This window comes from Mauremys mutica, chromosome 9, assembly GCF_020497125.1.
Source record: "Mauremys mutica isolate MM-2020 ecotype Southern chromosome 9, ASM2049712v1, whole genome shotgun sequence".
Lineage (NCBI taxonomy): Eukaryota > Metazoa > Chordata > Testudines > Geoemydidae > Mauremys > Mauremys mutica.
The window spans coordinates 27,228,942-27,373,120 of record NC_059080.1 but is presented as its reverse complement, the minus strand read 5'-3'; the positions used below and the strand labels follow the sequence as shown (position 1 = coordinate 27,373,120).

The 144,179-nt window shown below is 41.1% G+C and overlaps 2 protein-coding genes across 2 annotated transcripts; both read right to left on the bottom strand.

Moving 5' to 3' along the window:
• Positions 1-55,679: 55,679 nt before the first annotated feature.
• On the bottom strand, positions 55,680-74,326 carry LOC123376897 (transmembrane protein 182-like). The gene is made up of 5 exons (XM_045029157.1): positions 74,174-74,326; positions 71,412-71,529; positions 68,484-68,582; positions 63,774-63,911; positions 55,680-55,909 (listed from the first exon to the last, which is right to left on the bottom strand). Exons 1-5 carry the CDS (start codon positions 74,324-74,326, stop codon positions 55,680-55,682), a joined length of 738 nt encoding a protein of 245 aa, XP_044885092.1.
• A 7,218-nt stretch (positions 74,327-81,544) lies between these two features.
• On the bottom strand, positions 81,545-136,511 carry LOC123377530 (sodium/hydrogen exchanger 2-like). Its single transcript, XM_045030566.1, has 13 exons — positions 136,232-136,511; positions 133,545-134,008; positions 130,595-130,845; positions 123,218-123,435; positions 116,760-116,956; positions 109,631-109,720; positions 104,194-104,264; positions 99,990-100,154; positions 98,611-98,722; positions 97,230-97,364; positions 92,416-92,482; positions 86,090-86,222; positions 81,545-85,242 (listed from the first exon to the last, which is right to left on the bottom strand). The coding sequence occupies exons 1-13, from the start codon at positions 136,509-136,511 to the stop codon at positions 85,218-85,220; spliced, it is 2,208 nt and encodes a 735-aa protein (XP_044886501.1). The 3' UTR covers positions 81,545-85,217.
• Positions 136,512-144,179: the final 7,668 nt, after the last annotated feature.

Sequence of the window (144,179 nt, the reverse complement as noted above, 5' to 3'; positions counted from 1 at the left end):
ATCCATCACCATGGGATCTGAGCACCTGAATTTCTGACAGAAGATTTGGCATTTTTAAACAAAGGAGTCATGTTGTCCATGTTGACTTCTGTGGAGAGCAGATCTACGTTCCCAAAGCTGTATGCTGCCCTTTCACAGAGGGCAAACTTTTTTTCAAAAAACTCACCACCCCTTAGAAGTTATAGAGTTCTCTTTCAGTTCCTCCCTGGAAAGCTGTTACTGGCAGCGGGGTGGAGAATGACAGAGCTTAGCCTCAGCAGTCAATAGATGGATCTGCAGGAAATTCAAATAAGATTCCTGTGGCTCCCACTCATTTGCCTCTGCTCAACTGCCTGGCTCACCCTCCATTTCTTCGGCTAGCTGCACTGATCTCATGTACCTGCTCCCCTACAACCTACATGATAGAAACATCAGAGGGGAATCTGGGAATTAACACCTGTATGGATTTTTGAGGGGAGTTTTCCAAGGACAATGCCAGTTCCCCCAGTCTCATGAAGCCTTATACACACAGAGGAGGGGTGTCTGAGCTGGAAAAAACTGGAAGCATGCCATATTGGTTCCACTCTCCACTTCCATAAAAGCATGGCAGTCTCACTTCTTGTTCCTATCTGGGCCTCATAACAAGAGTCTCCTATACCTTTTAGGACACTCCAGCAAGATGTCATTCCTGTAATTTGCATCCAGTGATGACATTATCTGCTGGTGCTGTTACTCTGTTCCAGAGCGCCTACTCCCTGGTATTGCACCCCAAAGGAGCTAGCCTGTGGTTATTTTGGGAACACTTACAGGTTAATGAGGGGAAAGGGCATTTAACACCTGCCTATCTCTAGTTTTCATAATCCCATAGGAATACTATCTGCAAGAGACTTCGCAGACAATTATTTGTTTATGTTTGCAACAGGGTTTCGGCAATCTGTTTCCGTCTTTCACCCAACCACAAAGAAAGGTGCATGTCAAGAGGGAATTAGGATAAGAACTATTACAATCCTCCCATTTGGGTCTTTACCTTTTTTCCTATCATGTTAAACTGTGTCCTTGTTTTGTGCCTCAGCAGCAACAGTAGCAGTGATTGCAATGCAGCACATCCCTTTGGCAAACAGATCTACCGTCTCCTCTCATGCTTATCATGCCCTTTTGAGGCTGATGTTTAGCTCTTAGGAAACCTCTAACAATTTGACCCTCCCTTCCCCCACCAGATGCTGATAGCATCAGCTTGATTATGCTCCTTGCCCCCAAGTAACCAAAGTGTGAGGCCCAAGGTTATGCCCAAACCCCATTCCCTATGTGCAATGATTCGTACTATCTTTCCCTCCAGTGGGCTGGGCCAGTCAGAAAGCTTAAAATGCTCTCTGTTTGACACACCTCTGATTTATTGGATTTGTAAAGGTGACCTTAAATATTTTAATGGTAATAATTCTTTCAAGGGTTTGAATCAGTAAATGTGCTATGTTCATATTTTGGCCTTATTTAATCCGTATAAGTAGTTTCAGTGATATTAACACTGTAGGCAAACTGGTACTAAAGTTTAAATGTCAGAGAGAGTTTTCCTATTAGATCTAGTGCAAACAGAGCATTTTTTCTTAGAGTACTGAGGCATAAAATACCGGAGACAGTAAAGACAGAGTGCCAATGAATCTGAAATAGGTGAAATTTATAGCATTTTCAAACATGTTCCCTATCCAAGGACTACCGCAGCTGCACAAAACTATAAAATTAAAGATAAGAGAAAAACCTTGTAGCGCTATACAATGAATGAACTGTGTTATCTATCTAGGGTGACCAGATAGCAAGTGTGAAAAATCGGGATGGGGTGGGGGGGTAATAGGTGCCTATATAAGAAAAACCCCAAATATCAGGACTGTCCCTATAAAATCGGGACATCTGCTCACTCTATAATCTATTGGATTTCTGTGACTTCCCAGAGATTTACTATTTCACCTAGGATTTATTACACCATTGTGCATATTCTGGATATAATTTTATATTTCCTCCATTACCCTAGTCATTATCTAATAGAGGGTCCAAGTTATAATCACTGCCACAGGAATCCTTCCCAATGCAATAACCCTTACCTCTTGAAAGAGGTAAAGTTGGAGGATGCTTATATGAGCATGTCAATACTTAACCAAACTCTTTGTATAGATCACAGTAATCTGTGTTCTTGCAGCGGGTGTGAGTCTCCAAGGGGCCATAGATAGGGACTCTGCAATCCTTTATACTGGAGTTTTTTTCCTAACTGAACAATGTCCTATATAAACCAAGGCTGGGTTTGGAGCTGTGGGCATTGGAACCTGTGCTGTAAGACATCCGCTAGAAACAACTCTTCTGAGAGAGAGTGATTTTCATGATGCAATACACTCCATGCCATTTAGAGCAGGTTTGCAGTGGTCCACAAAGCCTACTGCAGAGCCTGAACAGTAGGGTGAGTTTTAACTCAGTGACAGGAATAGCCCCATAATGCTTAACCTTGAAACCTGCCAGTGTGTGACAGCAGCCATCAAAATGTGGGACAAAATGTGGGACACCCATGTTTGATGCAAGTCACCCCATAAACCACAGATTATAATATTTTTAACCTCTTTGTTAAAATGTCTTCCCCCTTTTAAGCCCAATTAGGCCAGTTGGAGGTGGGGATAGGTTGGGTGGTCCCTGCACAATCTGCATGGGAGCTGCAGGAAAACGGTCCCTGCACCAGCTTTTTTTGTGCCGCCTTGGGGTTGTTCCTTCCCAGGCTCTTCCAGTTCAGATAATGAAGCTCCCATCCCATGCTATGCATCCAACTAATGTCTCCTGCAAAGTAGCAGTGCCTCATTTGTATGATGATCACCCTTACTTCACACCCCATGTCTCCTCAGGCAGATTTCGTCTTCACCCACACCTCTCCTTAGTTACTCTGGCTACCTTAGCTCAGTGCAGAGGACCTACATATAACTGGTCCTGGTCTCAGCAACGTGTTTGTCTATGAACCAATACAATCAATCAGTCACAATTTCCCAAACTAATAATACAAGTTCTTGATCTCAGGCTTGGTAGTGAAGACGCCGCTTAATGAAGTTTGGGTGCTTAGTGTAAATGCTGCTTCGTAATCAGCCTATATTGTGTGCAGCATATTATGCTCCTTTCTTCAACACTTTGCCAATCACTATTATGCCACTCAACACAATTGTTAATCCCATTTTTACAAAGTGTGCTGAAGCTTGCAAGCTGTTTGATTCAGAAAATATAAGGGTAATGGCGTAGTAGAGTAAATGGGTTTAGGGGATTGCCTCTAAAGGCTTGAATATTGACAATTTGCAAATCATTTCTTTACATGACAAAAGTGAAGAGAGTGCATGAAATCAAGGTAGGAATAACCACAAAGTGCTTCATATGTAGGAGTTAATGACAACAGGAAAAAAAGAAAGAAAATGCAAAATAGGAATACAAATCTATGAATAGTGTTTCTTTCCCTTTGGATTTTGTTCCATCTATCCTACAAAATAACGTTTTCCTTCCGAGGCTCTAACAGAACTTGCAGTTATGTCATCATCATTATTACTGAGCATTACCTTACTTATATGCAGCACCTTACATCAAAAAGTGCTTTAAATGCTGTGAACCAGTTTGCACCTAGCTACTCCACAGCTGTTCAGAGGGGAGCAACGGATGAAAGCCCTTACAATGTGAGCCCCCATGCAGCAGCAAGCGATAATCACCTGGGACATGACACATCCCAAAGGGGGATCAGAAAGACAGGTAGAAGATGGAACCCTGGTCCCAATCTCCCACTAGGGTGGTGTGGCTTCACAGGCACTGCCTTGTGTTGGGAAAGCTATAAGCCACAAAAGATCTCACAGTCCTCAGATGCACATGTGTCACACACTGAGTTGAGTGTACTTGTGTTTGCACTGAGTTGAGTGTACTTGTACATTTGTACAGGGAGGCAAACTCTGATCCTGAGAGATATAGAGGAATCACTTGTTATGTTGTATCATTTAAAGCTACCCGGAGAATTTAAGTAGCCAAAAGGCAATTATTTGAAATGGAGTTGAGCATGGATTCTAGGGAATGCTTAATCACATAAATGGACGTGGGATTTAGGGCCTGATCCTGCTAACATTTCAGTGGAAGTTTTGCCTGAGAAAGAACTGCAGAATCAGGGCCTTAATCTTTGTTAATAACTTCCTTCTTCGAGGATCAATTCAATCATGATTAATCATGGCAGTACAGTTTTGAATATGGCACTTGTAATATAACTTCTGCTACATAAGAGGCAGCAGCAAAAAATATTGTTTCTCCATGGGTCCTACCTAACTTTAGGGGATCATTTTTTAAATGAAAGAGTATTTAACGTATTATAATAGTAACCCTTCTGCCCATCTGAGTTGGCAGCAACAATGGCCGGGTTCAGTATCTAGGGGTTCTGTTTCAATAACACAATACAAAACTGGCTTGAGCCCCCACCCAGTGACCTGGGACAATTACATACCACCCCCGGGTGCCTCTAAGAGGCAATATTCCCCTCTCGCAAGCAAGCACAGAGTCTGAGTGTAGCAAAATCCTTTTAATAAAGTAGGGAAACAATGCGGCATTATGTTGGGGAAACACCACAAACAGGATTCATAACACATCCATGAGCAAAAGACCCCCCACCCCCAAGTAAGTTTGGCAGTATCCTTTTCTCCTCAGGATCTTAAGTCCAGCAACCCAAAAAAATCACCCAAAATCCCAAAAGTCCAACACCCCAAAAGTCTCTGTCCCTGGTCAGTGCAGCCCCAGAGTTCAAAAGTTTATCTGCAGAGTTTTATGCCCAGGGCAGGGGAGGGGGCAGCGCAGCGGTGTTAAGGGGCACCTTACATGGTCTAAGGCCGACTGCACCACCTCTCCATGGGGTTCTGCTGCAGCCTTCACCATGAGTCACTCCACCAGCCGCTCCGCTCCTCCAGCCGTCCCGTGAGCCACTGCAGCTGTTCCGCAAACTACTCCACTCCGCCAGCCACTCTGCTCCGCCAGCTGTCCTGCAAGCCACTCCAGTCATCCTGCAAACTGCTCTGCCAGCTGCTCAGCAACATACTGTATCTTCAGCCCCCCGCACAGCACTCAGTGATTTCAGTTCTCAGTAATTTTAGCTCTTTAGTGATTTCAGCTTGTAGTAGGGGAGCCTCAGTGCTGGTGTACCATTGGCCCAAAGTGAATTCAGCTCAGCAGCCTGTAACTAGACTCCTAATAGAATTAAAATTAGCTCTGATATTCCATAGCAGAGAGAGGAGGAGAAGGTGCAATTGGTATTTCAGGCCCTCAAAAGGGGCCCATACCATCAGGTACAAATACCTGTCCCTGGCCTCTCTCAGTTCACTGGATTGTGGAACCCATGTCCCTTGTTGATAGCGAGTCCCTTTGTCATAAAACACTTTCATTGTCCTTGATTCACATAATCAGGGTAACAATACTTTATTCTTCCTGCCCCAATAACAGAGAAACTGGGGATCCCACAGCAACCAAAGTGACCATTTGGGCTCATGCTAGGTGGGGTGGGTGTGCCTATGCAAACAAGATCAGCCCCTGAAGTTCTTTTCCACAACTCACCACAATTCACCACCAGCTGTCAGGGTAGAGCTCATCCTAACTCTGCTTACATAGTTTATAAACAAAATTTCAGAAGTCCTTTATTCAACAACTATCTACTGTTTTACTAAGATGCTTTTTCATTGAATTACATGGGGAAATATGACTTCATTATTCTCTGTAAGAATCACAGCTTTATATGCAGGACAGGGGCACTAAAGTCAAGTTAAAAAATGGAATGATGGCTCCTGACCATCATAATTTGTCTTCATCTCTTGAACACAGTTCCACTGCAGCTGGTATTGTGGAAAGCTGCCTCACTGGCATGGCTTTTGCAATCAGATTTATTCTTTAATACATGCAAGAGTTACTACAAGCCTTTAAAGAATACCTTGTGCGATAGTCATCTTGGTTGTAGTCACTTGCATGAGAGCTATCACACCTCTATGAGGAAGACACTTAACAATCTATTATATTGTAATTAAGTTTGGCCATGTTTACACTGCTTGATGATGATGCATAAAGATGAATTTACCTTTCCATCCCTGTCACATGGATGTACTGCATCGTATCCCATTAAAAATGGAACGAGCAATAAAGACTCCAATTATTTTATATTGCCTAAAGTCAATCAGAATTCATCATTTTATGCACTGTTACTTTAATTTATTGGTTTATCATCTATATATGTAATAGCAATTATCACAAGCCATTTTGTATGTGGTTTAAATATGATATTATCTTCTATCTATAAATAAGCCCAAAGCTATCTTATTTACAGTTTCTCTATGTGTGGGGGGGTGGTTTTATGTCTACAAACTCTGCCAGTATTCAGGTGATCCTCACTAAAGAATGCTACCACTAAAAATTGCTTTAAACTACAAGACGTGTGCAGAGATGCAATTTAAATGGGTTCTTCAGAGTGTCACTCCCATATAAAGTTAATTAAATGAGTAAACTCTTCTGATGTGTACAGAAACAGGGCAGAATTTGGCTAGTTAAAAAGTCTTACAACAGCCTGGTTGATTTTTTTTTCTGACTTTCATTAATTATTGACTGGCAATTTGAATATTTTTTTGAAAAACTAGACTACAGTTTAACAAGGTACTTAAGCACATGCCTAACTTTTAAGCACCAACATTTTCCTGTTGATTTCAAAGGGCCTACTCACATGCTCAGTGACAAAAGACTGATTGAGTGTGGATGAGATTCATGTCTGCAGCCAGGAGTTTATAAAGGAAATGCTGGTTCAGATGGTCTTCAGCTGTAAGTATTTTTGGAACATAGAGCTCTTCCATGAAACTTTTTTTCTCTTATATAGAGGAGATAATGGAGATTCCATACTTGCTTAACCCTACATTCCTTGAATAGACACTGCCCATTAGATCAAATTATGAGTATTACTGTTGTGTGTATTGTGATGTATACTCCTGTTGATTAATGATCATCAGTGCTTGGATGTCTGTTCACGAAGTGAGGCCCAGGAAACATAGCCAACCTCTGAAATAGTTGACAGGTTTCAGAGTGGTAGCCGTGTTAGTCCGTATCAGCAAAAACAACGAGGAGTCCTTGTGGTACCTTAGAGACTAACAAATTTATTTGGGCATAAACTTTAATGGGTTGAACCCACTTCATCAGATGCATGGAGTGGAAAATACAGGAGCAGGTATAAATACATGAAAAGATGTGAGTTGTCTTACCAAGTGGAACAGCTGCAGTGGCTCACGGGACGGCTGGAGGAGCGGAGCGGCTGGTGGAGTGGCTCATGGTGAAGGCTGCAGCAGAACCCCATGGAGAGGTGGGGCAGTCGGCCTCAGACCATGTAAGGTGCCCCTTAACACCGCTGCACTGCCCCCTCCCCTGCCCTGGGCATAAAACTCTGCAGATAAACTTTTGAACTCTGGGGCTGCACTGACCAGGGACAGAGACTTTTGGGGTGTTGGACTTTTGGGATTTTGGGTGATTTTTTTGGGTTGCTGGACTTAAGATCCTGAGGAGAAAAGGATACTGCCAAACTTACTTGGGGGTGGGGGGGTCTTTTGCTCATGGATGTGTTATGAATCCTGTTTGTGGTGTTTCCCCAACATAATGCCGCATTGTTTCCCTACTTTATTAAAAGGATTTTGCTACACTCAGACTCTGTGCTTGCTTGCGAGAGGGGAATATTGCCTCTTAGAGGCACCCGGGGGTGGTATGTAATTGTCCCAGGTCACTGGGTGGGGGCTCAAGCCAGTTTTGTATTGTGTTATTGAAACGGAACCCCTAGATACTGAACCCGGCCATTGTTGCTGCCAACTCAGATGGGCAGAAGGGTTACTATTATAATACATTAAAGAGAAATGTAAAAATTACTTTATATATCTATATGTACTTTTTATAATGACGAGGGGTGAGGGGGACAAAAAGAATCCTGACAATGGTATTGGTCCATTACTAGATGGAAATGGCAGAAGTATCAATAATAAAGCAGAAATGGCCAAAATGTTCAATAAATATTTCTGTTCTGTATTTGCGGAAAAAGGAGATGATATAGTCTCATCATATGTGATGATAACATTCTTTCCATTCCACTACTGTCTCTGGAGGACGTTAAATGGCAGCTAACTTGATTTTTTTTATGAGCTTACAAGTTTGATTGATTAAGATAATAGTGTTGATATAATATACTTAGTTTTTTGTAAGGCCTTTGACTTGGTACAGCACAACAGTCTGATTAAAAAACTAGAATGATATAAAATTAACACGGCAGACACTACATGGATTACAACTAACTGGCAGGTCTCAAAATGAAATTGTAAATGGAGAATCATCAACTAGCAGGTATGTTTCCAGTGGGGTCCTGCAAGGATTGGTTCTTGGCCCTACACTATTTAACATTTTTATCAATGACCTGGGAGAAAACAAAATCATCACTAATAAAGTTTGCAGATGACACAAAAATAGGGGGGAGTGGTAAATAATGAAGAGGATAGGTCACTGATACACATTGATCTGAAATGCTTGGTAAGCGGGGCGCAAGCAAACAATATGTGTTTTAATATGGCTAAATGTAAATGTCATACATCTAGGAACAAAGAATGTAGGACATACTTACAGAATGAGGGACTCTATCCTGGGAAGTGGTGACTCTGAAAAAAAATTTGGAGCCATGGTGAGATTATTTTACCTCTGCAGATGGCACTGGTGCTACTGGAGCTGGAATACCATGGCTGTTTATGGTGCCCACCATTCAAGAAGAATGTTGATAAATTGGAGAAGGTACAGAGAAGAGCCACTAGAATGATTAAAGGATTAGGAAACATATCTTATAGCACAGACTCAAAGAGCTCAATCTATTTAGCTTAATAAAGGGAAGGTTAAGGGGTGACTTGATTACAGTCTAAAAGTATCTATATGAGGAATACATATTTAATAATGAGCTCTTCAATCCAGCAGAGAAAGGTATAACATGACCAGTGACTGGGAGTTGAAGCTAGACAAATTCAGACTGGAAATAAGGCAAAAAAAATTAAGAATGAGAGTAATTAACCATTGGAACAATTTACCAAGGGTCATGTTGGATTCTCCGCCACTCTGGCAATTTTAAAATCAAGATTGGATGCTTTTCTAAAAGATATCAGCTAAGGATTATTTTGGGGAAGTTTTATGACCTGTGTTGTACAGGTGGTCAGACTACACAATTGACCTTTCTGGCCTTAGAATCTATGAATATCATACAATATTTTCAACTTCAGGTGCTCTTTTTATATTGTTTTGTTATTAGTAGCATCATAAGTGACATTGAATACTTGTGTCTGATGGATCTATTCTACCATTACCTCTAGGCACATAACTTCAGTTTTTTTGTCTAAGTTTATACTTGCAGTAGCCAGACACGTAGCACCCTTCGATGAAAATGTACTTTTGAAGACAACATACAGGAATTTTTTTCATGAGGACTTTGCTTACTAACAGAATGTAATGTAACAAACTATGCTTTAATGTTAGCCACACAAAGTAGCACTTAAGGATGGTGATAAATCTGTTTGTGGGAAATAATTGACAATCTGGATAAGAAATTATATTTTATTGAATAATGTACTATCCTTATGTCTGTGTGTAATTTGGATTTAAGTTTTGCAGTGTGCATAATAAAAAATTCAGACCAAGCAACAGCTTTTAGTCCTAAGAAGGCTAAGTTAGTTATCAGAGTGGTAGCCGTGTTAGTCTGTATCAGCAAAAACAACGAGGAGTCCTTCTGGCACCTTAGAGGCTAACAAATTAAAGTTAGTTATGTTTGCTTTTTAACTCCTAGTGGTTTTTAGGTCTACTTTTTAATGGATGTCAATTCAGGATTCTGACACTGGTATGAATTGGTCAGATGTTTGCATTAGATAACACATCTTTAATGACTGTATAATACCAGGAAGTATAGTTCAATAATTATGCATTAACTATGCCTGCTGGGTGACCCATTGGCTGTAAGTCACTTCACCTCTCTGTGTCTTAGTTTTCACGTCTGTGAAATGGGGATAATGATACTGATTTCCTTTATAAAGTGCTTTGAGATCTACTGATGAAACTAGGTATTGTTATCAACCATAACTAGGTATTGTTATCAACCATAATCATGATGTTAGATTCTCTGTAACTTCAAGTTTTTAATTCATGCTGTGAGGACTTCACTATCTCAGCCAGAGTTTAGGGTTTATTACAGGAGTGGGTTGGCGAGGTTCTATGGCCTGCAATGTGCAGGAGGTCAGACTAGATGACCATAATTGTCCTTAAAGGCTACGAGTCAATGATCCTGAATTACTTGCACACCCTAAACTCCTATTGAGTTCAATGTGCTCCTCATCATGTGTATTTCCTGACAACTGTATTCATTATGAATATCCTAGTTTAACTAAACCATTAACTAGAACACACCTCACATAGTAATGTAAACTTGCTTCACATAAGGGTCCTTCCATTACTGTTCTGCCAGATAATGGGATACTCGGTTTGGAACATGTGGGGTCTACAGCAGCAAACAACAGTAATTATTGACACTATTATACTAACGCTGTATTAGAGATCAAAATGGGTTTACAATGAAAATGATACTCTTGTCCACTCCAGAGCATCTATGAGAGCATTTGCCACAACCATGGACAATGGGGCAAGAAGAACATAGATGGACAGGAAACATTGTAAATCTCAATTTTACATGGCCACAAGTGTAGATGGAGGGTGAGAAGCCAGTGGAGCCAGAAGGGAAAGTAATGGAGCTTTCTGCCTCACTCTAATTCTCCATTTACTTATATGCCCTATTTTCTTGCACCACCTAAAACTGATCTTGTTTAAGCATAAAAAGAAGTTAGAGCCCTCCAAGAACAACAAACAAAGACTTCATTCTGCATCTCACTGCTCCATTTTCACTCCTTGGTAATGCCTTTTGCAAATGGCATCCCATTTTAAATGCATAAATCTTTCTAATCCCTATGAATGTACAATGATCCCCCCACTGGAAAGGAAATGAAGTAGATCTGAATGGTCCATATGTTGAAGTAGTGTATTCTTATCATTTAAATTATACACTTTCCATCAAATATCTATAAAAGTACACTCATGACACCCATCTAATGATCTCTTGGCCAGAGGCACAAACATCATTTTAATTTATTTTGGAGTAAAGGTGCTTTCCCTGCAGGGTTTGAATAATCTTACTATGAATTAAACAGACGTTCATTAAAAGAGAGACTTTACTAAATATGACAAGTAAACATAGGAAAAGGGGATGAAGAAGGGAAAATTTCAGAAAATATGGTTTCCCAGTTCATCATACAACATGCCACAAATTTTAACCAAGGTCTTTTTTTATAGATGGAGCTATAATAAAACAGAGGGACACAGTAGTAACTTCTACACTTCTCTCATGTCCTAGCTGCACTGGAATGAAACCTCTGTAACAATGCATGGTTTCCTCCTCCTTTGGAACACCGTGATGGCCTGCAGGGATGCTAACATGTAGACTATTCATCTCTATCCTACAGTAGCAGATGGGATAGCTTTCTCCCAGTCCTGTTGCTGCCTTTTCACAGGCCTCTTAACTACCTCTAGAGCTGAAAAACCTCAGACCACTGTACAAAGATATTAGAGCAAAAGCAATAGGACCAGACAACTTTTCTATTGACTTTTGCCAATGTTATCAGCCAACATAGACAGTAACCAAAGGAGGTGAAAGGGGATGGAATGTTTCCTTCCAAAGAATCTGGGCAGGAGAAGGGTGACCCGCCAAGCTGCATTACACTGCAGATTAGAGTAAACAAATGAAAGTCAGTGGGTGGTGGGTAGCTTTGGTGCACCAGGGTTCAGGATAGAACTAATACACTCACTTCATTAACAAGAAGACATCTCTCAGTGGACATTGCTAAGGCCCTGTCTACACCGGCAAGTTTCTGCGCAGTAAAGCAGCTTTCGGCGCTGCAACTCCCGAGGTGTACACACTGCCAAGCCACTCAGTGCACAGAAACTGCGCAGTTGCAGTGCTGTAAAAAAACCACCCCAACAAGAGGTGTAGATCTTTCTGCGCTGGGGCTACAGCGCTGTGGTGCCAGTGTAGACACTGTGGTGATTAAAGCACTGTGATTGGCCTCCGGGAGCTGTCCCACAATGCCTGTTCTCTCCTCTCTGATCATCGGTTTGAACTCTACTACCCTGCCTTCAGGTGACCAACCATCAGCCCCACCCTGTAAATTCCTTTGGAAATTTGAAAGTCCCCTTCCTGTTTGCTCAGTGATGTGTGCAGTAGTCTCAGTGCATCTTTCCAGGTGGCCATGCCTGCTCCACGCAACAGGTGATCCCCCACTTGGAGCAATGCCAAGCTGCTGGACTTCATCGGCTTTTGGGGAGAGGAGGCTGTCCAGTCCTAGCTATGCTCCAGCCGTAGGAACTATGCTAACTCTGCCAGTGTAGACATACCCTAAGTGACAGTAGGATGTCCAGTCAAGTAAGGAATCGACATATAGGGTACTGTTTCTCAGCCAGTAGGTTGTGACCCCCAAGGGTGTAATAAAAACAATCAAGGGGTTACAAGGCCTTGAAAAATTGATTTCATTCTACTGCAATGAAAATCTCGCTCCTCAGCTCACCACACAATCGTCCTCTTCATGGTCAAGTATTCTCTGTCAACAAGACTGCACACAACTTCTCAAAACACACACACCACACATACAGTCACATAAATACACCCTATACCACTTATCACTGGACTATTTTAACTCTTATTTTTATAGTAAATTTATGAGGGTCATGACATTTTTTTACTTTGAATATGAAGTTGCGGACCTGAAAGGTTGAAAAACACTGCTCTGGGACATCCTTGGTAGTGACATTCCAAAGGGCAAAGTGTTTCTTACAAGTCCCAAACCCTGCATCTCCTAAAACTCCCTGTGCAGGAAAATCACAAAACAGGCAATATTTCAAGAGCCATCAACAGGTCCAGTGATGCTAATGTTTCCTTCTGTGTGGCTACGGGAGACGGGGGAGGGGAGGAGAGGAGGAATTATGACAGCTCCCCAGAAGACAATGGTGCAGGGACTTTCATTTAAGAGGACTCGTCTTTGTTTTCACGGTGTTTTTCTGGGGAGCTCCCCCAAAGAAGATAGTGTAGGAAAGGTCTTCCAGTCCTCTCCCATTGACTGCTAGAACCACCCAGGGGAAAAGATCGAGGGGCTGGGAGGAAAGGGAAAGAAGAACAAACACTCCTACTCAGAGTTTATACAGTGAGCATAGACTGGTTTTTTTATCTATCGTGTCCGCAGGTTCGGCCAATCGCGCCTCCCACTGGCCGTGGTTCGCTGCTCCAGGCCAATGGGAGCTGCTGGAAGCGGCTGCCAGCACATCCCTCAGCCCATGCCACTTCCAGCAGCTCCCATTGGCCAGGAGCAGTGAACCACCGCCACTGGGAGCCGCGATTGGCCGGACCTGCGGACGCGGCAGGTAAACAAACCAGCCCAGCCCGCCAGGGGCTTTCACTGCACAAGCAGCGGAACAAGTTTGGGAACCACTGTTTTAGAGACACATCATAACCTGTAAAAGCAGCAAAGAATCCTGTGGCACCTTATAGACTAACAGACGTTTTGCAGCATGAGATTTCGTGGGTGAATGCCCACTTCTTCGGATGCAAGTAGTGGAAATTTCATAACCTGTGGATATTTATCTCAACTAAGCCTAGACTCCTGGCTTTTTCATGATCACCCATATCTGACATTCTCTCTGGCTTTTTTGGCAGTCTGTTGTGCAGCTGAACCCAGCCACAGCAAGGCCAGGATGTTTATGCTGTGCCCAAGCTTTCCTGACAGATAATTAGACTGCAACTTGGATCACAGAGAATTTTAAGAGCCAAATGAAAAGTTCCCTATTTGCAAATGCTCACAGCTGTGAATCCCAGGGCTGATTTGTTAAGGAAGATTTATTGTATTTTTAAGGATAGCATTTTGCGACGCTTGCACAAGGGACACTGTGTAAGTGTCTGCGCCTCATTCTACCTGGCTGTATTGATGTATCAAAGTTTTAAAATCTAGAAATATTTCTAATATATTTATGGTAATTATTTTGGTAAAATCTGATGACACAGAAGGTTGAAAGTGGCTTCTACAAATGCTACAATCAATGCTCACCAGCCGCATTAGTTAATACTTCCAATATCCATCCAATAGTAATAACACTTGGAATGCAGTATGAACTCTCAGGGCTGAAACAGTCTACACAAATGTCTTTAGCTGCAGAGGATTTCCACAGGAAAATAACAGAATGAGCTTATGCTGAAGACTAATAAAACTTGTACATTCAATCTTCATTTGTGTTTGCATGCAAATGTGCTTCAGTTTTTTGTTTGGAAAAGATTGGTGTAGTAATTTGGAAAGTGCTGGATCTATGACTATTCAGACATTATTGATAGTTCTTAAGTGCTGCTGCTTTTCAAACCATCATGACTCACAGATGCTGGGTGAATAGCACATGCAAGCCAGGCATGTGATTTTTCTCCATATGTGAGAGAGAGAAAGATGTGGTATATACAAGGTGCAGACATTATTTCTCATTATATGGTTTAAGTGGATTAATTTATTAGGGAACAAATCCTGTGTCCTCCCCCACCATACTCAGCCAGATCAGCCCTATAGGCTGGCTATGCTTGGCTGCCTTGGGCAGCTACAACTAAATTGGAGCAGCCCTGAGGGTGTTCTCCGTTGCGCCAGTGGCTAAAGCAGCACCAGGATCAGGGCACCGCAAAGATGGCATAAAGACACCTTTACCCCATTGCCCACATCCCCGGGTCCTACACCAAGTACAGTTTAGCTGAACTAACCCCAAAATATTTCTTCTTTGCTTCTGCTATAGCCTTTGGTACACCTGTACTCTAACTCAGTGGAAACATGTGGCCATTCTAGAGCTCCATTGCTCTGTTCCTGTGCCCAACTCTTGTCATTTCCCAGAGTTAAGTCAAAACCTGCTTTGAGCATAAGAAGCAGTGAAGACAGATAAGACTTTTAGGGTCAAGCACTGTGTCTAAGGCCAAGAACCACCAGCCGTATTTCATCCCACCCCGCTGAATGGTAGGGTGGGTTGTTCTCCGAAATTCCTAAAATCAGTTACAATCTGAATGGCTCAAAAAGTAAGAGAACTGTTTAAATATCTTTAGTTTTATTAGCCACCTAGCTGCTCTGTCCCTGAAGTCCTCCATCCCACTCCATCTTCCATCTGCAATGGCAGTGTCTCTGTTGAGTTCAATGGGAGCTGGATTGGGCCCTTTGTGACGTTTGTGATTCCAGTTGCTTATTCAAGGAAGAGAGAACTTGAATGACTGAAGGAGATCCTTAATGAGACTGAAATTAGTAGTTGTATATTTTAACAGTTTGAATAGTGCTCCTAAGATTGAGTGATATGATGAAAAGCCTGAAGAGTGAAGAAATCAAGAACTCTCAAACTAGAGACTGTTTTGCAAGCTTTAGCCGTTACTAGGGAATCTGGGTGGGTCCTACATATCTTTATCTTTTTCAGCATTTTGATGAGCCACAAAAACTCAAATATTCGTTCCTCTCTGACTGCACAACCCTATTTGTCACCTAACACCCTACCCTGGAACCCATACAGATATCATTATCAATTACAACCCACACTCAGTGGGAACCACATCCTGAAAGAATTCTTTCCTGAACCCCCTCTTCTGGCCTTCAAACAACCCCCTAACCTCACCAAGTTCATCATCAGAAGCAAGTTTCCCACAGACCAGGACCAACCAACTCAAAGCGACACCAGACCCAACCATAACAGATGCAAAACCTGCAGACATATCTCTACTGCTACAATGATCAATACCCCCACCACAACACATCTTTCAAGATCCACGGGTCCTACCATGCCTCTCAGAACATGTGGTGTACCTCCCGCAGTGCACCAAATGCCCCCATAACAACTATGTGGGTGAAACCAGACAACCACCACACTCTTGAGTGAACTCGCACTATCACCCAAGGGTGAACACTTTTCACAAAATGATCACTTCATATCTGCAACTTCTCTGTGATCTTGCACCTTCAAAAGACAAGTCTGGAAGAGTAAATTCAGAACTTTGCTAGGCACTAAAATCATGGTCTTAATAAAGACACTAGATCTTTACAACCTACTAACACACACACCCCCATTTTTGTCCTATGACTACAGAGGTATTAACAGGCCATTTCACCTTGAATGGTCCCTTAAATGTGTGTTAACTACTTATGATAAACAATCTGTTTCGCCTTGTATTTAGCTGTGATACTCTGAGTACCTTTCCCAGACCTGAAAAAGAGCTCTGTGTAGCTCAAAAACTTGTCTCTTTCACCAACAGCCAAAGTCTGGCAAAGGGCCTTTTGGAATTCACATGAATGAAGACTATTAGTGATTTAAAACATCAGTGTTAGAAAGGAAAATGTTTGTCAATAATGTCTACGTTCAGTAGCAATTAACTGTATCCTTTCAGCCTCTGTGGCCCAATTATTCTGCTGCACAGGAGTAGGGTTCTGATTCAGATTCAAAGCATTATTATTAATGATAGTTTGAGGTAAATCTCATCAAATTTTATACTGCAAATGGGGACACAAAGCCAGTTAAAATAACAGAGCTTGTGTCAGCAAAATTCTCAGTAACAACAGAAAAATGTCCTCTCCCAGAAGCAGAATACTCTGAGCCTTTTTGAACATCCTGAACACCTTTTACACTCTTTTAATTAATATAAGTGAGGTTTCTGTCTGCCAATGCCAATTCCAGTTTTTATGGCTAGCTTTGTATGCGTTAGAAAGACTAAGTTCATTTTTCAAAAGCCTCCTTTCTGGCACCTGCAAAATGTGCATCTTCATTCTTGCACTTGCAAAATGGATGTTATTGCAAACTTGGGTATGTGCTGGTCTGACCTGTTAAACTGCAGGTGCAAAAATTCAGACGCATATTTTGAAGGGGCAACAAAAAGAAGGTCACCCTTTTGAAAGTCCTGCCCTAAATGTATCCGCTTTTTTCATCCTCCCCTTATACAGAGCCCACTTTCTGCTTCAACAGTGCCTGACTACCAGGTCAGGTTGAGTAGATGAGCAGTGCTGAAGTGCTCAGAGAAGAGGGTTTTTATTGCTGCCACCCCCATTCAGACACACCAGGGGTTCTCAAACTGGGGGTCGGGACCCCTCAGGGGTCACGAGGTTAGTGCATGGGGGGTCGTGAGGTTATTGCAGCCTCCACCCCAAACTCTGCTTCGCCTCCGGCATTTATAATGGTGTTAAATATATAAAAAAGTTTTTTTAATTTATAAGGTGGGGTTGCTCTCGGAGGCTTGCAATGTGAAAGGGGTCACTGGTACAAAAGTTTGAGAACCACTGAGACGCACAGTACAGGAATATTCAGGAAAACAGGAGGCACTTCTACTCGCTGCCATCAGGTGTATGGGCTTTCGGCTACAGAGAAAAATTGTGAGTTGTTGTCACGAGGGAGCATGAAGCAGTAGATGATAATGTATGTAGCAACTTCTGTCTGCGCTCTCAGGACAGACTTCAAGTCAAAACAGAGAGAGGCTTGGTTTACATTACCATTTCATGTTGGTAGAACTACATCTCACGGTGTGTGGAAAATCCACACGCCCCTGAGCAAACATAGTTATACCAACCTAGCCCCACCTTCTCCCCCCCCCCCCGGTGTCAACAGCATTATGTCGATGGGAGGGCTTCTCCCGTTGACATAGCTACCGCCTCTTGGGGAGGTGGAGTACCTTCGCAGACAAGAGAAGCTCTTCCGTTGGCATAGGTAACATCTTCACTAACCGCTACAGTGGCACCACTGCAGCGCTGTACGTCTAGACAAAGCCTAAGACAAGGTGCATCTTTTCCTCAAAGAAACAACCATGACTTCTTAAACAGTTCGCCCTCCTCCTAGAATGATCCTGCAGAATTTATCCTGTAGCTCTGATAATCTAATCTCCTGACCGCTGACTGTATATGAATTCAGTACTTTTCAGTGATTAAACCAGAGCCAAAGTTTTCTGACTGGACAGGGCCCTGCTTAGGGTTACAAATTGCTTTTCTTCTCAGTTTTGGTTCTCAGGTATCATTCAGAACACCAGCTAAGAAGAATGTAAATAATCTGATCAAAACCTGATAACAAAAGTGGATCTCAATTAGTATATAAGGCACCAAGCGATGGTTGGGGCTCAGGATGGCAAATTGACAAAAAGACAACCAGTACAAATCGGTGTAACAGATATTTGAGATTAGAGGTGATATTTACTGTCAGGCCTGTTCTGTGCTAAGGAAAAATACAATGATATACACAGCTCTTAAAAAATGAAAATCTGAAGAGGCCAGCTTTCACCATACGCTGAATGTGCTGGCACGAAAAATGAAAGGGCAAGTGAATGTGGGTGAAACCCAAATGTTTAAGGTGTGTTTAAGGGACTAGAAAGCCTGAAGAAATAAATATCTGCCCTACTTTGAACCACTGACCTTCAGGGTAAGAGCTAAGCAACCAAAGTCTTAACAAACAAACAAACAGATCCAAACTAAAGTCCTGCTAATGTAGGCAGCCAGTGGGAGGATTTGAATGGCAGGATGATAATAGCAGACTGCTAATAGCAGACTGCTGAGGAGAGTCAGCTCAAAGGACAGCCTGGAAAAGGTGGCAAAATTTAAAAGGTGGAATGAGAGGAAAAAAAGAAAGGGCCTGATTCTTATTTAGACTAAGGGCCCTTTGTATTTGTTATGTCCTTGGGGCAGCCGGTGTAGGAAGCAATCACTTGAGGCCAGAGAGCAGACAGCTAACCAAAACCTCCATTTTATTTACAGAGACGGAGAGCTCACCCAGCCGGTTGAAACCAGCTGAGCTAACCCATAATAATCTAACTCAGTTGCCATAGCAACAAAAACCATGACAACCAAATACACAACAGTATTGTTCTGACAGGCCTTAAACTGACAGTAAATACATTCTTGCTCAATTTAAGGCTGCATTACACTGCCTCCAGAAGTAGAAAGAAGCCTTAGTGTAAATGGGAATTGGACCCAAAATGTACACAAGCAAATAACATTTAAAACAAAAAAAAATGTAGCTGAATCTATCGAATACCCTACAGTGGGAGATGATGATAGGCAGCAAGCTAGACACTGTAGTAAGTTAGGCATCAGAAATCTTCTGGTGTTGGGCTGAAATCCCTTGATGAAAGCACAGAGGAAAATGAGACAAAGAGCCTGTTTCTGAACTCAGATTGACATCAGTCAGGGATAGAGCCATGGGAGTCTATGGAGTGGCCTAAAGATTTACCAAAGGGCTTCAGTACGTAAAATTAAATGTGCAAATAATTTGGTGCAGAATTGTCTCCTTTGTAACCTGCTGAGCAGTTGGGGTCTTTTTGCTTGGTTTTGGTCCAGGGGAGGTTTCCCCTTGTACAGATGGCATGTGCGTGTTTAAGAGGCATCTACCAATTTCATGACCAGAACTTTCAGCCCATAATTTCTGTGTATGAGAACAGCTGGGATGTGAGCCATGGCACCAGCAGCTCTACTCAACATGGCTGAACTCAGCACACAAGCCCAGACCCAAACACCTGCAAATCTTTGGGAAGTTTGGATCTGGATTCAGATCCAGATTGTGTGCCTTGGCTCAGCTCTAATTTCCACGGGTACCAATGGTTTGCAGAACCAGTGCAGTTTCTCTCTGCCAACATAATTCATTGATAGTTATGAGTGTTCCGCTGAAAGGTTTGATAGGTTGTGAAGGAGGAAGCCACTGATGTGCTGACCCAGTAAATTGTAAAACTATATTATTCTGCATAATAAAGGAGTTTAATCCCTGCTTTAAATGCAAAACTCAACTCATCCTCAACTCTTGGAAATGTTGATCACAACTCCAAATATACAACAATATCTTAATATTTTGCATTATGCAATCAGCTATTGTGTCTTGTTCTCACAGGAGGGTGGTGAAGCACTGGAAAGGGTTACCTAGGGAGGTGGTAGAATCTCCATCCTTAGAGGTTTTTAAGGTCAGGCTTGACAAAGCCCTGGCTGGGATGATTTAGTTGGGGTTGGTCCTGCTTTGAGCAGAGGGTTGGACAAGGTGACCTTCTGAGGTCTCTTCCAACCCTAATCTTCTATGATTCTATAATTCTATGACTACCAACATCATATTTATATCCAGATCATGAACATGAGCTATGCACCTTCCAATACTGTCTATTGAACTAGTATGAATTGCAACCCTCCTCATGTAAACAATGGCACCTATAGGCCTATTTCGACATATGTACATTTACAAAGTACTTACAACCAAGAAGGCCTCATCTGCTATATTGACTGATGGATTAAAATGTAATATACAGATTTCAAAAGACTGAAGCCAGATCTATTTTTTGAAAAAGGTCTGTTCACAATTTCAGCAATTCCAGAAACAAATAAAATGAGCCCTTAATGATTGTGGTCTATTATAAATAACCTGCGTGAAAGTAGCTTTTAATATCCATTCAACTTTTTTTTTTCAAATCAGCTTTAGACCTTCAAGAGGTTTCAAAAGAAGCTTAAAACAATAAAACAGTTTGATTAAATTTTGCTGGATGTTTGATATAAAACATCAGACATTAAAGGATACAAAACCAGCAACAAGTGCAAATAATTTAAATCAAATTACAGAGCCCCTTGAAAATAATGAAATTAAAACCTTTTCTTCATATTGGTATTCATCTGCTCTTCATTGCTGTTTGCAGCAGCCATTTGTTTTTATCTTCTTCACTTTGAAGAACAAACTTTCTCCAAGATAAAAGCTTTTGATTTTAATCAGTAACTGAAATGTCATTCTATCAGGATGCAGATTCTAAAGGCCAATCAGGAAGGAAAACGCCATTGGTCTAAACCAGCATGACAATCATGTAAATATATGGCCTTTGATTATAAAGTTCTGTGATACAACATCAGATATCAGACTACTTTATGCTCCATGATAATGATTCTCACTAACACTCCCTCATGCCTTGTAACGCTCAAAGCAAAGAGATGTTCTAGAGTTATTGCACACAAGGTCTTACAGCTTCACCTCTACAAATCTGGTCTTTAGAATCTTTGCGGATGAACAAACGAAATGGATACTTGGTTTCTAATCCAGTGAACTGTTCAGGAACAGGTTTCCCTCCAATCAGCCAATTTGGCTGTGATTCAGGAAAGCCTCCTTAACAGGATGTAAGCAAGTGCATAAGTGCTGTCTTGAATAGAGATGGACTTAATTTAAGATCATGCTTAGCTGTTTTTCTTTCCTGAATCAGGGCCAGAATCGGGGGTAACTCCAATACAGTTAAACTGGTGTGAAATCAGAATGTGCCTACTCTATGTAAACATTTAGTATTATTTGTGTATTATTCTATATTGTTGATGTAGTTCAATTGGTGTGCATGTTGCTATATCCTGACAAATAAGAAGAAACGGTCTCTGTGCAAAAAAGTTCCCACCCACTCTGTTACTTATCTTTTCCCTCCCACTCTGCTATTCTCTCTCGCGCGCTTGCTTCATCGCTATTCTCCTGCTCACTTTACATCACCTCTGTGCTTTTATTTTACTTGTACAGTGCCACAGGACCAACACCCCACATCTGCTGTGCCTCCTTTGAAATGACTGAGCACTTTGGGAAGCACTACTTTATAGTGGGTGGAGTTCCATGAGCTTTAGATGGGAGGGCCTGCTTGGCAACTACTCAAATGCACCTTTAAACAATGGGCCCGCCAAAGCCAGAAAATTGCAGAGCACTGAGAAAATTGTTGAGTAGAATGCAAACTGTGGAATCCACCATTTCATTGCACCTGCAATTTTCTGATGGCAATGCTTATTACTGACAGCCTTTGAGTGAGGGAATGCTTTTAAGAGTGAGAGCTAAACCTGAGACCACCAGTTCTGTTAAACAGCATGTTTCACAAAGAAAAGGTGTATCCAAATCCTTTACCATTAGTGTTCAAAAAGTTAACTGCCTTTTTAAAGAAAACTTTCAGTCACAGCATCTAAACTAGGATCAGAAAAAGTCAGCAGCTCTGCTCCAATTGGGATAAGCAGCACAGCGGTCAGGTGTCCCTATTTGGGACAATATGAGAGTTAATTGTTGTGCAAGTTATTCTGATTTTCTTCACACTACTCATGAGCAAACCAACATTGCACCCCTTATTGCAGGCAATTCTTCATTTCAAACAATGCAGCAGAGTTAAAAAAATATCAGGATAATTTGACTGCCTATTTTAATAAAATCTTTAAAAGATTTTTTCTTGTGCTCTGCTGTTGCTGCTTCTTCATTAAAGGAGGAGGAAAGCCACTTGAGATTGTCCAATGCCTAGCATTCATGAGGAACCTGCACAAACAAATTATTTGCTTGACAAAAAACCAAACTGTCACTACTCACCATTCTTTAAGTTTGGTGAAATATCCAATCAGTCTCAGTGTGGGGGGGAGGTCAGGAAGAAGAATTAAAAAAACAACAACAACAACAACAAAAAACACCATACACATTCCCATAATGAAGGGTCTAAAAATGCCCTACTCATTGATGCAAAATTACCGTTATTGTTTATCCTCCTTCTACTTGATACAGCTTTATACAAAATGCACCACGAAAAATACAACCAAACAACCAACACATTAGTTAAGAGACCTTCCATTTTACTTTGACAGTTCATGATAATGGAATTTAATTGTGGAAAAAGCTGAATAATTTTAGCTGAATGTCATTTGGTTCATTCAAACTGGGAATCAGGGACATTTTTAACAAAGGTTTTCAAACTTCTTTTGAAATCAGGAAGCTGCTGTGCACAGATAAGGGGAGAGGTTTGAGGATTCTCTATCAGAAATTTCAAGGTTTTTTCCATCTGCTTTTTCACATTAACTGGTAATTATCCAGAAAGGCACATAATAGTGCAGAAATGACAGAAGCTGACAAAGGTTTTCCTAAGATATGTAAATTGTCAGTGATAGGCAAGGTGCAACAGAAAGGCTTTCTACAGCACAATTATTTATGCCAGTTTCATTTGCTTTTAGGTAGCAATGATGGCATGCTACACGGCAGCTTCTTATCATGTGTACTGCACATTAGCTTCAGTACCAGGCACTAAGAAAATATGGCAAAAAATGTAGCTTTAAGGTTGGTGGCCTCCTCTGACTTGGTTTTTTTTATTTCTGAGATCTCTCATTTATTTTTAAGAATTCGCAACTTAATTTCTCATACTGCAATAATAAATAAATAACTTTATATTGAAAACTCTGTCACCTATTTATTACATTTTGCATATGAATATACATTCCTGATAGATGGATTATTTTAGGTATGATGGCTTTAAAGGAGCACTCGGCTGTTTGTGCATGATCTTCATTAGCCATTTTCACTGACTGCATATTTTCTGCAAATAGGAGGGTCCATGAGAGATGCTAGGATGACAAACTATCTACTCCAGTTGAAGAGCAAAGCCACCATTGTAAAATTCTCATCTGCTCTTCTGTATTCTGTTTGTTAAACACATGATGGAACACTGCTATTCTATCTCCTCTTAAAAATTTAACACACTTAAGGCCAGATTCTGATACCCGTTCCTCATGTTTAGAAGCACCTTTCTCCACAAATATTCTCATTGGTACTTTTTAGTGCAATATAATCAGAATCTAACCCTCAGTAAGTATGCTAACAATATAAGGCGATGTATAGCTCTCAAGCGGTACTTTGGACATGGGTTACGTAATGCCTCATCTGCCTGTATCAAGCTGAGTAGAGGGGGAGAGCATGAAGGCTGGACAAATACTGTGTCCCACCCCCCTGCCACCCGCTTTTAAAATGAGGTTTTGAGTTTGTTGGGTTCTCTTGTAATTTATTTATTTATATGAGTAAAACACAGCAGACAGGCAACATCCTTTCCCTGGTGACCTACAACTAAGGCCTTGCTTTAGGTGGAAAACATATAAATCACATAGCCATTGTGCAATGGTGTGCAGGGAGAAATATTCCTTCCTGATCCCTGCAGCAATCAGTTCATACCCAGAAGCATGAGATTTAATTGCCTTTTACTGAGCATTCACTTACAAATATTATTAGAGTTCATAATGTGTGTGACAGATGAGGAGCTATTATGTATTTATCTATGAATACCGGTGTATAATCATAGAATCATTGAATCATAGGACTGGAAGGGACCTTGAGAGATCATCTAGTCCAATCCCCTGCATGCATGGCAGGACTAAATATTTTCTAGACCAGGGATCGGCAACCTTTGGCACGTGGCCCGCCAGGGTAAGCACCCTGGTGGGCTAGGCTGGTTTGTTTACCTGCGGTGCTTACCCTGGTGGGCCGCATGCCACAGGTTGCCGATCCCTGATCTAGGCCATCCTTGACAGGTGTTTGTCTAACCTGCTCTTAAAAAATGGTATGAATATTGTAAGTGTCCTGGTCAGCGAGGTAAATTTACCATAAAATTATGGTGGGTTATTAATATTTCCTGTATGACTGTATTGATCTAACTTAGCAAGGGGCTGTGGGAAGAGTTAACAAGAAAGCAACACAACAAGATGCCCAGCACGCCGTTGAAAGACACTAGGGCTAGCTGTTAGCTTAAAGGATCCTGCCTCCTTTCACTAGAATGAGGAGGCTGGGGATCAAAAGAACACTAAAGAGTTAAAAAGCCTTCTAAGGAGAAGAAGAGGGGCACTAGCTGGAGAAGATGTCTAGGGAGACAGGCTGACAGACTCAGAGAGAGGCTCTGAGGAAGAGTCTACAGGGAGCTACTACTATCAGCGTCCCCATGGCAAAAATGGCTAAACACCCATTAAGCTAGACAGGTACACAGTCTGTTTTATTGTTTTAGGATCTGTTTTCCTATTAAATGCTTTTGTTCTAAATAAATAATACATTGCTTTGAAGGAGGCTGTCGGGTCACTGATGATCACTGTCAGTGCTTCAGGGAGAACAGAACTGAAGGGATATAAGTCAGACTTGCTGAGATAAATTGGTACGCAGGGCACTATAACCTAAGGCCTGGTCTAACAGTAAGAGAATCATGTTCATGTGATTCCACCCTGAGAGACAACTAACAGTTAGAGGAGAGATCAAAGGTGCAGTTCACCTGGTAACTGTGTCATACAGTCTAGCCCTGTCTAAAAAAGCAGGATGTCCCTATGCTTGTATCACCTTTTGATTATTAAGTTCCACCTTAACCTTCTCAAGTTTTACCTTCCTTTTCTCTTTCGCTTGCTGCTGAGCTGAGCGTCATAGCCCATTAGTAAAGTCCTGAGCCATTTATCTTCCTTCTGGTGCTTCCTGTGCCACCTCCAATACTTCCTCTGAATTCTCACTCTCGCCCCTTGCAATCCTGGCACAGACTGTGAACATTCTAATTTTCGTGACTATGGTTCTTGTGTGGCTAAAACCTTAGGCAACCAGGATGAGGTTAAAGTAAGTGACTGTATATACATCCCTGCAGGCATATCATATCCTGAGCTACAGAGAGTCCCTCTCACTCCCGTTGCCTGTTAAAACTAATGACGCTATGCAGCCACATCAAAACCACACACATACTTGTCTATTTTTCTAGCAAAGAGCAATTTCTATCATAAAATAAGTGTCTAACCAATTAATAGAGTGAAGTGTGGGCACTCACCTACGAAGCAGCAAGACCCAGATATAAGCACAAACTTTCTGCAAACTTCCCTGCAAGCATTCACAGTTGAACATATCAATCTTACAGTTGCAGGCCTCCTTCTCAGCACATACTCCTGAGATCTAATTGCTTCAATAGTGACCTGAAGAGACCAACTTTAGGGCTCAAAAAATACATTGCTTTCCATGTCCATTCAGCCCTTCACCTCTAATCAAAAAGGTTAGCCAGGTCTTCAGTTAGAGGCAGTTATAATAGTGTTTTCTGTGATATGCACAACTATACAGTAAAAAGGGATGAGACCACGAATGTGTGTCCAAAAAGCCCCCAAATAGCCATGCGATGGTGGCAACTTTTGGTCACTATTGGCATAGGCTGGCTTCAAAAATGCTAAAGTTCTGGAAATACTAAACAAATCAAATTGACTGCATATCAGCGGAAGCAATCTGAGGAGCAAATGGCAGGACTGAACTTGAATGAACCTCTGAATTCCTCGCAGCAAATCCCTACAACAAATACTGGGTTTTTGCGGGAAGAATTGATGTGAAACTTCAGACTAATTTTCTTTTAGTAACCATGTGGTATTTACTTAACTTCTTATATCCTTCTGCATTCAGAGAGATACGTAGCTTGGCATATATTGAACTAACAGCTAAAATGTTACCTAATATCCTCACACTGGTCAACAAGGGCAACTAGACACATGTGCCTTGTTTTGCAAACTGACTGGACCTGTTGGCCAGGGACTTTCTCGGTAAAATCTGCCAACCAGAAGATTTCACTGGAACTGTCAAGAAATCCATCATCACTTACCTCCCTCAGCAAAGGCACAAAAGAGTCTAATAGCTCTGCACTCCCTGGAAAGTCTCTAAAATAACAGAGTGCCTTCCCAAGGTAGAATTTCAAGGCCAGATTCTCAGCTGGTATAAAGTGGCAGAGCTCCTGTGAAGTCAATGGAAATATGCTGGTTTACACCAGCTGAGGATCTGGGTCCACGCATGTTGTTCTTTAACTAGGCTCCAGGAGCAACAACTAGAGCTGCATAATTACCCTCCCAGCCACAAAATTCAAAGACTGTACATTATGTTTTCAGTAACAAAGTACGAGCTGATTAAAAATCTTGTTATCGTTCTGGAGCCTTTTGAGGTAGTTACTTGGCAGGTCAGTCCAGGAAGGGTGCTCTGGAGTCAGAATCTAACCCATATGCAGTATTTATTCTCTCCCTTTGACTTAGCTGCCACCACCTCTTGCCTGGATAGCACTGGCTATCTTTAAACACTGTTTGTGATTAACCCTTCCACTGCTGGCAGTGGGAGGCTATTGTAGTACAATGACTCAAGGAAAAAGGCCAGAGTCATCTTTTCCCAAAGGCCTGTTAAAATTCAGGATTCAAAAAAATCCTCGCCGGCCTGTGTGAGGCAAATGCGAGATTATCGATGGAACTTGCCAGAAAATAAATAAATAGGTAAATCGGAGAAGGAAGATCAAAGAGATAAAGCAATCATATAATACTTTGTACTTCTCAAGTGCTGTCTCTCACTGGAGCTCCAGGCATTTTACAACCAAGGAAATCGACGTCGCCACATCACTGTGATGTAGGGAACTTTGACAGGCCACGTTTTACATGTGGGGAATTGGCACACAGAGAAGTTACATGACTTGCCCAATGTCGAGCAGCAACTGAGATAGGAGTCAAACCCATGTCTCTCAGCTGCCACTCTGCTCTATAGGCTTTGCATTCTCTGTGATAGGTCAGTAACCAGGAAAACAGAAAACGGATGCAGCTGAATCTCAAAGCCCTCTATATTTGCCTCTCACCTACATTCTCTGACTGTTCCGCTGAAAATATCCAAGTGGCACTTATCTTCAGGAGTAAGACAGTAGTAAAAGCACTCAGAGAAAATTATTTCAGCCCATAATAAAGTGAAAGTGCAGAAAAGCCAACTTTGCCCATAACTCTGCCCAAAATGTCAGCAAACCACCGCTTTTAAGACTGCTATTTTTACACAAAGAGCAGCACTTTTTGGGGGCAAGTCTGCTGGCATAATGAAATTCCTCAGCGTCGCCTCAATGGACACGTGAGTTCAGTTGGACTTAAAGCATCCCCCTTCTGAAACTGGTGCTCGGTGGCTGAGGTTTGCTCAATATGGAAGTCACTGAGAGTCTTTCCACTGACTTCAATGGCTTTGGGACTTGGGTCAGGAACTCACAGTGTATATCACTTCATGTTGTTTTAGGCCCTATCCTATGTTCGATCCAAAGGACTTGATGACCAAAAAAGGGATTTTAAATTTCTTTTGAATGTCTCTTTTTTTAAATAAATCAATCACAACAACAACAAAATATTAATTGTTAAATGGTGTTACAATATTATCACCTGGCACTGAAGACAAGCAGCTAACACATTATACACAATTTAAATTTGCAATGAAATGCAAACATATGCAGATATTTAATTTTGTTGCAAATATCCCCACCCACCCACTCCCAGCTGAAATTGTGCAACTGTAAAAAATACGTGGAACATTTTTGATGCATTCTGTTTCTGTTGTAAACAGGAGGTTGCTGGAACGGAACTATCCCCAGTTCTTCAAACTATTCTATTCCAACCAAATGCGAACATCAAAAATCAACCTAAAAAAGGCTGAAGCAACAAAGAACACAGTAGCATTCTAGTGAAGAGCTGTTTTCTAAATCCTGACCTTGCAATATCCTACAGCAAGTCATCATTTCTTTGTGCACATTCTGGCTTTTGTTGCTGCTGCTGTTCTGTGGCTCTAAATGTTTCATTCAGTCCCAGTGAAACACTGCAGCTGACATTTTGTCATGTAATGGACCCTACTATTTTACAGGGATAAAAACCAGTGAATCAGCGCTGAGGCATCTTCAGCATAATTGGAGGAGGGATTGATTTGACAACTTTTTTTAATTTTAGAAAGAAATTATACAGAAGTGGTAAATCAATCTTTTATGACTTAGTAGGCAGAACTGTAAGAAGTTTAAAACATCAAACTCCTAAAAAAGTTTCTGTCCTGTAAACCCAGACTATCAAAGTGACTGGGAAATATAAGTGTTACAGCTTCTGCTGGGAACTCAGTAGGTAAAAGAATTTTTAGAGAGATAACATTTTCTCTATATATATGGAGAGAAATGAAGTCACAAGAGCTAATATTACACTTGTATTCTATCTGCTGTAAACCCTGGGCTATAGTTGAACACACACACACACACATATGCAGGCAGAACATCAAATGACTGATCACATAAAAGTAAAATTCCTTTGCAGAATAGTGTATCCGTAGTTTAGCATCTAATCAGCATAAGATTTGCTTCTGACCTGCAGCGCGGCAAATGACGTCAAAGACATGTCTGCATCTCTTCTGTTCTGTGCAGTCAAACAAGTTGTCAGCAAGGGAAAAGAAAAAAGCATTTTCAATTACATGGCCCCTTTAGATCTGGCACAATAATATATCAGGCATTTTCCTTGAGTGCTTAGGAAATAAATGTGCAGAATTTTTGTTGACAAAATTGGCAGCTCTGAACTTAAACACTCATAGCTACCAAAATGTCTGTTTTGTCTCCTAACGGGCTGGATTTTGTTTGAATTTGCTTAATGCTCTCAGTTGCTATTTATGTGAAATGTGCTTCGTTCCCCTTCCCCCCCCACCCAGCTGATATTTAACATTTTAAATTTATTTTGCAGTCACCTGCCTTTTTAGCTTACATACTTTTTGTAGTCAGACGTTTGTGTAAGATCATAGACTCTGAAATCTATGCTTGTTTTAATAATGCTACATATATCACATATGGAGAAACATTGAAACAGTAAAGCCCTAAACAGACTAACCTCTAAAATTAATAGAGGAAGTAGTGAGATTACAAATGCACTAACAAGAAATTACAATAAATTGGCTAGCAGTCTAGTCCTGCTTTAACTAAAGAGAATGAGCACTTTGCCTTCAGTGGCAACAGGATAAAACAGCAATAATAATATTTAACACATACATAACGCTTTACATTCATAGATTTCAACATGCTTTACAAATGTGAGTAAGTATCATTATCCTCATTTTATAGATGGGGAAAGTGATGCACAGAGGGGTTAAGTGACTTTAATCAGGTCACATGGTGAGTCAGTGGCAGAGTCAGGAATGGAATCCAGCCTTGTGCTCTTTCCACTGAATCAGGTCACAGAGATTTCCCACTCTGTGTACAGAAGCCTGCTCACACCTGTATCCAGCCCTCAGCTGAATCATTGACCAGAAATCACATGCTGCACCACTCACTGGCAACAAGAAATCAAGATTTAATGCATTCTCCACTGCTGTGAATCACCAGCCAGCTGTTTCGCCCGGCAGTGCTGAAGAGGCAGCCTCAATTGATTATAATTTGTTTGTGTTTTGTACTGGGGTTTCCTGCCATTGCAGACCTTCTGCATTGGACTGAGGGTGGCATATTCTTCCCAGCCTGTTCGGATGTATAATTTAAGTGTAGGTCCCACTGGCACCAAAGAAAACATATTTACATCCTGACAATGCAGCCACGTGCAAGGAGGGAGCGTCCACCGATGCAAAGGAAGGAAAAATAGCACTGCAAAAATGTACTTTAACTATGGAAGACGTAAGGATATCTTTTGTGATACTGTGAGAAGCTTTACTGTAAAATATTACCTAGCTGGATGTCAGCACAGAGGCAGTAAAACTAGACAGCCGTTTATTTATTATTATTTACATTACAGTATCAACTAAAGACTCCAACAAGATTGGGCTCTGAGCGTGCTAGTCACTATGCAAAGATATACATAGTAAGAGCCCATACCAAAAAGAACTTGCAATATAAATAGAAAAGATGGACAGAGAGTTGGAGGGGAAACTATTATACCCTTTATCAAAGTGTTGCCAGCTTCCATGTCAAACCAAGGGAAATTATTTGTAATATATTCTGTACATGATAAAATAACCCATGTTGGCAGCACTTTAATGAATAAAATAAGTGTTTTAAAAGCACAGACTTGCTGGCTCTTGCCAGCACTCAGGTTTTAAATCTGTTTGGCAGGACTTTGCTTATTAAGGCTCCCCGCTGCTAGGTGGCAGTGGGCAGAGGTTCAGGTAATCTAGCCCAGAGATTGTCAACCAGGGGTATGTGTATCCCTTGAGGTACATCAACTCATCTAGATATTTGCCTAGTTTTACAACAGGCTACCTAAAAAGCACTAGTGAAGTCAGTACAAACTAACATTTCATAGAGTCAATGACTTGTTTATACTGTTCTATATACTGTAACAGCGGTTCTCAAACTGTGGGTGAGGTCATTTTAACAGGGTTGCCAGGGCCAGTGTTGGTGCCCAGGGCAGAAATCTGAAGCCCAAGCCCTGCCATGTGGGGCTAAAGCCGAAGCCCAAGTTTTTAAGTGAGGTGAAACTTGGGCTACACAAAACAAAGCAGACTCCTGAAAGGGGTACAGTGGTCTGGAAAAGTTGAGAGCCACTGATCTAGCCTGGCCTCCATTAGAGTTTGGAGCTAGGCCTCTTGGGGGTAGTCAGGGTTAATAAGTGATTTTGAATCTACAAGAGGAGAGATGTGCTGGTTGACACTTAAGGGGTTCATCCAGAAAGTCTCACGAAACCTGGAGGCAATGGTGACTATTTGTGTAGCCTGCAAGTTGTCAGTAATAAAGTACTTCACTTTGTTGAAACCTCACCTGACTCTGTGGAGTCCTTACTCCTGCCTGCACCACAACACAACACCAGACAGCCTCAGAGGCCTTTCTCCTTTCTGTCGATACCTGGCCATTTCCCTGCACCTTCCTGGTTGCTCCCACTATATTTGTCATGCAGAAGGTCCTGACTAGAGTGGGGTTGTCAGCCACCTCTAGAGAACCATTCCTCTTCTCAGGACCCTGCAAGGAGACCTCCATGGGGCTGGTGGTCTAGGAAAGGAGATGGGGAAGGGCCTCCAGGGCTATGTTCAGGAATTCATATTCTCTCACCCTAAGCAGGGCAAACAAGACTTTTGCATGCCCCCTCCCAAGTGAAAACCCCTTTTAAAGGGAGATTCTAGGAGCATGGCTGGCCAAAAAGGGCCTTGCAGCATACTCCATAAGGTAGCATCAGGGTTTCAAAAGAAATAAGGCAAGATCACGTTACCAAAACAGTCAACTCGCTTTAATGCAGCCAGAGCCCTCACCTAGCTACACCTGCCTTCCCTAGAGCTGGCAATAGGCAGCACCTCCCACCAAAACAACACTTACTTTCAATCCTCCCTCAAACACCCAGCTAATGGGGGAAAGGAAGCCTATGACAGTGTGTATAAAGGATGGCTTCAATCCGAAATGAGGAGGGCCTAACCTTTTGAACTGGAGAGACACTGTATGAGATTAATAGCAGCAAGAATAAACCAAACTAAAAAAAGTATGAAAATTAGAATTGAGGTAAGAAATTAGATGCTGGGCATGTCAGCAAAGCTGTTTTTGGAAGCTGCTGAGTTTTTAATCAGGCATCCAGACCGTCTCTTCACCATATTTCTACAGTTACTTTTACATTGTATCTGTCATACAGCTGCTTTGTCCAATTTAGGATGAAATATTTCCAGAAACCTTCTGTTTTCTTGAGTTTATTTAGTAAAGTTGTGTTTAACTTGCTGCAAAAAACTATGTCTTTCCGGCCTGGAGAGAATGTTTTAGGCAATCCACTCCTGGCTAGTTTAAAGACATTGTCTTCTCCTCATACGGTCATATTTTATAGCAGCAAGGCCAGCAAGATTTTTCCTAACATTGACAATTAGTTATAGGTGACAAAAAGATTTTGAAATACACAGAATATATGTAACGAAATGAATGTTTTTTTCCTTTGGTAACAGTTAGAGCTGAGCAACCCCCTGAAAAATGTTGAGACTGTCCCCTGGAATAAAACCTTGAATTAACTTTAGCTGGGTTTGTATTCACTTCCCAGGGACATTCTGACCCAGGTGTTTACTGACAGGAACATTCCCGGACAGAGTTGGATTAAGGCATAGGCACTATTTAGGTCCTTGCCCTGGGCCCTGGCTTCTGGAGTCATGTGGTTACACCACTGATTTAAGATTTCATATTTTTTAAAAGTTTCTAGCTCTCAATTGTGAAGAAAAGCTTGAAAATGTGACCTGAGTGTAACTGATGGAGGAATATCTGCCTGAATCTGCAGACAGCCTAAAACAGTAGCTCTAAGAGGTGTGAATTGCCTCAGTAAATGTCAATGAAGTGTTAACGCCTAGATCCTTTGCTCTGGAGAACCTCACCAACCCCTTCCCCGCAGCAGCGGACTGTGTATATGGCAGGAGGAGAAAAGTCTAGTAGTCTTGATCCACCCATTCACTCCAGCAAGCAGACATACCCTGGCTGATGAGGTCAGTACTGGGAACTCTCTGCTACCAGATAAGGAGCAGAGGGGACCTCTTCCTAATGCTGCAGCTGCTGTCTCTGTTTCTGTGGGAGGTTTTCTGCCACACCACATATGGGATGGGGCCATGAGGTGGGGCAGGTCAGGTACCATGTAATGATGTGCCTAGGAGACTGAATGTTAAGTGACTATTAGAGAATGTTCACCAGCAGTAAAATTTACCCATCACTGGGGTTAACCTCACCAGAAACCAGATTCTAGAAGTGTTACTCATTCCCTTAAGGAACAGAAAAAAAATACCTCATGATCCATGTACATAGTCATAACTAAACAACACATCTGAATTTGAATGTTAAATAATTGCAACAAACTGCTCGAGAACCATCTACAGATGGAGAATTATTCACCAAAATCATTCAGCAAATAATTGTGAATAATGAATGCATCCAAGAAAATTGTAAGCTGAAAAGAAGGTGAGGTAAAATTCATTGTATAAATTATTCACTTCAAATTATTCATTCAGCTCTAGTAATAATGAACTAAAATATAGGCTTCAAGAAGAATATAACTGGGCGTGAGAGATTTTAGGTGACAGTTTGAGAGAAGGGTAAGAAAAACCATAGCAGAGGTAAAAGTGCCACAGAGGCACTGGAGAATTTGTCTCTGTTTATAACATGTGTCCAGAAGCTGGACAAACTTCCCCTTTTTAGTTCAATAAGTATTCAGAGATTCATAGACTTTAAGGTCAGAAGGGACCGTTATGATCGTCTAGTCCAGAGGTGGGCAAACTATGGCTGTGGCCCGCGGGACCGTCCTGCCTGGCCCTTGAGCTCTCTGCAGGGGAGGCTAGCACCCGCTGTTCTCCCTCCCACACAGCTATACTGCCGCGCGGGCAGCACTCTGGGTGGCAGAGTTGTGTGCTCCTGCCAAGCCGCGCAGCAGCATGTCTGGCTTCGGCTGGGTGGCACGGCTGCCAGACATGCTGCTCTGAGCGGCATGGAAGGGGGCCGGGGCCGGGGCCAGGGCTGGGGGGCTGGATAAGGGGCAGAAGGTCCTGGGGGGCAGTCAGGGGACAGGGAGCAGGGGGCAGTTGGATGGGGCGGAGGTTATGGGGGGCGGTCAGGGGATGGGGAAGCTTGTCAGGGGGTGGGGGGATGGATAGGGGTCAGGGGATGGGGAACGGGGGGTTTGATAGGGGTGGGGTCCTTGGGGGCCTGTCGAGGGGTGGGGGTGTGGATAGGGGTCAGAGCAATCAGGGGACTGGGAGCAGGGGGGTGGGATAGGGGGTGGGGTCCTGGGGGTGGTTAGGGGCAGGGAGTCCCAGGAGAGGGCAGTTAGAGGACAAGGAGCAGGGGGGGTTGGATGGGTGGGAGCTTCTGAGGGGGGCAGTCAGGGGGCGGGAAGTGGGAGGGGTTGGATGGGGGCGAGGGCCAGGCTGTTTGCCCGGCCCTCCATATAATTTTGCAATGCCAGTGTGGTCCTCGGGCCAAAAAGTTTGCCCACCCCTGGTCTAGTCTGACCCCCTGCACAACGCAGGCCACAGAATCTCACCCACCCACTCCTATATCAAACCCCTAACACATGTCTGAGCTATTGAAGTCCTCAAATCGTGCTTTAAAGACTTCAAGGTGCAGAAAATCCACCAGCAAGTGATCCGTGACCCAAGCTGCAGAGGAAGGCGAAAACACCCCAGGGCCTTTGCCAATCTGCCCTGGAGAAAAATTCCTTCCTGACCCCAAATATGGCGATCAGCTAAACCCTGAGCATGTGGGCAAGACTCACCAGCCAGACAGGAAAGAATTCTCTGTAGTAACTCAGTTCCTACCCCATCTAACATCTCATCACAGGCCTTTGGGCATATTTACTGCTAATAGCCAAAGACCAATTAATTGCCAAAACTAGGCTATCCCATCATACCATCCCTTCCATCCACTTATCAAGCTTAGTCTTGAAGCTAGATATGTCTTTTGCCCGCACTGCTCCCCTTGGAAGGCTGTTCCAGAACTTCACTCCTCTGACGGTTAGAAACCTTCATCTAATTTCAAGTCTAAACTTCCTGATGGCCAGTTTATATCCATTTGTTCTTGTGTCCACATTGGTACTGAGTTTAAATAATTCCTCTCCCTCACTGGTATGTATTCCTCTGATATACTTATGGAGAGCAATCATATCTCCCCTCAGCCTTCTTTTGGTTAGGCTAAACAAGCCAAGCTCTTTGAGTCGCCTTGCATATGACAGGTTTTCCATTCCTCAGATCATCCTAGTAGCCCTTCTATGAACTTGTTCCAGTTTGAATTCATCCTTCTTAAACATGGGAGACCAGAACTGCACAAAATATTCCAGATGAGGTCTCACCAGTGCCTTTTATAATGGTACACCTCCTTATCTCCTCTGGAAATACCTCTGTTAGACACTGCAGCATTTTTCTCTAGCAGTTGGCTGTCACCCTAATCTCTATTGCATCAATGAAAATTACCTAAAATGTCCAATAGATGTCCTTTAGTTCATAAGTCCTCCTTCAACATGGGAGCGCTTTTATTAACTCTTTATATCCCACATTCTGGAACTATTCAGAGGCCATGCAGCTTACAGTACTCAGATAAAGTTGCCTTTGTAGCTCCATAACTAAAGTTGTGTTTTGTTTTCCATATAGTGCAGTGACTAAACTAGCACAGACAGATGGCTCTATTAAAGTTCAGCAGAGCAGGACATGAAGTCTACATCCCTAAATTCATGCAGTTGCTGCTGTCATGGAGAGTATCACACAGCAATAGAGTCCTAACTAGTTGGATTTGAATAGCAGAAAATCCTGTAAGATGTTCTTTTTTAAATTTTCTTATCCTGAGAGATTTTAACATTCTAGATTAATGTTCCTTTAAAATCTTCAAGTCAGATCTCAGTACTGTATAAACTGGTGCAATTCCATTGACTGCAATGGAGCTACACTGAAGATTCAGCCCTTTTTATTATTATTAATTGATAACATCCCCAGCCTTTTGAGATGTCATTGATTCTTTCCAAAAGCCAGGCTATGACACTGGTTCTTCATCTATTATATATTTGAGAGTTTGACTAAAGATATGGCTTCCTCACTCAGGAAATGACAATGGCCTTCTCTCCATCTCATCAGAGAAATAAATATTCAAAGCTTGTTCACCTACAGAATCTCTTGAATGCCTTACGTTCGTCATGTCCCACAAAAGCTAAATAAAAAACTATCTACAAGATGACCAAGGATCCAATGAGTTGGTAGAACAGAGTGATCGCTTCATGACCACTAGGCCATGCCTTGGCCATAAGTCAATCTTATCACCACACTGACGGTAAAGGTCACCATGGTTCACCAACAGACTATGTCATATGAAGCACATAGCGAGATGACAAGAACACTGATGATGCACAACTTGCAACTGAATCAATATACCAACAACACATAAATGTCTTGCAGGTCTATGCTTCTGTAGTAACAGAAGAAACAACAATCTGCTTCTCTGCCTTCACATCTGCAAAATCATGGGCCACAAACCTGTCCCTGTTAGTTGTGAACCAACTAATCAACCCAGATTTAACAATGCTCTTTCATATTTTAACTCTCTGTTAAGTGAAATAACATTTACTCCATCCTTGATACCACAGATTTTATTATAACCATCCTATTTTGTTCAGCAATTTTAACAGGAAGCCTATCATTTATTCCTATTGAAACAAGATTGCTGGTGTGCCATTGCAGCAAAAAGAAATTAAAACTGTAGGACAACATTGTAGAAGAGGGATTTCAAAAGGGCCAAATTCTTGACCATGAGAAACAGTGGGAGTTTTGCCTCTGACTGCAATGGGCCCCAAGACTGCGTCCATACTTAGACACAAAAATAACAGTGGCTTGATTTTTATAGGTGTGGAGCACCCACAGATCCTTCAAAGGCCAGTGGCACCTGTGAGTGCTCAATAGCTCTGAAAAAAAAGTAATTTTATTTAGGTCTTTAAATATGTATTTAGGCCTAGCTTTAGGTTCTCAACTCTGAAAAGTTAGACTACGATATACAGTAGAGGGGAAACATAATTCATACACAGAATTTTGTGCAGCATCTTGATTGTAACCATTGTATATACTCCCAGGCTAGATCCATAATGTTATAAGGATGTTTCACTTTATGCATCACTTTTCTTTATAATGACCCAGGCACTTTGAAGATTAAAATAGTAGATCCACCTGTCTTTAAGGAATCTGTACACAGTTTGTAAGACTGCTGAAACTGACCAAGCATGTAATGAACGAAGAAACTCAGTAAGTGTATATTGTATAAATATTTCTATCATCTTAAACAAAAGTAAAATTACATCTTAGTAGGATAACACTCATCCAGATTTTCTATTATATTTTAGATGTTCTAGATGCTAAAAGAGGTGATTCTAAACATCATGATTAATTAACGTTGATTAAAACAGATATTGTTTTTAAAACGATGTCCCTGTATCCAGACTTTGATAAATAATAAAATGACCTATTCTGTTTCCCTCATGCTCTCTCTCTAGGTTACACTGATCAGAGATTCAGAAATTCAGAACTGTTTGTAAATTACCTGGAACTGCAATGTGGGCTTCAAAATCTTAACAAACAGGATTGCAGGGAATCTTATGATCTAGCAGGTTGTATATTTTATGATATGCCTGAGTACTGCACTAAAAAGCTTAGGGGGATCCCTACGCCACCTCCTACAGGAAAAATCACTCACTGGGAAAATCTTAAAGGTGGTGGACACTTGTGGAAAGAGTTCCAAATCTGTCAGGTTAAAGAGCTTTGGTAAGCAAGAGAGGAGAAGAGAGCCAAGTAGGTACAATGTTCTCAAGTGTCACCATTGCAGTGAGGTAATCGAAACCTGTTCAGATTCTGTGTGAACTGACCTCTACAAATTGCTGCCCCCAAAAGCCAGAACTAGCAAACTTGAAGCTCTGAATGTAAAGAAATGGATTGTATGTTTCCTCCAGATTATTTTGGTCTTTCCTGAAGCCTCTTGCGACACTTTTAGATTGCAGTCATATTAACTTACACTAAACTTGTCTTTAATTAAATGAACTTTCCTTGTTTGTAGCTGGAAGGTACTTATGCATGATCAAAACTCCATTCTAATAATGTTCAGACTCACCACTACTTAATTAACATCACCGTTCAAAATGAAGAATCAAACAGCAGAGTGCAAAGAAATTTAGAGACGAAAGCTCCCCCTGGTGGCAGAACACCTGTGTGCCATAAACAGCCTTTGTAGTGTATATTATCAGTCATCAATTATAGGTGTAGCCCAAACGACACATATAATTTATACCCTATGAGTTTTTACATGTTATATGAGACACACTCCGAACAGAAATGATATCAAGTATTTTGCACAATTTATGGCAAAAGCAATTATAATTAACATTATATTAAATATTAAGTGAAGATCATAAAATGTTGATTGGTACTGATTAGTTGTATTATCCATAATTAGAAATCACTGCATCCTTCACCAGGTACTGTAGTGCTTTGCTTATGATTTCTGTACTAAATTAAATGAATGATTCAGGTTTTGCTTCTGCATTTAATTTAAGCCACAACCAGATTCAGAAAAGCAGGGCACAAGTCATACAGCTGCTGTAAATGTAAATGCCGACAATCCTAAAATAGCTTCTCCATGAGCTAAATTGTGACTTGGACTGTGCTCCCATGTGAGAGAATAAGAAGGAGTAAGAACTCCTCTTCTATAGCTACACAAGCTACCAAAACCTTGGGTCTAGGACATAGGAATAAGTGGGGCTACTTGCCTATTTACTCTATCTCCAGAGCAAGTGGCTGGCAAGGAGTGAGGAGTGGGCAGGAAATGGGTGGAGAGCCTTGGCTACAGTGCTCGCTCTGGTCACAGTAACTGAGCCAGTGTGTGGTGGGTACTGAGTACCAATTTACTGTTGGCATAAACTCCAAGTAAATGCCTACCCACGAGGGCTTTCGATTAATTGCAGTTAACTCACATGATTAACTCAAAAAAATTAATGGCACTGTTAAACAATAATAGAACACCATTTATTTAAATGTTTTTGATGTTTTCTACATTTTCATATATACTGACTTCAATTACAACACAGAATACAAAGTGTATATGAATTTCTGATTACAAATATTTGTACTGTAAAAATGATAACCAAAAGAAATAATAGTTTTCAATTCACCTCATACAAGTACTGTAGTATAATCTCTTTGTTGTGAAAGTGCAACTTACAAATGTAGGGGGTTTTGTTACATAACTGCACACAAAAACAAAACAATGTAAAACTTTAGAGGCTACAAGTCCACTCAGTCCTACTTCCTGTTCAGCCAATCGCTAAGACAAATAAGTTTGTTTAAATTTACAGGAGATAATGATGGTTGCTTCTTATTTACAATGTCACCAGAAAGTGAGAACAGGCATTCGCAAGGCACTTTTCTAGCCGGTATTGCAAGGTATTTATGTGCCAGATATGCTAAACATTCGTATGCCCATTCATGCTTCGGCCACCATTCCAGAGGATGTGCTTCCATGCTGATGACTCTTGTTAAAAAAGTAATGCGTTAATTAAATTTGTGAGTGAACTTTTTGGGGGAGAATTGTATATCCCCTGCTTTGTTTTACCCATATGCTGCCATATATTTCATGTTATAGCAGTCTCGGATGATGGCCCAGCACATATTCATTTTAAAAACACTTTCACTGCAGATTTGGCAAAACGTAAAGAAGGTACCAATGTGAGATTTCTAAAGATAGCTACAGCAGTCAACCCAGGGTTTAAGAATCTGAAGTGCCTTCCAAAATCTGAGAGGCTCCATCCTGATGAGGTGTGGAGCATGCTTTCAAAAGTATTTAAAGAACATCACTCCAATGCAGAAACTACAGAACTCAAACCATCAGATGATGAAAATGAACATGCACCAGTCTGCACTGTTTTGAATCATTATCAAGCAGAACTGATCATCAGCATGGATACATGTCCTCTGAAATGGTGGTTGAAGTATGAAGGGACATATGAATCTTTAGCGCATCTGGCACATAAATATCTTGTGATGATGGCTACAACATTATGAACAAGAAGTGGGCAGCATTATCTCCTGCAAATGTAAACAAACTTGTTTGTCTGAGCGATTGGCTGAACAAGAAGTAGGACTGAGTGGACTTGTAGTTTTTTTGTACATAATTCTACATTTTTAAGTTCAACTTTCATGATAAAGAGATTGCACTACAATGCTTGTACTAGGTTAATTGAAAAATACTATTTATTTTGTTTATTACCGTGCAAATACTTATAATCAAAAATAAATATAAGCACTGTACACTTTGTATTCTGTGTTGTAAGTGAAATCAATATATTTGAAAATGTAGAAAACATCCAACATATTTAAATAAATGGTGTTCTATTATTGTTTAACAGTGCGATTAATTGCAATTAATTTTTTTAATCTCTTGACAGCCCTACTACCCACCCATCACAAACACACACACACACACACTCCAGTTCCAGGGGCAAGAAGGAAGCAGGGGAAGAACTGTGACTCAGGTATATCTCCAATTGTGTCCCACTGCTTCTCTTGGGGTGGCGCAGTTTATGCACCACGCTTTGCTAAGGGCTGTCTCTAAAGTCACAATCTAACCCCATAATGATAATTTGCTAATTATCAGATAACTGGCTCTGATATTTAATAATGTCCTTTGCAGCAATAGCTCTTCCTTAAGCAGGTATTTGACTTCCAATAGGCTGGAATGTAGAAAACCTGACAGGAATGTCATAATTTAAAAAGGGGAGGGAATGTTTTATAGTCAAAAAGTCACTACTGTGCAGTTTGTGCCTCTACTGTTTTTCCGTGAATGTCCCTGGATGTGGTCCTTGTGATTTGCATGGGATGTAGACCCTGGATTTTTTATAGTACGCAGACTCCTGAGCTGTTAGGCAGTTGAGAGTTTGCACTGTGTTCTAATTGACAAGCCCATGAGAGGAGATTGTGGGGAGCCAGGGAAGGTTAAGGGATATGTCTAAGTGGAAGCTAAAGATCAAATGGCACTGTTTGAAAACTGCAGGGATAACCCCAGAGGCCTGGCCAACATTTCCCCTGGTAATGAAAAAGGTTCTAATGTCCAAGTCTGTGTGTAAGCTATTGTTCAGCATATAATGGCTGCGCCATTTGCTTCCACAGGCACTGAACTACCAGTATTTTGTTCTTTTCTTTGTACAGTACTTTGAGATACCTGGAAAATGAAAGTTGCTATATAAAACCCAAATCTATTCTGTTCTGACAATCAGGAGCAAGCCAGCTGTGCCCAGTTGAACTCAACCACTTTCCTTGATAGTTCTCTAAGCTCAGGAATCCCAGAGGGAACCTTGCAAGATCTGTTTAGAGCCTGCTGGCAAACAGTCACAGAAAGGAAAAATACACAGTAACAATTTTTCTTTTCTGAGGGCATGCTTAGGAGTGGTCATACAGAAGAAAGTCTTGTCAGTCTTTCTGCAATTAGAATTCACTGTTGTCTTTTGTACTTACCAGTAGGTCATACCTAACAGCTCAGAAGAGGAGTTGTTGCAGATGCTAGGCCAGATGCTTAGTTAGTATTAATCGGTGTAAGCATGGAAATCTGCTCGTTTACATCAGCTGAGGATCTGGCCTCAAATGCACAGTATGGAGTGTTACATATAACCCTGGAAGGTAATATATCTAGTGGTCAAACTGGGGGAAAGTACTAATGGCATGCTCCAGTTTTAACTTCCCCCTGCAACTGGCAGAGTGAGACAGAACCAGGTTGCTTGTAATAACCCATCAGCTCTCTCTCGCTCGCTCTTTCGTACAGCTTTTACATTTTTGTGTTCAAGTGAGCTCATCCTGATGTCTACAGTTAGGGCAAGTTGTGGCTTTCAAGACCTGCAGACAGTGTACAATCTTTTGGGGGCTGCTTACTGACCAGATTGCTCTCTTCCCCCATCCCTAGTGCATGGTCCTTGCAGGATTGCAAGAGGGGTCTAGGGGTCTAGGTTCCAGAGTGGTAGCCGTGTTAGTCCTTATCAGCCAAAAGAACGAGGAGTAGTTGTGGCACCTTAGAGACTAACAAATTTATTTGGGCATAAGCTTTCATGGGCTAGAACCCACTTCCTCAGATGCATGGAGTGGAAAATACAGGAGCAGGTATAAATACATGAAAGGATGGGGGTTGTCTTACAAAGTGTGAGGTCAGTCTAACGAGACAAATCAATTAACAGCAGGGTACCAAGGAGGAAAAATAAATGTATGTTTAGTTTATGGTCTCTGTCTTCTCCTTAGCCCTTTTACTCCCTTTATGTGGCTTATTCCATGGGTGGGTAGCACAGGCAAGTGGTATCTGTTCTCCCCAGCACAGAGACTGCCATCAGTGAGGTCCTTGTGCAGCCATGCAAAGTGGCGAGCTTCTTGCTTGTCCCTGTGCAGCTGAGCAAGGGTGTCTTATTATTTCATTCTGAAGTAACACACAGTTCCAATGGCTGTCCAACAGCCTGAAATGAGAGACATGCATTTATCTCACTGAAATGTTTAAGCAATTATTCCATTATAAGCCCAGGGAATAGCACAAATACTGTAAATACTTCCAATAACGGTAAAAACACATCCAGGCAGATTTTTAAAGACATACACACACTGTAAATATTGAGGAAAGGCTGTCATTAAGAGCAAGGCATTCTGAGCATCACCCTTTTTTGTAATTTCCAGCTCCAATGCTCCCATAGGAAATCAGGTTGCCTGAATATGGACTGCCACTCTAGAAAACTAAAGTACATTCCCCCCCCCAGGAGCGCAGGCCTTCGGCAGCCAACACTCCCAGTGCGTGACTACAGGATTGCATTGTGAGGGGCATTGTGACTCAGATACAACTGGCCACCTCAGTCAATCCATCCCAGCCGCATCCAGAGGAGGGAACAGAGGACCAGTTAGAGGACTGCTCACAAAGAAACAGAGCAAGGAATACTCTACTGTCAGCAGGCAGCACTCATCAGCCCACTCTAGCTCTGAGCTGGAAGCCAGGAAGAAGAGAAACACATTGGCAGAGAGGCCCAAACGGAGTGGCAGGGGGAGAGAAAGGCAAGAAAGCAACCCCATTATTCCGCAAGGGTGGGCTGTTAAGTATGTACTTAACTTTAATCACATGCTTAAGTCCTCCTGAAACTTAATTTGTTACATTTACACCCACTTTCTGTCCCCTTTCCATTGCCAGAGCAGCGGGAAGGGCCTTAGTGTAAAGAATCAAGCCCTCTGGCTTTATGCAGTCCAAGAACATTTCTTTATTTGCCTGGGGCATATATTATACGGTCAAACTCAGAGGCCTCGGGCCACAGTTAGAACCTGATAGAAGTGGCTACAACTCCACTCAGTGAGCTGCAGTGGAACACATTAAAGTTGTCAAATGAGGATAGTCCATCATCTGCTGTGAAACTGGAGAACATGCTGGTAACCATATTATTGTTGTCAATGAGAGAGAAGCATCCACACTCCAAAATGGCTGCTGTGAATGGGTTTCTACAACCACTTTAAAACACTGAATATTTAAAAATAGCTTATTTAAAGGGTTGTTTAGTCTTAAATTGGCACTTTTAAGTAAAAGAGACTTTCAGAAAATGAATCTGAAGCTATTTCTCCATCTATCTTTTCCATTTTAAGTCACTAAAAGTGAATGAAAAGTGCTTCATGCCCTAAAATCCTGAAACCTCTTGTGTCAACTGAAGCCAGCACTTCTAGTCTTGTCTTCAACCCTAGCTGTGGGCATCTCCTGCCTTTGAAATGTTTGTGGCATGGGCTGAGGGCCCCTACAGAGCAAAACCAGTGGCTTTAAATATACCCATGTTCTTGAATCTTACTTACAAAAAAAGCCACTGGCTTCCGTGCTCTGAGAATGGCTACAGCCTGAGTCATGGATACTTCACAAGCAGGGGACCAGAGACTTAGAATGAATCTGAAATTGAAAATGTCCATTGGCTGTGTGCCTTGTGCAGCAGTGGTGATGGATTTGGGTGAGCTGAGGTAAGGCCTATAGCTGAGGTAAGGCCTATAGACTGCTTTTATGGGGAATGAATTAAGTCCCCTCACTGTAACTCTGAGGCGAGGGTGAGAATTTTGCTCCTCTGTTGCCATGTATTTCACCAGCATAAAGTCTGGTAACTCTGGCTTTGGGCCAGTGAAGGGAATTACACCCTGACAAACTCCTGGACAGTGGCGGAGATGGTCAATATCTGCATTGTTCTTAGCCTTTCAGAGATAGCTATCTGAGGGGCTATACCATATATTTTCTTTGACACAGACAGAACTAGGCTTCCTGTCCATTTATCTATCTCATCAGACTACCCAACTGCCAAATGATCCTGCTGAGAAATTAGTAGGGAAAAGAAAAAAAGAATGGAACTAGTTATATAATGCCTCCCTGGGAAAAGTAAGTTCCCACCGCATGAAGTATTAAGAGGCAGTTGCAATCTACATATTACATAATTGCTCTAGGATCTGTGCTTCAAAACTCCATAATCCCACTGCATCTAAAAGTACCAAAAGCTAATGAATGGATTTTGTTAGAGGAATTTTTAAACTCCACTGGCCTGCAGTGTTGCCTCTCTATTTTCTCATGCTTTCTTCTCTCTCAAACATAGCTATTTTTTGATCTCAGAATCATCTGAGCTAAGGCTTTCCCCTCTCCTTCAAATTAAACCTCTGAAAAAGCTTCTTACAAATTCTTAGTGTGTCAATTATTGAACATAAAACCCAGGCTCTGGCTTTCACATAAGAGTTAGACCATAATACTTTAAGACCATTATCTACATGAGTGACTGATACAGGTACTGGTGATCCTAACTCCCAACTGGACAGATTATTCAAAGATGCTATTTGAGCTCTCCAATGTGTTTGTCCACCCAGATCACCTGTACTGCAGATGATACTGTATTGAATACTGCCAAGCCCATGGCTGGGTTGCCAGAATATGTGGCGGGACTATTAGAAATGCGTGGGAAGTTAAGTTACTGTAGCTTGCAGTACTCTTCAGATATAAAATAGGGAGATGGTTTGAGGAGGGTGTTCAGTATCTTACATCACAATGCGGAGGGTGAGATGAATGCTGGCGGGCTCAAATCACCCTCACGAGTGCTTGCCCTTCCTTTCCCAGGGAGGCCCAGAAGGCATTCAGTGGGGAGGGCAGTGTTAATCTGTTTAGGGTCCATACGAGTGAAGGACTCAGCCTGGATGCACTGAATCACTGCCGCTCCTTAGTGTCCTGGCCATATCCCATCCAATCAGCATTGGAACAGTAGCCCCTGGAGTTAGCGGATAGTGACCCACATCAAGTGACAGGGTTATTAACCTTTGTAACCCTGACCGATGCCAGGTGACTTTGGCCAGCAAAAAGCCAATGAAGTCTCTTTCTAGTAATCCTGTTACACAGGTGCCATACTGTGTCTTTGTTACAAGCACTGCCTATTTTGTAAGCACTCTGAGTACCTGGAGCCTGCACAGACCACCAAGAGAGGGGACAATGGGAAGTTATGGCTGATTTGTGCCACCTCAAAATCCCCCCGGTATATTTTCCACCGCTGGGGACCCTACCAGAAGCTGGGATAAACCAGTGAATCAAGCCCAATGTCTGCCTGAGGTGAGATGTAGCTTTTAAACTGAGAAAGGATAGTATGAAGACTGCAGGATTGAGACTCCTGGTATTAATTTTATAGATTAATGTATTGCTAATGGAAGTGAGAGATTAGAACTGTTCATTTACTTTTGTCTCTAGGTTTCCTTAACACTTTCTTTGTCATCATCATTTTTTTCTGTAAAAGCATTAAGCTAATCATGTTGGTGTGAAGGCAGGAGAGCCACGTTAGGGAAATTGCTACGAATCGGAAGCATTTACATCAATGCTCTTCAGAAGGTGTCTTCTGTCAGGCCATCTGACACAAGAAAAAAGCTCTGAAGCGGAACAAGACTTAAGCCTCCTCCTCGAGAAAACTTTTAAAAAGCAAACAAAGTCTACTGCGAGCTGTATCCATTTTAATAGCCAATATATTTATACTTATGTATTTATTTCAGGACACATTGCAAGAATTGTGCAATATATTTGATTCATTATTGATAGGATTTTAGAAAAAATTATTTGATTCACTAGGTATTGACCTTGATTCTGAAAATGATGTACTTGATTTAATAGCTTGTCGAGATTAATAAGAAATTATCTGATAAATTTTAGTCAGTGCATGTATCCACCTTTATAAGTAATGGGTCTAATTCAGTGGCTGATTTGTCTGATTCGTTAAGTTTTCCTACCTTTTTTTTTGGTGGGAATAAATTCAATTGATGTCTTTATTTCAGTATGAACTGAATCTTATTCACTGTGCATTGCAGTCACTTTAGCGTGTAACGGATAAGATTTCACCAGTAATAAATGTTTCAGAACTTAGAGCATTAATTTCATTGTGTAACATTTCTACAGCATTTCTGATCAGTTCGATGAATGGCTTCTCATACAGAATAATTTTTACACAGAAGAAATTGTATTGAAGAGGTTTTTTTTAAAAAAAAAATCAGAAATGGAAAAAACAATTGCACTCTGTGCCTTTAAAAAAATATTTCTGAGGACAGGTAATACATTTTGTCTGGGGAATATCCCCATCCTATGGAAGGTTCATTCTGTCAACGTTTGTTGCATTTTTAATTAAAGCCATGCAGAGAAATATTGGAAGCTGAAAAGAGAAAATGTCATTAACCCTCTGTTTTTCACACAAGTGGCTTTTATTTTACTTTATTTTCATGGTTCCCCCCCTCCATCTTTTATGTAACCATCATTAATCTAATCAAGGTCAGATAAGATTTTTTTTTTCTTTTCGCCAGTCGCTAAAGCTCAGACAGCTTCAATCTACTCTCCCATAATCAAATGTTTAGTGCCTACCATTTGGGTTCATTAGGATGCATTCTTTACTGCTCTGATAATAATTGCTACTGCATCATCAGTGCATCGGCCATAAAAGCATTTTTTCATATTGTTTTTCCTTTAAAACAACAAATGTACATATTCACATCATTCAATCCACTGTTTTCCTTTGGTTTCACTCTATTGTTCATGTTACAATAATGTCAATATTTTAAGCCCCATAAGATAAGAGCATCATGTATATTCATTACAACTCCCAAACTTGCAGTATCTTGAATATATCTCAAAGGGAAGTAATTCTTTGGACAGGAGCAGAGAATATTTTGGGGGAAAGAGATTAGGAGAAGAAGAGAAGATCCACAGATCATCAGCTGCTGATTTAGGAATGGGCTCAGACAGGCAGTGGGAATTTTGGAATGAGCTCCATACTATTGATAGTAGGGCTATGTGGCTCAGGAGAAAAAGTGAGAAATGGAACAAATAATTTCTCTAAACACTATTTTTCATCAACTCAGATTTTTTTTAATAGAAGGAAAAAAATCTGCTTCTCAAATGTCAAGCACTTGAAAGACTAAAAATAGATCACTGGAATAAATAAATTAACCCAGAAGACAGGATTGATGCTCCACAGGCACCAGGGATTAAATAAATTCACTAAGTTCAAAGTAGTATTCTAGATAAGAGTTCTTTGTGCTGCAGCAGGTACTGCTTATTGATTATAGGATTGAGGTGCTGTGCATTCTTGTAAAATGTACTCTAGACAATGTGTCTTAATCTGGGAATAATATACTGCCTGGTGCAGGATGCATGGTGCTAGTTTATAATGACTTTTTTCTTTTAGTTTTGTTTGTGCCTTAATTTTCTGAACTGTGTCTGTCCCCTTGTCCACCTGCTACATGGCTGCTTCCCATTGCCTCATCAGCACTTCACGAGGCAGCGTTTCCTCTCTGTGACTGACAAGATGTACTTCAAAAGAGGTTGATTCAGCAAGACAATGGGGCAGGCTGCCAAATGGGAACAAGTGGGATGCGAGCCATGTAAATCTTAACTAGTTGACTTAGCCTCAATAGACAGATAATACCTCTATTTTCCTTTGAGTTTGGTAATGGGAGGGAGGAAGGATTGGCATCTTTCTATCAAAACCATACATATGCATTCCTGCTGATGTAATAATTAAAGAGATACTGGTTTCTTACTAAATTCTATTCTATGTGGGTTCTTATATTCCCCTCATCACTGTAGTATGTGAACACGAGCATATTAAACCACGTGACTACACCCCTGTCACATGTGGTTTGTTCTCTCCCCCATTCTGTCCCCAGGGTATAATTGTGTCAGAGCGTTTAAAGCCAAAAGGAACCACTAGATTAACACGTTTGACCTCCTTTATATGACAGGCCACCGACGCCACCCAGCACCCACACACGAAACTCGACAACCAAAAGGAGACCGAAGTATTCCTGCCCACAGGAGAGTAGACTATTCCATTCCACAAGCAGAGATTAGGAGGGACTGAGGTGCACCCATGCCCTAGGCCCCCGCCATGGCAGGGAAATGACTGAATGAGGTACACCCAGATAATCCTGGCAACTGACCTGCACCCACATGCTGCAGAGCAAGGGGAAAAATCCCCAAGGGGTGCACAGTGTAGGGTTTTGTTTTGGTAGGCGTTCTCTCTTTTTAAATGTGAATACGGCTCTGTGCTTGTATTAGAGAAGGCTACAATGAAGAAGTGTGCCTTGCATGTAGAGCAGAAGGTGGTGAGGTTTGTGACAGCTTTTCGTTCCTGTGGGAGTTGGCTCCACAGTCTTGGGCTGGCCCGAGGGGGCTCTGGCGCCTGCACAGGCAAGCTTTGCCCTTGTGATAATAAGTTCCAATGGGCCTGGTGTGGAGTTGTTGACTATGGGCCTCATTCCCCAGCTTTGGGTGATCTTTTAGATATCTTGGTCCCAGGCTTTGGCGTGCCTTGGAGACAAGGACCAAGATCTTGCACGTGACACAGTGTTCTATGGGAAACCAATGGTGAACGGGTCTGATGCACTTGTGGTAGCTGTGTTGCTGAGAAGATGCACTGCGGTGTTCTGTGTTAGATGGAGTTTCCTATGGGTTGATGGTTTCATGCACAGATGTATTGCATGGCGGTAGTCCAGCCGAGAGGTGATGAAGGCATAAATACCAGGCCAAGTCATTGTCCTCCAGCATGAGGGGAAGTCTCCTAGCCAGCCAGAGATGGTAGCAAGAGTTACTTGCCCGTGTTGGTCTGTGAGAGCTCAGCATCAACGAGGCAGCCAGGAGCACTCCTAAATAGACTGGACTATGCTTCCTTAATTTCCATTATTATTAGAGGGCATAAGACAACTTCTGATATGCGATTACTAAGAAGTGCAGTACCAACAAATATGCATCTACATCTTGAACATCCATCCGCAACCTCTTGCAGTCGCCTTTTAATTGCAAACTAGACACACAAGGCACACCTGACTTGGTTCTCATGCTCACTACAAGGTCTGCTGTCACAAGTCACGACATCAGGTGCTGCAGCCTGCATGCCCGGCAGTGCATAATTTGTACAAGTCTTGCAGCCTCCTCACTCCACAGTTTATTGAACACTTTTCTTCCTTGCTTGGATAGATTTTATGCAGACTACAACATACAGATACTGATGCAGCCACATGGCTGATGACACTGTCATGTATGGTCACAGTTATGGGGGTAGCGACACCTCTGTCCCCTTTCTGGTCTCACAGAGTGCACGTCCCCTCAGATTGTAAGCCTTTTGCCCTTATCTGTCTTAGGAAAGAATCTCTCCAGTCTTCCAGCCTTAGGCCAGGACCTGAGCATGCTGCTTATTGCCCTGCAGGTCTGAGTGGGGTTTAGGCACCTGTGTTTCCTCCCTTCAGGAACTTGTGACCAGTGAGCTTGAGCAAGATCCTCTTTAAAACAAATGACTTTTATTTAAGAGTTTCATTTAGCAGATTTTAAAACAGCAACCAGCCTGCCTGCATATATAGTCTCATTTAATCCTATGTTTCACCACCAGCTAAGCGAGACAGGCTTTCCATGTAAGTTATAGGAATAGACCTGAACCGACTCAAATTGTCTTTAACAACAAAATCCTTCTATGTATCTTTGGGTCTCTTGGGCTGGTTTTCCCAATTCAAACTGCCTGGCGGAATGGGCTAAAGCTAGTAAGCAGCTGGATCTGGGATTATCTCTCCGTGATTCTTAAATGTCAGCTGTTATACAGCTCTTATAAAGGGCCTTCCCTTGATTTTGACTTTGGATCTGCTATCCAGGCAGACCCCTAGACTAGAGGGAAGTGCACATCCCCTATACAAGGTACAGAAACAGTATTAGTAGTTATTAAACAGAACCCCTCCCCACCCCCAATTGTCACATGTACCAATAGACATTTCCACTTCACTTTATGCCGACTGAAAGCATACTCAGCCACCAACCTGCAATGGTGAACCATGTAGCTAGATCGCTGTCTTGACTGGTTTCATGTAACTGAGATATGGCTCTATGTGCCAAGCAGCAACAAGTGTGGTGGATCACAGCAAATCATGATAGGGATGGAGACACCATTAATGTCGATGTTGTGGTGTGGGAAAAATCCAGAGTTTTTAAGAAGTCTGGCATTGTGGATTTTGCTTGCACATGCAGGCACTTGCCATGATGGCCGCTAGGCTTCCATCACCTTAGGTGTGGGGAAGAAGGGGCGAGGGTCTTTTCTGTTAATGTATTCCTGGGTTAGATTAGAGAGCCCAGAATGGGCACGAGTTTCCTCTGTAGCCCCTGCACAGATAAAGCCCAGTTATTCAGCAATCTCTGGCACATTTGCTACCTACTTCACATGCCACTGTAACATAGCAGATATTGCTATGTGTAACCCACACGCCTTCGGGGTGTGGTGCTCTGTCCCATTTAGTGGCACCAAGACCACTTAGAGAGAGATTAATGAGTCTGCTCTACAGCCTTAGCTAACAGCCAGCTGGCTTTTAGCTCATGTGGTAGAGGCTCATACACTGAGGTTCCAGGCAGGGGCGGCTCTGTTTTTCGCCGTCTCAAGCACGGCAGTCAGGATACCTTCGGTGGCACGCCTGTGGGTGGTCCGCCAGTCACGCAGATTTAGCAGCATTTCTGCAGGTGATTTGCTGGTCCCTTGCCTTCAGCGTACCCACCACCGAATTACCACCAAAGCTGCGGGACCGGTGGACCTCCCGCAGGCATGCTGCTGAAGACTGACTGATTACCGCCCTCACAGCAATGGGCAGGCCGCCCCCCGCAGCTTGCCACCCTAGGCACGCGCTTGCTGTGCTGGTGCCTGGAGTCACCCCTGGTCCCAGATTCAATCCTGCCGACCGCGATCTGTCAGTGATTCAAAAACACTCACCAAAGAAGCATGCACTATGGGCTTCCCAACCCAAACTGGTGGCTCTCCAATGGGTAACTATCTAAGGTTAGTGCCAGTTGGCACAGGAGCCAACCATCACTCTCCCACATTCAACAGTATTTTCATCCTTGTGGTTTGGTGCTGCAGTGTTGGGCTCAGCTCTCTAGAGAAGTCTCCTTCCTCATTCTGAAGCTCTAGCCACTGTTGCTCACTCCAAGTCAGAACAACAACTTGGTCCCATGAGTCTTTACTCCTGATTTAATGTGATGCTTTATTCTGTGGCTTCATCCAGAAGCTATACACAGAGCCAGTTACTACAGAGGTTGTGAGAAGGGGGATCGAGCCTTGCAACACATATTATATTAGCTGCTGGTCTCTTGATCTAGCTCCCTGCAGACACCGCTGGCACACATTCAATCAGCTCTCCTGGGCTACCTGAGGAACTTGGAGACTACTTTTTAGGGACACCAACAGACATTTATTGGCACAATTTTACTATTCAACCAAGCCTTCATTTTAAGAAACTGATATGGAGGAAATGGCTGAGATGAGCAGTTATGGGCCTTTGACTCCTGGATGGCCTCCAAAATCTCCCACAAGATAATGAGTGAAGGAATTGGGGCAGCATTATGAGATAGGTACCTAGAGCACAGTGCAAATGTAATGGTGCATTACAGTGTTGTATGTGAACACTGGAGGGACCTGCACTTGAAACAGAATGACTAGTGTAGATGCAATGCACCTTTGGCACTTGCAATGGGGCAATCCTTTTCTCTAGGAGGATTGTGAAGCACTGGAATGGGTTACCTAGGGAGGTTGTGGAATCTCCTTCTTATTGGTTTTTAAGGTCAGGCTTGAGGAAGCCCTGGCTGGGATGATTTAGTTGGGGACTGGCCCTGCTTTGAGTAGGGGGTTGGACTAGATGACCTCCTGGGTCCCTTTCAACCCTGATATTCTATGATTCTATGAATCCTGCCACTTCAGACATCAATGGTTCAGTTCTCTAGTGTGGACACAGGCCAATGTAGGAAGGAGCTCTGTCTAGTGGTGTGCATGGCAATAACCCTGCCTTGGCTATCCAGAGCAGGGCCAGAAATATATTTGAAGTATATCGCATGCATTCAGCTCTAATACACAGTATGCATGAAAGATGCCACAGACTTCAAGATAGAAGTCCAGTGGTGGTCTGTTCAGGAATGTTCTAATGATTTTTGGGCACCTCACTGGCCATTTCAGTACACTAATACTAGTCCTCTCCTTACACTGACTGACCTTTCATTTCCCCCAAAACAAGCCTCTTAATCGGAACGCTTACAACCTCTCAGATGTAACCTTGCCTCCTGACTATGATCAATAGGGCCTGTATTTGAACACCTAGGACTCATTAATATTTCCTGCAGACTGTTGAGTGACTAGCAAATAAAGCAGGAAATATCCCAGATGTAAGAAAGAAAAAATGGAATTATTCATTGCTTACTAATGTCAAATGCTAATGTGAGAAAAGCATCCTTGAAGAGAACCTTGACTAAAATTCATTAGAGTGATATGAAATCACCAGTTTAATTATGCATTTTTGAAAATGTTTTTATTAGGCCTGATTCTGATCCAATTATACCAGTTTTATACAGTCCACTGATTTCACTGGAATTGCACTGGTGCATGTCAGATCACAATCAAACCCATAACCTTGTCACTACACCACTTAAGCTTTTCATCAACCGCCTTCAAACCCAACAGATAAAGGAGATTGAGGCACCTATAATTTCCAAACTATGTCACTGAGCCCATGAGGTTCTCTGAAAATTCCTCAGAAGAAACGATTCCTCAGAAGGACAATTTTGTCCAGACAACTTATCCTGCGCTTAGGCAACACAAGAGCTGAGAAATAAACTAATCTTTTCTGTAGCCCAAAAGAATGACATGTTTGGTCAATATATAAGCCAGCCATAAATGATGCATTTTAACATAGGATTTAATGCATTATTTTATTGTGTTACTCTAGTGTATATAGCATCTATTGCCGCAGCTTCATGATTCACGATGCCTGGAATACAAAAAGTTTTAAAACTCAAGTTATTGTGACATGAGTCTAAGTCATGTGTTTTCTAAAAGAATGATTGAGTTTTAAACTATTGCTTGTTCTAGACTGATCCAGAATGAGTAGGTCTCCAAGGGACAGTTACTCCCCAAGGCATGAATGCGTGATTAAACTAAATGTATTCCATAAATGCCTTGATGACATTAAACTAATTTTTTTAAAGAACAGATGGAGAAAGTTAATAAATATTTCATTCTATATTATAAAATTCACTTCTCTATTCACAACTTCAGGGATCCTTCGTTTCGTAGATATCAATAAGTCTGATGGATTTCTTGCTGCATTCTCCTACTTCTGCCCTGGTGTCTCTTATGGGCTCATCATTTCTGCATGCTTGGATTGTTTTATGGGATCAGCAAAAGGCAAGTGACTGTAAATCTTGACCTCTTCTGCTCCCAGATTACATACTTTTATTCTTTGTGGCCATAAGTGTTCAGCTTCACACTGAATAGATAATTAAATGACAAAAATTATCCAAAGAGAGACAATTTATAGTGAGAAATTATCACCTGAAGAACCGATGGGGCACAAGCATAACTCTAATGAATATAATTTAAAAAACCTTTAAAATTGACAAACAAAACATTTAAATATCTGTGTATTTCTAAATGTCATGAAATATCTATTTGCTGGAGTAGTATAAGAGATATTGTTTATATCCATCCTTATTCAAACAAAGCTCCCATTAATGGGGATCAATGAGAGTTTTACTTAAATGAGAACTACAGACCAAGTCTGTTGTTCATTATTTTTTACACTGGAATTACAAATGATCATTCTATACATACCATGGATTTTGTAAATGAATAATTAGAACTTGCTCCTGCGACTTTCATAATATTTTAGGAAGAGTAATAATAAATAATTTATACCTCCAACAATTTTCACTGCATTCTGCAGTAGATTTACACCACATTATTAATTAACTACATATTGTCAATAGCATGGCATATAGCTTAAAGATATATGTTTAGTACAAATAACGGCATTCATGAATTCAGCACATAATTTTGTAAGTTTGATTCAAACATTATGCAAATTGTTAAAACAAGCAAGGGCCTAGCAAAAATGACTTCAAAGCATTGAGATCAAACCCCAAACACATAATGACAGCACCAAATCTTGTCATTACTCCAATATTTTTACAAGTCCTCATGTACAGTACAAATAGAAACTAGTTTGCCTTTTGGATCTCAATTGTCTTGTATACGGTACATTCAAATTAGCATGTTTTCCTGTAACTAACCTGCAAATCTTATGCACTTGAGTAAATCCAGACACTTAAATCTGCTTATTTGGGACTGTTTCTTATTCCGTGTTTGTACACACACTAATAATAATATTGTTGTGCCCATTCCCATTTCTTTAAATTCTGTCTGCTTCTCTGTCCTAGGACTGTGAACTTTTCACAGCGACAATATTTCTTGAGTGTTTGGAAAACACCTAGCACTCAGTGGGTAATACCGTAAATAACTGATAAATGATAGTAATCATATGTTTTATTATGCATGTAACTGGTGGGGGGCTGTTCACATATTTAAAGTTAGGTATATGCATTTATATTCGCAGATTTGGGACCTTACAGGAGCCAAAAAATTCTTGTACCTCCTGACAAATCATTTTCCTGTTGTATTTAAAAGCCATGTAATAGTTGTCCTTTAATGTCAATGAGAACTTGCTCGCTCAAAAAATCATCCTAATTGGTTTTCAGAAATAGACATCACAGCCAAATTTGATTATATTTAACAAGAAATGAGGGTGCTAGAAATTTCAACATACTATCCCTATCCCTCTGAATATTTATAAATATTGAAGCCCACAGCCAGGTTTTAGATATGCCCAGTCTATTACAAAATGAAGAGTATTACATTGACTTTGAAGTGAGAATTGAACCGGAGCTGCAAAATTTGGGTCTGAATCTGAACATTTATGTTTTTACAGGTCTACATGTTTGTATCTGGACCTTTGGTCTTTCCCATGATAAGGACGGGAAAGTTACTTGGATATTTTGGCACTGGGGTTTTTTAGAATCAGCTCTATTTTAAATGACTGGGTTTATATTTCCAGTGTTCCTTAGCATCATTTACCAATGACCCCTGATCAAGCACCTAAGCTACAAAAATTGTTTAGTCCCCCAAACAGTTATGTCCTCATTTTCAGGTGGTTTCAAAGATCTTCTCAAAGGGTTTTTCAGCCCCACAGCTTGTTTACTCCACTGCCGGCAGAATGCTTCGGCCAACGAGATAAAAGAGAAGTCCAGAAAGTAAAACCAAGGGAATCCCAGCTGCAGCAAACATAAATGACCATCCATAATACACATTTACAGGGACATCGTCCATGCATTTTTCACTTCTTTCCAGAAGTATGTATTTCTGGAGATCAGCTGCAAACTCCTTCCACATCACAAAGAGAAATATGAGCAGGAAAAATAAGCCTCCTGAAAAGACACAGAGATTGATTATTTTCAAAGTATGATCAGCATATGAAATCATTAATAAAATTAACAAAATATTGTCTATGAATCTGTAGTGGCGATATGTCAGTGTTTGTTTTTAAAGCTGCTTGTCATTCACTGAATAGACAATATGAAAAACTGGCATTTGAGCTTTTCAAACCATTCAGCAAGCTTTGTAAAGAGTTTCTTTTCTTTAAAACAGTGCAGAATTTTATATAAGATTATTTATATTTATAACATCCGATTACATTTTATAATAAATATAAATTCCAAAAAAAATTTTTACACTGAATCAATGGAACATTTACATAAAACCACACTCACCACTCAGTTTTGGTCATTCAAGCCACACTTTCTGGCTTCCTTATATTAGAGTCTAGAGCTGGATATTATTTAGAAAATTACCCCTAGGATAGCACTGTGTGGGGTCTGAGCCTACTCTCACTGGGTGAAATTCGCCTCTGTGCTGTGCGTCTTTACAAGTGACGCTTAATATGATCTTCCCATTTTGGCTCACTCATTGACACTGCAAGGCTCCCATTGATTTCAGTGGGAACAGGATCTAGAGCCATGTTAATTTTGAAAAATGGATAAATTTTGCAATATTTGATCCAAATTTGGAAAAATGTGTAACATTTCCATTTTCATCAGAGGCTTTTTTGCCTGGCAAGCGTGGAAGAAACATGGGCCAAGATGAAAACAAAAAACTTCTTTTTATCTTCTCGAAAAGAATAAATCAGACATTCCAGACAGAACTGGCTTTGCTTTCCACAAGAAATGCAAAAATTTGGGGATATGAATGTGGTGATGGCGAGAATAATTTTGCATAACATTGCTCTGCAGTTACTTCTGTGGCCAGACAGAGAAAACAGAATCCATGATGGATAGACCAAGTGCAGTGGCTGCTGTGAGCTCTGGTGAACTGCCTTTTTTCATCTTGTATGATGTTTTCTTAAGCATTGGAACAAAGTATCAAAAAAACCCACATGACACTGGGCCTAGAAGATAGTATTTCACTAGGAAATACAATATAAGAACGTAGAAAAGTCAAGTAAAGCCCTCTACATAATCTTAGGTAGATTGTTTAATAATAATAATAAATAAATAATTTGCACCACAGCTAGAAATGTCTATGAAGGTAGGAATTCTTGGGGGATGGTACAGTTTTGGGGGAGTATCACCCATATCCTCCAGCAATACCTTGATAAGACTCCTCTACAGCCACGTGCCAGAAATGGACTGAGATCACAGTCAGAGCTGGATATTGGGTTAAGGTAGTATTCAGCTTCAGTGCCACATCAGGAGAAGGTTTTGAAATTATGCTCCTATTTGTTGCCACAAAAATCTTGCAAGGTGTTTTTAAAATACTTTGGCTCAAAATGTCAGATGAGACCTACTGATCTCATTAGCTTTCCACATTCATAAATGGAGAAAACACCACGAGGTCAGCTGTTTCGTGAGATTCCAGCTGCATCTGAAACAGAACTGGAAAATAGTTGCCTACCAGATCTGGATCCAACCCAGAATGGGTTCACATCCAGGTATCCTAATCAGAAACTTCCTTCCCCAAATTCAAAAGATGGAGACTTAAGATTCCAAAATATGGCCCACCTTTATCATGTAGGTGGATTATTTGAAAAAGAGGAGACCCCTTTCCCTGTCACAAAACTCTAGTTTAGCCCATGGCCATGTCATGCTCCAAAATATCATAGAAACATATTATTTATTATGTTACAATTAGTGCAGTGGTCCCCATTAGACAGTCAACATTATCACACAGAGTTTTGTAAAATACCACAGATTTGAAATAACCTACATCACCTCAAATACTGCTGTATTCCAACTGTAGGTAAGGGGTGCCTTTTCAATGGTAAAGCCAATGATAGTTAGCATTACATAAAGAAATGTATTGAGTCAGATTATGCTTCAGTGCTTTCCTGCATCAAAGCCTAACAGAAGGTCTATATGAAGATATATAGGATCCAAAATAATCTTCAGCTAAGTCACACTGTGTTATATACAAAATGTGTGTATGTATGAATGAATGCTAAGTCGTTAGATTTGTCTTACTTATTTTAAAATTGCAGAGCATCTCTCCAGTACCTTAGAATTAGAACCTATGAACATACTGGGGGAGTGCTATATTTTTCTAATGTTTTAGACTTATAAGGAAAAGGCCCTATGCCTGCTGGGACTGGCTGTCAAGGAGTTAAATGCTATCTGTTCTAATACCCATATGTTCATTAGAATTTTGGTAGCACTTTAAATTGAGCGTCGCAAATAAGTAATTTACATGGAATATGACAGTTATATGCTTAAAATACCAATTATCTTGCTATAAGGAAATTGCTGTATGTATAAATTAATAGTCACACTTTCTTCACAAAATACAATATATTGATAAGAATGTAATTAAGTCTTTATTGTTAATGTAATTTAAAATTAAATTAATTGGATAGTAACTGAACCTCAGTAAGCATCCTTCTTAAGATCAATTCATATCTTATTAAAATACAATATCTACCTTAATAGACCTAAATAAAAAATATATCCCTGAGGGGCATGGGACAGTGATATGCTAACATACATAGCTTGTATCTACTCTCTTTATATATATATATATATATATATATATATATATATGTGTGTGTGTGTGTATATATATATATATATATTCTGAATAAAATTTCATACCTTCACTATAAAGATGAAAGAAAATAACTATCATTGGATGATGACTGGATAAACAACATAGGAAAGCAAGAGAGGCCAATGAAGAGGAATGACATCCAACATTCTGGTTCCCAGAGTGCTGAATACGAAAATGTCTCCTTAGTCCTCACTAGAAAAAGCACCAGCTCTTCACACTTCAGGATTTGTTATTAAACAAAGTATTGGAGATGATGGCAGCAGAGTAACAATGGAATCTAAATTAAGAACAATTTCATACTCTTTGAATGTGACAAAAAAAGAGAGTAAAATAAGCAATTTCTCCATCAGAATAATTACAAATGAGGTGGAGAAGAGTCCCTGGGATTTACACAGTCACAGTAATGAGAAGACAAAATGAAGAAGACAAATGGAAAAGGAAAACAGAAGAGGAAGTGCAGAGAACTGAAACTGGAGTTAACAGCCCTGCCTCAGGATGCCATCCGAAGGAACAAAAAGGTCACTGGGACATTGAAATCCTAAGATTTTAACTGCAGAAATCAAAGAGGGATGAATAAAAATTGATCAGACCCTTAGACCCTTAACATTTACGCAAGTGCCTGTAAAACGCTATATGCCACTTGCATAATAAAGACGAAACGAGGAGCCTGGCTATGTACTGTACTGAGCAAAAAAGCCACTTTAGGGGTCAAGTTAAGGATTGGGGCTTGTTTTGCTGCAGTTAGGCTTTTCGTTAATACAGTATTTAGAAGTGTGAGGACAAGATGGCAGAGTGCAGTGGTAAGAGATTACTAAACCAGACAAGCTTCCTGCTTACACATGCAGCAGTGTTGTCTCTGCTGTTGTGTGTTGGGTTCTGGTAAGTATAAGCGACAGGCATGTCAAATGAGACAGTCCATATACTCCTCTTAATAGCTCTGTGGTTTCTGCTGGCTAGAAAATTAGCAGAGTGATCTCTTTCTTTTTCTCCCTCTGCCTCTATTCATTAGGCTGGTATGGAAAAAATTAACTGTGAAACTCAGTCGCAGCGCTGATGAGGTCAATGGCATCTTCTGGGGAGTGGCTAATTGCAAGAAAATTGAACTTGTGGCATTAAATCTTTCTCCTTCATACCCTGATGACACCAGCTAGGGGCTAACTGCAAGACAACTAACCCCTGACTCTGTGTCTTCCCACTCTAAAGGATAGTAGCACTTTGTGAGTAAATTGAAGTCTAACTCTGTCTCTTTCTTTTTCTTGTTTTATATGCTTGTGACACCTTTATAGCAGCTAATTGTAGGGACAGATGAAAGAATTCAATCTCTAACTCTTATTCCTTGGAAGCTAAAGAGTTTTCATACAATCTGTTAGTTATAGGAAAACTGAACTTTAACTATCAGTGTCTCATTCACCTTCTAGACTACTAGTTTCTTACAGAACCATATGGTAAGAAAATGGATTGCTGACTTTCACCTGTCTTACACAATATATGCATTATATAAAAAATACCTGGTAATTGCTGAATGTGGAGCTCTCGTTTTGGAAAAAAGAAATTAGAATATAAAATACAAAGAATTCCAGCCATAAGATTGGCCTAGAGTTCGTCTTTAATTTTGCAATAAGCTAGTATTACAGAACAGATTAATACAAATACATACGCACACAAAACCTCAGACATTCTGCTCACAGTAGAATTACCTTATAACATTGGAATGATTCCTCTTAATTGCAGAGTGATTATTAGAAATGTTCCACTTTTAAAATAGTCAGGTCGTTTGTGTAAAAATGTAACAGGCTGGAATCACACAACAATAGTTGGAACCCTGCATAATAACATTCTTATCTGAATGGCTGAGCAAAAAATATAGATGTATTGGATTATTGTGTATTTGTGTGTTCTGTTATGGGGGAGCTGGTACCAACCCCTATATTTAGGTTGCCTAACACTTTCCATTATCTAGTATTCTTGACTTTTTCTTTGAGAAGGTCTCACGGCTCTATTGCTTGCAGCAGGTCTTTGCTATTCCCCCAACAATCCCTTCCCTGCCTCTCCTCAACTCAGCACATGGGCAACAGGTCACGTGTTCTCTTAACCCTACCATTTTAGAACCTGATCCAAAGCCCACTAGAGTCAATGGAAAGCCTCCCATTGACTTCAGTGGCTTTGGATCAGACCCATACGTTCTTACCATTAAACTTGCTTGCTAAATTATCCATGGGAACTGAAACAGAAGGGGGCACAAATGAATTTATTTCAAAATACAAACAATGTTTTCACAAAATATTTTGCAGTATTCACCCAGCCCTGGTGGTGACACAGTAATTATAATTAATTACATCATTGTCTGACTACTGAAACAAGTGAAAACTAGCCATTTTTTAGTGTCTTTCTTCCCATAGGATGCCTTTAAACTATTGACAGCATGTCAGATTCTAGAAAGAAAGATCAGCAAAGAGTCCTGTGGCACCTTATAGACTAGCAGACATATTGGAGCATGAGCTGCCGTGGGTGAATACCCACTTGGTCAGATGCATGAGAAAGAAAGATGATATCCTGGTTAGCTGCTTGTGTGGCTGAGTCATTTTTGGAAGCAGGTTGGCAAGGTCAACTGTTAAACTGGGGGGGGGCGAAACCTACAAATGAAACTAACAATAAATGTCAAGCAGTTTCCGGTTCTATCTACTGAGTTATCTTTCAGAATAAATCAAGCAAAATGAGCTGGTTCTTCTGAAAGCGCTCTCAAGAATACCACCCACAGAGCACAAGATTTGTTATGGTAGCTGGCAGGCTATCAGACTCATCCTCTGAAAGTACAGTGACTAATGAGAGCCATTTCTTGGAAAGCAAACCCAAGGAATCCAATGGGATGATAAAAACTTCACTGTGAAACACTGAATTTCTCCTGCAGGGTAGGGACACACAGTCTGCTGGTGCCAATGGAATAATTTAGAGATGGGGCTTCATCTTCAGTGCCAGTACTGCCCTCAAGGAAAACAGCCAAGCCATCCTTTAGGTTCTCTTTCCTACAGTGTGTGTTTTAAAGTATAGCTTTCAGTTCTATAGGTGATACTGATGGTATAGATTGCATTTTTAATTACCGGTAGTTGTTAGGGGTATCTAGAGTGTGAGACAGTCACCCCTTATGGTCCTGTCAATCTAAATAAATAATAAATGCACATGGTAAAATGTCTGCTTTCCAAGAGAAATTTAGGAATATCTGATTTTTTTTTAAAGTGCTTTGCAGCATATTTACACCTATGTTAGATTAGGAGTCTTCTAGGAAAGAATCTCACATTGCTTTACAAGCATTAACTAAGCCTCCTAACATACCTCTGAGGTAGGGAAGTCTTATCAGAGTAAACTGAAGCACACAGAGGTTAAGGATTAAATAATGACTTTCCTTAGGACACAGTGAATCAGTGGCAGAGGCAGGAGTAGAACTGAGGAGTCCTGATTTCTAATCTCAAAATCTAATCACTAGACTACACTCCTCTCTATAAATTACAAATGTTTTCACACTTCTGAGAAGATAGAGCATTTTGTGAAGAAGGTTAATTAAAATTGAGCTTCAGGCCACTAGCAGAAGGCAATGGCAGCTTCCTCTTGTACCATCAGACCAAATCCTGCCATCCAAACGATACAGAGTCAAAAACTGAGATATTTTCAGAACAGATTATATTTTATGGAAACAAAGAAAATAACTACTAAGCAATGCATTCAAAATATTTTAGAGACTTAGTTTCAATACGAATCCAGACTTTTGGATGTTTATCAAAAATCATCTGATGAACCTCTTGCTGGAAATGTCACAAGAATGATCACTTTTACAAAGTTGTCCCTTCTTTCGGTTCTCGTTTGCATAAAAAATATAGTGATAAATCGCTTAACAAGAAATCTGCTTACCTAGGACAGCTCCCAAGGAACTGAGTTAGTCTAATAATAGGTAATAATAACGACTGCTGCTTAAATCAAGACTGCGGTAGCACAAATTTTATTGAATAGAAATATCTTTGGCTAAAGCCAAGAGGTTATGTGGTGCACAATCAGGTTTTTTAAGAACTGTGAAATTCTTTGTCCTGGTTTTTAATGAAAAAGTTGTCAACTAAAGATTAAAATAAAATACCAACAGTGAAATGTAGTGAGTTGGTTTTATTCTTCTTTTTTAAGTACAGAATTTTACTTCCTTTAAAATCTTTTCAACTTTTTTTGAAATAGTGGCCTATTTCACAGAGTATTTCCCAAAGACTTCAAATGGTTACTTGCATGCTTCAAATTATGTATGTGCTTAACTGTTTTAATGAATTAGGGTCTTAAAAAAATTAAGACAATTCCATTGGTTTTCCCTGATCCCACAAAGAGTGTCATATATATAAAGAAAAGTTAACCAAACTTTTGTCTGGTTACAAGGTTTATGATATTTGGTCAAAGGTTTAAAACAATGATTTATTTTAGTTAAACAAATTCACCACTCCCAAGAAATCCCCCCAAAATAATCCCACCAATCCCAAAAAGAGAAAGAGAAAAAATGTCTTGTAATTCTAGGTGCTAATAACACTACAATGGAGTGATTAATAAGGTTACAGTGAAGGGTGAATAAATGAATGTTTCTAGTTCATTTTCCTGACTTGATGCTGCTTTATATGATTTTCAGATTTTATTTGAATGTGTCCCTCAAGTTTTATTTCACAGTAGATTTTTATTAATAGTGTATAAATGTTTATTTCTGTCCACTGTTGAGGGCAATATACAACAGTGGTCCAAATTAGGAGATTGCATTGCAGGACTGGGGCCTAGCTAATTACTGTCCAAAAATACAATGGCCATAGATTCCATCTAAGCTCAGAGGTCTTTCCCAGTGGATTGCATAACAAAATCGGAGCCTTACACAAGAAGAAAAAAAATGCATTTCTGAAAAGTAAAGTCTTTTATGGCAAAGCAATATCTTTCTAAAACTTCATTGAACAAAATTCATTTTTTAGAGTGGAGGGGAAATACAGTTTCTCCAAAGTCAGTGCTTGAATTTTCATACATAATTTACCAGAGCTCATATCTTTCTACTGTCATTCCTCTTTATTAGAGTTCCTACCCTTTTCATACACACACACACACACACACACACACATCACACACAAAGAGAAACTTGGTTTCAGCATTCCAGACGCTAGTATATCCAATTACCATGACTTGGCAGCTTACCAGATGTGATGAGGAATCCACCTCCTACTTTATAGAATCTAGCATTGAAAAAGGGCACACCACACACCAACAGGAATCCTCCCGCCAGACTGGCAGTGACAGCTAGTACGATGAATGCAGTCCAGAAACCCCTGTACACTGTACAATGGGAAAGAATAAAGTTATAGGAAAGGAAAGGAAACCCACATAATCAGATCAGTTTTCAGAGGTCTGTGTGAAACTGATGCATATAAGTCCAGTTTCAGCAACCATAAAAATAATAACCTTGCTGTAATGAATATCAGGATTATGAACATTTTTTAAACATTTTATTAGACTTATTGAGTTGTTCTTGTTGAGAAGAGTTGTATCAGGCATGTTACTATCTCCCTAGTGTCCTCAGATATACAGCGTATGGCCAGCACTTGTAAAGGTTTAGCTTATTTGTCATGTACTTCATACCATAAATAATGGGCCTAGGATGAATAGCAGAACTCCAATGGGTGTGTCAGGAAGGCCTGGCACAAAAGGGTTTTGATTGCCAGGGTAAAATATGGCACAAGCTTTTTGGGAGAGCAACAAGCTTGGGGTACGAAAGAAAGAAATGGAAACTAAACTCAAAGACATAGAATCATCTCCTCTTTTCTCCCCCCATCCCCTCCCTTTACATAGCAATAGTAAAAGATGCCAAGTTCATGATCCTGGAGAACTGAGCCATATTTACCCACAGAGCAGGTGAAACACAGAAAGCAGCAGTGCAAACTTTTCAGTGCTCTAATTTGCCTTCCCTCCTGAGCCAGAAGGATCACAACTAGTGGAGGGGATTCAGATTCTTTGACCCATTGAGTCTTGAATTTCTGCTATAACTTCAAGCAACAGTGCTAGTTAGTGCCAACCGTAGTGTTTTTGTGTAGTGGGCATTTTCCCACTAAGAACAGGCCTGATCACCAACTTATTTCACCGAACACCATCTGATGGGAATAACTTCCAGTGAATACCACAATCCCAGGCTAGATTCAAACAGGTGAAAAGGCTCCATAGCCCACCACCAGTCTCTTCAGCCATCCACCCCCCTCATGCTATCATCTTCCACTTTGTGCACTGTGTCTATGGAGCAGCAATTATGACCATTTGACTTAAGCAGGAGAAAATGGGCAATTCTGTCACGATTCACGCATGAAAGAAAAATGATTTACAGCAGACACATTTTACTCATTTTAAACCAGTCTGACAAGGAATCCATTTAGTAAAAGAATCTTGAACCTTTAAAGAAATCCCATGATTCACGTATATACCTTAACAACACATCACCCTAAATTCTGCCCTGAGTTACATCCTATTCACTATGATATGGCCCATAGTCAATCATTCTTTCCTTGGGCATCCTCCCCTCTATGGTATTTTACATATAAACACTTTCTTACTTGAAAGAAGGAAATCAATACTGTACTCTTAACTAGCATTTTCTGTCTGCAGTTCTCAAATATTTTAGAGTGAATTAAGTTAGCTTCCCAACACCCTTTGTGTACATAAGCATTATTACATCCTGATGTTATAGGTGAGGAGTAGCATTGTAAACCTGGATGTGAGTGGTTATATAATTAAGACTAACTCTACAGACAGGGACACACTAAGGACTGAATGCAAGAACTACACAGTTCTGGCTAACAATCTAAGCAGAGAACATCCCCATACCGCCACTCTAGTGTTATCGCTATGTCTCCTACAGAACAACATGATATAACAGGCCCTGGGGTGAGTAACACGTTCCTTTCAGATAGACTAAGGGACAGAGTTACAGGGGAAGATATTTCTTTGTATAAATTTTTGCTCACACATGGCACTTTAAGTAATCTAACAGCCTTTCAGAAGTCAGTCTCAGAAAAGATTCGTAAGAGGCAGCTGAAGGGTTTGTTTCATAGCGAGGACTGACAGACAGGAACAGATGGCTTGAGGGCCCTTTATTTAGCTCAGAAAAGTTAAGTCTGTTTATTAGTAAAATCATTCAGAAACTGGTAACCCTGACTGTCTCTTGTAAGAAAATTAAGAAAAAAAAACCCACTACTGCTTAACTAACTCTCGATGGTGTTTTTATACAGTCTACAATGGAGCCTGAAATGTGCTACTCACTTTACTGACAACAAACACATCATATCCATTTTATACTGCCGTGTGCTCCCTGGGGCAGAAATCATACACAGCACAGAAAAAAACCAGACAAATGTTTTTAATGAATTCCCCATAAAAAAACGCTATTGCTAAAGGCTAAGGAAAAGGTCAAGATGTTTGTTTGTACAGTACACCTGCCCCAGGTCCCAGGAGGTAAAGCAGAGGGATGTGTACTATTTAAAGAAATCAATTAATTTAAAAAAAGACTAGTGGATTAATTCTGTCCTCTGCCACCAATTAAATTCAAATTCCAAACAGCAGCTAATTCATTGCCGAAATCCAAAAATATATGAGGATGGAAATCCACAGAAAACACTGGGGGGGAATCAATTTGAATGTGTTGGTTTAACTGATTTTCTCTATTTTAGTAACTGACTCATTTTGCTTTGCCATTGTAGGTCTTTTAAGAATAGTTTTTAGTGCTTTTTCTTTTAACAAAACCAACCCAACAACACGACAGTTCATTCAGTGTTCAGTCAGACATTGTGGGAATCACTCAGCGCTAGACTGGCACACACCAGTATTCAGCCATGCAGGGGAATACGGGTAAATATAACGCTCATTACTCCTTGCTCAGATCAGAAATCCAGTTGCACTGGGGAGAGCAGGAGCTACTTGCCCAATGTGCCTCCCTGGGAGGAAGAGGGCAAGGAGGGCTTGGAGAGCAGTGAGAAGCATGAATACTTTGGTCCCACCACACTTACTTGCTGGCTGGAGTAAGCTGATGAACAAAGCAGGGGAAGGGAGCGTCACAGTTCAGGGCAACTGCACCTATATTCCCCCTCCACAGTCCAGCAAGGGTACCCACTGTTAGGCTTCCAGCTCCCCCCAGCTCTCAGCTCTCTAGGGCAGAGCCCCATGTCTCTCTCTCTTCTGACTGGGGGTTTTCCAGGCTGCACAGTTCCCTGCCTACACTGTGATACTCCCAACAAGTCAGACTGCGTAACCAATCCAGCTTCTGTGCGTTGCTCTCTCTCTTCAGAGCCTATGAACAGCCTAATTTCCCACACAGCTCTTTCTAAGCAAACACATGTGGTTACCACACAGCTCTTTCTAAGCAAACACATTTATTCTTAAGGTAAAAGCATTACAGCGAAAACATGTTAAAAACAATAAGAATGAACCTTACACTCCTGCCAATCAGCTTAACAAGAGATCACCCCCCATCTCCACAAGGGCTCTGGTAGGAGTCAGTCCTTCAAACCCCACAAACGGGTTTTCTGTGGTTACAAATTCATAGCAGCCTTAGCTCAGAACAAGCACACTTATACATAGGTTAATCTTGCCTTTATATAGCTTGGACTTGGATCTTCATGAACAGGTAAGATGGAGCTTCCAAAAGCTACTTTTTTGCATAACTGGAGGCGGGGAATTTGCATTCACCTCCCCCTTGAGATTCCCCAGGGAAACCATTAGATCCTTTGTCCAACAGTCCTTTCTTGACTGGCCCATTGTTTAGTATAGTCCTTTGAAGTTCATAACACTTCCCAGGGCTCACACCCTACGTCTCTCCTAGACAGTTAGATATAATCCTGTCCTCACAATAACAAATAACCTTTGCATTTAATATGATGGATTCTAGATATACCTAAACTTAATTCAACATGATTTTTCAAGAATATTGCAGGAACTTGCCCCATCTGCCATAAGGGGGGGGGGGAAACTGCTCTGCATAAAGAGATGAAATAATTTTCCCTGGGGATGGGCAGCAAGTGGGGAACAGGTTCTGTCACAATTCAGTTCCCAGGTCTGCTCCTGTGATAGTGCAGATGCCGCTGCCCCTCACTCAGGGTGGATCATAAAGTCATGATCTAGCCCTAAGTCTATATTCAGAGCCTTCATTCTAAGGAGACCAGTGTGACCCAGGTCTATAACAGATTCCTGTTGGTGGGCAGTTTGCTTCTGGGGTCTCAACAAAACAACAAATTGCTCTTTTGTTGCCGGCATCATGAGTTTCTAATAAAGCACAACAGACAGTTTCCAGTGACCTTCCAAGTGTGAGTTCCTAGTGTGCTTTCTACCGTGGTGTGTTAGTTTATCCCTGGTAGAGCTGAGGGATTAATAGCAAGGGAGGTAAGCTCCTATGGAAAACACCCTTCACAAAGGAGCGCTAGATCATGATGTTGTCATGTAGTCCAAGTAAGGCTGTTGCATTAGTGGGTGTGGATCCAGGACGCCACAGTTGTACTGGAGAGAAGTAATTTACTAGATCCATTAGAAGGGTGTAGGATAGCTGTGCTGGCTGGCATGCATTGAGGGGCTGGAGTCCTGGCTCCATTTACTCCCTGCATACCCTCCATATGATTGCTCTCAGAGGGAAGCATCTGGAGCACAGCCCCCTTTGCTTCCTTAAATTGTGGGGCTGCAGCTGTGGCCAGGACTTATATAGCCTCTGAAAAGGGGAGTGTGCCCCTCCCTTTCTCTTGTGCCCCCATGCAAGTTTGTAATGGTAGAAAACAAGGTCAAGGCCACTGAGGTAATTACAGTACAGATTCCCACATCTGAGCACTCTATTGGATCCCTGGGAAAAGAAGAGGTGAACACAGCTGGTTAAGTACCAACCTGCGGTTGCATCATGGGAAGGATGCAGGAAAGGTCCCAGAGCAATGGGCATAGGAAACAGGTAGCCATGCATGCAATACTTGGGGTGTGCTTGGCTAGCTGAAAAAGAAATGGAGAATAAATAGCATTTCACTTTTATTATATGCAAAATGACAACCTTTATACTCAGATAAAATGTCCCATCCTGCAAAACCTGCCAGAAGCTCATTGGCATTAAAGGGGATACGAGTAAAGTATAAGCTGAACATGTTCTAAATGCAGAGATAGATAGGATGCAATAGGATTTGAGAACATTACACAGCCAGTTTTAATTCCCTCAAAAATTAACTTGAGCCAGACAAAATCATAGGAATATGGATTTATTCAAATTAGAATAATTCTCCCCATGCCTAGGTTTTTTTTCCATTCTGTCTAGAAGTGATTAAAATATTTGGATACTAGAGCTACCTACCATATAGCATCTCCAGTTTGTGGGAAAGGAAAGCACAATTACAATGGAAGTGTCCCATCAATATTAATACCACTGAGGCTTATCGTGATTAATGGTGATAGAATTAATGTTAAATGAGTTAATTAATGATTGGCCACTTATGTTCCCCAGCTCAGAGGAACAGTTATAATAGGTGGACATTAGTTCATACTAAATTAATTATGAAATACTTATTGAATTAATTATTACATCCACAAAAGCAGCAAACTAATTTGCCATGATCAATCCTATTACAATAAATACCCAAAGAAATAATACAGATTTGCCAGTTCTCTAATAATAGTGTTATTAAAAGGATTCCAACTGGTGATTTATTTCATCATTTTACTTCACGTAACATTATATTATATCATGGATTCCCATGTAATGCAATTGGGTAGTAAATCTTCTCAGGACATTTTTTTGACAGAAACACTTTCCGTAAGAAAACTTTCAACCAACTCTAGCAAATACTAATTTTATAATGGAGACAACCATATCCTAAAATATACAGTAGTTTGCAAAGAGCAGGGATCACCTGAAATGTTGATCATCATGTAGTAAATTAACTGTCGGTTCCTGACAGAGCTGCACTGTTAACTTTATGATCATATGGGAAATTTGCTATGACTTGATCACATTTTGTGGTGACCTCTCTACATGTAGTTTAGAGAGGGACTTAACCACTTTAGGAAACATCAGGCACAGATGAACATTGAATAACTCAACTATCTGAGAGTTGGTTGTCTGTTTTGTTGACTCTTCTCAGCCTTTGAATGCCCAAAAGTTTCATTTTCTCTGATGTTATTTCATAAAGTTCCATACCCCACCCTAATGCAGTACTCCTGAAAGTGATACTGCTGACTCAGAAACAGTGATAGCCAGATCTTGGTGACATTCAGTGCTTAATTTGTAAAGAAAGAGGTTCCAGGACTGAAAATTGCTTCCAGCACACAGCATGACCTCTCACACACTGTACATGCCAGATCGCACCTTGAACAACTGACAGAAGAGGTGCTAGGGCTGTGCCCGGCAAGAAAAGAGGCCATCCAGGAGTCAAACCCTCATAACTGCTCATCTCAGCCATTTCCTGGGGCTGAGCTCCAGCACAAATTAAGGTCTGGTTACATCACTGCCTGAGGGCTTGCCCTCCCAGGAGAGATGTCACAGAAAATGGTGGCTGTGTGAATGACAGTTAACTGTATGACTGGGAGACCTTTAGAAGCCTAGGTTTATACAGTACTTTAAAGCTTTACAGAGACTGTTTGAGTGAATTATTTTTAGTGTTCATCTAAGGTTTTGGTAGGCTGGGACACTGAAGCCCTCTAATTATCTACAGAGCAGATATAACTGGGGCATCAGCAGTACAAGTACTGCCACACCAGTGAACCCAACCACCTCTAGGAAAGAAAAGATCGCTCAGTCTTCATGTTCCATTCAGTGCTTTGCTTCTCTACTGTCAACAAAGGGTGCTAGTTAGTGAAAACTGTGATGGCAGTTATTTTATACCTGAACACCTGTCTTACTGAGACCACCAAATTCACTTCACATGGACCACCTAACAGCTATCAGATGAGTTGGATTCCAGCTGGCAAATCTGAGGTTTGCAAGATTAGACTTCTCCATTCTGCTTAAAGTTGTTTTCCAACTAATTAGCCTACTTTCAGAACGATGGATTTTGCTATATTCTGTGTTTACTCATAGTGGGTGCGCTGATTCTCATAATTTCCATGAAAAAAGGGGAAAAGGCTATGCTGTAAAATAAGTGTCCTGGTTGCATTTACACACAGATTTATATGGGTCTGATCCTACCTGGTGCTTAGCATCTCCTGCATTGGCTGGAGTGTCCCACAAATTGTAGTCAATGAGAACTGAGGGCACTGGACACCTCATAGGATGAAGACATTAATAGGACAGTAAAAATAAAAGGGCAGAAAGCCACAGGTTTCTAGTCTAGCAAGCCCCTCTGGTGACTACATGAATAGGGGTATGAGCAATAGGGGTATGAGTGGGAGCTCTGTCCCTGTTGGAGAAGATTTTATTTAAAAAGGGAGAAAATGGGTGAGTTGCTATGCTCCTAGAAGACTGTAAAAGACCATCTGAGTCCAAAAATTTCAGAGTTAAATGGAGCACAGAAAAAGTGTCCTGATCAGGGGGAATTTGGGGATAGCTTTGGGTTTTGTCCTATTTTTAAATGGCCATGCAGATCCTGTGGAAAATAAAATAAATGTAAAGACAGCTTGCTTCTCAATTGGGAGAGACCTCCCTCACTGACTTGCAGTCCAGACTGTATTTTTATAGCTCAATTATAATCTGGTAGAATTAGAGCTTTATAATAGAAGTGCTGACACAACCCTAATCACAGCAACATGGACACTATAATAAACTATCATTGATGTCAGATCCAGCCCCTTAAAGTATTGCTAAACAAAGCTAGAAAATGTATCAGTAACACTCACTGAACCAGAAGTTCCATATGGTCTCCTCATAATCCTCGCCATAGAACCAGCATCTCCAAAAGAAACCTTCATGGTGAAAAGTGAGGATCTCTTTTCTGACCTCTCTCAAAACCACATCCTGCAAGAGAATAAAGCACAAGCCTATGAAATTGTATTAACTACAAATAACACGGAATTCATCTTGACTATTGGCTTAGTTACTAGGCTGGCAAGTCAGTTTTTGAGGGAGGGAATTAGGGTGACCAGACAGCAAATGTGAAAAATTGGGACGGAGGGTGGAGGGTAATAGGAGCCTATATAAGAAAAAGACCCAAAAATCAGGACTGTCCCTATAAAATCGGGACATCTGGTCACCCTAGAGGGAGTGGTTTGGGATGGAGGGGGTTGCATTGTCAAAATTACAAACACGAGTAACATTTTAGCATGTTGAATTGACTCCATTAATACAGACCTCCTTGGCTATACAGAATGCCATTGACTTCAGGCCTTTATCTGTGGCTTTCCTAACTTTCTGATAAGTGAAACATTTCTTCAGATCATTGAGAAAGAAGGATATTTTTTATCCTGTGCAGATCCCATCTTGCAGTCTTTATGCATCAAAATTACTACCATCTCTAAACCTCTCATTAACTCCTTCTATTGGATGACCCAAAAAGGCCTCGCCCTCTCTCTGGTCAAATCAGTGGGAGCTGTGCTTAGTTTATCTCAGACAGAAGTTACTCTTTGTCTATATCAGTCTCCTCATGAGTTGAGCTATGACTGCTGACACACACTTATCTTGATTAATTTGCATCAATTTCTCATTTATTGTAACTCGCATGAAAGTTCTGCAAAAATGACACACAAGTCATGTCAGGAGGATTGTACTGTCTATGCTGTGAGTTAACTTGTTAGGAAAATAATTACAGCTGTAATTAAAAATGCTTATCTTTATTCAGTACAGTTTGATGGAGCATCAACATTACTGCTATAAAGCTTCATCCTATGGAGGGCAGAACACCTCCTGGAAAATATTGCGTTAAATGGGATTTGAGGCACTCAGCATCTCTCAAGGTTAGCTCCCAGTATTTCAAAGGGGAGAAAGGTAGTTGGGGCCCAGCAGAGAGACATCACAAAAGCTTTCCAAGCCCTGGAGTCCTTACATACCAAATAACAATACATGGGTCCTATTGGGTTGACCAGAGACACACTCCCTTGGCTCATCTGGAAGAGCTGCTTCTTTCAGGATCAGGTATGAGCCTTGACTGCAATGATGTGCAAGAGGGTGACTCTGCTGACTTGTTAAATCTACACTAGTTTTGATGACAGGTTGATAGCTAAGATACAATCAAGACACTCAATGGACATAAGTAGAGCCTGCCAGTTTAAAAAGGGGTAGAGGGTGTGTCTATGGGGGCGAATAGCATGGAGCATAGAGCAGGGAGCAATAATCCAAGTATAAAACCATTGATTAAAATAAAAACAATAACCTCAGAAACAATAGTGAATGCTGCTCTGACAGGCACATTCGGGATCCCTCGGCCAGTTTCCTATGCCAAACAGACAGTGGCCCCAATCACATATCTTGAATGTTTGGGATGTTTATTTTATTTAAGACAGTGCAACACTTCTAGCCCGGAACCTTTTTCACACTAGCGATAACAAAGTAATTTTAAAATATTCTGAAACCTCTCATGTTGATGTTTCATTTCTGAGTGAAACAAAATGGAGCTGGATTTTTATGCCTTCGAAACTTTTGCTCTCTGCCCTCTTCAACTTTATTATGCTGTTTTATACAATGATGGCTTCTGCTGGGATGTCTACTTTCTATATGAAGAGTCATTTGGAAATATGGCTGATGCAGCCAAAAACCTACACTTTATGATGAAACCCTGGAACTGAAGACACTTATTGTTGACACCATAAAGTTTTCCAAAAGTGAATCATTAAACAGAAAAAGCAAACGTAATTGGTTTGTACATTAAAGAAAAGTCTGCATAGCAGAGGGATATTTCTGAAAAATGTTAATACCACTACACACATTGATCAGCACGAAATTTTTTAAGAAGAATTTAAAAAGTCAGAGAGCTGATCCAGCTGTTATTTCATAGCATTTATTGAACAGTTTCACCATAAGCAAATTCAGCTAAAATCAGGGTTTCTAAAGAGCCATATTGGAAGTTAGCAATAAAATATCATTTTATTATACGAAGCTCAGTATAATACAGTTTCTCTTTAGGTGGCTAATGCTAGTATCAGCAAATAAATGTATTACATTTTCACATTTCAACTTTCTGCTCCATAGCTATCAGAATACAGGTGTGTTTCCTGTAATGGATTCCTATGCATATTTTGCTTCAAGTCTTTAACAATTATACACTTTATTGAGATGCAGGTTGTGACTTTATAGGTAAGGCTGAGTTGAGTTTTTATACATCGAATGTGTATACAATAAGCACATATTACCATTGGCTTAAAACAACCAGCACCAACACTTAGAGCATTTGTGTTGGTTTTAAAACATTTCCATAGCAAGTTACACCTCTGCCCCATTATAATGCCACCCGATATAACACGAATTTGGATATAACGCTGTAAAGCAGCACTCCGGGGAGGTAGGGCTGCGCATTCCGGCGGATCAAAGCAAGTTCGATATAACACGGTTTCACCTATAACGCGGTAAGATTTTTTGGCTCCCGAGGACGGCGTTATATTGAGGTAGAGGTGTATTTTAAAAGTGTATTTTTTAATTTGCAGAATATCACAAGATTTATAGTTTTTACCTCTGGGGTGTGAAGAGTTTTATTTTCAGGTTCAAAGATTCCACAGGTCTCTGTTGCCAGGAGCCAATAATCTGTCCCAAAAGCTATGAGAAACAGTAGAACACCAATGCCACCAAGAATTCCTGCTATAAAGGCTGGTATTCCAGCCTTCATGGTGGAACAACAATAGGTAGTAAGCTTGAAATTCAGAAAAGAAGAAAAGTCCTGATGTCCAACCTTTGAAAGGGAGACTGAGAGGAGGGGTATGCAGAGAGGCTGCTATTTTTGGACACAGATTAGCATCCTTTCATGACTGGTTTGAGTTTCATGACTGGTTTGAGTTGCAGTGGCAAAAGGACTAATAAAAGCAAATGAGCTGGCACAACCAAACAGCTGTTGTATTAAAGGAACATTATAACTATCTATAGAGCTAAAGTATGAAGATTCCTAAATAAACATATGGGCGTTCATTTTACAAAAGCAATGCAGAGAGCTTATCATGAAAAACAGTTATTGAACTGGTGTCAAGCAGCTTCTATGGATTGATTACATAAAATTGTCCAAGTAATACCTACTGCGTGAACAGGTTATTTTTATATTTCCTCTGTGTCTGTGTGGCAGAGAGGCTGTGAATTGCATGGTTAAAGCTGAAAGTTTCATAGCCACTTCTAGAGCACATCTTTAGCTGCACTGCCACAACTGTAGTATGAAGGTGGCACATCCACCATCCCCAAACTATTCCTTTATTCCTTCTGCTCTCACCTTCCCATTAAAATAAAACACAAGTCTTGATTTCAGATGAAAAAAAGAAGATTCAAGAAGCAATATTTAAAATTTGGCCAATATCTCTTTTAAAGTCTCTGTGTTTCAGAGGCGATGCTGCTCATACAGTACTACCTCTTGTTACAAGTATGGTTAATCATGCCATATGACTATGTTAAGTCTAATCATACATAGACATTTAAATCAGGTGCAAATAGACAGCTAGCAACACTGGGCCATCCCTTTAGATGGTCTTGAAAAGACATTCTCTTCTCTACTTTCCTCGAATTAAGGAGTACAACTATGGTGTTAATTTGTCCCACCAACATCTAACTGGACCAGGAGGGAAATGTCCCCTCAGAAATGGGGAAATCCTTAATGAGTAGAGAGTTCATTCTCATTTGGATGCTAATGTTTTTTGTCTTCTTCTGAAGCATCTGTTATAGATTACTGCCAGGGACATGATGCCAGACTAGGAGAATAATAATTTCAGGATGGCAATTTCCGTATTCCTGTGACATGCCAACAGTGCTGGTACAGGGACAGAAATTCATGTTACTGAGAAAAATGCAAGCTATCATATCTTTCGAGTATATCAAAACTAGTTCACAGTCTTCTGCCTGATGCTCAGTAGAACAGACTCCCATCTTCATACAGAAGAAAGCAATTTCTTTATACTTAAAATAATTTGTGTTGCCAGATTAATTTGTGAATCTGTTTATTTAGTCATTAAAATTAAGTGCTAAAGGAGAACCTGAACTCACAGTAAGAATCTGGGGATTTCTTAGTAAGTACGTTCTTTTTGACTAGATTTAGCCATCCAATGAGGTATATGGGCTGGTGAGGCCATCTATTTTGCCTTGTTTTAGGAACATGGTATCTTTGAAATGACAATGATAGGTTGTGTCATCTGCATGGTTATTCCTTAAATCACATATTGGATATCTGGTTCCTGGATGTAAAATGTCACGAGTGGTGTCTCATTATAATTATTTATGTCCACATGTGAACTAGGCCCATTATAGAAACCAGAAGCAAGATAGGACCTTGCCCAGAAAAGCCCACGTTTTAGCTAAAGACATGACAGGCTACAAACATAATAGGAAAGTAGGGCAGGGTTACAGGAATGAGATAATACAAACATTAGAATAGCCATGTACTCCATACCCCATCATTAATTCTCCCCAGGCCAGTCTGTGGAAGCAATGCTACAGAAATAAGTTTTTAGGAAGGGTATGAAAGAGGCAAACAGGTATTGGAAGAATGTTTCACAGCTGGGGGTGGGGTGGGGTGGGGCGGGCCTGGAACAGGCATGGAGATGTGCAAGAAGGCCACGGGAGTGGTGTTGAGGCTGGCATTGTTGGCAGAGCAGAACGGGTAGGTTAGCAATGTGGCCTGAGCTATAGGCTGGAGCTGACTGATGGTTGTGAACATTAGTTTTATATCTGGTCAAGTCTCTAAAATGGTTGAACATCTTTTGATAGTGGAATGATGATGTGAGAGTCACTAACATAAGAGGCAGCAAGATGTGATCAGCAAGTGCGGAGAAGCAGCATTGGATGTCCCCAAATGCATGATAATATTTTGCAACTAGATAAAGCCTTAAGTCTTCCCTTCTACCTCACAGTTTGGGACATTGGGGGTGAGGGGAAGATGAGCTTAAGTTACATACAGAAAGGCTGGGAAAGTTGCTGCAGGAGAGGTGAGATGTCTCAGACCATTGCACTGGGTAGCTGTCCCCTGCTCTTTCACAGCACCACCCTCCCAACATGCCAGTCAAAGGGGAAAAGAGTCAGGGACCCACCACCCTACATGATCCCTCCTAAACCCACAGAATTTACATTGCAGTTTGCTGCAGAAGTTAAAATCAGCTATGTACCTTGCATGCCCTATGAGGTCACATGAACCACTGCCCTTAGGGGAATCAGTAGTAGCATGGCAGAGAGTTAGCTGTTCTGACAGTGCTGGAGAGGAGGATTCTGGAACTGCAATAAAGATATTCCCACATGGTCTGTTTTTTTTACACCCGTTTTGCTCAGTGATTCTCTGTTTGCACATTTGGTAGCCCTGTTTTCAAAAACCATATCTGTTCAGTGTAATTTCTCTCCCTCAGAGCATTCATCCATGTATAGCAATGCTTGTGGGCCACTTACATCATATTCACTAAAGATTATTAGTCTCATATAATCCTAGAATCAGTCAGGCGAGGCACCAACAGGATTGGGACCCACACACCAGGCACTCTCAATCCCAGCAACATGCATAATATCAGAGCTTTTTGGACCCACTCTAAATAGCTTCCCACAGAGTTTAAACTAAGGTGTTTGTTCTGCCTTGAGATGCATATAAGACATTCCCATTCATTTCAACAAGAACTACATGCATGTATCTGAACACAGGGCTGGATTCAGCTTGTGAGAAAAAACTCTCTTCAGCTTAGGTTTAGATCTCTGATCAAACCAAGCAAAATTCCCCCAGCTAAGTTCTCAACTGAGAGCTCAGTAAGGCTCTGGGCAGCAAAAGCATGAGTCTGCTTTGAAGAAGAAAGAATGTAGAGAAATGAGTGGAGTGGAACAGAGCTGATATCTTCCTTTCTTTTCAGGCCCAAAATGAACCTGTCCCAACTACCAGCAAACCAACTCCCCTCTGCTCACCTGCTCCTTATAAAGGGCTGGGAGGGATCATTTAATTCATAACAGCTGGCCCACCCTGCTACTCTTGCAATTCTGCACCTAAGCAACACAGCTGTAGCCTTTCCTTTACTATTAACCCTGTTCCTGCCAATTCCTAGTCATCCATCACACACATGCACACTTTTACATAGTTGTGAATCTCAGCAATAGATACTCATCTTAGAATCACCTGATTAGTTTGTAGGCAACAATTATTGCAACTAGATTACCTCTTTAGATTGAATAGAAAATGGTTAATTAAATACAAAATGGCAAGTATCCATCAATTAATCCTCAATAAATGTAATTTAAATCAGTTTCCATTTAACTAACATGTAATACTGGTTAAACCTGCCTTAAATGACAAGGAAAATCATTTCCCCTCTGTACTGGTGACCTATATTTTAAAGTTGAGCATAACTGGAGTTGGAAACCTTGGGGATGTTTTAAAATGCTCAGTTAAGACATGGGTTTGCATTGCAGATGTGAGATCCTTTTGACAGATTGCATTGTATCTTATTAAATAATTATCTAAGATCCTTAAGTTAAAGCACAATATGGGCATTTGTTCCTTTTTTAAAAAAAGGTGCTAATGCATTTTTTCCATAGTGCTCTGTATGCTTTCTAATCAGCTGCATGTGGCTTTGAATTTTTTATATTAATGCTAATATATAGTTGCAATCTTCTTCTTTCTTCTATTTGGAAAGTTTCCTGATTGAAACTCAATCTCTTTGGCAGAAAAACTGTGTGTATTTGAGGTAAAGTATTGTAAGCCCCCAGTCCTTGCTCTAGCTAGACTGTTAATGCATACAGCAAAATATTTTCCAAATTCTTAACAGCAGAATATGAATTACGTTTAGAATGTCAGAATGTCTCTCCGTTTAATTAGCTTCCCTTTCTCCTCAGCATGTCCCATACATGCATTCTTCAGCATTAGGATCTGGAAAAAATCCTGAACCTGATAGACAACAAAACTGTGTGCTAGGCCTCAGACCCTCATTAACACCTTGCATTCATCTTAATAGAAAAGATAGTCTTGTGTTTTCAAAATATGCCCCATCATTCATGCTTAGGACTTTAATTTAATTGTTTTCATTTATCCATGGGATAATTAGAAATACTGTATTAGAACAGGGGCACATCAAGCATTCATATACATATAGGATAGGATTTTCAAATGTGACAAAGTGAGTTAAGAGAACAAATCTCATTGACTGTCAGTGGGACTTGTGATTAACTTCTGTTCCTAACTCACTTAGGGCTAGTCTACACTTACCGTCCGGGTCGACGCGGTGAGTTCGACTTCTCGGAGTTCGAACTATCGCGTCTGATCTAGACGTGATAGTTCGAACTCCGGAAGCGCCGCGGTCGACTCCGGTACTCCACCTCTGCAAAAGGCGGTGGCGGAGTCGACCTTGGAGCCGCGGACTTCGATCCCGCGGCGTCTGGACGGGTAAGTAGTTCGAACTAGGGTACTTCGAATTCAGCTACGCTATTCACGTAGCTGAACTTGCGTACCCTAGTTCGACCCCCGCCCTTAGTGTAGACCTGCCCTTAGGCATATCTGAAACCCCTATCTCTCTATCTATATAAATTTACTCATAATTAGCTACGATAATTTTGGTATTAAATTCATGTTCCTCCCTCATATTAAAGCAGAGATCGGCAACCTTTGGCATGTGGCCCATCAAGGAAATCCGCTGATGGGCTGGGATGGTTTTGTTTACCTGCAGCGTTCACAGGTTCAGCCAATTGCAGCTCCCACTGGCCGCGGTTCGCTATTCCAGGCCAATAGGGGCTGCGGGAAGCTGCGTGCCAAAGGTTGCCGATCCTGTATTAAAGGGATTGTCTTCTTATTGGTAAGTGCTCTGCAGAGCTGATCGAAGAAGTTAAAGTTGTAATGAGGGCTGTCAAGCGATTTAAAAAATGAACCACAATTAACCACGCTGTTAAACAACAATAGGACACCCTTTATTTAAATATTTTGGATGTTTTCTACATTTTCAAATATATTGATTTCACTTACAACACAGAATACAAAATGTACAGTGCTCACTTTATATTTATTTTTTAATGTAAATATTTGCACTGTAATAAACAAAAGAAATACTGTTTTTCAATTCACCTAATACAAGCATTGTAGTGCAATCTCTACATTTGTATGTTCAACTTTCATGGTAAAAGAATTATGTATAAAAAAACTACATTAAAAAATAAAACAATGTAAAACGTAGAGCCTACAAGTCCACTCAGTCCTAATTCTTGTTCAGCCAATCGCTCAGACAAATACGTTTGTTTACATTTGTAGGAGATAATGCTGCCCGCTTCTTGTTCACAATGTCATAATGAAAGTGAGAACAGGTGTTCTCATGACACTGTTGTAGCCGGCGCCGCAAGTTATTTACATGCCAGATGCACTAAAGATTCATATGTCCCTTCATGCTTCAACTACCATTCCGGGAGACTTGAGTCCATGCTGATGATGGGTTCTGCTTGATAACACTCTAAAGCAGTGCGGACCAATGCATGTTCATTTTCAGCATCTGAGTCAGATGCCACCAGCAGAAGGTTGATTTTCTTTTTTAGTGGTTTGGGTTCTGTAGTTTCCGCATCAGAGTGTTGCTCTTTTAAGACTTCTGAAAGCATGTTCCACACCTCATTCCTCTCAGATTTTGGAAGGCACTTCAGATTCTCAAATCTTAGGTTGAGTGCTGTAGCTATCTTTAGAAATCTCACATTGGTACTTTCTTTGCGTTTGTCAAATCTGCAGTGAAAGTGTTCTTAAAACAAACAACGGGTGCTGGGTCATCATCCAAGACTGCAATAACATGAAATGCAGGCAGAATGTGGGTAAAACAGAGCTGTAGACATATAATTCTTCCCCAAGGAGTTCAATCACAAATTTAATTAACACATTATTTTTTTCAATGAGCAGCATCAGCATGGAAGCATGTCCTCTGGAATGTGGCCAAAGTATGAAAGGACATAAGAATGTTTAACATATCTGGCATGTAAAGACCTTGCAATGCTGGCTACAAAGTCCCATGCGAATGCCTGTTCTCACTTGCTGGTGGCATTGTAAATAAGAAGTGGTCAGCATTATCTCCCACAAATGTAAACAAACTTGTTGGCTTAGCAATTGGCTGAAGAAGAAATAGGACTGAGAGGACTTGTAGGCTTTAAAGTTTTACAATGTTTTGTTTTTGAGTGCAGTTATGAAACAAACAAAAAATCTACATTTGTAAGTTGAACTTTCCCAATAAAGAACTACCGTACTTGTATGAGGTGAATTGAAAAATATTATTTCTTTTGTTTATCATTTTTACAGTGCAAATATTTGTAATCAAATATAATATTATAAAGTGAGCAGTGTACACTTTGTATTCTGGTTTGTAATTGAAATCAATATATTTGAAAATGTAGAAAAACATCAAAAATATTTAATAAATTTCAATTGGTATTCTATTGTTTAACAATGCGATTAAAACTGCGATTCGTCTCGATTAATTTTTGTAGTTATTCGTGTGAGTTAACTGCGATTAATTGACCACCCTAGTTGTAATATTATGCATCCTTGTAATAATCATGCTGTCTCCAAAGAAAAAGAGGCCAATAAAAAAAAGAAGCCACCTTTCAGAGACATCTTTATGAATTATGAAATTTGTGCCCAATTCCTAGAGGAATTAGTGTGAAAAAGATGTATAGCCATACTTTTAAAAGCGACCACTGCCATTGTGTGCTTCTGTGTTTTGGGTGTCACATACGGTGTCTTGTGCACCCAAGAAGGGAGGCACCCAATATCAGTGGCCACTTTTGAATATTTTGACCTTAACATTTAGAAGACTGCTCTACACTTTCTGTGTAAGCCAAAGAAATAACTCTATGAACTGCTTAGGGAATCAAACGGTTACAATTTATTTCCACAAAACCATGCAATATTCAATGATACAGTGAATCAATGTTTTAAACACTTTTTAAAGGACTAAAATTCTGCAAAGAATTAATTAGCCATGCACTGAAGCCCAAGCATTTAACAGTTTTCCAGTCAATTGTAGGATTTCAAGACCACCAACACTGGATACGGGCAAAGATTACCAAGTGTATTCTAGGCTGGAATTTATATTGGTCATAAGGCTAGGGCCACTGAGCAACTGGAAAATACTTCATGGAAGCTTTGGCTGAGCTATTATACTTTGCTTAAAGAAGCTTAAAAAATATTCCATACTTTCTGGAAGGTTAAATTTGGGGCAGAGTGAATCACTGGGAAAATATGCACTGTATAAAATATTGTCTTTTCTGCAGATCACACAAAATGTTAATACGACAGAGATCTATTGTACAACCCCAGTCCTGCAAAAGTTTCTAGTCCTCGTGGTTGTGGGAAAAACTTCAAAATGTGACCCCAGTGCACTCTATAGGCTCAAAAGTAGAAAGCAAATAGAACATCAAATCTATTATTTTTACATATTCTAATGATTTTTAAAGCCAGTCTCGTTATTTTTGGTGTGTCTGACTCATAATTTTTCAACATTTGGGGTTGGCAAATACTGGAGAAATAATAAGGTTTGTTTGCTCCTTTAAAGAGACAATACCAGCAGCTGGCCACATTAACTGGCGTTAACAATTACTTCAATTCAAAACACAGCATTGGGTTGGTTTAGATTAAAATAAAACAAGTTTATTAACAGAAGGACGTAGGATAAGTGATGCCAAGTAAAGGAAATAAAGGCAGAGATCATCAAAAGCAAATAAAAGTGAAAACACACATCTAAAATTCTAAAACTTAATCTTGCAAGGTGCAGTCTTAGTTAAGATGGTTTTTCTCATCAATTATTCTTTGTCTCTCGGTCAGTACCTTCCACAGAACTACAAGGTACTGGTTTTCCTTGTCTTCTTAGGCGAAAGATAAAGATGGAGTCTCTCTCTGGACCTTATATTCCCAAAGAATTGTTTTTGTTCTCAAAGTCAGGAAGGCCCCTGGGGGATTCCATCGCCTGTCTCTCTCTGGGGTGCAGGAGCCATATTAATTCTCTCTCTCTCGAGTTCAGGCGCAAGACACCCCCAATGTTTTTTTGATAGCTTTGTTTACAGCTAATATGTAAATTAAGGTAAATCCACATCCCTCTGTCTATCACCTTTACCTAGGGTAGGCTGTATTCTTAAATAGATAAGTAATTCATTACTTCCCATATAAAGTTAACACATGCATTTTACATTATATTAATGACAAGCATGCTGTTAGTTTTCAAATGATACCTTACAAGGCATATTTTCTACAGACATCATTACAGTAGTGTGTAGGTGTGAATACAGGAGCGCTTAGATTCACACCCTCTGAAACATCTGGTACTGGCTACTGTTGGAAGACAAGCTATTGGGCTAAACAGACCATTAGTCTCAATCAGTGTGGCCATTCTGATGTTCTTAACCAGCCCAAAACAAAGTATTTTATTTAGATATTCCTGATGGCAAATTAAATTTTGGGAGCAAAATTGATTGTCTTCCATGGAAAATTTAAATTTTGTAAAAATTGAATTTTCTGTCAGGAAATCATTCCCGACTCGTTCTATTAACCATATATTGCAGCTTTGCAAAGAAATCCAAAACTGGTGAAAAATCACCCCATTTGATAGGCTTCTTGTCTAATAATACTACCACAGATAATTTATTTGACAAGACATGGAAATCATAATTTAAAAGAAAAAAGTCATTCTTTATTTTTTTATCCAAGTACCCAAAAATGTGCTAGGTACCTCACAAGACATAAAGATGATACGGTCACCACTACAGATACCAATCAATCAGCCAAGGGGTTCCAAAAGTTTCCATTCTTTGGTTCCAACATTTTTTGGCTCAAACACCGAATTCTCTGCATTTCTGCTCTCCAGATAAAGAACCTGAAAATGTCCACCTTGGTAAATCTTTATATATTTATACATACAATGTAAAATGTAAACAGTAATTTAAACAATGCAAAAATTAAACTATAGGTAAATAATATGGCGGAACTCACTATTTATTAAAATTAAATCACTAATGAATCAAAACAGAGATATCAGTTGTAAATGAACATGTTTCCTTCAAAATGTTAGCATTCTGATTCTTCTCTTCTCACATGCACATGTACATGATTACTAGTGTCAATAAACAAAGCAGTGTAGTTGTAGCCATGTCAGTCCCAGGATATTAGAGAGACAAGGTGGGTGAGGTACTATCTTTTACTGGACCAACTTCTGTTGGTGAGAGAGACAAGCTTTCGAGCCACACAGAGATCTTCTTCCGGTCATCACAACAGAATGCAAGGTGGAACAGTTTGTTTAGCATAAGTAGTTAGCACATATTATAAGGGGCCATTCAAGGTAGAGTGGCCCGTTAACACTGCATACAACAATCTGTAACCCACTAACCCCCTCTTTTTCTCCTATGACTGAATACTCCAGCAATATAGACACACACCATATATATAAAATAAAATATAAAGCAGATCCTAATTAAATTAAAGCTAAAGTGTCAGATTCTTATTTGCATTAAGGCCATTTTATACGGATCGGGTAATGTAAAAAAGGGGCTTTAAAAGGAAGTAAATTAAGTCTATTTATGTCTGCTTTCACGCCTTTTTCACTGCCAGATCACTGTGAAAGGGCCTTAGTGTAATGAGAAACAGGCCCCAAATCTTTGAAAAATAATTATAATCAGTAAGGTGTGATTAACTAAAAAATGAATTATGCATCTGGTTTAGCGGTACAGTGTTTCCCAGTGGAATATTACTGTACGTAGAGGATAAAGACTGTGAAAGTCCAATTGTGCCATGTAGAAGAGGACTGAGGTCTTTGGTACATTCTTTATATTTTTTTCATAAAGGATCTATTTATTTACAGTACTTGTGTTTTGTTAAACTCCCCATACCTTCTATTATGCAGATTAATAGGCAGAGAAGGAAAAGGACTGATGTTAGTGATGGATGAACCTAATATATTTGGAGATTTGGTTTGATTTGGCAAAGCAAAACTCCAAGGTTTGGATGCATATCTGGAGTATCTAAGAATTGCCCAAAATATCGAGGTTTCCCACTTCCTCTGTCTTCACACCCTGCCCCTTAAACTCTCCCCTTAACCGCTGCCTGTGCTATGAGGAGGATATCCCCCTTCCTTCCCTGACAGAAGCACTTTTTAGCAGAGCCTCTGAGGACTTTTCTCTTCCAAAAATATTTTGAGAAGAGCCTCCTCACTCAGGCTTTCTTTGTCCCTAGGCCCCAAGAGCAGCAGCAGGAGCGGAAATCTTCTGAGGGAGGCTTTGCCTCCTTTCCTCCAGCAGAAACAGTGCTAGCCTAGCTCCATCTATGTAAGTGATTGTGTGCTGGTATTCTCCTGTTACTGATGCAGGATTTGGAGCTTCCCAGGTGCTATGAATCATTCCTGGGAACCCCGAGACTGTTACCATGAGGTTACCATGACCAAAAAGAAAGAGGTGGGAGACTTCTCTCAGGGGAATAGTCCAGGTTTGCTTCATGGCACGGACAAACACTTGGATTAGTTCTCATTTCACCTTGAGCAGGTTTTTGAGTCTGTTCTCAGCAGACGTGCAGTGGCTGTGGGCAAGAGAACCTCAGTCCAGCAAACTTCTTTCGCTCTCTATCGCTCCTTTGTGTATATTTCTCTGCAACAAATTTTGCATTAAAAATATCAGAAGTAAATATCACCAGGTTTTTCTGCCAGGAAATATTACATTTGATACAGTAAAGTCCCCTCCCTCCTTGCCCCAAATACATTAGAAAAACAGTAAGAATAACTAATTTCAACCCTGCTGTGTTAGATTCCCCTTAATAGTTTTATGTTTGTGAGACACGCCAGTCCAGTAAGACATAGCACCTGACCTTCAGGACACAGCTAGTTTTCAAATGTTCCAGGACTGATTTCCTTATTCCTGAACCACTCATTACCGATGAGTGAGAAGTGCAATCTTACATTGCACCACTAATAGTGATTCCACTGCCTCGCTTGCCAGCTTGCTCCACTGCCTAATGAAACTCTCCCTATAGTTATAAAGTTTTTCTTAACATCTAATCTAAATCTTCCCTGCTGCTCATTGTGTCCCCACGGACTCCAGAGAATAATTGATCCCTATTCTTTTTTTAAATATCCGTTTTTGTACTTGCAGTTACAGCATTTTTCCCTCTGCCTTTTTCAGACTAAACATGCTAATTTCTCTTAAGCTTCCCTCTGACTTTTATCTTTCATTGCTGCTGCTCTCCTCTGAATTCTCTGCAGTTCCTTTATGTCCCTTTAAAAATGGGGTGTCCAGCAATGAAATCAATGTTCTAACAGAGATCCAGCTGACACAGAGCAGGTTGCTTCCTCTATATGTAATATACCTATTATTACAGCCCACTATACACACAGTCTTATTTACAACAGCATCACATTGCTGACTCCTTTCTAAACTAAGGTGAACAGATTTTCTTCCACACAGCCAAGGAACAGAGGCCAGAAGCATGTACTCTTACATTTCTGCATGTGATCCTTTTCCTGTTTCTTCTTCATTAACCAATTCAGTGCTGCCAGGCTGTAGAGGGGAGCTGAAGGTCATAGACTTTGATCGGTTGCATTTCATACCTGGTACTTTTTCTGCATCCCCTACTGTGAGAGGAGGAAAAACACAGACTCTGCTGAGAATTTTTTCCATTTGTCAGTCAATGGTAATGAAGAAATATTTAAAGCTAGTTTAAATTATTACCTGTACGCTGGGCTGAACTATCCAGTTACAATGATTATCTTTTAGCTACAAAAACAATTAGCAGGCAAGCAGCACTGTTTTGATAGAAGGAAAAATACAACCTTAAAGCTGCTTTGAATTTTGAAATATGTTATTTAACAGGAATCAAATACTGTAATTCTTTTGTCAGTCCCCACTGGTAACCACTGAATACTTAGTCAGAGTGTTGTAAGACCCGTCATTCATGCCAATGAGCAATTTTTAATACCATTTTAAAGAAACAGATGTTCTCTACAAATCTTATGGCAGAAGAACCTCCAAAACAAGCCATGTTAATATGGGCATTTAGATGTACAACTAATGGACTGGATGGATTACATTCTCTTCCAGGTCTGTCAGCAATTGCATGACAGCATTTCTCAAATATAGCCACCATGGCGGCATGCGGCCACCAGGTGCTTTTCTTGTGGCCACAATCCCCTGGGCTGTGATGGGGGGTGGGAGGGTGTCAAAGTAGTGGCCCCTCCCCGCTGCTCCTGGATGCACCACTTGGTGTTGGTTGCTGGGGCCACCAGCAGGGGTCGGACCCTGCCCCCTTCTGGAGACACCTGGGGTACAGCACCAGAGAAGCAGGCAGCCAGGGACAGTGGAGCTCAGGCTTTGGGCTTCAGCCCTGAGGTGGCGGCGTGGCAGGCTCCAGCTGCACGACTTCGGGCTCTATCCCCAGGCCCCATCCCCCGACCGGAGGGTTTCGGGCTCTGACCATGAGGCTTCAGGCTCCAGTTCCCCACTGCCTCCCCTTAATCCCCATCCAGGGCTTACTTTGTCCGTAGGCTTGCCAGGGCTGAGCAAGTCTGCTGTGAAAAGTGATACTTGTATGTTTGTTAATACCACTTTTCACAGCAGACTTACTAGCTAGCAATAAATAAATTACAATGATTTGAATGTGAATATGTGCATATTTATTTCTTTTTTCCTAAAGCTAATTAAGTATTTTAGGAAAAAGTGTGAGAGTGGCCACCAGCAAGAGTTGGTGGCATTCTGAGGCCACCAAAAAATTTGTCCTGAGAACCTGGCCTAGATCTACTGTGCATATACTTGACTCAATGACAGAGATGGGAACAGAACCTAGGAATTCTAGCTCCTACGTCTCTGCTCTGATCACTAGACCAGATCCACGTTTTTTCTGGGGAACAACAATGCTGCATGGGTAACTAAAATAAACTACAAGTTAAAATGCCTACAGGATATAAAGAGTGCACATTTTGATGAATACATTATGGACTCGCAAATGTCACACAACTGACTGCATTCCTTTCAGCCCCTCTTGCAACATTCCAGAACACAGTGCTAATATGTCTGGTTACACCATGGATGACTACCATATCATCAGCTTGTTTTAGTAAACTAAGTTGCTTCAAAATTTTAAATGAAGGGGGAGAAAAACAGTAGGATAAGGAGAGAAGCAAAGAGTATAAGGAAATATCCTTATTTTGCTTATATTCTTACAGTAGATATTTTGTACAAGAAATACTCTGTATACTAAAACTAGACCCACTCCCTCCCCACAGCACACACTCATTGACCTGGAAGAAGCGGTCAATGAACACAGAATTTTCCACAGAATTGTACAGAAACATTAGTGCTAAATACTTTTGTGCTAAGCACTGTGAAAACTCATAGTGTTCAATATCTCACACACAGTATCTGTAGTAGGCCTAGGAACTGAACATTACATGGTGGTTCAAAGCATGAAAGGATATTGCGTCTCTGCATCCTTAAGGATTTACTTTATACTTCCTTCAGATACAATAAACCTGAGCTTCTTTATATAGCAATGTAGATTTCTTTGATTCTTTATTAACATTAAAACATTTAAAAAGTGAGAAAAATAAGGTTTCAGCTCCCTGAGGGCTACAAGTGTGATTGTGAGAACACACAAAGCCAGGTGCCTCTGGTCTTTCTATGTTTGCATTCTAAACTAGTCCATCAAGATATGGACTGTCTTAGTATTGGTAACTTGTAAAGAGCACATTGTTGGCACTTAGCAAAATTAAACAACAATACACGAAAGCACTTAAGCAGCTACTTAACTTTAAGTTTATATTTAAGTCCCACTGATTTCAATAGGACTTGTGCTTAAAATCAAACACAAATATGAGAGCTTTGCTGAATAGGTGGGGTGACCAGATGTCCCGATTTTATAGGGACAGTCCCAATATTTGGGGCTTTGTCTTATATAGGTGCCTATTACCCCCCATGCCCTGTCCCGATTTTTCACACTTGCTGTCTGGTCTCCCTATAAATAGGGATGGTTTCCTGATTCAAGACCATAACTAATAAGGATTTTTTAAAAAAAAATTCTTATGAAGGGAGAATGTTGCTGTAATGACACAGTTAGCTGTGCCATTGCCAGGAAGTGTTAACTCGAGTTTTTGTGTTAATAAAAGTGTTCCCAATGGAGCTGTAATTTAGTTATCATATTGGGGGTTTTTTTCAGGGTAACGGATCAATTAACTTGGGTGACACTGATAAGGCTATCTTTGAGACTGGGCATTTCCTGTACTCATTATAAATGCATTATTAACATTGTACAGACGGCAGATTAGGTCATAGAGGTGACACAATAAGTCACAGAGGTAGGGGAATAGGACTGTTTTTAAAATATTTCATAGAACAGAATTTCATAGCATTCCTGGTGGAGAGGACCACACAGACAACATGCTGAAAGTGAATCTACATGCAGACAAGTCCGAGTTCATAAGAATGACAGGTTTCTTACCTGAATATTTTCTTTCTTTCTATTAGCAGTGTCTCTCTGAGTTCATTACTAACGGGTTAATGTCTCTACCTATGGAATTTGGAGGTGATCTAATGTTGCTGAAGAGTCCAGGACTAAGTTCTGGCCACTAGAAGAGTCTTTCCACAGCTGTAGGAACACTGCAGCAACCAATTATTAGCCCTAAGATAAATCGATATAAGGTATGAAACTAACCTTAAGACAATATAAGTCTAAGTCTCCCTTTAGAGAAAAATGTCACTGTCTGTACTGGTCTTTATAGGCTACCGGTGTGGGTTGAATTTGGAGAGAAGCTGCTAACAAAGAAAATTATCAGGTAAGAAATTTCTCATTCTGTTGCACAGCTTCTCTCCTCATTCATCACTAATGGGGAATAGCGAGCACTGAGTCACAGTGGGGCGGTGGGGAAAGGAAAAGCAGAGATAAATTATTATAGCAAAATAGTAGGCAGGAATATAAGTTTTCCCCCATATAAAGCAAGAGTTTTATAAACTAAAGAATTATGTGGGAACCAACCCAGTAGCACCTTCTTATCAATGGATGCCCCTGCAGAGAAACAGAAATTTGCTTTGCAAATCTTCCTTAGATGAGGCTCATACACGTTCCTCGCAGTGACTCTACAGACTGCTGTGAATAATTTCCCAGGTGCCTAACATGCCAATTGGTGTAGGATTTTTACATCGTGCCTGCAGCAACACTGAGGCTCTAAGGCTCTGGCATTTTGGATTGAATGAAATGAACAAAGTACAACTGGGGTATGTATGATATGATACATCTTCAGAGCTCTGGGAATTCCCATTTATGGCACAACCTTCCAAGGGTTAGAACCATATTATGGGAGAACTATTTCCCAGGAATTGTGGAAAGAGGAACTTACCTTGAACAACAGAAAGGTTTCTGAAGCTATAAGAATAACTTTTTCCTCATGACAAAGACAGAGTGCTTCTTGTAATGACATGGGAACTAATTCCAAAAGTTGCCTTTTGGAGGTAATGGTGATGAGAAAGGCCAGTCACAGGCTTGTCTAATCTGTCACTCTGATTAAACCTGGCATTTGATACTCAAATAGAGAATCCAATGTGCCTGTCTACAAAATGTCACTGTGGCTAGTACTCACATTTATAAGGTGCGTAGATGTAGGACTCCAACCAAGCCTTCTGGAGAAACTCTAATGTGAATGAATTCACCAGAACTTTGGGATTATTATTACAATTGTATTACAATAGCACATAGAGGCCCCATTGGGCTGGGTACTGCATAAACAAAATGCAATCCATGCCCCCAAAGAGCTTTCTGTTTCCCCTCACACCAGAAATGTTAATTTGACCAGATCCATGAATGAAATATCCTGATTGAGTTTTGTTTGGGTACCAAACTATATCAGAGGTTAATGGAGAATCCATGTTGAACTACACTTCTCTTCCGATGTCCAGGTTGTTTAAGTGTAGGTGTTCCCAGTTTGAGTGAAGGAGTCCTTGCTTCAGGAAGTCTGGTATTTTCTGCAGGTACAATGTGAGGACCGTGGCTATCTAGCAAGTCCAAAATGCCTTCTAGGCCAGTGGAGGACAAGAAGGACTTAAACTCTCTCCTTTCCATTTTTCTGCATCTTTTATGAGAACTGTCCTTTTATGAGCGCTTCCTCCCTGTCTTTAGACTCTTCCTGAAAGCTCAGAAGCTCTTCATTGGGCTTTTCAATGTTGGAGTTGGAGCTCTTCAGAGAAGGGTGGGGACCCGACATGCCAGTCTAGCGCTGAGCCCCATGCCCTAGCAGTGTGAGAGTCAGCCGGCTGGGAACTGGCAGGGCATAATTCACCTTCTGAAGATCCCACATTTGCTGCCTTGTGTAGGGAACACCACTTAGAATTAAGCCAGCTGTTTGCAGGACAACTCTTCCATGCCCGAGTTGGAGCAGAGAACTCAGACAGGAAGGTGCTGCAGCAGTAAATCCAGGTGGCTGAAGCCACCATGCTGCTCTTTACCTGATCCATGAGGGGAGGAGGAAGATTATAAGTCATATCTGCACAAAAACAATTACAAATAGAGGTTTTAAAACAAAATGTTTGGGAGAAACTGAGCCAGCAATTGGTTCTACCACCAGAGGCAGAAAACCTGGTGGCCTGGGCTTCAGGGCAGAGCTTAGTCCTGGAGCCTCCAACGATAGCCCTGGGCTGTCTCCGACATCCATAGATCCATAGATGAGGGTATTGACCCATCAGTAATGAATGAGAGGGAAAGCTGTGTAACAGAATACAAGCGTACTAGCGAGGTAATAGCCTACCATCCTCTGGTTATGAAAAGGACATTGAGTACACAATGCTGAGGAAGATAAAAAGGCAAGAAAATTGAATAAAATGATAATAATGGGTGACTTCAGCGTCCCTCATATCACTGGTTAAATGTCACAGAAGGACACATCTTCTGTTTTACTTAGCATGTTCATTCATTGACATGTAAGAGCCTAGGTACTGATCTGAGAATCCCTGCACAAGGACTGGGAGTCTCATTTTGATGCCCACATTCAAAACTTGGGTTCCCAGTAACTTTCCAAATCCAAGTCTTCATGTTATTCTCCTACAGATTCACAGAAAAGGCTTTTGTTCACCTACTGTTCTTCACTCGGGCCAGGGCACAGTCTCACTCCTTACCTCTAGACTTCTGCCCCACAATGGAGGGGACAATACCAACAGCAGTAGGAACTACCTGAACACTTAGCTGTGAAGGAATATGTGGTGTCCCACCCTTTCATATCTGCCCTAGCTGCGGACATCAGAAGCAGTGTTGCCCCATCTTTATCCTCAAACCCTTCTCCTATAACTCTGAGACAGTGGAAAGCTAGATATCTGATGTCGGTGTATTTTAGCTGGTAGTGCACATGTTAAGGGTGCATATTTTATTTTCCAATCTCTACAAGTAGGACTATTTTACTATACATATTTACTAAATATTTTTACTATATTTACAGCCCCCATTTCTGTTTGTGCATGCTACAGACTGTGACCAAAAAAGTGGGCATGTTCCTAATTTACCTGTGAAAAACCCAGATTGGCACATACAAATTGGGTAGGTGATTGACTGACAGCCTCATTTCTATGCACTAATAACTGACTGTGTTTGTGTAAAATAGCTGCCCACCCACTTTATTAACTGAAATCAGTTACTCAGGGAAAGAGAGTGTGCAAAAATGAAAATTTTGCCCCCAGTGCTCCAGTGAATCCCAACAACCCAAGTAATGAATCATTGATGTAACACAATTTATTCTTCTTGAATATATCATAGGGGAAAACATCAGCATGGTCACTCTATGATTTCCCACTTACCAGTTAAGGACCGGTGCAATTTAGGCTTTGTGTCAGGTCCATGATGTGCAGAATAGGAGTCATCCTTCTGTGATTATGAAAGAAAGTAGGTTAGGACTTTTATGGAGATAGCCTGTAAGTCTATAAATGATTCTCATATTTCATACTCAAGCCATTCATGATCCCCATGCACTCTGTTTCCATTTGTTTTAATTTTGCCAAGAGAATACAAGAAAAACAAAAAGAAATGTTTCTAAAAATAGATTAAATACCCAGCATAGATTTCTGGGAGGAAATGTTTACCGACACTTATTTGTTTCATGTTGATGAAAGCGGTCTGAACTCTCAGGGAGCGATTTAGCAGATACGATCTGAAAGCAGCAGATCAGGAGTGATGAGGACCCAGCCAAGTGACTGAGCAGAAACTTGGCAAGGCCACATACATTTATTCCCTGGCTTTATGCCAAGTAGCAGTGGAAAGCTTGCTAGGTAGCGAGCTCATGCTAATGAGTGCTCTCTCCTTTTGCTTCAGCACTAATCTGCACTCCTCAGGAATTTCTATTACCACAGTGCAGCTAGAATTCTTTGATATTGTTTTAACAGGAAATAAGTCCTTTACACAGCCATGATTTGGCTTGTAGGTCCAGAAACCCATGCTGCCAAATCACTTCTGGCCACCTCCCAGACCAATGTTCTGTTTTGTTTTCTTTCTTATTTCCCTTTAACCAGGGGACCTGATGCCCTCAATCCATTGTTTGCAGTTTTGTTGACTATTTTAGTAACAATGGCTTCCAGGGTTGAACAGCAGTGGCCTAGCTCCCTGGAAAGCCATCCCCAAGGGCATCCAAGGACTCTCAGAGCATGTTCCATGCAGTCCCTCTGACACAATTACTAAAGGCAATATGTAATTTATGGCCATGGCTTACAGGCAGCTCCAAATGAGCCATTTAAAGGGGAGAGGGGACTATATGTGTGTAGTGTGTTGGCAAACGAACAGAGGGAAGAGCTAGTGCAAATTTCCAGGGCTACAGGTGCAAGTGTTTTCTGGGTACTGAATAATAATTAAGTGTACTAAGGCTCTGAAACCACAACACCTTTGAGATTCTGGGTTGGATCATATCCCAGATGTGCAGTACAAAGAAACCCAAAAAATGCACATTAATATAGGGCGTGCATTGTGATAAATATCTACAGCAAACGGGAATAGGAAACCTTATCCCTGAATGGTAGCCCTCTTCGATGATTCTTTCCCCTGACGATGGGGGGGAACTAAGACCTGAAATTGAACTTTTTTGAGAAGAAGGATGGTCTTGGGGTTAAGCCTCTGAACTAGCCCTCAGGAAATCTGGGTTAAATTCTTAGCTCTGCCACAGATGTCCTATGTAACCTCGGGTAAATCAGTTAATCTCTCTGTGCCTCAGTTCCTCACCTGTGAAAATGGGGTAGTTAAATTTTCTTTCTTCATCTGACTGGCCTATTTAGACTTTAAGCTCTCCAGGGCAGGGACTCTTATGTATATGCATATATAATATAAATAGAGTGACCAGCTCAATGGGGCCTGGCTCATTAGCTGTTACTGTAGAACTACTTGAATTAAAAAGCAGAGCTGGTAAAAACTTTTTGCATGAAAAGTGTTTTGCAGGGGGAAAAAATGGCCTTTACAAAAAACAGGTCAATATTACTGACATTTGACATGAAAATTTCCATGATATTTTAAACCAAAATGTTTCTGGAGAAATTTTTAATGAAATCTATACAGACATTTTTGTTTACTGAAATCTACATTTTGTTATTGAAAACTGGGATTTTGGTCAATGAAAATTTTTGAAAATGATTTCAAATACTATTGTCATAAAAATATTACAAAAAACCCAGAAAATGGAATTTCGAACCCTGTGAAATAGACACCTTAGCAAATTTTCATTATATCAGTCACCTGCTTTTTATCCAGCTCTAATGAGTAATAACTTTTAAATGCATCTGCCTTTTATTTTTTCCTGCAAAAGGTGCTAAATGGTTGAAGAATCAGGCCTCTACGTTGTTAAAAGCATTGAGATATGATTCAAAGTTAATTATCCCTAGTTGGATTCCTCTGCTACATCAGGCAACATTTTTCTACTAGACTGTAAATGGAAGACGACATGCACATTCCACCAGCACTGGATGTGTTAGTGTGATCCCTTGTACCTTGCTCCTGCTTCCCTCTTAATTCTTCAGATTCTTGCTATCAGTTAGAGGGTATACACAAAGGAAGTTTGTTTCAGGTTTCTTTTATTTCAGGTTTGGTCGGTGAGTATAATTGTAATAGTTCCATCTTGTGGTAAAATGCAGAATAGAATACTGCATGGAACAAGAGCACATACTTTTCTCTGGTATAATGGTCTATATCTGTCTCAAATAAAATCCTGAGGGTCAAATTCTTCCCTGGAATCCACATAAAGCAGAGTATGTGACCCTTAATTACACTTCAGTGCTCAAAAGTTCCTAGTTAGAGTTCTATGGGGTTTTCAGTAATGAATCCTTTCTGCAGGAACATTGACTGTGTGTATCAACTTGGCATAAAACTCTAAGCCTAAATGACATAATATGAAAATATTTGGCTTTTTAAATCTATTTTATCAATGCATTTTTAATTTAATCCAACAAAAAAAACTGCATTTGTATGCAATCAACTGCTATAATTTGTCACTCTATATCATTCCGAGTTATACACTGAGACTCTTTTAGAACACGTATGAGACATATTCCTAGAATTTTCAGACATTAATCAGATTTCTTTCATTTCTGTTTGCTGTAAAAATGACATCAGAAAATTACCAAGAAAAGGTCCTGATTGTGCAAACACCTAGATAAGTAGTCCCACTGACTGCAAAGGATTTCTCTAGTGTGTAAAGTTACTCAAATGTGTGTTTCTAGGATCTGGGCCTAAGTATTTATATTTGTAGCACCAAAACATGGTGACATGACAGTCACTTTGAGCATAAAATTAACATTTTGATAACTTTAACTTTGTTAAATACCAGTTCACTTTCAGACAGTTTCATATTACAATTAACATAATGTAAAGATACATGTTGCAGTGCTACAGGCTACACTGAAGTGTGCTAACTATGTTCCCTGTCCAGTAATAAACTATACCTGCATAAATCCCATTGCAGGATGAGTGCCTCCCTTGACTGTGTGGGGTACCTACTTCCTTCACAAGTTTGCAAAGTGAGCATGAATACAGTACAAGCCATTTTGCTGACTCTACCCATCGCTTACTCACCAGATACAACACAAATGTTCTGGCTTTTGCTCCCTTTACTAAAGGGCATAACAGAGTTCAGTCACCTTAAAGGCCCAATAGAATTATTTAGGGAAAGAATCTTCCCATGTTTAATATCATGTGCACTGCAATATCTAACAGGCACAATAGAGGATGTCTATGATGCTGTGAAAGGGTTAATCCCTGAATGTCCTTACTTAAAATATGCAATCTTGCTCACAACATTAGCATTAGTTTAATGTAGCTCTTTTTAAATTTAATTATACCAAATGTTCTACAAGAACATGCCATGTTGTCTTCTATCTATTTTGAATTATAAGTATCAATCAGCATGTAAATGATCAAATTAAATCTTTTCAGTTGTTTGCATCTACAGCTGAAACACCTTTCTGTGAATGAAGGACTGGAAGTAGAGGCATTTGTTACATTACGTGATATCTTGATTGGCTCTTCAATGACTGGATTTTCAACAAAGAAATCTGAGGGGAATAAAGCTCATGGTGGTTTGGAGCTTCCTATGTTGTATGGGAAATCACTAGCTAAATAAACATTAATCATTTAAATACCATACTTTTCTCCTCTGTTACACAATTTTATTCTTATACACATTAAGAGCCACAGTTTGCCCTTGGAGATTTGACAGCAATTCTGCAAAGCATTTAAGCATGTGCTTAAGTCCCACTGAGCACGTGCTAAAGTGCTTTGTTCAGAAAATATGGACCGCTGAATTGGGGATTTGGAAGCTAAATATTTTGGGTCTGATCTTGCTCGCTTGCTTGAAGTCAATATAAGTAATGGATGCCATCAAGTAGTCACAGGTGTTTGAATCATGCACAGTAATTAATATTCAAAGTGAAATAGTTTGTCAGTTTCTTTGTTAATTCAGAACATGATGGGTCATTAAGTTATGCCAACAGTAAATCTGGCCCTAAAATGGGCCTCTTAGGAATTAGGTATACTATAGTTCTTTTGATTTGCTTTTGTTTCTTGAAGGCTTCTCAAAACTGTAACTAGTTTAAAAAATAACGTCAAAGTTGTGATATAAAAGCCTTACAAAAATGGCTCTGTCTTTCTGAAAAAGTTATTAAAAAAAATATTTACAATACATCTGGGTTGATGACAACTTGTGTCCCCAAGTTTCTGCCTGTTATGAAATCCTACCAGAACTCCTCCCTGCATGAAAAACAGGCCCTTATAACAGAAAAGCCAAGTGTCAATTCATTAAAACTTCTAAGTAAATAACTGCCCTAACACTGATAGAATATCTGATAACTGTGAGCTGAACTTTGTTGTATGAAGGACTACTGCTCATTTATTTGCCAGGGATCTGAATTTTTCAGGTAACCCCAAGAGTTTCGTACTCACTAATATTCAGATGAAGGTTAATAAATTACTTTTATTAAAAGATATCAGAATCTCTTTTCTTTAAAATAACAACTTCCTGGAGTTTGGTGATAACATGTATATGCGTTAGTATAAGACTCCTCACCACTGAATAGACAAGAGAGTGAAAAGGAATCATGCATCATGCCTCTTTACAATTAAAAGATTTCCCAGCCCTCCATACCTCCTTTCTAGAGTGACCAGAGTCACTTCTGTTCATATGGATTTGAAGGCTCCTGTGTCTGAGAATCAGGATCTCCTTTGCCTCCTCTGCTGTCCCACTCTCTCCAGGAAGCGTATGCCTGTTATATGCTGGCACCTGTTCACATAAATCATAAATCATACAGATCCAGCTCCCACTGAAGTCAATGGGAGTTTTTCCATTGAATGGACTTTGGATCAGCCCCATATGCAGCATCACAAAAATAAATTTCCCAGGTGTCAAGTTTTATGGGCAAATTCTGCTCTCACTTCCCTTGGTGTAGACCTGGAGTATTTCCATTGGCTACACTGGACATACTCCAGCTTCAGACTGGTAGCAATAACCAGACCTTGATTCTTTTGCACCCACTTTTTAAAGAGTTTCCACAGAAGTCTTATCTTGTTGCCTCTCTCAGCACAGCAGCAAGACAAAAGGTGGTAGCTCTGTGCCAAGATGCCCATATTAGCCACATTCCTAATGATTTGGCATTTCATGCCTAAGCCAAGAAAGCAAAGGCTTTAGTTGCATCTAAGAGATAAGGCTGCACATACCACCATATGAACAGTGCTTAGATAGTATAGTATAGTATAGTAGAGTAGAGTAGAGTAGAGTATAGTATAGTGCAACTGTTCTGCAAACAGCAGGATTTCCTATGCACCCAATGGTAAATGTTTCACGGCAAAACTGTTGAATGGCTTTAAAACATTTTTTTCCTTTAATTATTACTATAGGGTCACACATCTGCTGCTGCTATTGGCCAAGCTCTTTGCACACACCAGGGGCTCCTTGCATCACTCCAGTTCCCTCTCCCCCAACAACGATGTGTATCACCCTCCCATCCCCTTCTCTTTCAGGGACTCCCTGAATCTCGCCACCTTCTCCCTCCATTGCCCTCTCCCTTAACCAGGGGTTCTGTGTGCCCCCCTATTTTCCCCTCCCCCTATGCCAGGAGCTCTGTGTGCTCGTCCATTGCCCACTTTGCCATATGCCAAGGGCTGTGTCCCCCGTACCCTCCTTCCCCCATACCACAGTCTCCTGCCAGAGGCTCTGCATGCACACACAATCCCTCTTCCCCCCCCGAACCATTCTCTCTCTCTCTTTCAGGGTGTCAACATTTTAAAATTGTATGGGGAGGTTGGACAGAGCTAAAGCTACCACGTTACATACAGACAAACAGAGGAATGCCAACAAGTTGAGTGTTAGTCTTCACTTTGCTTAGCCAACTATTTGCTCTACATCGAGGGAGATCTTTAGTAGCACATCTAAATAATCCCAATATCTGTGCATGCTGCTGAGAATTAGACTAATATTATTTTACAATTCATGTAACTACTGTACTGTAGCTTGAGTGGAAAAACCTTACTGTTCTCCTTATTTTGTATAGGTTCCTCGCCAATATTTTCTGTATATTTTCCAGCACATCTGGATTCAGAGAGTCCGATTCTTTGGCCATTACGGCAGACCTGTGGCTGTCTCTGCAAAGAAAACACCTGGGTTCTTCATCAATGCGTAGTGCATGAGATCAATTTCAAAGGCACTTAATGAAGCTGAAGTTACAATAAGCAGCTTGTTTGCTGAGTAGATAGACTAATACAAGGAGATTGGATTGTGAACAGCAAGAATCATGGAAGAGCAGAAATGTCAGGGGGAGATGGGATTAGAGTCTTGTTACTTTAATTTCTGACATAATTGCCCAAACTTGCCATTATTTTCTCCATAATTTTTGAATGATTTTAAAGTTTGCCACCAAATGCGTGTAAGTGTTGACTGTTCAGGTACAGCCTCAACACAACTCGCTGGGAGTTACACACATACTGCTGCCAGGAGCAGAGACTGAGAGCTTAGCTCCTCGCACTGCAGTGGGGTTATTCACCAAAAGCATTTTCTTTACATCTGTCTGGGCTACACCAGCTCTTCTCACGGAGCAGCCAGCAAGGAGGGGCGAAGGGGTCAGGGAACTCTGTCAGGTTTCCAAGTAACTGTTCCCTCCAGGGGGGCTGGGCTGTGCGGGTGCAGACTCCCAACCCCACAGATTCTGAGTATCCACTGGGAAGGGAAGGTTAGTCCTTGTCCAATGGATGCAGAGGCATCTGCATGGAAACATGGTCAACCTGGCCCTCTTATTATCTGCCCACAAGCTGCGCTGCTTAGTCACTGTGCAACTGCTGCATCTGCAAAAGGTTGAGCTGCAGGCAATGCTGCTTTAAGATTTGATGTGTGTGAGGGTTCCTTGCCCACACCCCATTCCCTGCCTCCAGGTTATGGCAAACTTCTTTCCTCCTCCACACCCGTAAGCGAGATTAACTGTCTGTGTTAACACCCCAAGCAGACAACACATCAGACCTGGTGACCCAGCTACTCCAAATCATACGACAATTTCCATTTCAATTAGGATTTTAAAGGGGTCTGATATAAACTTATTATACAACCATTACGTGCCAGGGGATTGGCTAGCACTCTAATCTTTTAAGGGCCCAGTCACTCAGCATGGATAAACCAAACATGGATTGACTGAACCTGGTTCAAATGGTTAAACAAGAAAACGTCAACAAAATTCAACAATTTTTAAAAATATTTCTTTTAGTCATTTATATTTTACCTAATATCACAAACATGCTAATGTCTGTGTTACAAGCAGGGACACAGTGCGCCTGCAGTCAGAATTCCCAAGCAGGGAATCAACCTCCCATCAGCCTTTCTGAAGTACTTTGTGTCATTACACCAGGCTAGGAAAACACTTACAGCAAAGATGAATGGGACGGCTCATGAATTAACTGCCCTGCTTCTACTAACTCAATGGCATGTTTCCTCTCTAGCTTTTCGTAGAGCAGCACAATACTTGATTTTGGCTGGTCATACTCTCGGAGTAGGAACTTCTGAAGATACTTGCTGTTGAAATATTCCAGTCTGTTCAGGAACAAAAAACAAACAAACACTGCTGTACTGATACTGTAATGCTCATGACTTGAAGAAAACAAAAATAAAACACTGCTGTGCTGAACCTACAATGCTCTTTCTTTGAACAAAATTGCACTGTCTCGTTCTTTCCTCCCCAGGACCCAGAACTGGTTCTGGCAGATTGGCTGCTTTCCAGCAACTAGTGGGTCAAGAGCCTGGTCCTGCCCACCTTGCTTTGTGGGTGTGCAAAGAACACAGGGTTGTGTTCTATATTAATTCTATAATGTGGCAAATGAAGCAAGTTAGAGCTTCTCAGAATGCAATTTGTAATGCAATAAAATGCCTCCAAAGGGCCAAAATGATCGTGAACTCCATTACCTTTGCTTATTACATTAGATCAAACAGAAGTGACTGGGGTCAAACCAGCAGCTTCCAGAATCCTGTCTCAAAGCAGATCCCAGCTCAGTGGTTGAAGGAGATTTAGTTACCAGTACAGATACTCGAGTTTGGCCCCATGTGTCTCTCTCTAGCCAGCAATTTAACCTAGGTGCTACACTCAGAAGGATCCAGTCCTCAGTTGCTTAGTAGACAGTGTTTTCAACACCATCTAGTGGTCATTCCAAAAACAGTCATTCTTAACAAAAGAAGTATCTGTCAGATTACACATGTAAGAATCCTTACCATGAAATCAGGTGTGCATGTTTGTAGAGCAAATAGTAAAAGATGGTAGATTATTACCACTGTACTTTAAAGGTCTTTTCTTTACAAAAACAAGATTTACATGTAAATACAATTTACCTCATATTTAATTAAAATTTGGCATTTTGTTATGAAAATCTCAGTGGATGGTCCATTATTTTTCAATACCTCAACGTAACACAGCAGTCTTCAATCACTGTTTCAGCCAACATTGATCTTATGTTATTTACAAGAAAAACAAGGAAAAGCTACATTTTCAGATTCACAGCCCTTCATTGATCTAAACACAAGGATGACTTACAGCAGAAGCACTGGCCGGAAAGAGGAGAGTTGGAAAAGCAGAAGGAAGGAGGAGTAAATATAATTAAACCTTAAATGTAAAGAACAGCTGTAGGTTCAACAAATGGAACTGTACAGATTCCTAATATGAAGTGATAAAAGATAAGTGATAACAAACAGTGCTAATAATTAGGGCTGTCGATTAATGGCAGTTAACTCACGCAATTAACTCAAAAATATAAATCGCGATTAATTGCATTGTTAAACAACAGAACATCAATTGAAATTTATTCAATATTTTTGGATGTTTTTCTATATTTTCAAATATATTGATTTCTATTACAAGACAGAATACAAAGTATACAGTGCTCACTTTATATTATTATTTTTATTGCAAATATTTGTACTGTAAAAATGATAAACAAAAAATAGTATTTTTCAATTCAACTAATACAAGCACTGTAGTGTAATCTCTTTATTGTGAAAGTGCAACTTACAAATGTAGAATTATTTTTTTTGTTATATAACTGCACTCAAAAACAAAACTTTAGAGCCTACAAGTCCACTCAGTCCTATTTCTTGTTCAGCCAATCCCTAAGACAAACAAGTTTCTTTACATTTATGGGAGATACTGCTGCCTGCTTCTTATTTATAATGTCACCTGAAAGTGAGAATAAGTTTTCGCATGGCACTTTTGTTGCCAGTGTTGCAAGCTATTTACGTGCCAGATATACTAAATGTTTGTATGCCCCTTCATGCTTCGGCCACCATTCCAGAGGACATGCTTCCATGCTGATGATGCTTCTTAAAAAAATAATGCATTAATTAAATTTGTGACTGAACTCCTTGGGGGGAGAATTGTATGTCTCCAGTTCTGTTTTACGTGCATTCTGCCATATATTTCATGTTATAGCAGTCTCGGATGATGACCCAGTACATGTTCGTTTTAAGAACACTTTCACTGCAGATTTGACAAAACACAGAAGGTACCAATGTGAGATTTCGAAAAATAGCTACAGCACTCGACCCAAGCTTTAAGAATCTGAAGTGCCTTCAAAAATCTGAGAGGGACGAGGTGTGGAGAAATCTTCAGAAATCTTAAAAGAGCAACAGTCCAAAGCGGAAATTACAGAACCTGAACCACCAAAAAAAAAAATCTTCTTTCTTCTGGTGGCATCTGACTCAGATGATGAAAATGAACATGTGTCAGTCCACTCTGCTTTGGATCGCTATCTTGCAGAACACATCAGCAGCATGGACACATGTCCTCTGGAATGGTGACTGAAGCATGAAGGGTCGTCTGAATCTTTAGCGTATCTGACACTTAAATACCTTGAGACGCTGGTTACAACAGTGCCATGCACATGCCTGTTCTCACTTTTAGGTGACACTGTAAACAAGAATCGGGCAACATTATCTCCTGCAAACTGTAACCAAACTCATTTGTCTGAGCAATTGGCTGAAGTAGGACTGAGTGGTCTTGTAGGAGCTAAAGTTTTTTATTTTTGAATGCAGGTTTTTTTGTACATAATTCTACATTTGTAAGTTCAACTTTCATGATAAAGAGATTGCACTACAGTACCTGTATTGGGTGAATTGAAAAATACTATTTCTTCTGTTTTTTACAGCGCAAATATTTGTAATAAAAAATAAATATAAAGTGAGCACTGTACACTTTGTATTCTGTGTTGTAATTGAAATCAATACATTTGAAAATGTAGAAAATATCCAAAAATATTTAAATAAATTGTATTCTATTATTAACAGCGCAATTAATCATGCAATTAATCGTGATTGATTTTTTTTAAATGTGCGATTAATCAAGATTAATTTTTTTAATTGCTTGACAGCCCTACTAATAATACCACTGTATTTGTACCTCCTCATTAAAATACATATTTTTACATTTTATCACATCACTAGCGGTGATAAAATAGTATAGTAGTGACTCTGCTATGGTTAATTCTTTCATTTTGCACTTGAGTAGGTCAAATACTAGATCACCAAATGTGGATAGGGCATCCCATCTTTTCTGTCTTTACCTTTAGTTTTTATTTTTAAAGGAAATGCATGTTCCATTAAAACCAAAACTAAAACTCTTAAAAGGATGAAAAATAAGCTACAGTCTGTGTCCCCACATTCCCAGTAATCCATAAATTAGCAAAAAAGTGGCCAGGAAACACTCAGATATATATAAAGTTAAAATAAAGCAGGACAAAAATAATACAAATAGCCAAACCAAGAGATACTGAACACACTGGAAAGACATCAATATTCTAAGGTTGAGCTAATTCTAGGGAGGTAAACCCTGGTTCAGGAAGGTAGTTTAGTCTTTACTTTTGGTGCACACTAGTCCCTCTTTGTTATTTGGACCATTAAAACCAAAGTAAATGAGCAATATGATTTTTAGTGGCTTGTCCCAACTTTGTCCCACCAGGATATGAAAGAGCCCAAATGGTGACAGCCCTTTGGTAGTGTCCATGCTATATCAAACCAGCGCACCCTATCAGGAAGGCCTGGTTCCCTGAAAAGGAAGGTCTGTAGCTCCTGCCATGCAAACTCTTACACATGTGCTGAATGTTACACATGTGAGTAACCCCTTCAATGTATGTGTGTGTTTGCAGGATCAGAGCTCTAATCAGCACAACACAGGAATGTGCCAACAGACCAATCCTTGAAGCAACCAGTCTTATGTAGGGTGTTGACATGACACCTGGGACCTTCATTTACAACATCTCCATGCTTTTGTTTTGACTGAGGGGAAAGGTTTTGGGAAGAGAAGAAAGGAGTCCTCTGTCAGTGAAGTACCACCATGTATGACATCCAAATGGCGGGAGGACAGAAAGAGGAACATGGACAGTCTGTTCTGATTTGGTGCCCAGACAACCTGGTCCCACCTTTCGAGCTTAAGGAAAGAAAAGAAAAGCTGTCCCTCTTTGTTTGTGGCTGTCATCTGCTTTATGACACAGATGAATGAAGCTCAGCTATCCCCAGTGGAACCATATGGAAACAGAAACCAGACTCTTTTTTTTCAAACATGTACACAGTTGTATTTTTGGCAAATCCTTACTTGTCTTTCCAGTAATACTGTCCCCAGTGTCCAGATATATCTTCTATGCCAGCGAGCAAATGATCCAAGAACTAAACAGAAGAGAGGATTTTGGTATACACCAGTGTATTATTGCATATATGATGAACTCTGTTGGATAACATCAAAAGCCAGCAGACAAAATGCAGGACATTTTCAGCTAGGTGCAGTAAACAGTAAACAAGAACAGGAGCTGTCTGCATAATTCCCCATTCAATCATCCATGCTTATTCCTTGGTTCTAAAATGCAACGAGGCTTCTTTATTTCAGGTGTATAACCACTGAGGGACATGGATCTGTTTTTTATGAAACATGCAGGTTGGCCAATGCCTTGCATGCCCTGCATAGTGTGACTTGACAAACACTGGAAGCTCATACTAAATGTTTGGAGAGCAATGTGTTTCATGAGAAAGATATATTTTGTGCATAGGTGCTGACTACATAGGGCTGGAGCTTCTCCTGGAATAATAAATACCCCCATGCTACTCAATAAAATCAATGCCTACATTGCATCTTAAAAACAAGCAGCTTATTTCTATGTTAAAAATTCTGAACAGGGAAATTTTCAACCTTAAAAAGTCTCCTGAATTTCCCAAATTGCCTCCCCAGCTGTTGTCACCAGAACAACCCGCAGCAGACTCTGCTATGCCACTGTACATTACCCACATCATACAATTGTTCCTGTGCAGCTTCAACCAGCTCTAATTAGAGAAATCTCCTTTTGCACACAGAGATATACTTAGCTTTCAGCAAGTAGGTGTTAATCATGTGACAGTGCTCGCTAAACCAGCCTCCTCCATTCTTTGACTTCCCCTGAGGCTACACACAGCAACCTAACATGGCTTCAGATGTGTTAGACTGCACCTCACTGGGGCTTCTCAGGGCAGGTCTACACTACGGGCCTAAGTCGACCTAAGTTACGCAATTCCAGCTACATGACTAACATAGCTCAATGGTGGGTAAACCTGCAGCATGTGGGCCGCATGCGGCCCATCGGGGTAATCCGATTGCGGACCATGAGACATTTTGCTGATGTTGACCACCCGCAGGTACCGCCCCCCCGCAGCTCCCAGTGGCTGCGGTTCTCTGTTCCCAGCCAATGAGAGCTGCGGGAAGTGGCAGCCCACAAGTCCCTGGGGACCGCCGCTTACCGCTGCTCCCATTGACCAGGAATGGCGAATCATAGCCACTGGGAGCTGCAGGGGGCCATGCCTGTGGACAGTCAACATTAGCAAAATGTCTCGCGGCCTGCAATCAGATTACCCTGATGGGCTGCATGCGGCCTGCACGTTGCCCACCACTGACATAGCTGGAGTCGCGGGTTGCCCACCACTGACATAGCTGGAGAAACTCTCCCGTCGACTTACCTTATATTGTCTCGTTCAGGTGGAGTACCAGAGTTGACAGGAGAGCGATCAGCAGTCAATTTAGCAGGTCTTCACTAGACCCGCTAAATCGACCACCGGTGGATCAATCACCATGCTTCAATCCCCTGGTAATTCTAGACAAACCCTGTCACATTAAACTAACTCGAGTGAGCTAACACAACTGAAAAGCACATTTTTTTTGCCCATCAAACCAGAACCTTTAAAAGGTGGTTTGGGAGGAGGAGTCCATGACATTTGATGCCACAGAAGTTTTCCTTCTCATTTCTCTCCTATTACATTTATAGGGCTTCATTTTTTCCTTTAGCTAGTGATAATAAATGCTAATGAGACAATACTTGGTCTCCCAGGCTGAGTTTAGTTTGAGTAACAAATACCCTACCCTTACCCACCACCCCCGGCTTTTTGGCTAAGTAAGTGAAAGAGGTGAATCATATACCCATTAAATCTTAAGGGATGTCGACAAATACTACATCTCTGTCCCGTCTTTACACTTTCTGCCTTCATATCAGCAAGGATCAGAAGCCAGAATCACTGACAGGAAGGTATTAATTATTAATTATTATTATTTGTACAGCACCAGCAGGATGGTGCTGACAGGCAACTGATCCCCAGTGTAGGGTGGCTACCAGACATTCTGTACATTGGCTGGAAAGGTGTTGGGAGGGGAGGAGCGGCCAGACTGTCAAGAGGGAGAGGCAGTTCTTACTCAAAATGTGCTGGCCTGTGGGGAGTTAGAACTAGGGGGAGCTGGCAGCTAGGAAACAGCAAGAAATAGGGATTGGTGGGGCAGGAAAAGTGGAGGTAGGGGAGAGCATGCTGCAGAATGAAGGGTGAACAACCCGCAGGGGAAGCTTTAAGTGAAAAAGGTGAACAATGGGAAGATGTCAGGGCAGCCAGGCTAAGCCAGCAAGGCAAGAGTAGGGAGCTCTCCGTTTGTGACTGTGCATCACCATCACTGATGGGGTGACGTTCACGCTAAGCCACTGTCACAGAGAGGTCACTGATCCACCAAGGCAGCAGATCGGCACATCTATTCATATTTATGCGTATCCATTTCCATTCTTGCATAGGCAAAAGTTCAGGCTGTCTTAGGACTGCAGAATTAGGCCCACTCGTTGTAATACTAACACCGCAAATATTTAGTTTAAAAAATCCTAAATTGTGTCTTTCAGTCAAAATGGTAAAAAGGGATCCCAGACGGAGCATTACAATTATCCCCTCTGAAGAAATCAATTAAAGGAAGAAAGCTTCCTCTGGGTTCCTGAGTGCCTGCTTTCTAGCTACCTGTATTGTTACCATGTCTACTTAATTAGTACATAGCTGTTTTCAGCTCACATTACCCAATAAACACATCTTTAGAGATGATTTACCATTCATGCTCTAACAAAAGAAGGAAGTGGTTCTTGTTTGCTATAGGAAAAGCCTCTTCAGCCTATTGCACTGTTCCATTAACCTTAGACAAAGCCCCATAATACATACTAATTGGGAGAACGCCAAGCCTGTTTCCTACAAGTGCTTTCAGAGCAAACACCTGTGTTTTCATTTTATTTGTTGTTGTTGTCAAAAAGAGAAAAGAAATATTCCTTAGGAATTAGTATTCAGGTAAAAATGATTTGCCTTCAAAAAATTCTATTCATAACTAATACTTTACCTTTGACAAAATGCTTCAAGGACACTGCCTAGTAAAAAAATCCCACTGCCACGATACCAACACTTCAGCTGTCCAGAGAAAAAACAAAGCCTCTCCAGTTTGTTTCATGGGCAAGTTTGGCAGAATTTTCTGTACTTTCACTAGCTGTTTTCCTTGCATACCAGTTCCCCTATTTGTTTGATTTTTGTTTGTAATGCCATCGGTATTGGCAGTGAGACTCAGAAACAGGGGTATTACCTGGAATTACTACCGACTCAGGTTTTTAAACTGACTAGATTCCAAATGATGTTTAAACATCCTATTTGCTGTGATATCTAAGACACAGGGCGCTAGATTCTGGCCCACACTGCAATCCCTCTGGCTGCTGCAGTGGTACAAAGGTACTCTAACCTATGCTAAACGGGCAGCTGAGCAGTCCCTTGGCAAGCTGGAATCCTCTGTCTGCGTAGCTGGTGTAGCCAGCTCTACACCACCCATACCTGGCCCCTTAGCGTGAGGGCATATCAGAGGTGGAAGGGAGCTTGTCCAAGCAATGCTGCATTCCAGCAATCCCCAGCTGGCATAACAACCCCATGGGAATTTAGACCAGCCCTGAGCTTGGGCCAAGTGTAAAGCCACCATAGTCTGCCCCCAATTCCCTACAGCTGCTCTGAGCTGCAATTTGTCATAGCTGAGGATGTCGCCCATTTTGTCCTAGAGGAATAGATAAAGGAACTGGCCTGGGAGTGTACACATATGGGGTCTACTGAGGACTCTGTCACTGATCTGCTGCATGACTATGGGCTAGTCACTTAGCCTCACTGTGCCTGTTTCTCTCGTGTGTAGCTGTTTAAAGGTGACCTCAGGTAGGGTATGTTTGTAGCTGTAGTGCTTTCACCTCTCCCCTTCTAGAAACTGTTAATATTATACCAAATCAACTCTACCAATGCTGAAACACACTAAATAAAGTTTTCTAATTACATGAAGGCTCATAGAAATGGCTGATCATAGAATATTAGGGTTGGAAGGGACCTCAGGAGATCTAGTCCAACCCTGTGCTCAAAGCAGGACCAATCCCCAACTATTTTATTTTGCCCCAGATCCCTAAGTGGCCCCCTCAAGGATTGACCTCACAACCCTGGCTTTAGCAGGCCAATGCTCCAACCACTGAGCTATCCCTCTCCCCCAATATTTAACCTCAAATAGGAAGTGAGCCAAGTCCACCAAATTAAATTAGTTTAGAACTCTGTACCACTGTGTTAGGGAAACAATGTATGTTTGGTTTTTTGAGTGTGATAATCCCTTGCAATTTGAAGCTACAAATTAACATCCAATTAAATTTTCCACTTCCTCAGGGCCCAGTCTTGCTCTGGGGCTCACATGACAACTCTTTGCAGGCTATTTGTGCAGCACTTGGGCACATAAGCAGGGTAGCAAATAGCTTGGTAGCTGTTCTGCATAAACCAGGTAAAGGGATTTCTCAGCCTCTGCCCACCCTATGTTTGCAAAGCCTGCAACGTGGGCATTTCCAATGTATATGTTTGGGTGAGTGGGTGGTATCTGTGCTTATGTGGGCTAAAGCCAACTTACATGGACATGGAAAACTACTACACAGCAGCCCTTCTTTGTGTCAGGAGCATCTTCATCCCAAGTAAAGGATTAATTGCTCTTACTTCTGTAGCATGAATCAAATGAGAGTCTTTGGAGCAGGCTGCTGCTGAGGGACCGAAGCTGAGAGATGTAATTGCCGTGTATATGAATATATCCAAATACATTACCACTAGACTTGCTATCATGTCCCAGCCAGCCCCCGCAACTCAGAGCTCTGCCCACGTTTGGGGCTGTGTTTTCCTTTGGTGTCAGCTCTTTTCTTTTGGAGGGTGTCCTTCTAGCATTTGGTGATTATTAGTGGCCAACCAGAACCCCCACAGAAACACAAAAAACAGAACTACAGCTAAGCCTATATGCTAACTTCTTACCACTAGGGCCAGAGCTGGGGATAGTGCCTGGTGCACAGGGCACCAATGCTGGATCATTCCCCCAGCTAGGAAAGCCCATCCCCCCGTTGCCTCCTTGATCCCTTCCAGACAGGCAGAAAGGAGGGGGTTAGGTTAGACTGTAAACTCTTTGGGGCAGATACAGTACCTAGCACAATGGCACCCTGATCAGGTCCCTGTGTGCTACTGTAATAAGAATAGCAGAGCTTACTACCTTCGTATGACCCTGAGCCTGAAAAGGAATCTGCATTCAGAAAGCCCCACTGAACTAAATAGGCCTCTGCAAGGACTTAAGGGTCTTCACAGGCAAATTGCTTGGCAGGATCCGGCCTATTAGCAAAGCAAATTGAAATGCTGTAATCACACCCACCCTTTGGCTAGGCATAAAGAGCTGAGCCACTTACCCGGATGTGAATCTGTTCCCCCACCGTGGGCGCACTTTCTCTTTTCCTCTTCACATCTAATAAGTCAACGAGAGGACGGATGGTCATTCCCTGCACATAATGACACACACACAAATAAGGGTCTCTTTACAACACAGCAACTTTTCAAAGGACCAGCATGTTTTCTAGTTACGTATCTTTTAGCCTGTGCTGAAAATTTGCTGTTGAACAGCATCACCAACGTCAACACAAAATTAGCATAGCAACCCAGTTCTTGATGCTGAATCCTCACTTGTTTCCAATGAGAAGAGTTCTTTGGGCCAGTCTCTCTCCTCAGCTTTTTTGCTCTTTTTAATATGTGAAGCCATTGTCTGTGAAAAACTCTGTACCTGTTTGCAACCCAAAAAACTTTATTTTCCCACAAGCAAGTGATGTTAACAATTCCAGTCCTCTCACACATTCACAGATTTTCAGGCTAAAGGGACTTGCATTACCTCTTGCATTATACAGGTCACAGAACTTCACCCAGTAATTTCTGCCTCAAGTCTACGAAAACTGCACAATTAATTGATTTTTTCAGTTTGGTGGCCAAACTGAAAAAATCTGGAAAAAAATAAAACATTTAGAGTCTAATTGAAACTGATTTTTTTTATTTTTTTCTCATGTAAGGATTTTTTTTTAAACCATTTCAGTACAAAAAATATTTTGTTAAAAAAATGTTTTTCATTCTACTGTGTTACATTTTCAAGTGGGTTTTTTTTTTACCCTTTGCAAAAAAAATCAAACAAATCTAGCTAAATTTAGAAAGAAAATGTCATTTCCAAATGAAAAGTCAAAGCATGATATTTCAAAAATGTCAAAACAGATCATTGTGATTTAAAAAAAAACCCACACATTTTTTCATTTTTCATTCAGTCAAAACTATTTGCCAAATTCAACCTGAATCCATTAAACAGTTTTGGTCACCCTGAAACTTCCTGTTTCAGTGAATAAAGTATTCCAATGACAAATTTCACCCAGCTGTAAAGCCTGTAACTTCTGCTTGAGCGCTAGCATGTCTTGTAGAAAGAGGTCTAGTTGAAATGTAAACATGTTAACTGATGACAGTTCTGAGCACCTTGCAGAAGTCTTACTGTCAGCGTCTGTGATTTATCTGTGACTCTGGTGAGGGATGGGGAAAAAAGTTTAAAAAAATCTTTCCATGGAACTCATGAATGAGAAATTCTGAAGTTCTACTGTGATTACAATCCATTATATCTTTTAAGTTTGCCACTTTAAGAAATTACTTTCCTATGTTAGGCCTGCAGCAAAAATGATACAGTAGCTGATGCTCATGACTCTCTTGAATGTCACAAGAGTTGGCACGGAGGACAGCTTTAATTGCAAGAACAATTAATGTGTCATTTTAACCACTAATGTCAATACAGAATTCATCAACATTCAGTGTAAATAATATAAATCTTACAAATTTAGAAATAACACATATTGCAAATTAAGCAGCGCCTATGTAATTTGGCCTCTTGTCTTTTGCTGGATAATCAGCTGGGTTTGTTTTCATTTTAAACTGACAGTACTGAGTTCTGTGACCATGACTCCCAACACACAAAGAGATTTCTATGGCTCTGATCCTGAGTGTTGTTTTATATGAGCAGGCCCCTGTGCTTGTGCAGAGCCCCATTGACTTCAACAGAGTTCTGATGGGGGGATGGGGCGGGGGTAGACTCCTGCAGCCACATGGATAAACTTGCTGGATCGTGGCCTTAGTACTGATTGATGGCTGTATATAACCTGTGTGAAATGTATTACTGGTGTCAATCCAGTTGCTAATGGATGTGTCCACATCACACAAAAACCCCAAAACAAAACCCTTCACAATTAAACAGTTTCTTCTTGGCAATTTCACCGGGGAGGTCATGGTCTGACTAGGCAGAGAGAGTGAACTATAAATGGAGAACATGGCATTTAGTTTTTAAAGACACAGAGAAAAAAACAATGAAACTCCTTTGTTGCATTCAAGACAAACCAAAGGCTTTTTTGAGGACTTTATGGTGCAAGTGGCATACATCAGGCCAGTCTGGGAGCACTGAGCATCTGTCAATTGCCCCCAAAATTTCACAAAATTACCGATCACTCCTGCTGTGTAAATTCAGGAATGATGAAGATACTCTTGCCACAGGTTCAGATAGACCAAAATAGACATTGTGACTGGGTTATATACTGCATGGATATAGCCAGGCATGGCCACACCTAACTGCTTACAGATCATGTTTTAGGTCTAGTAAAGGCATTGCCAAATAATCCACTGGGGCCTTCCAAGAGAAAGAAGCAATTTGTGCTCCTCCAAGATTCCTTGCACATCCCTTTACCCCTCTGCACCAGTATCAAGGCCAACTACACTATGCCCTGAAGTTTTTACTCAGTCTTTACTCACACAAAAGCTCTCCTTGAGGTCAGGATTTGCAGCATTGTTAATACAAGCTGCTGATGTACATCAATAAAGAAAAAGCTTTAAAAACAACAGTGCCATGAATGTTATTTTTTTAAATCATTTATTTCTTCCCCCTTCCATCCAAGGTGAAATGCATTATGAAGAATGCTGGGACACTGAAGTAATCATTCCAGTCCCAGCTCTGCATCCACAGATGTAACTGGAAACACTGCTGTTGACTTCAGAAGGTGTGGGATCAATTTACACTCGATGGTTTTTAAAAGGTTTTCTTTAATATCTGATCTATCATTTTTATATTTTTTTCTACATTGGGGCATGTCGAGGTTGTTGTTTCTTTAAGCAAGTTTTAATGTTTCTGATTCTTTTAGCTGTCGCTACTACATGATGCCACAGGTACCCAGAATTTGAATCAAGCTAGTCTTCATGAATATTAAGTGTCTGCTGAATGACTCAAGGTCAAAGGGTCATTCTATTGACACATACCCACAGGGGAGTCCCACCCTTTCGCATGGAGATGACATCACCATTTGAGCTCTGAGATTACACAAAAGCCCTTCCACCATCCTGAGAATTATTTTACGAAGCTTCTGCGGAATGGAACCGCTGCCTTAGAGCAATCTTTGTCAGGGAATCAGAGTCTCTCTGCAGGAGCGGTCCTGCCAAGTGACCGGATCTTTTCAATTTCTGACCCACATTTGCATCTTAAAACCTGTCAACCTGAACCCAACTCCCCTTTTCCCACCCCCTGGCCTCCGCTCACTCCATTCAGTCTGCCAGATAGGATTGAAAATTATGCTCCACAATAGAGATCCAGCTGCCTGTCTGACTCAGCTCCAGGCCCAGTCACATGGCCATATCAAGATCATTACTGGTTTTGCCCAATTGATCTTTTCAAATATGAGGAGGCACGGAAGCTATGCTGTGTGGGGTCAATTGTAAAACACACCAGTGTGAATCTTCACCTCGTATGCAGCCTGAGCATGAGCAGTGTGCTGGAGAGTTCAGCGGGGTCCATGTGGAAGAAATTCTCTCCCACCGGGTGTAGATCAGCAGTGAAGCCACTCTGCATCTCTAAATGTGGCTTCAGAAGCCTCAACAGCTGCTTCAAACCTTCTATAGGGTGGGGAATGGGTGGAGGGAGGAGGGCAGGCATTGGATTGGTGAATCTGTATGGAACTTGTGCACACAGGTGCAAGAAGTCCCCATGGAGCTGTACTAAATGGTGCCACCTCTTTCACTGACCTTCTGAATCTTGCCCCATATAGATACATGCAGAAAAACTGTCCTGGGATCTATTGTGCTGCTTTGCTCATCCAACTCTGCCAATAGAATGGGGGAAGGTGGGAAGATAAGGCTATGTTCATTCCAGGAAGCAAGAGTATCAGCATCATGTGCTTCCCACAAGCAGTTATGCAGAAAAAAGGCCCTGAACCTAACCCTGTACTTTTAAAAACAGGACAGTTTTGGGAGTTCCTTGACCAGATAATCCCAAATTTGCACCACAAACTCACCTTGGGCCCTGACCTGACATACCAGTTTTCAAGATGAACTAACTGTGCAAGTGCATTTTAGGGAGGTATGAAATCTGGGCTTTAACCAGGAACCTTGCTGCAACTATGGAGTCACTGCTGCTGCAGCTTGATGACAACACAGGGTGCAGGGCAACAGAGAATCGGGGCCAAAATCTTTAGCAAACTAAAAGTGTCTAGGAATATTTTAACCACTAGATGGCACTTGAATGCCAAGAGATGTTCTCAATGTGCATTTTTCCTTAAAGGGAAGCACACAAGTTATAAATGGACCCTACAATCAAAGTGGGTCTTAATAACCTTCAGTATTAGCATACACTAAAATGATGGGAAATCTTTGACCTTCATTTACATATACAAACGGGGAATTAGAAATCATTTTAAACTAAAAGTGGGACATTGTAAACAAGAGAGAACAACATATAGTAAAACAGAAACATATAAGCAAGTAATTTCATATAGATTGAATTCAGAGTGGTAGCCGTGTTAGTCTGTATCAGCAAAAACAACAAGAAGTCCTTGTGGCACCTTAGAGACTAATAAATGTGTTAGTCTCTAAGGTGTCACAAGGACTCATCATTATTTTTGCATATAGATAGAAGTATTTTGAAACTAACGTTTTAAAAAAGATTGCCATTAGAATCTCAATGTCAAATTAGATCATTTAACAGAATAGGTGCTGGAACTTGGGATGTGGGGAGTGCTGCCACACCCCCTGGCTTGAAGTGGATTTCATTATATGCAGGCTTTACAGTTTGATTCAATGGCTCTCAGTACTCCCACTATACAAATTCCTCCAGCACCCCTGTTTAATAGAAGGGCCATTTAATTACTCTTAAAATTCAAGGGACCTTATCCCCATTCTCTTGCAGTCTATAATGAAACTTCCATTGATTTAAAGAGGTAGAGCACTGCCTGGATACAAAATTTGTATCCACATCCGATCCGCAATCCATAAACATGGTCTACGGATATCCACATCCACATCATAAAGGGGATATCCACAGAGTTGCAGAGCTCTAGATATAAAATTTGGATCTGCACCCATCCGCGATCCACAAACCTGGTCCATGAATGCGGATATTCACAGATATAAAGCAGATATCCACAGATTTGCAGGAACAGGAGCAGGACTAACTTCAGTGCATGACAACTAGTGGCGGATTCTCTAATTTACCTCACTTTAAATAAACATGGAAATAAATTATGAACCTTAATCAGAAGCATCTATGAAACATTACATCATTTGTGAGATAGAGATTGTGCAATTAGCTCACTGGATTCTTCTTCATAATTCCATTTCTGATCATTACAAAATATCTAGATAAAGTCAGAATGCTTCCAAACTCAGTTTCTATCTTTTTATCTTACTAGCAAGCTAATATATTTGAGCCACCTTGGGCTGTAAGACAAGAGCATTTGGCTAACATACGTGGTATCATCTTATTTGTCATATTATTCTTGAGGAATAATAAACTCCTTAAAAATCCACTCTTTCCATGAACTGGACAGAAATGAACCATTATTTTGATTGTTTATGATTTTTGTTACTTATATAACTAGCCACACACCCCGATCTTTTTTTTCAATGCTAGACAATATGGCAATTTAAAGCTATCACAAGGGCAGGGCCTTCTTTCAATGAAACATCATAAAGTGCTAACACCTGCCTTTTGTATGTATGTGAAGCTATCTCTGACATATATACTAACCCCCAAGATTTTCCAGTGACTAGTGATTTTGATTGCCCCAGTTGTCATGTGCATCATAAAGAGACCTGATTTTCAGAAGGTACTGAGCCTCTCAAAATCGGTACCACACACTCAAAATCAGGCCCCTTTAAGTTGTCTCATTCCAAAAACTGAGATGTTCAAAATCACTAGTGGGTATTCACCCACGAAAGCTCATGCTGCAAAACGTCTGTTAGTCTATAAGGTGCCACAGGATTCTTTGCTGCTTTTACAGATCCAGACTAACACGGCTACCCCTCTGATACTTGACAAAATCACTAGTTACTTTTTAAAATCTTGCCCTTAGTGTTAAGTGGGTTTAGAATGCTTCCATTTCTTTGCTCTCTCCCCTGGTGTAGTGAGAATTGACCTTGTCTGGAGGAGTGTTTAACTAAAGTTCCATCTTACTACAAAATCCAAATATGCCTCTCACAGGACAGCATTGGCCTTTTAAGAGGGAAAAGGCTGGTGCACCTGTGATGGTCAGCTGATGCTCAGAGGGCTTAGGAGAGGGCACCTGGGCCCTAGAGCAGGGGAATCTGGATGAGTCAGGGCAGAAAGAGCAGATGTGGGGCTTTTGCTGCCTCAGAGAATGAATGCAGAGAGCAGAAAGCTCTGCAGGCACTCCATGAGAATAGGGAAACAGGCCACTAGCTGGGGAATGGGAGAAAGAGCCACTGGAGTAAGAGGAAGCACTGGGGAGTGCCCCTGTGGCCTCTGTCCTGTACAACAAGCAGGGAACTGGGAACAGGGCCGGCTCCAGGGGTTTTGCCACCCCGAGCAGCCAAAAAAAAAAAGCCGCGATCGTGATCTGCGGCAATTCAGCGGGAGGTCCTTCGCTCTGAGCCGGAGCGAGGGACCCTCCGCCGAAACTGAGGTAAAAGCTTCTGCAGGGTCATCCCATGCCAGGAGGGGGTGCTCTGAGATGGCAGCCCTGTGACAATACCCAACATAACACCTGTTTTTCTCCTTAATCGGGTATCAAATCCTAGAGTGTATTTTACTTTGGTGCTCGTTCTGCTCCTGGTAAAATACCTAAGGGCCTTGCTTTAAAGGGATATCTACATTAGCTTTTTTCCTACTAACCTTTTCACCTTTATTACCCCTGGTAGAGCTACACCAGTGCAAAGATGGGGTTTGTCAACATGGAAAAGACTCACGTAGACAAGGCCTAACAGTGTTACTCAGCAACTGTTGTCAACCACACAAATTTAAGACACATTCTCCCAACTCCTGCCTCGTTCAATAAGAATTCTAACCTCTGTACACCCGATACAAGAAAAGGTCTGATAGCTTTATGTTCAGTTCTTTTGTCCAATTAGAGTCCACACTAAATCTAAAGAGTGTCAGCATCAGCCATGTATCTGAAACAAAAACACTGTCATGCACTACGTAATAATTGGACTGATATAGGCATTCTACCATATTGATAGTATTCTTACCTGTACAAAGACAGTGAAGAGAATAAGTACAGTTGTGGCAGCAATGAAGAGCTTCTTTCTAGGGAAGTCAGGGAGCAAGAAAACCAGAGAGAAACAGATGGCACCTCTAAGACCCCCATATGCTATAATAAACTGATCCTTGCTGGTAACAGTGTTCACATGTAATCTGTTCACGAAGAAAGTCAATACAAGAACCCCTATTAAAGGAGGAAAGAAGATGGGAAATTAGCAAACAAGAAGAGAACTTACACAGCATTAAAATAAGTGGCTATTACACTGTGAACAAATTACACATCAGTAGGAATAGGGCAGGGAAGAATTTGGTAATATACTACACTCCTCCACTGGCCAGATCCACTGGGTTTCCATCTGTCTGGTACTAGCCCCAGAATAGCTAAGAATCCAGACCCAGTTACGTCTGACTTGGAGGAGACAGGAAACAGTGTTGAATGGCCACAGTTGGTAGGTCTTGTAAGACCTATAAGACGTTAGACTGATCTTTTGGTAATATCCCATGTTGGATACTATCAACTTTGTGTGCCATCAAGATCTAGTCTTGAAACTGGGGTTCCTTTTAGAACAAGAATGAGGTTTGACCCAGAGTTTTAGTTTATGTACATAGCCATCACTGAGGTGTTCCTAAAATATACAAGTTAGAGCCACGTATTAGTGAATAAGTGCTAAGTATTAACTGAGTAGTAAATAAAACTATTATAATACAATACAGTGTATTAACATATTTGTTTTGATGGCGGTTTAAAAAAATATTTTAAAAGTCACTCTTTGTTTCATATTAACAGAAATGCACAGGTCCAAGAATTCATATTCATTAGTATAATAATATGGGAACTGACCCTGGGAATTGACTTAAACAGTAGTTGATTCATTCTAATTGGTAATTAATGATTGGATTTTCTGGGTGATAAATACTCTCCCAAGGGCAAACTGGCAATTTGGTTTATTTTAATAATTTAGTTACAGGTTACCTTTTGAACTGCATTTGGTTTTAAGCAACTGCCAGGGTACACAAAATATTTTTTGTTTTGTAATTGCATTAAACTTGTGTATTTGGCAGTCTCTAATTCATAGAGAGTAATACTGTGTGAACTTTAAGTTTATGAAAGGTGCCCCAGCAAGTGATGCAATTGATAATCATTTGCAATTAAACAGAAGCAAAAAGTTGCAGTAGGTCACACTGTGGGTCTGTTAATCTGACAATATCCCTGTTACAGAAACTGAGAAAGAAACATGTATGTGGCTCTAAACTTCTAGGGCCTGATTCTGACCTTATTAACACCTGTGTAAATCAGGCCTTACTCCATTTACACCAATGAAACCTGTACAGATGAGATCAGAATCAGGCCATTAAACTCTGAAACAGTGACTATAATTAAGCAATAACAACAGGGACCCTGGACATTTCATTTCTTGAAGATTAATCTTTAAGATTAATGGCTAGTTTGAGAATTGATGACATAAGAGGGTCATGAATTATCTCCCCTGCCCCCTCACATCACTACAGCTTTTTATTTTTTAATGTTTTAAAGACATCATCCACCTCATTTGTTGGGAAATAAACTTTAAAAACAACACTATACAAACACCTCCCCACACACTTCTGGTAACTAGGGCCTGGTCTACACTGGGGGGGGGGGGTGTCGAACTAAGGTACGCAAGTTCAGCTACACGAATAGCATAGTCCGCGACTCCCCCATCGACTCCGCCACCGCCGTTCGCGGTGGTGGAGTTCCAGAGTCGATGGGAGCGCGTTCAGAGTTCGACATATCGCGTCTAGATGAGATGCGATATGTCGAACTCCGAGAAGTCGAACGCTACCCGCCGACCCGGGTGGGTAGTGTAGATGTACCCTAGGAATAACCAATTTCTATCATACAGAGGAACAATTTGGAGAAGACAAGAAATCTTGGAATATTCAATGATAGAGAACATAATTAACGGGAACTGTGGCAATGATGTATTCCCAGCTCCAGGAGCGCCCGGGAATTAAGGCCAAGAGGAGCAGATGATGACAAGAACTCCAGTTTTCATTTTCAACATTCTATCTAACTGACAATAACACTTTTAGTTTGAAAAAATACTACATAGAAATGTATTTCACAACTAGACCTGAGCCAAACACAGCCAGTAATTCACACTCAAATTAATTTCAAGTGCCATCTTTAAGTAGGAGTGGTTAGTAATGAATACATTTTCCATCCATATAGTCATATGGTTGAAGTTGTAGAGTATCATTAACTACTTGGGTCAAAAGATTTCTCCTTTTGGAGAAGCACCATAACAAACAGATAGCAGAAAATTCTAACTTGTTTAAAGAATGGCAAAATATTGGTGCCCTGGGAGCTGCTGTCACCCACGCAATTGCTTCATTTTTCTGCACTTTTCAGACCTCCTCCAACTTATGCCAGTGTGACTCCACTCAGCTGGCTTCAGTAGTGACTCCACTCAGCTGGCTTCCTGATTTAGTGCAGCATAAGCGAGAGAATCAGAGTGGCTCCACTAGTGGGATGAGGTCCTGGAACCTGGTGGAAAGGGCCCAGCTGCTCCAATAACATCAAAAAATTCTCTCCACAAAGACCTTTTCACAATAGCTTTATTCTCAGGTTTAGTGTCCTCAGGTTGCAAGAAAAAACAGCAACAAAGGTTCTTACAAAAAAGAAAAGAAGCATGAGTAGTGGTAAGTGGCCGGAGGGACTCGCCATCCTGAGTACAAACCCACCAGGTCCCCATGGGTACGCACTCGGGGGTGCTAGCCCGAGCCCCTGCCTGAGTTACCATGACTACACTACTATTTTTAGCATGCTAGTTTGATGAGAGCTAGTGTGAGTATGTCTCCTTGAGCTCCAAGCGCAGACATACCCTAAATATTGTAAATAGGTGAGCCAGAGACCAAAATGTTGAATGAAATTCAGCCCTGGATGAATGTGGACCTAGCATCCTTTGAAATCAATGGGAATTACACCTAATTATTCCAGGGCTGATTTTGATGTCATCTCTTCTTTGCTCTTTCTGTTTACAATATTAAACCCTTTCCAGTAATGTGATAAGTAAATAGAGAATTTGAGGTTTACTGCCTATTCTTGGAACACCAGAGCAGTTTGTTAGGTGCTTTAATGCTTGTTACTGACATTGTTTGTTACCCTCCTGCCACGAGCTATTTTCAAACAAGGGGAATCCAAATAATTCAGAATGCTTTTTTCATTTCATTGAAAATGAACATTTTAAACAAAGGAAATCATTTTTCTCATAGTAAAACACTCAAGGGTGTGCATAATTAACCAATAAATGTGCTTCCAGGTACATTTATGGCACTTAGTCATTAACAGCAAATCTAGTCATGTGTTAATAGCCAATAAAGCACATCCTGCCATGTCTTGTTGTTAATCACTGAGAATCCAATTTAAGTAATTTGTTTGATGAGCCTATTAAACTTCAGGTCAAGTTTTAACCACAAAGGTATTTCTGGTTGCTTTAGTGGTTTGTAAACAGACACCCTATGAAGCAGCTTTCACAAATTCTAGGTGCCACCTTTCTTCTCAAAAATGTACTATGCTTGTGACAACTTTGTACATTAATTTAAGATTAAGTTATAAAAGGCATCCCTAGAAGAGAAAAGAGACTGCACGGTAGCTATGGGCTCCAGGGTTAAATCCCAGTATCAAGAGGCCTGATTCTCCACCCCATTGTGGGGTCCTTTCCTCCTGTGCAAAGTGGTTGTCAAATACCCCTCCTCGAGTTTGCACAGATGTCAGTGACTCCGTGTGGTGCAGGGCAGTGGAGAATCATGCTCCCTGAATGTCAAATCAGTGCAAGTTACACTTCTTTACTACTTCCACCCATTTTCCTGACCATTTACAAACACTGGACAATGTCTTTGGGGGTTGCACCTGCTTACATGTGGTCTGGTTTTTGTCTAGTTACTGTAAAAGTCAGCAAATATCTCGGGCACGGCCTTTTTTCAGGATTTAAGATGATAATTTTCAACTCCAAGTGTGTTAGGAAAGGATTTGGGGCCTATCCCTACCCTCCCATTTAGAACTTGATCTTGGTCTCCCCACCCAGGAGTGACTCTGTATTCTCAGGTGTGTGTTTATAAGCTAGTGACGGGGAGAGCCTGGCTCTTGTTTACCTTGCCCATTGAAATGGCTAACCTTTCCCTCGCATGCCTGAGTTACAGCTGTCATGCCTCTATGTGAAAATAGGTGTGTTGTTTCTCTAACAAACTGTCTGTTTGAATTGAAGTGGTTGTGAAAGGGGCCTGACTGACAAACCCACAAATGGAAAATCCTCTTATTAGCTACAGCTTAGGAAATGCCTGGGCAGCAGCAGTGTAAACTTCCTCACTTTAAGGCTTTAAGCCACATTTACATGGTTAGAATTCTGGGCTGGCGAGTCCCCAGCATTATTTAGGTGTCTGAAGGAGCTGCTCTAAGTTACAGACAGCCAGAGCTGCTCAGAATTGCTGTAGCATGGTGCACCCCAACATCCTGGGACTAGCAAGGGACCCTGTGTTTTCCATAACTACACTGGGGGAATTCTCCTATTGCTGGCTAAGGGGCTTTTACGGAGCAAAGAGTGGCCATAGTGAGAGGGAAAATTCTTCCTATATTCCTATACATTGTGCCCAGGTAGGTAAAGAAACCAGAACAAAGACATAGAACAATAGGGCACAATACTAGGCTATATGTTAAGTTTCTATATTTGCATATTATTTGTTTATATATTGTCTCCAAACTCTGGGCTAGGAGCATGTGTTGTGTGCCTTTATGGCAAGGAAGAATCCCTTAAAAAGTAATGTTGGGAGTATCCTAGGGTTGCTGAGTAAAGGAGAGGTCTAGCCCTCTGCTTTAAAAATATAAGATGAGAGAAAAAGTAATCATGGGGCTTCCACATCACCATCAAGGGAAGTGTTCATCCACTATTTGTTATTCACAGACTCTTATTCTGAACACAGCTGTGCTCAGCTCTGAAGCCTAGATTAATCTCCACTTTTGCTCTGTTTCCAGGATACCATTTGCCCACTAACATTTCCCAGCTGTTCCTACAGGAGAATTTACAGCTGCTGAGGTCTTGGTTCATATCATTTCCCTCCCGTGCTGCAGAGAGTGTGGATTATCCTCTCCAAAAAATATCTTGATGTAACTGCAGCTCCCTTGTTTGCTTATGTTCTTAGACATGTTAACTCAAAACTTTACCAAACCCCAGGCTTCTCACATTTTTGCTGGCCGCCTCCATTTCAAAGCCCCAGTGATCTTCTATACTAGCTCAGTGGAAGACATTCTTCCACAGGAAAGCAGAATGGCCCAGGAGTTCCAGGACAGAGAGATCCTGTGTGCCAGCTGTGACGTCCCTTTATGGGATACAGCTTGCTCCTCCTGCATAGGTAGCCAGGTCTGCTGGACACTGCGCAGATGGATGGAGTCATGGATCTCCATCCTCCCTATCCTCTTTGGAGCACACAGCAAGCCCCAGGGCAGTAGGAGGGTGCAGTCCCTGTGCTACTGTGAGTGCAGGAACTGGAATTCTTGTTACCAAACAAGCAAGCAATGGGCTTCTCACATGCTCTCTGCCCACTGTACCCACATAAGGGCCAGGCAGAATCTGGCCTGGGTTTAAGTACAGTTACTACTGTCATTTTAAAATACTTCCATCCCACATCTACTGTAAGAGATGACTACACATTGTGTATAAGGACACTGGATTGATCGCCCAGCTGCATAGATGCGCATGGAGATTCACATTTCACTACAAAACACAGGCCTCTGCTTCACCAGCTAATAATACAGCTCATTAGCTCAGCCAGCAGAGAGAACTGGTTATACATAACATCCAGTCCATCACCTTCCCAGCTAAGGGAAATGATTCACATGCAACCAAGCCAATACATGACTTATTTCTTCCAGTTAAGACAGCATTTGCTCTTGAATACACTCTAGAGGAGTTGAGTTATCAGGAGTTTAGGGTGACCAGATGGCCCAATTTTATAGGGACAGCCCCTATTTTTGGGTCTTTTTCTTATATAGGTTCCTATTACCCTCCCCTCTATACCCCTGTCCCGATTTTTCGCACTTGCTGTCTGGTCACCCTAAGTCCAAGCCAATCCTGCAACCACGTTAAGAAGAGACAACGATTCATGCTCAAGATGATCAGCTCCAAAAACAAGATCCCCCCTATTAGCTCAAGAACCAGTTTATCTTATCCAATACAGGAACAAAGGGAGTCAATCACATTTTCCATTGAAGGATGCAATAAAGTGAACTGGAAACATGATAGAAATACAAAGGGAAGTACTAAATGAACCAGCAGTTAGAATTAAAGGTTATGTTCTGAATGTTAGGCAACCAGTACTTTTCAGAGTCACTCCTCTTAAATGAGATACATAATAAACTCCAAGATTGTACATTTCATTGCCACAAAGAAAAACCATTTTTTCACCATACCTAGTGCTCTCCAAATAAGACAGAAAATGACGGTAAAGCAAATATAAGACCAACTCCATTCATGGTTGTCTCCAATGGTAGAGACCCCAAGAAAGATGAAGATAAGGGTATCACTAACACTGCTCCACATCTTCATAAAGTATTTGATTGTAGTGTGAGACTTTAGAGAGATATTCGCCTCCACGTAACGTTTCATGCCCATGGCGCAAGCAATAATACTGAGGAAAGAAAATAAAGAAATTACATATGGTACATAGGTTGGTTGGAGGAACATGCTAGATAGGCAAAAATTATATCATAGCCTTTCCAAGACAACGTAAGACTTAGTTTAGGGTCAGATTCTGGTACGCTGAGACTCACTAAGTAGTACCTTACTCCCCAAGTAATTCTATTAAAAATCAATGAGACTACTTGTGCAGAGAGAGACTACTCTGTGTGAGTAAGGGTATTTGGATCTGGCCCTTAATAAATAAATGCTAAGGTATTACATTTATTGTAGGGAGGTAGCAGCACCTGTAGTTAATGTTGCCCAACGCTTTCCATTATAAGACCCTGCTTTCAGTTCCTTATAAGTTTGCCAAACTTTAACCATTTGGGCTGAAATTTTCAATCCTGGGTGTTTGCCTCAGGCTGATGTTTTCTGGAAAATTTCAGCAAAAAAGGTTCAGCTGTTCCTCAGAAGGAGGTTAGGGGAAAAAATACATTGGCTTGCTTATGTTAAAATATTCTTATACACATTTCATTGAGAAGATCTAGCACCTCCTCCATGGGCCACCTTATTTCTAGCATTTCCTAACTTTTGAGTGTTTTACTTTGCAACTTTGTAACATTCTTTTAATGTAGCTTTACATATCATTATTAATATGTTGCATATATCCACTTCCTGTCATCTATTTGCCATCAGCAGTGCAACAGTGACAGATTCTAATCAAGACTTAATCTCAATTTTTGGAATCAAAGACTCATAAATATTAGAAATGCAAAAGGCCTGTTAGATAATAACCAAGTTCATCTCCCTGCCATAGCAGGACTGTTCCCTATACACAATACAAATTGCTCCCTGCAGTACACACTGTTATTTGTATTACCGTGATGCCCTAGTGTCCCAGTTAGGGATCATGCTCCACTGTTCTAGGTTCTGGAGAAGCACATAACAAAGAGAAAGTCCATGCCCTGAAGAGCTTGCAGTCCAAGTGCAAGACCAGAGACAATGGGTGGATGCAGCAAACTGGCAGTAGGGAGCATAAGGAAATGATGAGACAATACCGAAGAGACAAGAATTACAGAAAAGGAATAGGAGCAAATTCCAACATAAGTTACACCAGTGTAAATCTGAAGTAATTCAGCTCATTCAATGGAGTTTACACCACTATGAGGCCAGAATCTGGCCCATAAAATTTTGATCTCTTAAAAGCATAATAGTGAACTCCTTTAAAAAAAAAGCTTGAGAACTTTCCCAGTGTTTTTCGGTATATCGTATCTTTTTATAACTCCACTCCCGTGCCACCCCATGTGCCCACAGAAACCAGCTCTAACTCACAGATCAGTATGGCACATAGAAAAATGCTGATGAGCTGAGCATTTATTGCCCTTTCACAGCTTCCACACACTGGGGGTTGCGCTGAGAAGTAGCCTGTGATGAGGAGGAGAACATCACACACAAAGACATTTGCCCAGATTCTGCACTGCTCTCTCATGCTTTGGGAAGCCTATCTGGTGAATTCTGGCCCTGAAACCATCATAGTCAGCCACAGGAAGACCATCCCAGTATGGACAGACCTTCAGAATACAGAAACTTGAGGTAGCAGCTCCTGTGCTGCTGGGCATGAGGGGTGTGAAGACGGCTTCTTTAAATCCAGCTGATCCGTGGCTGCTGAATCAGACTCTTGGGGCCACGGGCAGCCAGCATAGCATACGAGTAGTCTGCAAGCTGCTCTAACTTACACCAGGGACTGACCCAGGATGGGGGAAGCACATTTTACATTCCCATCCGCATCCTGAGCTGCTATGTTCTTTGGCCACAGCTGAGGAGCTGGCCCCTTAAATCAGCTGAAGGACTACAGAGAGCTCAACTGATATCAAAGAAATCTTACTGAACATTCACTAGGCTGGGTGATGAACACAGAGAGGGCCTTCAACGGGACCACTGTGCTTCTGAGGAAATTAGAGTGTCACTACAGCAGTAACATTTTACCTTTTCATGTATTGTACATACAAGGTCATTTTAGAAGTGTGAAGCACCAATTAAAACTTTTACCCTTTAATTGTTCATGGATAATTGGTTATTTAAACTACAGGATACATGTGGTTAGCCTAATTCATCAGCTTTTCAAATCAGCATAATTTCAGCCTAGCAATCTCAGAAGGTCAAAGCAATTTAAATCAAAGAGTCCAAGCACTGGGAAGAGGGAGGGTATGTTACTTTGACTGAAACACATTGTACTAAAGGACCAGTTGAACTCCTGAAGGCAAGACAAATATCAGTTTCTGAATTCTGGTCACCATTGCTATTTTGACAACAACTCTCTGAAGCAAAGGGCCTGGTTTTCTTCTAATCTACATCCGTGTACGTCAGTAATAACTCCCCTGAAGCTGCTAGCATTACACTGAGATAAATTGGTGTAATCTACATAGGATCTAGCCTATTGACTTTAAATTTTACTTTACTGGTGACTGCCACTCCATAGTTTTCCAAACAGCCATTGGCTACTGCTGGTCCATTCTATTCGTAGTTCATGCTGTCAGCTGGTGGTCATGCGGCATATAATACAGGGGCCACAGAATGACAAACGTATGTGTGGAAGGAGGTATACACTGCCGAGGAGATTAGCATTGGACACTGATTGCAAAAAATACATTCTGACTGGGTGTTTGGGCCTTATTGGCAAAGTCACAACTGTGTGCCAGCTCCCCGTGAATATACAGTCTAGCTATGGGCATGAAAAAGAGAGAGAATGAGAATGTTTCTGTCCAACTTTCTCCTCCCTCCCTTTGATTTTAATCTCATCATTTTTAAGTCTTATTTTACCTGTAATTTCCATCCTTCCTTATTTCATATGTGAGTCCCAGGAAATTGACAAAAAAAACCCACTACTTTTTCGCCTTCACTTCTAAACTGCAACTCCCTGCAGTGAAATGAGGCAGGGAGAGGAGCTCATCTGTCCTTTCTGTGTTCACTGCCAAAACACTGGGCAAAGCACATCCTAGTGCACAGTGAGACTAGAGAGGGCCTCAGGAATAAATGTGACCATTTTCTGTTGGAAACTGTCAATTTTTCTAAGTAGGGGAAATATGTGGCCACTGGGAAGCCTGGATGTGAAGATCTGTACTGAGTATTAATAACATGGGAAGGAAGCACTATCTGTAAGGGCAGCAAATAGTGTGTTTCAACAACTGAACAGAAGGATGACAACAGCAGTAATGGCCAAGGTTTCCATGAGATGAGATCTCACCTGACTATTTTTCTGCAACCCACGGAAAACCAATGAGCCTGATTCTCCTCTCACCAGCCGCCTGTCCTCTTCTACTAGTAAAACACCATTAATTTCAACATAGTTATTCCTGGTTTGTACTGCTGTTAGCAAGAGCAAAATGAGGCTCATCTTCCTGTGATCTTCCCCCCTCTGCTGGCTAAGCAGCAGGTAATTAACAAACTCTTATTGACCCAGCTGTGAAGATAGTTACAGAGCAAAACAATGAAGTTAAACTGCAGCAGTGATGTTCATTTCAAAGCACAAAATAAAAATACTGTTAGTATGGGGGAAATATTTTAAAAACAAGAGAACAATACAAAAAATTTTAAAAGGCTTAGAAAACACAAATGAGCCATAAGCGTCTTTGTACTTATATTTAAATCCTAAAATATACTGCTATCTGTAATCTCAATTTCTTATGACAAGGAATTAGCTGTCCATGCAATCATTTTGATCCAGAACCAATGCATTATTAAAAAGAAAAGAAAATAAGTTCTATAATGGGTACAGTACACTGTGACAGAAGGAAACACCATTAAGTCTGAATGCCTTCTCCTTTCATGCTGATTATGCAGCATATTTATTTCACTGTTCAGTCACATGATACTATAACAGATCCTTAGTTCACGTTTTCCCATGAACTATAATTGTTTTCAACAATACTGAAACATTGCTTTGTATGGGCCATTCTAGGAAACAAAAGTCTGCAAAGTATAGAAGATTCCTATTTATATACAACATAGTATCATTGGTTTCAAAATAGATCATCCAGATACTGCTGTATTTAACTGGATGTTTAATTGTTCATTTTCTTCTCATCATCAGTATTATCAATATTGGAGTTGTCTATAAGGCAAATATCACTGGAGTCTAGGTGCACTTTACAGTCATTAGGGAAATACTAAATATCTTTACTTTTGCGATTGTCAGCACTAGATGAGTCCGTTTCCTGAGTCAGGGTCAGAGCTAGCGGATTGCAACCACTGCCAGGGAGACGGGCTGGATGACCTCATGCAGTCTTCTCCATCTATTCTGTCTTTGATTCTAAGGTAAGATCTCTTTGTCCAGTAGAAATACTGGATCCAGTTTTGCAGGGCTAAATCATTTCTTCCTCAGGCACAATTCTCATTGATGTTAGTGGGAGTTTTGGTGTCTGATTCAAGATTGAAGGATTTAGCCCTCAGTTAATCATGTTCTTAAAGCCTAAAGTCAACTTCTTCAAATTAAAAACTAGTATCTCTCAATTACTATATAAGGCTGTACTTAAAGAACCTTGATAGCTCCAGTTAGCTTCCCCAGAGATTTGTAGGGGAGTTTTGTAAAGGAAAGGTGTCTCCATTCCTGAGATGAATCAGTCTCCTGAATTCTTTGTTAGATTGATGCTGAAACAAATGTACAGAAATGATTTTGCAACATTTAAACAAAAATAGTTTCTGAGTTTTAAAAATCTTTATTAAAGGATCCACATATTTTAACTGTAGATCAGACATCAATATTTTGCATTTATCTTCTTGGCAATATTTATCTCAATATTTTCAGAAACAAAATGTAGATATAGATAGTTCAACAAATACCATGTTCCTCTTAAATAGCCTTGTGACTTTTCAGTGCTGTCACTTCCCCATGCACTTTCAGTTATGGAAAAGATAATTTCTTTCTGTATGGTCAACTGCCTTCTAAAGAAGGCATCCCCAGCGCTCCCTGCATTGGGCTGATCAACTGCAAGTTGAACAACATACATTTATTTATCCCTCGGTTTTCTACTGACAGTTCAGTAATCCTATGACTCCAGGTGCTGGAACTTTACAAAAACCACTGAATACCAAGAGACTTGTGATGAAATCACAAAAGTTGGGAATCTCCAAATATCCTGCATGGGTTGACTCCTGAGACTGCATGGAGTCCCAGTGGCTGCAGGGCTTCATGTTGGCACAGTGGTCTGATCATATGGAGCTCACTGAGGGATCAGGGCCAAAGTCAGGAATACAACATAGGATGACAGTCAAGGGAAGCAGCAGAAGCACCAGCCTACATAAAAAGCACTAGCAAAGTCAGTACAAACTAAAATTTCATAGACAAGGATTCGTTTATACTGCTCTGTATACTATACACTGAAATGTAAGTACAGTATTTATATTCCAATTGAGTTATTTTATAACGACATGGTATAAATGAGAAAGTAAGCAATTTTTCAGTAATAGTGTGCTGTGACACTTTGATTTTTTTATGTCTGATTTTGTAAGTTTTTAAGTGAGGTGAAACTTGGGGGTACACAAGACAAATCAGACTCTTGAAGGGAGTACAGTAGTCTGGAAAGGTTGAGAGCCACTGGTCTACACAAACCACTTAATGTTCAGTTAAGACATTGCATGTAACAAATCACAGCCCCATAGAGCGCATCACCCCACCATCTAGACAACCCCATAGTTACACACTCATCCTAGTTCATACACGCTACGCTACAAGCCAGAATTTGCTCTCAGTTACGCCACCGAAATCAGGTATAATTCCACTGAGGTTAGTGGAATTATTCTGAATTTACATCAGTTTAACTGAAAGAAAAATCCGTCCCCTGATCATGCATGATAGCATCAAGGTCAGTGGGTGTGCGCCTGTCTATCTGTCTACCTACAATCAAAGAGTCATTACGCACATTGCCAATTCATAATCGAAGTGTAGAGGGAAACTGGTGATCGCGGATACCATTGTCTGCTAGCTATTAACAATGCTGTTTTGTGACACTCACGGTCTGCAAAGTATAGCTGTGAATTGAGTTGATCTAGAAAAACTAAGCTAAAACACAAGGAGCCAGTTCTTGCCCTGGGCTGAGCAGGGGCATGCTGGGGGGAGAAGATGGTGGTGGGACCTGAGCTGATCACCTTAGCAACAGTATGGCAGGATACCGAACACTCAACGGAGTGCTACGGGACTGGCTACTGTGCATTGATAGTGCTACAGCTCCAAGGGCTGCTGGTCAGGGAGGCAGCTAGGTCTTGGCCAGATACCACGTATGCTGGAGGAAGGTGTGCAATCTTCTCCTTTTTTTAAAGGAGAAGCAGTGTGCAACCTACCATATAGTCATCCCAATCACCATGAGCAATCCTGCCTGCCCAATCATACCACCAGAAAGTAAAGGTAGGATATAGACCTAAATAAGCTAATCAGTAAGGATGGGCAAATGACTGGAAATAAAATTAGAATGGACTCAAGTCTTGCCCAAAACCCAGATCAAACTCAAATTTTTCTAATGTTCAAAGAATCCAATCAACCACTTAGCACACCTCTTCACATCCTGGTATTGATTGGAACTCAAAAGACCGCTAGAAAGCCTGTTCTGGCCCAGCCAAAACCACAAAGCACAGGAAGTCTCAGACATACTGACCATGCAAATTTTCCAGACCAAAGACACTAAACCAAGCTTGAATAAGTAGCCAAACATTTGGATGCCTGACTGAACTGATGAACCATTTGACGTTTGTCCAGCTCTAATAATCAGGACTATTTATGATTCCCAGTTTTAAAATACACAAGCTGGCTGCGATCTCTACACCCTGAAATTTATTGTTTAACTTAAGTCCTTTAGCATTTCAAATCATTTAAAGTCAGATGTCTTCTGTTCTGTGAAACACTGCTAAGGCCATTTCTTTGTCTTTTAAATCCTCAGAAAATGAGAGCACATTTGAAGAATGCATATCACCATTTATGTGGAATTGTATAATGCATGCGATGTGGTTATGTCCCAGTATTATTTCAAAGGCTTTTATATTTTTTTGTTTCACTTAGTACATAGATGTTTATCATACATCTCAGACTAAGCAACGCTGATGTAATCATGACTGATTCTTTTCTGAATATAGCCAAAAGCATTAATTGCAAGAATAAGAAAACCCGTGTATATACTTACGCCACAATACCAGAGAGGTGAAACATTTCTGCAGTGAGATAGGATAGGTAACTGTACAGGAAAACAAAGAGGGGTTCAATTACACGGATATTCTTGGTAAATCGTGTGGTAAAGGCAGCAATCATCCCGAATAAAAGGCCTACCAAGACCCCTCCTATTCCAACCACAAAAAATTTCCCAATTCCTGCAAACACATCCACAGTTTTGATTGTTGACATTTCACAAAAGGATCTAAATAGCTTGTACAGCACCTAGAAGAAAAATAAAAGGAAAAAGAGAGAGAAAAACAAACATTAGCTAGAGTTGACCGCAGGCAACAGACACACCATTAAATGTTTGACACACTTCTGCCAATGTGGTGAAATGCTTCCCTAGTGTTGTGACAATGACACTGTGTTCTTTTTACCAATGGGTTTTCCTCATAAGTACATCATCTACCCTATGGCCCTGCAAGGATTTCCAAGAAAAGATAAAACATCCTAAGCCTAGGCTCTTGGGGCTTCAATGGATGTGGGGGGCCCTACCAGGAGCTTGGTCAGGTGTAAAGGCATACAGCTTCCTCACGGGCTGCCCTAGACCTCCCGGGGAACAACAGGGTTTCTCCATGGCCTATCACATGGGAGACAAACCCCACCATCCCCATAGAATGATATAGAGGAGGTGCTCTGCAAGATCTTCATGGAGATTTTCTCCCTCTAAGTCTCCACTGGAGACTTGTTATATGAAAGAAACTAGCAATAAGAATTTGCCTGTGGGATAGAACATCTGAATTTAATGGTTCCAGTTAGACTATGAAGCTCACCCCTCACTCATGTGAATGAACGGTGGGGGAGAGGTGAACTCCTACCTTTACTGCTGCTCCATGAAGGATTATAAATCCAGACACACTGATATTGTGTATCTATAATCAAAGTTTTTAAATACATATTATTTCTCACTATCTTCCTTCTACTCACATGCCAGTGCAGTTAAAATCCTAAACATTAACAGTAACTCCATCAAGTCAAATTTTGGTTGTACATCTGGCTGTTGATGCAGCCAATGATACCAGCAGTTTTATACCAATCACTGAAAGCAATGAGTGCACTATCATGAGTGGCGAATCTGGTGTATCAACTTTCTGGCATGCAGATAGGGCCTGACCCAATGCCCGCTGAAGTCAAGGCAAATTATTCCATCGACATCAATGGGCTTTGGAACAGACCCTGACTATTCCTGAAGTGGGGAGATTTGTAGAGATATTGGACCTAAAAATCTTCCTGCAAGTACTGGCTGTTGATTAAAATGGACAATTTCACGCTAAACTATTTCTATAACCCAAATTTGATGTAGAAGTATTGGGGGTAACAGGTCCTGATTTTTTATTCTCCCTTTTATTTACAAGGAAATTAAATTGTTGAGAAATAGACCTTAAATTAGTGTTTTCCTGTCTAGAATTCTTCAGTATAAAAGAGTACCCTATGCAGCATAAAAGACACTGCGTAATATGAAAGGCAGTGCCTGACTCCAGCTGCAGAATCTTATTTTGAACCCACCTGATGAAAATTGGCATTACTGAGTCAGCATATTAGATCCAATCCTGTATTTCTCAATACCCAAACCTCACAAGAAACAAAGGAGTGAGCACATTAGATAACAATAGACACTTCATCTGATAAGCTTTATTTATTACTATAATGTATTGAGTGCTGATAGTCTGCTCAGCATTTTACAAATGTGAAGATGTTTCCCACCTCAGGGATCTCACCATTCAAGGGCTAAATTGTGCAGTCTTTACCCACCCTGGTGTACACTGAAGTCAGTGGGGCTGCTCTTGTGTAAAAGCTCACCACTGTATACATGGTCACTGTTATGTGGACTCTACGACCTTGATCCACAGCCTTCTGGCATCAATGGAAAGTCCCCCATTGAAGTCAGTGGGCTCTAGATCAGGCCCTAAATGAGTTCGGAATGGGATTCTGCAACTAGAGTGGAGAAATGTTTATATTAACTTTTATATGAAATAAGTAATTTTTTAAATCAGGGACCAGGCTTGGATTTTGCTCCTCAGAAGATGGGACACAAAGGAAAGTCACTCTTGTTATTTTAAATAAAGTAACTATTAAGAGGATTGGGGTTTAGTTCATAGTAGAAAGACGAAGAAGGTACAATATTAACAGATTGTCCTCTCAAAACATGTCTGCTCCTATTATGACAATGCAGTGTCAATAAAAACATTTTAAATAAATAATTTTAGGCCTGATCCTGCAGGATGCTGAGCTGGCTCCAAAGAACCTTTTATAGATTCACAGGTTTTAAGGCCAGAGGCACCATTATGATAATGTAGTCTGACCTCCTGCATGACTCATCCCTGAGAGCAGCTGATTTCAATGGAAGATGAGGCAGCTCAGCCCCAGAGTCATGCTTTCTTGTAGCCAATAATAGTAGCAACAAGATACTTTTGTTTTACTTTTTAATTATAGTTTGTTCAATGGAAAGGTTCCCCTCCCTCTCCCTGCCTCCTCCCGCCCGTTTTGCCAGTCTAATTTCAATATTGATGATGTTTCTGAAACAAAACCTGTTAGGCTTCTCCGCACATTTACTTTTTCTCTTAATATCTTAGTGTCTTCATGTGCACATATTGACTCTAGGGGAATGTTACTGAGAAAAGACTGTAGATACTACACAGTTATATGTGTGCAATTCCACACTAAAAAAAGCTTACACTACTGTAATCACCACTGCTTGCAGCTCCACAACATCCCTGTAAGGTAGGGAAGTGCTGTTATCCCCATTATACAGCTGGGGAACTAAGGAACAGGGAGACACCAAGGGACTTGCCCAAGGTCATACAGGAAGTCTTTGGCAGGACAGGGAATTGAATGTGAGTCTCCTGAGTATCAGGCTAGCAGTACCCACAGGACCATCCTTCTTCTGTACACTAAATACCAACATAAGGGACAGTACTTACCACTGAAACTGCATCATTTAGGAGCGATTCTCCAAAAACCAAAATGTGAAGCTTTTCATTGACATGTATCTCTTCAAACACAGATAACACGGCTACAGGATCCACTGCAGCAATCAGACTGCCAAACCAGAGATTATGGAGCAACGATATATCCTGCAGGTGAAAGGATTTCACTTGGCATATCCCATACAGTGAGAAGCCAATCCCAAACACATTCCATATCGTTCCCACTACAGCATACAGAAGAATAGTCCCAATGTTCTCAAAAAAGGGACGGCTGGGCATGAAGTACCCTGCATCAAGGACTATAGGTGGCAGTAAATAGAGGAAAAAGATATCACTGTCCATGACGGGTGGAGACTTGTCATTTAAGCCATAGATGATTCCTCCCATGATGAGCCCCACAAATATCAATAAGCAGCTTTCAGGCACAACTGATGGCAGCTTGTTAAACAGATGAAATGCTGGTGAACAGTAAAGAGATGACATCATTATCCAGAATCAGCATAATATGTTGACATCATCATTTCATCACACTTTTTTATAATACAAAAGAGGAATCGCTCCACGTTGTCATTTTTAGCAGAGAGCATTGTGGGGTGTGAATTGATGCTGTTTATCATAAATAATAATTTTCCAACTTAATACCAGTAGGATTCTTTAGGTGAGCATGAAGTGAATTTAAAAAATGCTGTAAATGTTGATAAAATGAAAAGTTAATAAATAAATAGCATCCTATAGCACCTTTCATCCAGGAAGATCCCAAAGTGCTTTACAATTTTATATATTCTGTTGAAACACAGCCATATCTGGGGTGAAACACAGCCATCTTGCTACACCACATCAGTAGACAACATTTTTTTAAAGAGAAACTGAAGAATAGCATATAGGATTCAAAATATGAGGGAAACTTTAGGTAGGTGGAGTATAGTTACCTAAGTTGGAATTTGGCTAGCACGCCTCTAATTTTGCCAAAAGTGCCAGGAGATTTTTAATAACTGCATACATTGGCATATTCCTCAATTCATCACAACAAATGGTTAAAAGCTATATATTTTAGACAACAGTACAGTAGGCCCTGAAAATAATCTACCTAAGATAAGTTTCCATGAAGGAATTCAGGATAACAGATGGAGTAGGGTCTAAATAGCATACTCTCTTCAGCACTACAAAAGTGGGGAGCAACCGTTCTTTTTTTTTTAAATTGTGTTCCATGTTTCCCACAAATGTTCTTTGTCAGAGAAAGCCTTCTTATTAATTATAGAGGAGGCCATTTTAATATTCACTAATCATTAGCTCTTTAAACAGTTAGAATACAACGTTGTGAAAAGTGAGCTCAGAACCTCCGGACAAGTGGTACATCCAGCCACTTTGCACAGATCTAGACTTTAAAGAGAAATTCATACAACACAAGTCATGAAAAGAAATAAACTGAAATAAACCAAACTGAAATGGAAAAATTAGAAAAAAAATCTTATTAATTATTGTTTGTTTGTATTACCAGAACTGGGCCCCTAGGGTACTAGGTGCTATACAGACTTCAAACAAAAGACTATCTCTGCTCCAAAGACCTTACAAGGTAAATAAGCATCAGATATTTCATATTTTTGAATAACTAAATTAAGGTTAAGGGGCTTCTGCAGTACTAATGGAGTTCATAGCCTGTATTTATCATTTCTCTTCTTATACCATATTACTGTTAGGCCCAAATTATTCATTGTGATGGGCCTGATCCAACCCGCTCCTCATTCTTAACTCCCATTGACATGAGTAGAGACCTTTGTGCAGAAAAGTTGTGAAAGCAGGCATATAGTTCAGGATTATTATTCACATTTGTAATTTGTCACTCCAGTTATATAATTACACAATTACTCCCATTATCCTTTCTGGACTCTCCTCTCCCCTGGATACGCGTGTGCAGTTCTTAAGTTTTGCATGTATAAACTTACACATGGCTTTGGAAACGTCACTGTCATTTGCAGTTGCACTATTATAAGCTGACAAGCAATTGTGTGGGGGTTTTTTCCATTTGCAAATATGGCAATTTAATGTACAGTATTGTATTGAAACCCAGCCCCGGAGAGCCGGGAAGCAGGGCCAGGTTCACACACAGGGAAAGTCTCACACTCAGCTGCAAGATGCTTAGCGTTTGCTTACAAGAAAGCCTCATAAACTCTGTGTGTGTCTCTGTGTTTGTATGGGGGAAAGGAAGAGAGAAAGAAACAATGAGCCCAGAGGGCTATCTAGTTTGATATCCTGTCTACAAGCAGCCCTACCTGATGCTACAGAGGTGAAATGCAGTCAGTTTGAGCAGCACAGTACCATAAAGGGAAGAAGTTGTTCTCTTCTATCTAGCCCAAGATTTAAAAATATTATTGATAACTCACTTCCCACCTGAGCTTCCCCAGGTTAGGAGAAGCTGGCTGGGAAGTGCATGTGTTGACTGTCTTTCCCAGCTTAGGGCAATTCAGTCAGGCACTGGGCAGGATGGGCCACTCAGAGACTTTGGAAACTTCACAGACTGATTTAGGGGTGGGGAGGGTTTTAGGCAAGGACTTTCCACCCTCTCTGGGGTTTGGCGAACAGATGCCCAATGCAAGGAAGTTTTCAGAGTATCCCTCCCCTGTCTGAGCTCTGCCCCTCTCCTCTTCCTCCTGCTGCAGCCCAGAAGAAACATGGCTCCTTACCTATTTTGGCCAGAGAAGCTAGCATGATCCAGAGTGTTATTTCAAAGGGGACCTGCACATGCTGATAATCCAGGGAGAAGAAGACTGTGTGCACAGAGGATTCATTATCCTGGGCTTCCTGGGATCCCCAGCTAGCATTCTCTGGGCCACTGTCCTCGAAGGGCAGCAGCAGTGATGGTCCCTGGAGTGCACTGACCACAGGAGCACCTAGCAGCAAAGAAAGGCACGGCCCCAGCATCCATCCTGCTGCAGCCTCCCATCCCAGCCTCTGCCTCTCCATGTGCCCTGGGAGCTGTCCGCCCTGGAAAGTTGATGGCTGGCTGCTTCCCAGCTCCTGGCTGCTGCTGCTGCTGTGGCTGCTCTGACCCTGAGTGGCTGGGCAGGGCTCCTGCCTAACAGGCCCTGCAGAATGCAGCCTGCCCTAATTGTGTGGGTGGGTGTGAAGGCAGGAGCCACTGAGCATCCCAGCGAATCCCAACCCCCAGAGAGCCGGGGAGCAGGGCCAGGTTCGCACACAGGAAATGTCTGCACTCAGCCGCAAGGTGCTTAGCGTTTGCTTACAGGAAAGCCTCACAAACCCTTAGTGTGTGTGTGTGAGATTCTCTGTGTGTATGGGGGAAGGGGAGAGATAAAAGCAGGATCCTTTCCGCTTTGGGCCTCAGCCACCCAAATTCCATTGCCTAAATGGAGAACAAGTGTAACTGCTCCTTCTGCACCCCCAAGCCCCAGCAGGGGCGGCTCTAGACATTTTGCCGCCCCAAGTATGGAGGGTCCACTGAAGCCGCGGGACCAGCGGACCCTCCGCAGGCATGCCTGTGGGAGGTCCACCAAAGCCGCAGGACCAATGGACCCTCCACAGGCAAGCCGCCGAAGGCACCCTGCCTGCCGCCCTAGCGGTGACCGGCAGAGCACCCCCGTGACTTGCCGCCCCAGGCATGCGCTTGGAGCGCTGGTGCCTGGAGCCGCCCCTGAGCCCCAGACCCGGAGGCAACAGCAAAACCTGGATCCTCCAGCACTGCTGGAGGTGCCTGGTTTCGGGCCCCAGCCCCACAATTCTAGTGCTTACACAGAGAACTGGTATAGATGATACCTTTGCTCAGTGCATCTTCCCTTTGGTAAACCAAATGCAAATCAGAGTATCCACCAAAAATAACTACGACCAGCTAATACAATCACTTAAGAAAGCATGCAACTGGAGGGTCTAGGATGGAGGGCATCTCAATAATAAATTCCAGCAATAGCTTGTCGTCTTCTCCTCCAGTCAGGAGCAGAAGTGAGAGCTATTTCTGTGTTTACTTTTCATGCTAGGCACTCAGCTACCACAGGGAGGGGGGTGGAGAGAGAGAGAGATGTCATTAACTACCATCTCTGAACCGCAGGGGCTTTTGATTTTTTACTTGGCCATTTCTTCTCAGAACAGTTCCTTCCACTGCAGTGGCCGGTGTGGCCGTTGGGAAGGTTCAGGGATAGGTATTCACTGACTTTAGGGGCTACACTCGCACTCATTTTGGGAAGCAGGGTATTTGTTTGACACATTAATAAAATGGAGGGCAAAATGCAGAAGGCCAAATTCCTCCATGATTTAGTTTCACCAGAAGCAGTGATGTTTCACGAGGGATGAATTTAGCCCATACAGCACAAGCAATTAAAATATGAGGGCCCCGGGCTGCTGCTGGACTAATCGATGACCCATTTTTGGATTCAGATGCCCAAAGGACACCAAACCTGAGCTGCTAATGACATATTGGTGATCCATTTTTTCTGTAATGGGGGAGCTAAATGGGAGACCAAAATCACATACGTATGTACTCTTGTTTGTCAATAGCACACCATGTCCCAATGTCTGATATTATTTTGTAGGTCAGAAAAATAAATAGGAATCTTGGGAAGCAGTGATACATTCTGAAAATCTCACTCTCTCCCACCCCCATTCAACATTGTTTATCTGCTTTTATACTGTGCCTTTAACAGAAATGTCTACCTTGACTAGGGAAAATGCTGTCTTGACTTCTGGGCAAACTGAGATTTCAAGAGTTTTGGCAAAAAAATTCTCCTTTTGTGTGGAAAAAAAATGACAGGAGGGAATCCTGGGGGAAGAAAATCCTACAGGGTTCCCTTTATGCATTTCTCCATAATCATTCCTTGGGGTGGGGAACAAGGCCCCTCACAGTTTGGAACAAATGGGGGTTAAGCATATGTGCACTGGTCCTTTAAATATTAAACAGGAAGTTTGGTGGCAGGGGGCTGAAGTGATCTAGGCCGAAGCTTTACAGTGAAACTAATAAAGAGGCAGAAGAGTCTTGAGAACATGCTAATAAATTTCCTTGTTCAGTGTCAGAAGAAAGTGACTCTGTGATCACTTACCAGGGTGTTCTGCCTCCAGAATCCACAGATTCTGGGATAACTCTAGGAGTAGGGTGACCATATTTCCCAAAGTAAAAATGGGACACTGTGCGGGGTGGCTTGAGCCACCTGCTGTTGCCACTCGCCTGAGCCGAGGGCTTCTCAGGGCTGGGGCCGAGCCCTGCGCAGCCTGAGGCTGGGGCTGACTGCCCAAGTCCCATGCTGCCCAGGGCTGACAGTCCAAGCCCTGCCACCCAGCCTTGTGTTGCCACTCACTCCCCCCGCCCCAAAAAAATGTTCCTCCACAGCCCCTGGGGGTGTGCACTCCAATTTGGGGGGGGAAATTGGGCATTTGTTCCGTTTGCTCTTGCCAGCTGATCATCAGTTGTCAAGAGCAAATTGGACAAATGCCCATTTTTGCCAAAAAAAATGTCAGGACATTCAGGACGGGGCTTAAAATGGGGACTGTCCCAGCCAAAACTGGTATGGTTGCTCTACCTAGGAGGCCAGGACCACCTGCACCAGCTAGGAGTCCTCTCTCTGGCTCCTCGACGTCTTCCACTGGACCTCTTCTCACAAAGTTAGGTTCTTCCACAGGGAAGAGGCCATGGAAAAGTTAATGCCCCAGAATGCATGAAGTTTTGAGTAGATTCCCTGCAGATCTGGGAAGGATGGGGTCCATCTCTCTGCCATTCTGCCCACCTTCTCCCCATGTGCAGGAACCATCCCCTCTGTAAGGTTTGAGAAAAAGGAAATGGTGCTGCAGAGATGGATGATTGCCCTTCCTGGTCACTCTTCTTTGGGCAGGGATGGGTCCCTGTCTGCATGGGTATCTCAGGGGATGATTGAGACCTTCATTGTTTTCAACAAAAAATAATAATAAAAAAAATCAAATGTGCATCTCTTGATTTCTGTGCTAGGGAAATAACAGAGGCACTCACAGATCCCCCTTAATTACCACATTAACTCAGCTCAGGGTGTCTGCAGTCTCTTTTGATTGGGGTTCCCTCTCAAATACAGCGCTTGCCATTACAAACTCAAAGTTTGGTGCCCAAGTGCCCATGGTAACCAAAAGGGCCTTGAGCCCATGAGACCCTACTGGAGCTTGATATCACTATGGTAGTGCAAAACTTCCCTAAGCTAGCCAGTGGAAGTTTCCCTCTGCATAGGGAATCCCCAGCTGGCTCAAAGACACCATACTCACTATTACCTCGATCCCTATCCTGGCTGAGTGCCGGTGGCATGGCTGGGAGTAAGGGGATAAAGCTGGTAAGGGGACTGCTGCAGGCCATTTGACACTCAGTGCAACTTAGTCTTGCTTTAAGTTGTACTTGGGGACTGGCCTAGCACTCACCAGCCTTAGGATCATGGAAGCACAAAGGTTGTCAAAAGCCCCCTTTGCATCTCTTCACCCCTTCCTCCTGAGCTGTGCTGAGTGCTCCTCTAGCACAGCCCAGAATCCTGGGAGCATCTTCTTAGAGCCAGGAGATCCTGCAATACAGCAATAACTGCAGAGACAGCCAAGGGCCCAAGGGAGCTAAGAGTCAGGGCAGACACAGACCTCCGCATGTAGAGCCATGACTTTGGCACATCCCCCAAGGAAGCACACGATAGATCTCGGCTGATCTGTGGCTGTGGGGGGCCAAAATTCTGCCGTTTGTGACAGGGCAACACCTTCTCCCTCTGACAGATCAATATGGGGAAAAGCCCTTGAGGGAAATGCCATAGAGTTTTCATCTCCCCGGGCTCCTCTTGACTTGAGGGTTTTTCTATGGCAACCATAACAATGGCAAAGCGTAATCAACACGGTTCCATTTTTCACCAAAGATCTCTAGGTTTACAAAGATTAATTCTCACAATAGACCTGCATAATTATTAACTCTACTCCTTTTACAGCAGAGTAAACTGAGGGTACGTCCAGACTATCCGCCTTATCGGCGGGTAGCGATCGATTTCTCGGGGATTGATATATTGCGTCTCATCTAGACGTGATATATCGATCCCCGAACACGCTCCCCGTCGACTCCGGAACTCCACCAGCGCGAATGGCGGTAGCGGAGTCGATGGGGGAGCCGCAGACGTCGATCCCGTGCCGTGAGACCCAAGGTAAATCAATCTGAGATACTTCGACTTCAGCTATGCTATTCACGTAGCTGAAGTTGCGTATCTTAGATCGATCCCCCCGCCCTAGTGTAGACCAGCCCTTAGGCACAGATGATAAGATGAGACACCCAAAGCTACCCAGTAAGTCTGTGGCAGAGCTAGGAACAGAACAAGCAGACTTGACCCCAGGTGATGCTTCTCTTTCTGAGGTAATCTCATTCTGGTTATGAAATTGGGGTTTGGAAGACTTGCTCTATTTTTGATGAGCCAGGAAATTAAAGCTTTGTGAAACAAAAGGATCAGTTTGATTTTTGCTACTTCTGGGAAAATGCAAGTCATTTTTTCCAGTTCACTTTCACCCATATTCATCCTAAGCAAAACCAGAAAGGTTCGCATCACAGCAGAGGACAGAGCTACAGAGCAGAGCTCAGTACTGCTTGCTGCAAAATGTTTTACCAGACAAATCAATGCCCATTTAATCAATTGCAACAAACAAAAATAGCAGTTAGAAAAAGGAAGGTGTGGAGGGAATAGCAGAGGGAAATAATGTTAAAATTTGCTTCATGTGGCTACTTAAAAATAAAAAAATATTTTAGGCCAAATGCTTACAAGCAGAAGCTTGAGGTGTGTGGAAAAATTGCAAGTGCGATTTCATGACAACTCATACATGCAGCATTACGTAAACTGCACAAAAAAACTGCCTGTCTGAATAACACAAAGTGTACTGTGGGAAATAATCATATCTGAGAAAAGAATGTGAAACATTTTTTGCCAATATCTACTGGAGTTTTGAATGAATTTGCTTCACTTGTATTCTCAGACTTCTGTGATCATGGCCCTGATCCTGCAACGAACTCCAAGCAGGTGGAGCCCTGTGCCCACATGAAGTCCCAACTCCAATAACTGCAGCCTGGGGGCTTCTGTGCGCAATTAGGCCCTGATCCTGCAAAGACTGACACATGCGCTCAACTTTTCCCATTGATATCCTCAGCCTAATCACTGATTTACTTTGCCAATATATCTAGAGACATAATGAAAGGGTCTTCATAATGTGTAATTTTGGGTGCGATCTTAGTGGTCCCTTGTGAGTCTTAGAACTTGTTTTAGCATTTCATTAAGATGATGTATTTTTATTTTTGAACGGCTCTATTTTGAAGTTTGACACAAACCAGTCGACTAATTCCCTCAAGAATTTAACTATTCAGTCATCACCTTTTATTGTGGATTCATTTATCTGTAAAGTCAAAGTCTGATTTTTTTCTAAAGCCTGCAGTATGTAGATATTTATTCCTCTTGTTTTAATGGGTATTGAACCATATTGAACCACTTTTTAATGGGAGTACCATTTGGTCATATGTTTATTGATGTGCTTTTACTTTTTCTGATGTCATATTCTTTCCCCATATTCATAGGGGTCTAGGGCCAGATTCGATTCCCTTACTCATGGTGACTAGTACCTTGCTCCACAGGCAGCCCCACTGAAATGAAATGGCATTACTAGAAGAGTAAAGTATTATTTAATATGAGAAAGGTTATCAGAATCTGGGCTCATGCGATTAAATTATTGAATTAAGTTAATCATTTTAACAGGTCCTATACGATACTCCTTAACGTCATTAGTGCCAACTTCTTGTTCCTTACTTTTACAGTAAAGAAAAGAATGGGGGAGGGAGACAGGATTTTACCTCTTCTGGCTCTTAGTTCTGCTGTTCTGGCATTGATACATTCAGTATTAGGCACAGCTGGGCATATAATTCTTAACTTCTGTTCTTCGCTATGTATATGACACATCATGTAATGAAACCCAAATAGTCTGTGCTACACCATATAATTTACATTAGCTACTGAAATTCATGCATCATATAATTCTGAGTAAAGCAGATACATTATACATGGAAATGACTCATCAATAATGTGCTTTTTACCTATGCTCCCAGAAGGTCTTTCCAGGGCATTCAGACCCTGATCCAGCAAAGCACTTAAGCATGTGCTTAATTTTAAGCACATGAGCAGGGCCACTGAAATCAATGGAATTACTCACATGCTTATAGTTCAGCACATGCTTGTGTGCTTTTTTGGATCCGGGCCTTATTGCTCAAACGGAGAAATGCTACCCTCCATTTAGGTAGTTATGTTTACAGCAGCTGATAGAAGTCAAATATATGACTTCTGTTTTCACTTAAATTGGTTCGTTCTGTTATGTTGGGCCCAGAATGCATTTTTAACTGGGAAATGCTCCATCTGTCTCTCAAGCCAGAAGTGCTAAAGTAAAGCAGCAAAACAAAAGCTCCTTATGCTTTGCCTGAGTTTTGCAAACAGGTGTGTTTTGCAAAAATAAAGTCACTGTAACATATCAACCTCCATAGTGTTGATTTTTAAACACGATTTTTACTTACTAACAACAGCATAAAAATATAGGAGACAACATAAGCCCATGCAATCCCCAACTATACAGCTCTGAACAAAAGATTTTGTTTTAACACCATTGTGTTGCTGCTTTATAAAATATTATTTTTTTTAAATCCTTTCCCAAGTGAAAGATGTTATCTTGTGTGTGCCTTGCTGGCTTTTGAAACCAGGCACCATTGTGCCCAAACTTGTATTGAATGCACACATGCTGCATCCATCTCCAAAGTGAATCCCATTCAGGCCATCCTAAGACTTATACCATCCCTGCTGGCTGGTGATCTCTGATGAGGACACTACAGTCCCAGCCCCAGCCATCCCCAGCCTCCAAGAATGAAATGTCCTGTTGCCTCCGAGCCTATAGGAGCCCTCAATGCTGTCCTTCTGGTCAATGCTCTGTGAATGCAGAGAAGTCATTTCCACATTGCAGCTGAGCTAAATTAATTTGTCTTCTGCTGATCTCATATGCTCCCTGTGGATCTCATGGGAGGATAAACCTGTACATGTTCATTAATCTACAGTGACTTCTCTTGACAACCCACATGTACAAAGAATTTGGACTAATGCAAAATTACACTGAGCAAACGACAGACATGTTAACAAGAAATGAGCAAAGAAAAAATAAATCAAGAGGAGACGTACATGATCTGTAGCCCAAGATTCTCTGACAATCTGAAAGGGGTGCAGATTTTATACTCTGCTTTGTGCAGACTTTAGGGACCATTTCTGCATATATTAACAACATGAGAATTATATCTGTGGTTAACAGCTGATTTTACTTTTCAGGAATTTGAAGAGCCAAGTATTACAGAGAGGTCTGAAATGTAATGAATTACTTGCTTCTAAACCTTCTCCCTGCCTCGTATCCCATTCTTTTCCCATAGCCCTTCAAATCTCCCATAACAATCGAATACACCTGTCTGGTTATGTTCCTCTCTAAGCAGCAGTTCTGACAGTACAGTCATTCAGGCTGGCTGTGTCACAACTTTACATTTAACAGCCACCCAATTAGGCCTGTCTTAAAGAATTCCTATAGAACAAATGCAGGCTGAGTACATTTTAATAATTTTGGCCCCGACCTCTGTGGTGGTGTATT

What these genes read in the sequence shown, in the direction of transcription:
- LOC123376897 (XM_045029157.1), bottom strand. Translation starts at nt 74,326, where the DNA reads ATGAAGGCTGGAATACCAGCCTTTATAGCAGGAATTCTTGGTGGCATT. An exon ending in CATATGGAACTTCTGGTTCA is followed by an intron (nt 68,583 to 71,411) that starts GTGAGTGTTACT and finishes TTTCTTTTTCAG; the next exon opens with CTAGCCAAGCACACCCCAAG. An exon ending in TGGATTCCTCATCACATCTG is followed by an intron (nt 55,910 to 63,773) that starts GTAAGCTGCCAA and finishes GTGTCTTTTCAG; the next exon opens with GAGGCTTATTTTTCCTGCTC.
- LOC123377530 (XM_045030566.1), bottom strand. Translation starts at nt 136,511, where the DNA reads ATGGAGAGGCAGAGGCTGGGATGGGAGGCTGCAGCAGGATGGATGCTG. An exon ending in AGCTTCTCTGGCCAAAATAG is followed by an intron (nt 134,009 to 136,231) that starts GTAAGGAGCCAT and finishes ACTGTTCACCAG; the next exon opens with CATTTCATCTGTTTAACAAG. An exon ending in TATACAAAATAAGGAGAACA is followed by an intron (nt 97,365 to 98,610) that starts GTAAGGTTTTTC and finishes TTATGTGAACAG; the next exon opens with GTGCCAGCATATAACAGGCA.